This window comes from Girardinichthys multiradiatus, chromosome X, assembly GCF_021462225.1.
Source record: "Girardinichthys multiradiatus isolate DD_20200921_A chromosome X, DD_fGirMul_XY1, whole genome shotgun sequence".
In the NCBI taxonomy this organism is placed as follows: domain Eukaryota; kingdom Metazoa; phylum Chordata; class Actinopteri; order Cyprinodontiformes; family Goodeidae; genus Girardinichthys; species Girardinichthys multiradiatus.
The window spans coordinates 8660623-8798743 of NC_061817.1; the positions used below are offsets into that span (position 1 = coordinate 8660623).

At 40.4% G+C, this 138121-nt stretch overlaps 5 protein-coding genes across 11 annotated transcripts; 3 read left to right on the forward strand and 2 right to left on the reverse strand.

The window, feature by feature from the left end:
* Window positions 1-1448: 1448 nt before the first annotated feature.
* On the forward strand, window positions 1449-23733 carry LOC124862189 (cytosolic Fe-S cluster assembly factor nubp1-like). Its single transcript, XM_047356007.1, has 10 exons — window positions 1449-1523; window positions 2841-2945; window positions 3036-3169; window positions 8250-8318; window positions 8453-8485; window positions 8591-8681; window positions 8772-8926; window positions 21884-21994; window positions 22838-23024; window positions 23390-23733. Exons 1-10 carry the CDS (start codon window positions 1493-1495, stop codon window positions 23440-23442), a joined length of 969 nt encoding a protein of 322 aa, XP_047211963.1. The 5' UTR covers window positions 1449-1492; the 3' UTR covers window positions 23443-23733.
* Window positions 23734-29743: 6010 nt separating this feature from the next.
* On the forward strand, window positions 29744-60716 carry LOC124862270 (MHC class II transactivator-like). 2 transcript variants are annotated; one of them, XM_047356088.1, is made up of 22 exons: window positions 29744-31111; window positions 40378-40434; window positions 45030-45068; window positions 45160-45243; window positions 45687-45782; window positions 45864-45923; window positions 47641-47688; window positions 48313-48543; window positions 51272-51322; window positions 51429-51542; window positions 51631-51684; window positions 51780-51997; window positions 52922-54249; window positions 54434-54967; window positions 57110-57289; window positions 57380-57451; window positions 57557-57637; window positions 57721-57804; window positions 57888-57971; window positions 58078-58161; window positions 59736-59819; window positions 59910-60716. In XM_047356088.1, exons 1-22 carry the CDS (start codon window positions 29782-29784, stop codon window positions 59983-59985), a joined length of 4989 nt encoding a protein of 1662 aa, XP_047212044.1. In that variant the 5' UTR covers window positions 29744-29781; the 3' UTR covers window positions 59986-60716. The 2 variants fall into 2 exon arrangements, with proteins under 2 accessions (XP_047212044.1, XP_047212045.1); XM_047356089.1 differs by lacking the exon at window positions 29744-31111 and adding an exon at window positions 34035-34342.
* Window positions 60717-65260: 4544 nt separating this feature from the next.
* LOC124862370 (dexamethasone-induced protein homolog) lies at window positions 65261-67046 on the reverse strand. Its single transcript, XM_047356244.1, has 2 exons — window positions 66038-67046; window positions 65261-65951 (listed from the first exon to the last, which is right to left on the reverse strand). Exon 1 carries the CDS (start codon window positions 66399-66401, stop codon window positions 66132-66134), a length of 270 nt encoding a protein of 89 aa, XP_047212200.1. The 5' UTR covers window positions 66402-67046; the 3' UTR covers window positions 65261-65951; window positions 66038-66131.
* Window positions 67047-67636: 590 nt separating this feature from the next.
* On the forward strand, window positions 67637-123627 carry LOC124862631 (protein CLEC16A-like). Of its 6 annotated transcripts, none has more exons than XM_047356672.1 (24): window positions 67637-67851; window positions 69462-69590; window positions 70081-70214; window positions 70506-70654; window positions 72098-72203; window positions 75969-75974; window positions 77336-77459; window positions 77699-77873; window positions 78854-78904; window positions 79746-79862; window positions 89700-90009; window positions 92120-92231; window positions 92312-92412; window positions 93966-94085; window positions 94347-94456; window positions 95758-95802; window positions 101465-101515; window positions 101651-101779; window positions 103671-103791; window positions 108915-109066; window positions 110138-110342; window positions 114260-114430; window positions 118563-118700; window positions 121415-123627. In XM_047356672.1, the coding sequence occupies exons 1-24, from the start codon at window positions 67778-67780 to the stop codon at window positions 121975-121977; spliced, it is 3393 nt and encodes a 1130-aa protein (XP_047212628.1). In that variant the 5' UTR covers window positions 67637-67777; the 3' UTR covers window positions 121978-123627. The 6 variants fall into 6 exon arrangements, with proteins under 6 accessions (XP_047212628.1, XP_047212631.1, XP_047212629.1 ...); XM_047356675.1 differs by having other exon boundaries at window positions 77699-77858; XM_047356674.1 differs by having other exon boundaries at window positions 67638-67851; window positions 92120-92225.
* An 8130-nt stretch (window positions 123628-131757) lies between these two features.
* LOC124863120 (suppressor of cytokine signaling 1-like) lies at window positions 131758-134091 on the reverse strand. Its single transcript, XM_047357368.1, has 2 exons — window positions 133835-134091; window positions 131758-132637 (listed from the first exon to the last, which is right to left on the reverse strand). Exon 2 carries the CDS (start codon window positions 132578-132580, stop codon window positions 131900-131902), a length of 681 nt encoding a protein of 226 aa, XP_047213324.1. The 5' UTR covers window positions 132581-132637; window positions 133835-134091; the 3' UTR covers window positions 131758-131899.
* Between the last annotated feature and the right edge of the window lie 4030 nt (window positions 134092-138121).

Below are 138121 nucleotides of genomic sequence, written 5' to 3' on the forward strand. Positions count from 1 at the left end.
CCATCTACAAAAGATTGACAGCATGTTGACTGTTGCTGCAAGGAACTATTTCATCATCTGAATAGCTTCCATGAAATCCCAAACTCGTCTAGTTTCTCAAAACGGAGTCAAGGGCTACAATAAAACCCCAAACTGATTAGGTTATATGACGAAATGGTGGGTGATACAACACCACATGGGTGAAGCTTGTCATTGGTTTGTATGAATACATCTGGGTGGGTGGGTCAGCACAAAGAAAACAATTAATTACACGGCTTGCGCAGAGCAAATAGTAGGGTGGGGGAGGGTAAAACATATGCAAACTCACAAACGTACATGCATACAAGGGGATAGAGATGTGCATGTGCCCTCATGAAATCTCCCAGCTTTATTTTATGACAAACTTAAGATTTTCACAGAGGAGTGTACTGAAGAACACACAATAGAACACAACAAATAAGTGCCTGATCTATAAGTTTTTATATGTTGAAATTAAGACTTTGGTTACCGAAAGATATATCACCAAAAAGCTTTTCAGTGTTTTTCCTTTTTTTGAATTAAGGCCATGTTGTCAAACGAACTGCCTTGTCCCTGTTTAGAGACTAAAATAAAAAATGTATTTATAATCTTTCTGCACTTTTTTTAATCACTGGATCTCGACAAGCTCAGTCTGCTTATGCTGACAATTATTGATTAGTTTTAATTATTATGATTGTGGGGAAGGAAGAACATGTCACAAAGAGAAGCTTTTTCGTAAAACCAAAAATGATTGCATGATTTTTTTTTATCCTCACCCAACTAATCCTCTATGGACGTCTAATCTCAATAAGAAATGTGCAGAGATACAACAATCCTTGTCTTTACTCTGTGTCTCTTGTTTCATACAGAACAGCTAACAGACTGAACAATACCACCTCTTAGTGGACAGTCAGTCAGTCAGTCATTTTCTACCTCCTCTTAGTGGACACTAAAGGTTAATTAAGGTTTATAGTATTCAACAGGTTTTGAAAAAATTTAACATATTTAAGATGCTAATTAAGGTTTTGAGTTACAAGACGCCAACAAAAATAAAATAAACCGTGCATTTACTTTTAACAGGAAAAAAAAGTTTTATTATTTTTATTATTTTGAGAATTTTATTCCTTTAGAATTGTCTTTGTATCACTTTTCCCTCTTGAACTTAAGTTATAAACTAGTCTTTTATACATTAAACACAATATTAGAAGCAGAAGTAAAAAAAAAAAAACTCAACAAGTGTGTTTTACTTAATTGGCGTGTTAAACAATAATGCAAAACTATCTGACAGTCTTGATTTTGCCCAGGTGTACAAAGGTAGCCAAAAATTTAGCGTTTAATTTGGAACAAAAATAATAGAGGAATAGATGGCATCGACATTTGCATTTTTGTTTTTCAATACGAATAAATCGGGAGAAAAAAATAACTTAAATTCCCAAGCCATGATACGCGGAACCGTTTAAGGGGAAGAAAATACCAGCAGGACACTGACGCAAAGATGGCAGACGTGCCAGAAAACGCACCAGAGCGTGAGGATTAATTAATTGTTTTTCATGTATTTTATTCGTTAAAAAAGTGTGCCCGGTTCTGTATTTGGTGCGGTTTAAAACAGTGTTTTGTCGTGGGTGGTTTCTCGGGATATTTAGAAGAGTTTCAGCGTCTCACTCCCTCGGTATTTTCTCTGAATGTAAAACGTCACAGCTGTAAATAGTACGTCAGGAGAGTGACTCTGTCCCGTATCCTCAGGGAGAAGTCTGAATGAGAAGCCGCAGAAACATTGAGATGAATTAGGGGTGTTAATATCCGAAAGCATTAAAGCGATATAATAATAAAAAAAATGTAAACCCCTAGCGCTTGTTACAAGATACGTGCATCTCGGAAGAATATACGTTAGAAACACACTTGACTCCCCCAGATTCTCCACCATACAACTATAACAAAACATAAAATGGCATAAATTTACTAAAAGGCATACATTAAATTCATTATAATTCACAAAATGCCGGATAACATAGGTACAAATCTCTTCCACAGGAAACAAAAGGAAAGAGACGCTGGTTATATACAGGGGACAGAATCGCCATCTGATATTTTTTTTAAATGTTCCAGTTTTTCAAGTAACTCTCAATGTCATACCCTCTGGCAATGATCCCAGGGCACTTAGTAGAGAAACAGGCCCACAGCAACATGGGTCCCGCACCGTACTAGGCAGTGGGCATGGTGCTTCTTCACATATGTCAAACCCACAGGGATTGTTTCCAGCTGATAAGCTCAGTCATAGTCTAATCTAACCAAAATGTGGATATAGTTGAAGTCCACAAATTAAAAGGCATCCAATTCATTCTAAAGTCCGGTAAAAACCCACAATTCAGCACAAAATTTTGTTTCAAAACAAAACTCATCATAGCTTTCATGCTTTAAACATCGCATGGTTCATCACTGATGTGGTTCTTGCTTAGAAACTTAAACCTGCTCTGTGTTCAGCAAACGCTACGTGTTTATGTTTGTGATGCTAGAACAGAATGGGCCTTTTTTCTTGCATCATTCTCAAGTAGATCGTCTAATGGTTGTTCAGGAAAAATAATAAAACAGATCCTCATCTAGCCTAGTGGCATATTGTTAAAAGAGATGGACCTCGACGTCATGGAGAACATTGTTTATAACCCGGGGGAACAAAGGTCAGGAATTGAAGTTCCTATACATCCTGAACAACATAAAAAAGTAAAGCTTATACATTAAAAATGCCAGTGTTAAGGAGTTAGAAAGTAAAGATGGCTTTTATTTACAGACTTAAGGTAAACAAAGAGAACATGTTTAGATTCTGAACCAACTCTTTATCCCTTCAGACTGCCCAGGTACCTCAAGTGACCAAGCAGGAAAGTCTGCACCGTGTCAGGGCTGCCCCAACCAGCAGCTGTGTGCCTCTGGAGCTACCAAGGCCCCTGACCCAGGTAAAACCTTACCCATACAATATCTATTCATGTACTGAACAGTAGTACTAAAATTATAAGTCGCTAATCTCAACCTTTCATTCCCTTCAGCTATTGCAGAAATAGGGGAAAAACTGTCAGTGGTCAAACACAAGATCCTGGTGTTGTCGGGAAAAGGAGGAGTTGGGAAGAGCACCTTCAGCGCTCACCTGGCCCACGCCCTGGCAAGTGACAGCTCCAAGGAGGTAATGATGTATTACCAGCATGATGTGGTATAGACACTGCAGGGCAAATTTCATAGTTGTACGACATACATGTACAACTTTGAACTGATTTTATTCTGATCCTCTTTGCTAAGTAGATATGTGGACAACAGAATAATTATGCTGTTGTTGTAGCATGACTGCAGAATATTTATGTTGCAAAGGGCTGTTTTAGAAAACAATTTTGGTTGGCTGTTACATTCCAAGTGTCAGGAAATTCTGCTTTGCATGGGAATAATACATTTATCCTTTTGACTGGAGTTTCACTGCAGTGGATGCCCCGTCCAGGTGAGAAAGCTTAAGAGGCTAAAGGTCACAGACCTTTTGGAAGCTTAACGATAAAATCTAATTTCCTCATCTGAACGAGAAAGAGAGGAGTGAGAAAAATATGGAATTTATTGTAACAGATATTGTCATTGCAATATATTAAATCAAAAATAATAGTAATTATAATAAAAAAAATAGAAAAACAATAATTTTGTCATTGCATGATTTTATCATATTCTGCAACCCTAATTTGGACCACTAGAGGTCAATTTTGACTGCTTCATTGCACTCTGGAAGAAGAAACTACGTTTAGAAAAAAATCAAATTATGAATGTCTTAATAGTTGTAAATATTTAAAAGAAAGAAAATAATTTGGGAAGAGTTCGGTGAGGCCATGGAGAAGGACTACCGGTTGGCCTCAAAGCGATTCTGGCAAACCGTCCGGCGCCTCAGGAGGGGGAAGCAGTGCTTTGCCAACACTGTTTATAGTGGGGGCGGGAGACTGCTGACCTCGACTGAGGACATTATCGGGCGGTGGAAGGAGTACTTCGAGGATCTCCTCAATCCTGCCATCACGCATTCCCTGGTGGAAACAGAGGCTGGGGACTCGGGGTTGGACTCTTTCATCACCCAGGCTGAAGTCACCGAGGTGGTTAAAAAACTCCGCGGTGGCAGGGCTTCGGGGTTGATGAGATCCGCCCTGAGTACCTCAAGTCTCTGGATGTTGTAGGGCTGTCATGGTTGACACGCCTCTTCAACATTGCGTGGCGGTCGGGGACAGTGCCTCTGGACTGGCAGACTGGGGTGGTGGTCCCCCTTTATAAGAAGGGGGACCGGAGGGTGTGTTCCAACTACAGGGGGATCACACTCCTCAGCCTCCCTGGTAAGGCCTACGCCAGGGTATTGAAGAGGAGAGTCCGACCGATAGTCGAACCTCGGCTTCAGGAGGAACAGTGTGGTTTTCGTCCCAGCCGTGGAACACTGGACCAGCTCTATACCCTCTACAGGGTGCTCGAGGGTTCATGGGAGTTTGCCCAACCGGTTCACATGTGTTTTGTGGACCTGGAGAAGGCATTCGACTGTGTCCCTCGTGATGCCCTGTGGGGGGTGCTCCAGGAGAATGGAATCGGGGACCCTTTATTAGGGGCCATCCGGTCCTTGTACGAGCGGAGCAGGAGTTTGGTCCGCATTGCCGGCACTAAGTCGGACCTGTTTCCAGTGCATGTTGGACTCCGGCAGGGCTGCCCTTTGTCGCCGGTCCTGTTCATAACTTTTATGGACAGGATTTCTAGACGCAGCCAAGGGCCGGAGGGGGTCTGGTTTGGGGACCAGTGGATTTCGTCTCTTCTTTTTGCGGATGACGTGGTCCTGCTGGCCCCCTCTAGCCAAGACCTACAGCATGCGCTGTGGCGGTTCGCAGCCGAGTGTGAAGCGGCTGGGATGAGGATCAGCTCCTCCAAGTCCGAGGCCATGGTACTCAACCGGAAAAGGGTGGCTTGTCCTCTTCAGGTTGGAGGGGAGTTCCTGCCTCAAGTGGAGGAGTTTAAGTATCTCGGGGTCTTGTTCACGAGTGAGGGAAGAATGGAGCGGGAGATCGACAGACGGATTGATGCGGCTGCCACAGTAATGGGGGCGCTGTGCCGGTCCATTGTGGTGAAGAGAGAGCTGAGCCGAAAAGCAAAGCTCTCAATTTACTGGTCGGTCTACGTTCCTACCCTCACCTATGGCCATGAACTTTGGGTCATGACCGAAAGAACGAGATCACGGATACAAGCGGCTGAAATGAGCTTCCTCCGTAGGGTGGCCGGGCACTCCTTTAGAGATAGGGTGAGGAGCTCGGCCATCCGGGAGGAGCTCGGAGTAAAGCCGCTGCTCCTCCACATTGAGAGGAGCCAGTTGAGGTGGCTCGGGCATCTATACCGGATGCCTCCTGGACGCCTTCCTCGGGAGGTGTTCCAGGCACGTCCCACCGGGAGGAGGCCCAGGGGACGGCCCAGGACACGCTGGAGGGACTATGTCTCTCGGCTGGCCTGGGAACGCCTTGGGCTCCCCCTGGAGGAGGTGTCTGGAGAGAGGGACGTCTGGGCGTCTCTGCTGAGTCTGCTGCCCCCGCGACCCGGTCCTGGATAAGCGGAAGACGACGAACGAACGAACGAAAATAATTTGATGATTAGTTTAAGTAAGTCTTTTAGTGAATACAGACTGTTGTAAAACCACAAATTAGGAGAAATTACAATGAAAATCCAAGATAAACAACATTCACAAGAACTCTTGCATTTATCACTTTTGTTAGATTAAATGCAGAAGAAATCCATTTGAATCATATTCATCCATTTAATTTACAAGCATTTGTGCATTTTAGGCTTACAGTGTGTTATAATGTAACCTCTGTTTGTCCTTAAGGTGTTTGAAGTTCTCATTGTTGTTTAGTTTTAATTAGATCTCGGGTCAAACCTTCTGCGAACAGCTTAATATGAGCCGGATATTGTTAGATATATTTCCTATCATGTTTTAATACGAAGAACTTGATTTAAGATGGAAATGCTAAACAGATTAAAGGGTTAGCTTAGCATTTGTTAGTTTGTGTTGTCCACATTTATTATGCATGTATTAAGTTTTTCCCTGAACACTTCCTCAGAAACTGCTCCTGTGCAAAAGCCCATCACTGCAAGCCAGGTCTGATCAAACAAACATGTAACTAAGAGAAGAAATGAAATGTAATTCTTTGTGGTTGAAATAGCTGAGGAACCTCCAGAACACAGTACCTTTTTTGTTCTACTTACAGAAAAAAAAAGCAGACACCATACCAAGCTACACCCAAATAGGAGAATCGAAACAGAAAGTTTTGGAGATGTGGAAATGACTGCTGACATAGTGACTACATCTACTTAGTAATTACGGTTTTGCTTATGCCGACAGGTTCCACAAACACCCTTTATCTTTCCTTAGGTGTTGGCTTACCAGAAATCCTCAACTGTTTTATTATAAACACTTTCGTGGGAGTAAAAACAAACAGTAACCTAAAGTATGTGTTCCAAAAATATGTGTTGGGTAACACCCAACATCCAGTCTCATTTTCTGCTTCGCTGCTCTTTTAAAGAAAAAAATTTGAGGATATTCTTTCCCTGTTTTTTTTGGGTTTTTTTCATAGAAGGTCCTTTCGCTTCTCTACTCGTTTTCTCAAACATGCCAAACAACAGATGAAGTCCAGAATTATGTAATTCGGACCACCACTACCATACATTCCCAAACTAAAGCTCTTAAGATGGGCTGCTGTTATGTTTAATGACACCAAAGGTGGGAATGTGGATGACACATGACTTAAAACTAAAGTGTGTTCGCTTTTAATTTATTTCAGTAGATACAAGTTGTTTGATTTAAATATGAAAATGTGTTTCCCTGCTGCAGCATGGATTAACACGCCTTATGAGGAAACCAATAAAGTATCTGTTTAACCTTTATTTATGTACAAACTCTGAGTGGTCAGTTTACACATCAGCATTCAGTATTTCAGAACAGAGGTGGGTGGTTTGGAGATGCACCATTCAAGGTTTTTCTGACTGATGCAGATTTCTGGATGTCTTTGATGTCTGACCTGCTGATTTTAATTTTATTTTTATTAAATTTTTAAGCGTTTATAATTTATTTCCTATGGACTATAAACAAACAAAAAAACAAAAACATTCTGTTACAGGTTCTTAGGTAAAGGTTGTATTTTTTAATCCTACAAATAATGAAGGAATTACAAGAATATTTATTCTAATGATTTCAGCATCACATCATATGTCCCAAGTGTTTATCTGATTTTTACTAAACACAAAAAAGTACATCAGAGTACATGCTGTTAGTTTATGACTTTATAGACTGAAAATTGTGGGATTCCCTAGTAAATTTAAGAATTAAGAAAAAACAAAATCATTTTTATTATTTGATCAAGTTAAAACTGACTGATTCTGATCTTTGAATTTGATGCTGGTGGCTACGGGTAGTCAATTGAGCCCATCAAATAGAGGGGTGACGTGCTCTTTTAGGCTGATTAAAGAACAGAGGCGCTGCCACATTCTGGACCATCTGCAGAGGTTTAACAGCACAGCCTGAGAGACCAGTTAGGAGAGCGTTGCAGTAGTCAAGGCAAGAGATGACCACAGACTGCACCAGGAGCTGCGTCATGTGTTGGTTTAGGTAGAGCCAGATTCTTTGTGTGTTTAACAATGCAAAGCGGTATGATCGAGCAACATGATCTTTAAAGGTCAGCTGGTCATTGATCATGGCATCCAAGATTTAAGCTACCTTTGATGGAGCAAGAGATAGGGATTCAGTATGGTTGGTTTGGCTTGGAAGACGAGCAGTACTGAGGCCCCTGTGGCAAGGTGCTGCACAGCAGAAGTAAATGGACTGAATTTATATAGCACTTTTCTAGTCATACTGATTACTCGAAGCGCTTTATACCAGAGCAACATTCACCCAGTCATATGCAGATCAGCAGGCAAGTTGGGGCTTAGTTTCCCATTTACATGTGACAGGAGAAAGCTGGAATTGAACCTGCAACTTTCCAATTGCAAGATGACTACCAACTGAGCCACAGTTACCAAGATCTGCAGGATCCACTTATGTAAAGCATTTTTTTTTTCAAGCAGGAAAAAATGGAAATTATGCAGGACACCGACCCAGAGGATTGGTCATCCCTGTTGTAAAGTTTTTTAACTTCAAACAGTAATTTTAAGCGTTTTCCTTCACAGACAGACACTTTTACACTGCACACACTACACTTTTTCTTCTGTTTTACTGTTTTTAGGTTGCACTGCTGGATGTGGATATCTGTGGTCCATCCATTCCCAGGATCATGGGTCTAGAGGGAGAACAAGTACGTTATGCCACGTTCCGTGCAATTAGGACAAATCTCAGATAAAATGCAAAAAAAAAAAAGTGTTTTACTTTCATTTTTGTTTTTTTATATTAATGAGTGGGTGTATGAACTGGTTTTTTTTATGGGTCTAGGTTCATCAGAGTGGTTCTGGTTGGTCTCCTGTGGTGAGTCATGCCAAAACAGGGTTCACTTTATTTGTTTTTGTTTGTAAGGGAATTCATGTAATATATATATAAATTATTTTCCTTCGCTATGCACGTTTGTTGCAGTATGTGGAAGACAACCTGGCGGTAATGTCCATCGGCTTTCTTCTCAGCAGTCCCGATGATGCGGTGATCTGGAGAGGACCCAAAAAAAATGGTGGGCTGAGTCACAGTAGATTTGTGCGTGCAGTGTTGATTTTATGCTTTCCAAGTCCAACCCTGCTGTTTTTTTGCTGTCCTCCTTCAGGAATGATCAAGCAGTTTTTACGGGATGTTGACTGGGGAGAACTGGATTACCTCATCATAGATACTCCACCTGGCACCTCTGATGAGCACTTGTCAATAGTGCAGTACCTCAGCTCCACCGATGTGGATGGAGCGGTCATCATCACCACACCACAGGTACGCAAAGACAAACTCAAGCCCCAGCCTGTTTATTGAAATTCATACAGTGCTTTTAAAAAGTACATAGTCTCTGGCATTTTCCCATCTCTGCTTCACAGCCTTTAATCCATTGTATTGCACGTTGTAAAAGGTTCGTTTTAACCAGGTTTACTGGTTAACATTCATCACATCAGATTTCCTAAATATACTCACAGTTCAGTATAAACTAACATTTCTCCCAAGCAGCAGTGAAAATGTAAACAATAAAGTCCAGTTGGAGCCTTTTAAGAGAGAATTAACCCTCTGAAAATGCGTAGTTGAAATGAAATCTGGAAAGTTTTGTAGTTAAAATATATACAAGAGCACTTATTTTATTCTCTCTGAGATGGGTGAACTACTTAAATATTCCCAGCTATAATAAAATACTAAAACAATAAACATCTTTTAGACCTTGAACTGAGTTTTTGAGGGTGTGGGTGTTCACCCAAATATACTCTTACTACACAGAAATGTAAACTCTGTTGTTTTAATCTTGTCAACCTGAGCTAATACATGGGAATTGTCACACTGTAATATTATTTTTAAATGTTGCAATGTTGCAAATCTGGATAACGAGAAATGAATTGCAAGTTTGCATGCGAAGATTTGTTCTACTATCATGCTAAAAAATGTTTTTTGTGTGCACTTTCCTTTAGCAACATTATTAAAAATGATTCTTTTTCTAAGATATTTTAAGTGTGGGTTAAGTTATACCTGGCAAACTAGGAACTTTGTCTTGTTTTACCTGATTAGAAATCATTAGTTTTAAAAACATTAATGCAAGTGTACCCCAAGGCTCAGTTCTTGGACCCATTCCAAACCTATGTTTTCATGAACAATCTTCTCTTTTCTAATGGTGTGGCGTTTTCATGTCTTCTGTTTTATGCAACCAAAACTCCAACTAGGGATGGGAAGTGCAAAAAAGCTTAGGCTATAAAAGCTGTAGCGAAGGAACACTTCCATTTTCAAATAAATACATTTAGAAAGAAAAGGCAAACCAGATAAATACTTTATAAATAAAAAAAGTATGTATCATTTTAAAAGTAACATCTAGGACAAGTGAGTACACCTCTCACATTTTTGTAAATATTTTATATCTTTAACACTGATGATATGACATTTTGATACAATAGTCAGTGTCCAGCTTGTATAACAATGTTAATTCTGTCCCCTAAAAATAACTCAACACACAGCCATTGATGTCTAAACAGCTGGAAACAAAATTGTGCCCAAAGGGTCAATATTTTGTGTTGTCGCCATTATTTTTCAGCACTGCCTTAACTCTCTTTGGCATGGAGTTCACTAGAGCATCACAGGTTGCCTCTGGGGTCGTTAACATGTTGGATTAAACCTTTTTAGGCCATTCTGACAGGAGAGCATTACAGCGGTTCAACATGGATATGAAGTATGCAAGCTTCTTATCAAAATGGATTAGGGGGTTTGTCATTGTATACAAAATGTTGTGTATTTAGGTTCAGACATAAATAATCCAAAATACTAAAGTACATTTCAAACGGTTAGCAAAATAATAATTGGCTGCTCTAAAGGGAAATAACCTTTTTAATCATTATGGGGGATCTATGTGCAGTCCACCTTATTTTTTCGTTTTTTGGGGGATTTTTATCCCTTGACCGAAATGAGTTTTGTAAGGATTATGATTATTGATTAATTAATATTTATCAAGAATTATAATTTAAAATCATAATTTGACAGAAGAAAAAAAAATTTCTTAACCAAAAATCATGACTTACAAATAGAAATCAGAGATGTCCTCTGGTGTTGTGATTATGGGCTCAAAGCTCTTGAATAATTACAAATTATTAACCAAAACCATCAACTGTCACCGTTTATTGAACCGAAGATGGAGGATCTTCGACCTTGTTTTGACAGATAAATCACTCTTGCACTCTTAATTATATATATGAAGATTTATTGAAGCCAAATAATTCGGATATACCATTATTCTGGTCCAAAACCTTCACCTAACTAACAAGCACCATTCTACACAAAGGGAATAAAAATGACTACCTAACAACAATAATAATAAAAGAAAAATATATATGCATTTAGTGTCTATGAAGATCAAACCAGCAGTTTTATGGACAGAATGTGTAATTTGGGTTAAATGGAAAGAGAAGTCCTCCTGGTGTGTTGATGTCTAGATTCCAGCGATCAGCTGATAAAACTGTGAGCTGGGTGCTCTTAGCCACAACCAGCTGATCGCACAAAATCTCGGACAAAGGGTCATAAAACTCTGAGGCGGGAACTCAGTGGAAAATCTCCAGCAATAAAACTGGAACAAAGGAGTGGTCAGGCGAGGCCCAGACCGCAGTTGCTTTGAATGAAAAACGTCTAACTTTTAACTCCTGGCTGATTTGAGATCAGCCGGACAAAACATGAACATGCACGATTCAGCAGCGCCTGCGCAGCAAATCAAAACACAGCTCAGCATAAAACACTTCAATCAGTATTGCATGCAACAAGTTGATACCTGAGATTAACTACAGGTGATCCTACGTCACCTTAACTATGCCTCATCCTGCCCAGACTTCTAAATGTACCAATCCGGTTTTATATAAAAAGAACAAAATTACTTTGAAGTTGATTTCTTCTCTCCACCGGTTGAGGATGGGTCAAGTCTGACGAAAAATGAGGGGAGGGGAATCACGCGTCCGTGATCAAATTAAGAAAAAAAAACGAACGGTAACTTCTCATCCGTCCAGGACGGGAAAAGTTGAAGAACCGCTTAGTCGACTGCGTTACACAAGGAGGAAAACTCATCTCCTTGGACATAGAACCTCTGTGGGTTTCCACCTGCGCCGGGTGTCGGCGTGGTCTTTGATCGGTAAATAAATCTGCTGATCTTCTCGTATCAGACAAATTTCCAGCTTTCAAGCTCTTCTGGGAGTGGCCTTGTGGAGCAAAGGTTCACCTGCGAGCTTTTGTCTCTCCAGATATGCGCCTCCGTTGCGCTGTCCTGTGAGATGCGGGAAATGGCAACGAAACTCTGCATCTCAGCCAGTTTATACTCCCAGTGACGTCAGAGCTGCGACGTATGTTGAGCTGTGCATGTCAAAATGTGCGACCAAAATGGATGACCCCAACAGTTTCAACCTGCAGAAGTTGTTTGTTTGGGTTATGGTTAATATATAACTAATGGTTAATTTGATCTATAACCACAACAGTAACAAATCAGCAAAAGAGAGTCGCTACAATTCTGTTTTTATAGCTCAGGAGTCATAGGGATTGTTGTTTCTTCAGACTGAACTTATCAAGAGATTCCAAAGGCAATCACTAAAGAAAGCAAACTGAAAAAGAGGGCCCAGAAAGCAATGTTTCCTCAAAGGTGAAACCAATTTAGGCCATCAAGCTGTTAATTTGAGATAAAATCGAAGAATTTGGAAGTAGTCTTCCATCGTGATGTTTCACGAACGTTTTGCAATGCACCAGTACCCCTGGCATTGAAACAGACCTTCAGCATGATTCTGCTACCACTACGTTTAACAGTTGGTACAGTGTTCTTAGGTCCAAAAGCCTCTTCCTGACTTTGGCCAAAATGCTCAGTCTTCATCTGCTCTTATGATAAAACCTTTCTCCAGAAGGCATTTGTCTTGTCTATGTCAGCAGCTGCTATGCTTCAGTCAAGCTTAAAGCTAAAGCAGGGGTTTATTTTTTGACTGGCAGCCTCTCTTCCCCATGTTGATGTTAAATTATGTTCACTCTGGATAGTGACAGTGGTGTCCCAGCATCCTCCACTTTATGGAGTATCTGCATATCACATGTTTGTATGTGATGGTTCAACAATGATCCTGAAGCACAAAACTCCAATCTGGTTTTGGATTTAAAAAAAAAAAAAATCGCCTAAGTGGAACCTGTCTGACCACATAAAGTGGGCTAAAACATCCCGAAAGGCAACGCATCCCGCCCCGATCTAAAGAATTTCAGGAACAGTTGAAATATAAAGTCTATGACATCTGTCAGCCTGGAAAGGGTTAAAAGCCATTTCTGAGGCTTTGGGATTCCAGCAAGACACATTGAGAGCCATTAAAATAGATTTATACTTGACACATTAAACACAGCACAAGGGTGCGGTCGCCAACAGTGACGTAACCGCATCATTCCTGTGCTTGTTCAGGCTCATGCGCCGTCAGCTTAGTTATGCGCACTTCAGGCCATTCAGGACATTTCAGCTACACACAGAGAGCCTTTCAAAATGTTTATTTTAACAGACAGACCAGCAGGAACTATCAGTAAACTCTGCATAAGGGGAGATCCTTTCAAAATCAGTGTAGGGAACTTGATCCTGTTCGTTTGCTCCTTTACGTTCCAGAAAGGGCCAAGGAGAGCGCCAGTGATGATGATTATGACATCACAGCAACGTTTCTTGGTGAGAACCACTGCTGGGCAAAGATAACATATAGGCTACTCATGAGACAAATTTGGATTGTTTTGAAAGGTGTGGGTAAACCCACAAAGTAATTCAGAAAAACATTGTTCAGACAGCAAAACACGGTGGTGGTTGTGTCAGGGTCTGGAGTTCCTTTATTCTTTTTGGCCCCGGACAACTTGTTCTTGTTGAGGCAACCATGAATTCTGTTTTATAGTAGAAAATCCTGAAGCAGAATGTCCAGCTTTCCCTTTGTGACTTTAAGCTCAACCAGATGTGGGTTAGGCAACTGGGCAGCGATCCAAAGCACACCAGTCAATACACCTGGAAGTCTAAGGAAAAACATGTTTAAAAATGTTTGCGTGGTTTAGTTAAAGTCCTGACTTAATTGTGACATTGTGGCGTGACCTTAAACAATCTGTTCATGCTCAGTCCACCCAGTTATTAGATTTAGGCAACAATTCCTTCTTCACATACCGGGGCAGGTCAATTTGGTAAATGTCTTGTCTTCAAAATGAAATCGTTTGAAAACTGCATTTTGTATTTAGTCGGGTTATCATTGTTTGGGCTGATGCATATAAGTGGAAAAACTTTAGAGATCTGTAAGGAATCAAATACTTTTCCACTGCATTGTATGTTTCCTGTCTTCAACATGTTTGTAGACATAAATGCACTAAACCTATAAATGAATAGTTTTAAATGCACGATGTTAAAGCCTCTGACATGTGGAATAAACATGTCACAGAGGTGGAGTTTATGCTGTAAATAAAGCTATCTTACTACTAGAGGTTAACTGTAAAGCCAAAACAATCTTCTTATGGGACAATCTAAAGTGTTTACACAGTTGATTTAGTTTATGAGTGTTGTAAATATGAATTTGAGAATATTATTTAATATTAACATTTTAATATTAATATTTTATAATAATGTTAGAACTCTGATGTTTTGAGTCCTATTGTGACCAGTGATAGCTGGTTTTAAGCTAATCACTTGGTACATCAATAATGTGCAGTTGTGGTTTTATTCATTCACGTTTATGTACAGTGCAAGCTGTTCATGATAATGCCCACCCAGGGACGCCACTATGTTGTAAATATGAATTTGAGAATATTATTTAATATTAACATTTTAATATTAATATTTTATAATAATATTCCGGTCTGTTAAGGATTGTCCTGTGAATACCAGCCCCATTAAGGCGATGGTATTAGGACAGAATAGAAAGGTGTGAGACGAGCTCAGGCATTATTGAACAGCATAAACTCTGCACACATATGGAATGAATTCACACAATTTCTTAAAGTACAAGAATTTATTAACAAAAATAAGTCAACTCAAAGTCAAACATATTTCAATCAACAAACTCTTTGCTATGCTAAAACAATCCAACTAAACTACCAAGCAGAATTAAAGAATAATGAACACTAATGGACTATGTACAATATAAACAAGTTGATTAAAGATGATTAGAAATCATGACCAAAAAGAGTGATGCAACATTACCATGCAATGTTTATGTTTGAGAACCACGGATTATCTTGAAGAATCTGGAAGTGAAGTTAAGTTAGTTTTGGAACTAACTTAGAAAATAATCAGCAACCTTTAGACAACCCTTCACAATGCAAGATCAGATTAAATATTATTTTAATAAAATAATGTTTTAAATAATGATCTGCTGAATAAAACCAACCTCCTGGATGACTAATTCTCAACGGTGTCTCATTAGCTGCCTGTATTTATTAAAATAATATTTGAAGAAATATTATTGAGTATTTTGGAAAAGAGCCAAATCTTTCTGGAGAAATGGGGCTTAATGGTGTTTACTTAGTTATCAACTTTAGTAAATGATGTTCGGGGACTATTATTCACTAGCTTGAAAACTAACAACCTTTCTGTTGACTAGCCTTAATGCTAGCACACGTGTTCTTACCGGCTGGCCGTTGGGCTAACAAAGAAGCTAGCTAAAGTGCTAAGCTAGAGATAGCTTAGCGCCAGAATCAACACATACCTTTAAAATACCAGGGTTAAAATGCATAAGCGCTGACGGCGCGTTATGAGCAATGTTCTGGTTAAAACCACCCTTTTAATAAAGTTTATCTTAGCTTTAAAACATACAAAGAACACGAACCGGCCTGGGTGCTACAAGTAGCATGCTAGCACCAAGATAGCCGAGTTCCACAAAACAAACTTCATAACATGAAAACGTTTAGATCATTTCATCCTAAACCAATCTGTTAATCTGCCCAAACCCCAACCTCTGAAGTTGTTGAGGGAATGTCGTCCCAAGGCGAAGTTTGAAGAAGATATCCGTCGTGAACAAAGAGTTAGCTTCCCGCTAACTTCCTCAGTTTCTCCCGATCAGAAGGTGACCAGCTGTTCGCTACCGTAAACACGGTTGCGGCCGTCGTCTTTCCTCCAGACTCGGCTTGTCGAAACAGCTTCTCTCGGAACACCGTTTGCTTCTGTGGGGCCTCGAAGAGAAAATGTAAGCAACTCTTACACCTTAATTTCTCCGTTCATGAATGAAAATACCGGATACACAGACAGTATTTCATTCTACTTAACTTTTGCAAATGATCGGTCCTTGGGTCCAGTTGAATTTATGTCCTTTTGCCAGCAAAAGACATTCAGCGCGCTGTGTTCCCTCCTGACCCGATGGTCATCGGTTTGGAAGAGGAAGACTTGTGGAAAGGTGGGGCTTTTATTTGGGTATTGGCGCCACAGGAAGTCCGCAGTTACCCCATTTCCTGGCTGTGCTGGAAGAAGGTTAATGCACTTTATTTTGAAAGGTTCCAGGAAAGTATGTACCGGAGTTTTAGTGTTGAACACCCATGGCTGTGTGGTCCCAACATCCCCCCTTTTAGTTCCGAAGAATGGGACGAAATCCAGTCTTTGGGGCTAACAATCCGTCCTCAGCCATGTGAAAAGAGTCACTGGGTTCCTGTAGCAAGGCAGAGTTCAACAGTCCATTTTGGTTCAGAGGTTAGTGTTTGGACAGGAGTGAGGCAGGCTTGGGCAGAGACTAATACTAATAAAATGTTTTAAAGAAAAAACAAAAACAAAAATAAAAGTCACGTAATAATTTTCACACCATAATAATACTGCTTTTAAACCTTCCTTTCTGAAGTTCAAACCATAAGAAAGAAAAAGATTAAAACAGAATATAGGGTGTTGGAAATTATTTACCATCTTCATACCTTGTCTGACAGATTTACAGGGTTGATTCTGGCCTGCAACGGCTTGCCAGGTCTTTTAGGAACGCCGTTACCTCAGTTATAACACGCCTGCAGATCATCTCAAACTTCTCCTCTGTGATGACATCTTTGGAGTGGCTCCACTGTTTACCACCAACCTTACAGTTTGATGTTGCACTGTGAAAAGGTGTTTGTCTTTTAACTGGTGGCTTGTCTTTTGGCTGATGCCAGTTACCACCCCCCTGGTTCTGTTGCATCACTTGGGGACTTACTTTGCGCCTCCTCTTAGGCCTGTTCCCAGTTTGAATGTTTAACACTCTAACTTTGCCTTTTCCTGCTCTGTCTGAACTGACACGTGTTTCCCACACAAGCTGAGCATATCTACGAGTCTCCTGCATGGAGAGATTCTCTGTTATACAATGCATAGTCACATCATACTGCACGCTAACGTGGAGATTGTGAAGAAACAACGACTTAAACGTGTGGTCTTCTTCAAGACCTGGAGCATAACATCCCTGAAAATAAGCTGTCTTCAAACGGTGGAAATATTCTCTGGGAGGTTCGAACTGTTTTTGCAAAACTGTCAAAGCATTAATAGTGGCAGCAGCTTAATCTCTGTAAACATAATACTCTTCTCTAAGAGCCTGGCAAAGAGCTGGATAGCTGTCACTAATTTCTGGAGGAAGAGTTTTTATGAACGCATGAACACTCTTAGCTGTTGTTTTCCAAATAAGCCTCAGCTTCTCACGATCAGAAGGAAAACGCAAGTCAAGAAGACAATGTTCAACCTCACACAGGTAAGCATCAATATTTGACTCCTGGCTACCTGGATCAAAAACTTCTATGTCCTTAGCAAGGGATTCAAGCTGTTTGAAACGGACACCATGCTCCCAAGGTGGACCACGTCCATCTGAGAAGTCATGCTGGTTAAGTTCATGAAATGGTGGAAGATCATGACAAAACCTCTGGGGAAGGAAACAAGTTTTCTCATGATTTAAATGAGAGCTTTGTAATGAATGGACTCGTGCAAGTGGTGCTGGGTCAGGTTGGATTGAGTCACCCGAGAACCATGTGCTTCTCTCCTGGTCCCTAGGGGTCGACACAGAGTCAGAAAGGAGAGGGGTGCCGATCAGGCTGGAAGAGTGCTCCTCCCACTGAATCGGGCCACTTGTGCACGCTGAGTCCGGCACTTGGTCATCTTGGTGGTTGTTCACTGCACTGGGGTTTGGCAGGAAACCACTGGGGACCATCTGACTTCCAACATTTCGGTTAAGGTCTGTGGAAGTAAGTTGGACACTTTGGCTGAATTTAGGAGGGGGAGGCTCTGACCTAGGTGCAGGATGCCTGCTGTCTGAGTCTCCCCCCTGCTGTGGCTGCTGCAGCTGCTGTGAGTGAAAATGCAAATTGGGTACCTGAGAGGTGGGGGTCTGTCCCCCCTTTAGGGATGAAGCTTTCTTGAGCTCATCTGCCTTCAGGTCCACTAACTTTGCTTCAGCTTTCTTGGTCCTCTCCTCAGCTTTTGAGAGCTCAAGCTTTGCAGCATTCTCTCTTTGAAGGGCCATCTGATGGTCAGCCTGTAACTGAGAATATCTTTTAGCTTCCAGTTGTGATTTCTGCTGATACAACAAGGTAAGCTGACAAAGAACATCTGAAATCAGAGCATCTCCAGTCGGATACTTAATGAAGTTTACCAACTCCTGAATCCTTTGATCACATGTGGCAAGGTCAAACTGATTTAAAACATCCCGCTCATCTGGAGACAAACGGATGAGATCAGCAACCACCACCTTCTGCATCTCCACGTCTGCTGAATTCATAATGGAGTTTAATTCCATTATTCTGGCAGACACTACAAAACAACAACAAAGTTATGAGAATGTTGCTAAAAGCAACAACATCTAACAAATGTATGTCCAGCTATATATGTATATCTGACTATACATATATTGGAAACATTTGATTGTAAAATGGATGCACCAGTTGATCATTCAACCTGTGACTTATGATAACACTATGCTCCAAGTGTTATAATGCTACTCCTTTCTCTAAGGATATTTGTGATTTTAGAGTTAATTTTTCACCTTTCTTTGGGAGAACTAGTGATTAGACACTACTCTTAACCTTTAAAGGAATTTTGTTTAAAATGCAAAGGGAAAAGAAAATTGCTACACCTCCTAAGTGTAATAATTGCAATTTGACTTTTGATTCACCCCCCTTTATGGCAGGGTGATTAGTTTAAATTTGGGATTTAATCTGTCAAAAGTCATGTTCTTTCAAACCATAAAACAAACTATAAAGTTCCTGAATGGATACACGCATCAAAATTAGGTCAGATATTGAAATTAACTGCAAAGTAAATTCAGTTTCCAATTGTGGTCTTACACAAACACAGCCTCTGGATCCAGATGTGCAGCAACTGTCTGGACAGTGAGGTTAACTGAAGTTAAACCAAGTCTCAAGTTATTGCTTACACAGAAGAAACCAGACTGAGTCAGAACATCTAAAATTTTGCCTATGTAGCAGAGTTGATTGTTACTACCACGGAGACATTGGAGTTATTAATTTTGACAAAAGTCTAAATTTGTGAACTCCTGGAGTGTCACGAGTTATAATGTTTTCTTAAATATAATCAGTGACATCTGATGTTAGAACTCTGATGTTTTGAGTCCTATTGTGACCAGTGATAGCTGGTTTTAAGCTAATCACTTGGTACATCAATAATGTGCAGTTGTGGTTTTATTCATTCACGTTTATGTACAGTGCAAGCTGTTCATGATAATGCCCACCCAGGGACGCCACTATGTTGTAAATATGAATTTGAGAATATTATTTAATATTAACATTTTAATATTAATATTTTATAATAATATTCCGGTCTGTTAAGGATTGTCCTGTGAATACCAGCCCCATTAAGGCGATGGTATTAGGACAGAATAGAAAGGTGTGAGACGAGCTCAGGCATTATTGAACAGCATAAACTCTGCACACATATGGAATGAATTCACACAATTTCTTAAAGTACAAGAATTTATTAACAAAAATAAGTCAACTCAAAGTCAAACATATTTCAATCAACAAACTCTTTACTATGCTAAAACAATCCAACTAAACTACCAAGCAGAATTAAAGAATAATGACAACTAATGGACTATGTACAATATAAACAAGTTGATTAAAGATGATTAGAAATCATGACCAAAAAGAGTGATGCAACATTACCATGCAATGTTTATGTTTGAGAACCACGGATTATCTTGAAGAATCTGGAAGTGAAGTTAAGTTAGTTTTGGAACTAACTTAGAAAATAATCAGCAACCTTTAGACAACCCTTCACAATGCAAGATCAGATTAAATATTATTTTAATAAAATAATGTTTTAAATAATGATCTGCTGAATAAAACCAACCTCCTGGATGACTAATTCTCAACGGTGTCTCATTAGCTGCCTGTATTTATTAAAATAATATTTGAAGAAATATTATTGAGTATTTTGGAAAAGAGCCAAATCTTTCTGGAGAAATGGGGCTTAATGGTGTTTACTTAGTTATCAACTTTAGTAAATGATGTTCGGGGACTATTATTCACTAGCTTGAAAACTAACAACCTTTCTGTTGACTAGCCTTAATGCTAGCACACGTGTTCTTACCGGCTGGCCGTTGGGCTAACAAAGAAGCTAGCTAAAGTGCTAAGCTAGAGATAGCTTAGCGCCAGAATCAACACATACCTTTAAAATACCAGGGTTAAAATGCATAAGCGCTGACGGCGCGTTATGAGCAATGTTCTGGTTAAAACCACCCTTTTAATAAAGTTTATCTTAGCTTTAAAACATACAAAGAACACGAACCGGCCTGGGTGCTACAAGTAGCATGCTAGCACCAAGATAGCCGAGTTCCACAAAACAAACTTCATAACATGAAAACGTTTAGATCATTTCATCCTAAACCAATCTGTTAATCTGCCCAAACCCCAACCTCTGAAGTTGTTGAGGGAATGTCGTCCCAAGGCGAAGTTTGAAGAAGATATCCGTCGTGAACAAAGAGTTAGCTTCCCGCTAACTTCCTCAGTTTCTCCCGATCAGAAGGTGACCAGCTGTTCGCTACCGTAAACACGGTTGCGGCCGTCGTCTTTCCTCCAGACTCGGCTTGTCGAAACAGCTTCTCTCGGAACACCGTTTGCTTCTGTGGGGCCTCGAAGAGAAAATGTAAGCAACTCTTACACCTTAATTTCTCCGTTCATGAATGAAAATACCGGATACACAGACAGTATTTCATTCTACTTAACTTTTGCAAATGATCGGTCCTTGGGTCCAGTTGAATTTATGTCCTTTTGCCAGCAAAAGACATTCAGCGCGCTGTGTTCCCTCCTGACCCGATGGTCATCGGTTTGGAAGAGGAAGACTTGTGGAAAGGTGGGGCTTTTATTTGGGTATTGGCGCCACAGGAAGTCCGCAGTTACCCCATTTCCTGGCTGTGCTGGAAGAAGGTTAATGCACTTTATTTTGAAAGGTTCCAGGAAAGTATGTACCGGAGTTTTAGTGTTGAACACCCATGGCTGTGTGGTCCCAACATGAGTCAACATAAAAAAGTTAAAAAGAGGTAAATGTTGGCAGCACCATCCTTACATTAAAGAACTGTCCTGAAGGAACTCAGACAGCATTTGTTTTAAAGAATCACACAATAGTAAGTGGCTGTGAATTAGTCAACTCACTTCCTGTTGCAGCAGGTTAGATCTGTGGATAAAATGTCAAAGCAGGGCAAGACCTAAAAGGGAAACTGGTAAGGGAACACACTAACATGTTATACATTTATACAGAATATAAATTAAAGGTGGTTGCAAGATCCCTGCTGCTGTTTTCCTTCTGTTGTGGATAAGATGTGAGGACAGTAAATGTTGTAAGATCTTTTTATTCCAGCCAGTGTGAGCCACAAATGAAGACAAATGCACGTCAAATGTTCCTAATGTTCGTGTAAGATTAAAGAGCTGTTTCTCTCGGGTTTCTGGCTGTAAACAAACAGATTGTACAAGTTAGGCAACATTTCCTGATGCCTAACTTGCTTTCAGCTGTGAGATCAGACCAAAAGCCAAACACTTCCTCATTCCTCAGGTTATCGCCTAACCAGTACCAGACAAATACCAGACTGGAAATACCCAAAAAAGAAAAGGGGAAAAGGGTTGTTTCATTGAAGTAAAAACTTAGCCAGTCGCTTTCTTTATTAACCATTTTGACAATTTCACAAACAAAAGCTGCAGTTTATTAGCGCTTCGTCCGATGTCATTACCTGAGCTCCCACCCTCAACTTTCTTTCCCTTTGTGTCTAAAGGCTTCTGTTTCTCTCTCTTCCTGTCCATTCGTAGGAGGTGTCGTTGCAGGATGTGCGAAAGGAAATCAGATTCTGTCAGAAGGTTAAGCTGCCCATCATCGGAGTGGTGGAGAACATGAGCGGCTTTGTGTGTCCCAAATGCAAGGTGGCTGGCAAATGCAAAACATTGTTACGCAATTGAAGCAGATTCAGGTTTTCCTTGTGAATTTTAAAGGGTTAATTCTATGTTTTAAAATTCCTATAAATAAAACTGGACGCAGGAGGAAGATTAGACTTCAGGAAGTAGCTGAGGTAAACAAGCACAGGAAAATGAAACTGTATTTGTAACTAGACCCTCCATAGAGTAGGCTACTGTGTTCTCTTCTTCCAAATCCCATCGATCAGCCTCAGCTTAGTTTGATTAGAAGGACCCAATGTAAAGTGTTCACAACCAAATGTGCCTCAGTATGCCAACATAGCTGCCATGTAATGTGTGTGCTTTTAGGTTCTCTTTATTTTGTTCTCTTTGTAGATTTCTGTTATTTTCTGTATTTATTTGGGCAACCTGAAATTTAGCCTTAACTACGATTCTGAGATTTTCTGCCATTCAGAAGTCATTCCTTATTAAACTAAAGGTTTGGTAATAAACCATCAGCAGACAGACCCTACTGCCCTGCTGACTGTGCTGTTGGGGTAGGACTCAACTCATTTAAGTCTGAGGTCATGGGTCTCAACTGATAGAAGGTTGACTTTATGGATGGACGGAAGGATGGATTGATTTTTGGATGGACAGAGAGATAAATGAAGGGAGGGAGGGAGTAAAAGATTTTGATGGCACTTGCAGTCGCCAGTAGGATTGTGTGGTAAATTGCAAATATTACAGTCAATTTTTGCAATAATTATGAATTCCTGAACACCAAATGTTTATTGTAGAACAGCAGCTTTATGGTTACAGACCAGTTTTTCTGCCAATGCTTTCAACGTTCGTGTTTATTGGGTTCTCCTATAGAACACATCACAGATATTTCCTCCCACCAGCGGCGGAGCCGAGAAAATGTGTGCAGACCTAAGTCTGCCTCTGTTAGGCAAGGTGCCCCTTGACCCAAGGATAGGACGAAGCTGCGATGAGGGCAACTCTTTCCTCAAAGATTTCCCTGACTCTCCAGCAGCTTTGGTCTACCACAGGATTGTGCAATGTGAGTTCATTTTCAATGCCCATGTACCCTTTCTTTTATAATTGTGTGGCTTTTATTAATCTTTAAAAGTAAGGGATGTTTGATGCTTATTAACACTCGCTTTTCTAGCGATGTCTTGTTTCTGATGACTTGTTTGTTAAGCTGGTCTTATTCCTGATTAAATGTAATTTTCAGTGAAAGAAGAAGTATTCACTTTGCAAATGGGAAGCAGCCAACCAAAGAGGAAGAAAAATAATTGTATTCAGAATTGATAAGTTCAGCAGAAAACCAAATCTATGGAATTAAAAGTGGCTTGTGTAACTCTACTGCTTCACAGTAAATACAGACACAGATTTATTTGAAACATTTTCTCTTTCATCTGCCAGGTATCCAGGATTACTGCTCCAACAGAGCGACTGATGTGCAGAATGCAACCTGACCCCCCCTCATGCTGGACCCCCAAAACAGATGGAGATCACAAGAGCGTGGTTGAAACCTGGAGAACAAACACACATAAGAAAGCTCCTGACACCAACATTAGACCACTGATTGTTTCAGAGCTATTCTCAACAACAAGCTTTTTTTATTGTCAGAAACTTTGATGGGTGTTTATTAAATTTATCCGACCTCACTGTGCTCTACTTCCTCTACCCAACCCAGATATGTCACGCTGAAGCGCTGAATGTAACACATCTGACCAACAAAGATGAATAAATACTAACTGAATGCATTTCCATTTTTTATTAAAGAACTAAAGCAATTAAAGAACATAAATCTTAGAAGAATATGTGCCTCGTGAACCTACTGAAAATGTGAATCTTTATTAAAAGGTCACATATTGTTACTTAGATTTTTTTTATATTTTTGATTTTAACTTTGATTTAATTTATTTTTTGATATAAAAAACTTGCTAGGGGCTGTTTTTACCTTAGTTTATACTTTTGCCACGAAGAAAATAGCATCTTTCAAACCTATTTAGTTTTTTGTTGATCTTTTTATAGTAGTATTATCACTAAAAAAAGTTAAAAACAATTAGATTTCTTTCTTTCTGATGTATATCAAGGTTCACTCAATGTGTCACTCAGAAACAGCCTCTAACTGTTTGGCATTAGAGGAAAGATGACGGATTGTCTTATTCGCTCTTCTCATCACTGTATACCATAAACAGGTCAATCTAAGCAAACACCAGCTGAATAGGTGAGATAATGTTTGCTTAGATTAATCCTGTAAATCAGGTTGTAGGTCAGGTGGAAGTCAAATCAGCAGGTCCCAGAGAAAAACAAGTTGCAGATGTGTGTTTGAAAACAAAAATACAAAATCTAGGTTAGTACTCTGACTGATTAAGTAAAGCATAGACTTTAAATATCAGCATATTGCTGGATTTCACTTTTTCTAAGCATTCCTCACCTTAGCTGGACAAGTTGACAAGTTAACTTTTTATCAGTGGTAGTAGCTGGCTCATTATATTTAACACAAAGCTTCATAGTTACAAGTAATATATAGCTTCCTATTTCTCGTTACAGCTACTCATTTTTCTTATATTTGCAGCAAATACACCGGCTTTAAAGGTATATTTTTGTCTTATTTAGATATTTGACATATAAAAAAAAGAGTGATCACAATTTTGAAATGTAATTTAACTGGTTTATTAAATATATGTTCAGTCGTATTATTTCTCAGTTTTTCTATTTAATAGCTAAAGTTTATAATCTCTTGTGCAAGTACTTGAATGTTTTTCACAGCTAACAGTCAGTCTGTTGGTGTGATTGCTTGATGCCTGTATTTGTCAGTGTAAGTGGGAGACCATGTCCTCATTTGTACTTGCTCACAGATGTAGTTTCTCCGCGATCACCGAAAAACACATGTGAAACTTCCACTGCAACCCGCAACAAAACAAATCGAGCCTTGGCCACAGTAAATTAACATGTCAATTTGTCTCCGTAGGGTCACAATTGTTATCTGACATGCTTGACGCTTAAACTTGTGGAATAATATTTTAATGCAATGTCCATAATTTTAAATCAGGTCAAAACTATTCTTTTAATCCACATTCTGTTCCAGTTATGTGTTATGTTGTGTTATGTTATGGGTTCTGCTATGGTTCTGACTAGGCACGGGCCAGCTACTGGTATCAGGATGTGTACCAACAATTGAAAAAGTTTGGGCTACTATTTTCTGTCAATCCAATCCTGGGGTTGAATTTTTATTTCTTAACAAAGTGGCCAGAGAAAGGGGTTAAGTGATCAGTTTTTACCAGCTGTACTGAGCATTTAGTAGTGCAACGTGCACCCTCCCCCACCTGTTGCTATGCATTGCCAGTCAACTGGCTAAAGGATGGCTCTTCCAACACCTTTCCATTTCTGTCATTTGGACAGTCATGACTTGGAATGTGGAAATTAATGGACTACCACCCATCACTTATTCAAACTACTGACTGCAGGCTTGTTATCTAAACAGGTGCTTTACTAATTAAGCAAGTAAATTCCTTTCCTATAAAGTGCAAAAATGTGTATTTTTGTGTGCAAGGAAAAGTTTACTCGAAACTATGAGTAAATTTGGTTGCTGTTTATCCAAAGGTTTTGCAATAGTCAGTCAGTCAGTCATTTTCTACCGCTTATTCCATAGTGGGTTGCAGGGGAGCTGGTGCCTATCTCCAGCAGTCTATGGGCGAGAGGCAGGGTACACCCTGGACAGATCGCCAGTCCATCGCAGGGCAACAGGTTTTGCAATAGGCTATATCATAATAAATATATTTTTTCATTATGATCAGTATGCTTTAACATTCTACAAGCCGTTGGAATAATTGGTTTCTATTTTAAACAAGAATCCTTCATGAGGACTAATATATCAAGGCACGTGACGTCGCCCAGTACGGCGGAGCCGGGGTCCCACCCTGGAGCCAGGCCTGGGGTCGGGACTCGCCAGAGAGCGCCTGGTGGCGGGTTGCTCCTTGCTCAAACATAAGGGTATCCATCAGTGCACTTGGCACCAGGACATCATAGGCAGGAGGTCAATGATCGACTTTGTTGTCGTATCATCAGACCTTCGGCCGCATGTTTTGGACACGGGTGAAGAGAGGGGCTGAGCTGTCCACTGATCACCACCTGGTGGTGAGTTGGGACCGCTGGAGGAAGAGAAAGCCGGACAGACTTGGCAGGCCCAAGCGCATAGTGAGGGTCCGCCGGGAATGCCTGGCGGAGCCCTCAGCCAGGGATATATTCAACTTCCACCTCTGGGAGAGCATTGACCAGATTCCGGGGGATGTTGGAGACATAGAGTCCGAGAGGACCATGTTCTCCGCATCTATTGTCAATGCTGCTGCCCGTAGCTGCGGCCGTAAGGTCTGCAGTGCCTGTCGCGGCAGCAATCCCAAAACCCGGTATTGGACACCGGCAGTAGGGGATGCTGTCAAGCTGAAGAAGGAGTCCTATCGGCTGTGGTTGGCTTGTGGGACTCCTGAGGTGGCTGACGGGTACCGTGAGGCCAAGCGTGCTGCGGCCCGGGCTGTGGTAGAGGCAAAAACTCAGGCCTGGGAGGAGTTCGGTGAAGCCATGGAGAAGGACTACCGGTTGGCCTTGAAGCGATTCTGGCAAACCGTCCGGCGCCTCAGGAGGGGGAAGCAGTGCTTCGCCAACACTGTTTATAGTGGGGGTGGGAGGCTGCTGACCTTGACTGAGGACATTATCGGGCAGTTGAAGGAGTACTTCGAGGATCTCCTCAATCCTGCCATCACGCATTTCCTGGTGGAAACAGAGACTGGGGACTCGGGGTTGGACTCTTTCATCACCCAGGCTGAAGTCACCGAGGTGGTTAAAAAGCTCTGCGGTGGCAAGGCTTCGGGGGTGGATGAGATCCGCCCTGAGTACCTCAAATCTGTGGATGTTGTGGGGCTGTCATGGTTGACACGCCTCTTCAAAATTGTGTGGAGGTTGGGGACAGTGCCTCTGGATTGGCATACTGGGGTGGTGGTCCCCCTTCATAAGAAGGGGGACCGGAGGGTGTGTTCCAACTACAGGGGGATCACACTCCTCAGCCTCCCTGGTAAGGCCTACGCCAGGGTATTGGAGAGGAGAGTCCGGCCGGTAGTCGAACCTCGGCTTCAGGAGGAGCTGTGTGGTTTTTGTCCCGGCCGTGGAACACTGGACCAGCTCTATACCCTCTACAGGGTACTCGAGGGTTCATGGGAGTTTGCCCAACCGGTTCACATGTGTTTTGTGGACCTGGAGAAAGCATTCGACTGTGTCCCTCGTGATGCCCTGTGGGGGGTGCTCCAGGAGTATGGAATCGGGGGCCCTTTGTTAGGGGCCATCCGGTCCCTGTACAAGCGGAGCAGGAGTTTGGTCCACATTGCCGGCACTAAGTCGGACCTGTTCCCGGTGCATGTTGGACTCCAGCAGGGCTGCCCTTTGTCACCGGTCCTGTTCATAACTTTTATGGACAGGATTTCTAGACGCAGCCAAGGGCCGGAGGGGGTCTGGTTTGGGGACCAGTTGATTTTGTCTCTTCTTTTTGCAGATGACGTGGTCCTGCTGGCCCCATCTAGCCAAGACCTACAGCATGCACTGTGGCGGTTCGCAGCGAGTGTGAAGCGGCTGCGATGAAGATCAGCTCCTTCAAGTCCAAGGCCATGGTTCTCGATCGGAAAAGGGTGGCTAGTCCTCTTCAGGTTGGAGGGGAGTTCCTGCCTCAAGTGGAGGAGTTCAAGTATCTCGGGGTCTTGTTCACGAGTGAGGGAAGAATGGAGCAGGAGATTGACAGACGGATTGATGCGGGTGCCGCAGTAATGGGGACACTGTGCCAGTCCGTTATGGTGAAGAGAGAGCTGAGCCGAAAAGTGAAGCTCTCGATTTACTGGTCGGTCTACATTCCTACCCTCACCTATGGCCATGAAAGAACCGAAAGAACGTGATCCCAGATACAAGCGGCTGAAATGAGCTTCCTCCGTAGGGTGGCCGGGCACTCCCTTAGAGATAGGGTGAGGAGCTCGGCCATTCGGGAGGGGCTCGGAGTAGAGCCGCTGTTCCTCCACATTGAGAGGAGCCAGTTGAGGTGGCTCGGGCATCTATACCGGATGCCTCCTGGACGCTTTCCTCGGGAGGTGTTCCAGGCACGTCCCACCGGGAGGAGGCCCAGGGGACAGCCCAGGACACGCTGGAGAGACTATGTCTATCGGCTGGTCTGGGAACGCCTTGGGCTCCCCCGGAGGAACTGGAGGAGGTGTCTGGGGAGAGGGACGTCTGGGCGTCTCTGCTGAGTCTGCTGCCCCCGCGACCCGGTCCCGGATAAGCGGAAGACGACGAGTACAAGTATTTTAAACAAAAGCTATTACATCATGTATGCATCATGCGTTACAAAAGTTTTTCTGTGAGCCGTATAATGTTGGTATGAAACAATAGCTGTGGTGAATGAAAGCAGCTGAAAGTCTTATTTAGCTAGACACACTCCGGTAGACAGCTATTTAGAATATTCCTGTTAGAAAAGTTTCTTTTTATTGGCAAAATCTGTTTTCTGTTTACAATAGGCTACATATAAATAATATATTACTTAATTTAATCTCTATTTCAATTATTAAAAGACCTCCTATGGCTATGACCAAACTTATCTGCTTTGAAAACTTTTAGAAAGGTAGAGAACAATATAGTAAAAGCACAATGCTTAATTGCATTTTCACTACAACTGATATTCAGAATCTACTTTATGAAGAGGTTTGAAAGAAAACAAAGAGCAAGAGGTTAGAAATGCAAAAATCTAGGGCGGTGATATGCCATTTATTGACCCAGAGGGGTCATTAATGAGAATCAGATGTAAATCGTATTTTGTTGTTGTTGGTTTGGGTCATATGTACTGTTTTTCTGTTTAGTTTTTTGTTTATTAGTACAAACTTTCATCCCCAACACAACTGCAAGTTGGTAAAGTGTGGCTAGTTTCTTTTGCAACAGGCACATCACAAAATAAATTTTTAGGCATAAGTCATGATCGTGTGTAATATTTATCCAAACCAGTTACAGTCCCTCAAAGAGGTAATGCAGTTGATTAGTTTGCATGCTCCTGCTGCACCTGTTTGCAAAACCTAATTTAACCAGATAATGCAAGTGTGCTTGAAAAACTATAAATGTTAATAAATGGAAATATGTGTAGGTATAAAAAGCCACAATTTATGTAGCAGGGTATGTCTGGAGAATTAAAATTTAAGGGAAGTGTTGCCTCTGACTACATCCTCTTGCACTGTGAGAAAGTCCCTGACTGGAAGAGGTCATTTTAAATGAGGTGATTGTGTTTTCATGTTGAAACAGTTCGAGTAATTCAGCAGATGGGCTTAGGTTGATTATAACTGATTTTAAGATTTCAGTGTTTATTATCATTCAATATTATTTCTTTGAAAATGCTAATAAAATAAAAAAAACTATGTGAAAAATCATTAGAATTATTAAAAAAATTATGCAGGTATAAAGCATTTTCTGGATTAATTTAAAAGTAAAAAGTGAAAGTGTAAATGAGATATACTGCATTTTTCCAGACTTGTGCAAGCATTAAAGATTTCACTTCCAACTACTAATAATAAGTCTGTTGTTGCCTCCACCAGTCTGGTGAATGCATTTCCACTGTTTTTGAAACAGACCTCCCACTCCAGCCACAAAAACACCACCCAACTAAAAGAGAACGCCTCCTAGACAAAAGCAGTGTCCCTTTATAATAATACATATAAAAAATCTACCATCCCAATCAGATGGCATCTCAGTAGCTGGAGCTGGATGCCTTCGGAGCAGGTGTCATCATTATGACGCCGTTTGCCGAGGTTCTGGACCAGGTGAGGTTGGTTCTCACCTGGGCATTCCCAGGTGAGGTCCAGGCTCTGTTGAAGGGTCTGGTGAAGGAAGGGATCATCTCAGAGATTTACAGGAAGAGTTTGAATTTGCACTGGCTGAATGATGGGATCGTAACTACGTTAACCAGTAAACCAGGATGTAGCAAGCTGGATGTGGACTTTAATTCTCACGGATCAGTGGCCCAGTGGTACCTCGACCAAGACCCGATGACCCAAATGAGTACAAGCGTATCAAAATTGCTTGCTAGTGACCACAATGTGGAACAAACTGAATTAGCCTCATCAATAGAGGAACCTAACAGCACAAGGATTAACCTGCAGAACCTCTCCCACGAATATGAACTTCTTCAGAGAAACCAGGAGGAAATTAAGGAATTATTGGAAGAATTTGTAATGGATGTGTCCTACTCGAATGAAGAGCTCTTTTCCTCACCATCAGGGTTTGACTGCACTCTCAGATCCAGTGATGAAAAAGGAGAACTGCTGAGCAGTGCAAGTAGTGAGTCTGCAAGTGAAAATGAAAGAGTTAGTACGGGGAATTTGGAAAATGAGGAGGAGTGGTTAGAGCAGGTGGAAGAAGCAGCAAGGAGAATAGCCATCCCTCTGTGGCAGCACTGGGACAGAGGACGAGGGATGTTGCAGACCTTGCTTCTCTGTCTGCCAAGCACTTTAGTAAATGATGGGATGGTGTCAGAAGTTGAAGCCCAGTGCACTACTTTTGACACGGAAGAGAAAATTGAGCTTGCAGCCGCTTGTAGGACACCTGACGCCTTTGTTTATGACTTTGAGTGCGCAGAGCCAAGCCTCACATGTGATACCGCTGCAGGCAGGTCAGAACGAGGAGAGCTTAACTTCTCTACAAACAACAGAATTGCTGTGTTGAACATGGAAGATTTCAGAATCCACAGAGCAGCACGAAGTGCCTCACCTGTTGAAGCCTGCAAAGCAACAGATGCGAGCTACATCACTGAAATGCTGGAGAGCCAGTTCGATATTTTCTGGCCACCCGACAAGATGGCAAATGTAGAAGATGACCTATTCTGTTTGACAGCAAACACATTATGCAAACAATGTGGAACAAACTCAGGACTCTCAGAAAGCACTTTTAGGCACCTCCTCTACTCAGGTGCACCTGAAGACAGGAGAACTGTTCTGCAAGAAAACTCTCATTATAGTCTGACGGAAAGAAAAACTGATTATCTGCAAGATGTTTTCAGGGATACAGCAGCGTCCTGTATAGACCGATTCAGAGAGCTCCATGAGAAAACGGATTCACACGGTGGTAAGTGTGTTTATCATCATTTAATGTCTTTAGACCCTAATTAGAACCTAGAAGTGTTATTGTTCAGTTGGGGATTTCAGCCTTTTGCATGCTGGAAAAAAGTGTCGATTTCAACATTCCAGGTCCAGTCTGGCTAATTCCTGTAATACTGTCTGTTCTGTTTTCTTTTTTATTTATGTAAAAAACCAGGAGCTCGCTGTAAAAGCAAATATTTTATTCTAGCAAAGGAAATGTTGGAGAGATTTGTTTCTTTTTTTTGGATGTCTGGGTGCTTTCCATTTTTCCCCTCCTTTTTCTGTAACTGAAAGTGTGCCTGTCTGTGAGGGCTTTGTTTTGGTGAAAAGCCTTGCAGTGATGGTAGAGATTCTTTCGGTTTCACTTTGTCTCAGTAATAGGTTGGGTATGAATCATTAGGGTATTTTTCCCGCCTTGGATTTGCGATTTATAATAAGCTTACTGAATAAACTGACTGTAGACTACAAAGTTTGTCACAATTAATATTTTTTTCAAAAAAAGGGCTTCTGAGAACAGCTAAAAGATGAAAACCAAGACATTTAAGGGCACAAGATGTCAACTTTTAGATTGTGCAGACAGCATGATGGGTTTTGTTACAACTATCAAGACTGTTCATCAAACAAAGCTTTGGCAGAGGAAGTGTTTAGCTTCACAGAGATATGTAGCTCGGCAACATGGGAACAACCAGTTTTCCCATGAGTTGCCTGTTTAAGTTTGTTATATATTCTCAATTGCAAGATTATTAAGATGTGGAGTCCTGGCAAGACAAACACCTACAATGTACCACACTGTTGTAAAAATACAGAATTAAACAAATAGAGGCAAAAAGGACTGACATTAACAGTCGGACAGGATAAGGGCCTGGCATTGGTTTGGGTTATGTAAGACTGATAGAGGCTTGGTGCTGTTTATCATCGGTGAACAGGTAGGGCAGGTACTTTCCGCATTATAAACAATACCACCCATTAGTGCATATTTTTAGATAGAATCGACAGTGAGAACTGTAGTATCAATGAGAAATTTGACACTTGGAGTTCAAACATTAGTAGCACTAGTATAGACAGTTGACACAATTTTGATTAATTATTAAAAGCAATAGATTTTACCAAGTTTTAAGCCCTATGTTGGCCTGTTATTCAACATCTTAAAATGTTTTTGATTTTATCATGTCAATTTTAAGCATTTAAACATCTTGTATACATCTGGATTTTCCATTATTGGTCTCTAATGTCTTTTACTTGCATATTTAATTTGTATGTTCCTTGCTTCTTACATCAACTGTATTTATTCAGTTAGTAGTTTTGAGAAATGTGCTGGTGGTATTCATCTTTCCTCATTTTAGAGTTAGGATTTTGCTTGTTTTCATTGTTTCAGATCATCAAACAAATTTAAAAATCAGGCAAAGATATGCTGAGTAAATACAAAAAACAGGTTTTCAAATGATTACTTTATTAATGCTTGCTAACTGTCCAGATCAATCGTCTCCTATGTAAAAAGAAAAACGTAATTGCCCCCCTAACTTACCACCCCTGACAGCAACAATGCCATCGAGCTTTTGTGGTAAGTGGCAATGAGTCTTTTACACTGTTGTGGAGGAATTTGTACCCATTCGTCTTTGCAGCATTGTTTTAATTCAGCCAACAATTTTGAATAACTATTTGTTATAGCCATTCAGGAGTAAAGTTTCTGGTTTGTTTTGGATCACTGTCCTACTGCATACCCAAGGTGTGCTTGGCCATAAGGTCAGAAAGTGTAACTTTTTTTCCTGCAGGATTTTCTGATAGAGAGCAGGATGGGTATGTGGCTTCATGAATAATGGCAAGTTTTCCAGGTTCTGAAAATGCAGAGCAACCCCTGACCATCACACTACTACCAACATACTTAACTGTCAGTATTATGTTCTTTTTTTGGAAAGGCTGTGTCTTTCATTGTGTTTTGCGGGAGTCCCAAAGTCATGTAAGGCTTTGTAACCCTTTCCAGGCTGATAGATGTCAATAACTTGAATTTCACTGGATTTGGGGAATTATGTGTTGAGAACTTTAAATGGTAAATGACCTGCACTTGTATAATGTTTTATCAAGTTTGATATAGCGCTTTAAGGTAAAATCAGTTATCCACCTATTCATACACATTCATGCACACATTCACACACTGATAGTGGTAGGTTACAATTGTAGCCACAGCTACCCTGGGGCAGACTGACGGAAGGTGGGGCTGCCATAGAATTGGCACCACCAGGGCCTCTGACCACCATCAGTAGGCAAGGTGGGTGAAATACACTTCCCCAAGGACACAAGGACTGAAATGGATGGAGTGGGGGTCCAAACCGAGGCAACCCACTGGTTACAGGGTGAACCCCTACCACCTGAGCCTACTTCATGTTGTCAGGTAGTATTTATTTAAGCGTTATATGATTTCACAGGTCACAGACAAAGCACGAATCATCTCAGACTGGTTTCTTGAACATGACAATGAGTTCACTGGACTCTAATGGCCTCCACAGTCACCAGATCTCAATCCAATAGAGCACCTTTGGGATGTGGTGGAACAGGAGATTTGCATCATGGATGTGCAGCATGATTTATTTAATTTAATCATAATTTGAAAACTTTGTTTTTTTCTCAAGTTATCTTTTCCTGATATTAGAATTTGTGCGATTATTGAAAACATTTGGAGTGACAACAAAAACTGAAGAAATGTTTAAGGGGGCAAACATTTTTTCACAGCACTGTGTACAGTTAATCGACAGAGGGAGGTGTGGCAGCTTTTTTTGTTTTCCTTCATTTGTTCACTAGACTGTTGATTTGTTGATTTATTGAGCCTCTTTTAAATAGAATAACATATTACAGTCGCAACATCATTTTGAAGGCTTATGCTATTTTCAGAATCTTTTTATTTAGAGGGTAGCTATTTTTCTGGAGAACCTCCCCCAGTGGGCTGACATAAAACAGAAAAAACAGGGGATTTCACCTGCCTGTAGACGTTATGGTTTGGGTCCACAGTGGTTTGGGTCCACAGTGGTGCAAACCAAGCCCCCACTAAAGTGAAAGCAAAAGCCATACAAGGAGCAGGAGCAGTTGCGCCCACAGCACAGTGCTGCAAGTCATCCAAGGATAACCTCTTAGAAGTATTTGATGCGGCTGAAATTTGTTATACAGTAGAAGAGCATACAGCAGAAAGCTCAGAAGACCTGAGCGGCGCTGAGACACCTGACAGGTAATTTCTATCCTTCATAACAGGGCAAAGTAGGTGCGCATTTCCGATCTGCGCAGGCACGCTTTTGGGGATTGAGGGGGGATGATTTCCCTGCATGAGCTTTTATTCAGTAAACAACACTTTATTAAATCGAATTTGTTTAATCTTAAAGACGAAAATGTTTTTGTGTGAACTGCGGCCTTGGTGATCAACAATAACCAAACTAGTTACAGAAAATAAATTCAAACCTTTTTTGTACTTTGATCAAACCTATATCACTTGAGTGAAATGCGTTTTGCTGGTAATCGTAGTTTATTGTTTTGCCTGCTTAACTTTAAATTCAATGTCACCAAATGGCGGGTGAACTCCATTGCGCATGAAGTGTGCGATTAAGCCCTCACTTGCACATGGCAAAAAATGTTGATTGAAGAAAGCATAAAAGATCAGTTGGTTAATAGATACCGAGGGGAATTAATCACAACCGAGTCAAGACGAAACTACATGATGTGGTTGCAAACGTGCGCCCGCGTAATGAGTTTTGCGCGCAACAAAGGTTTTGGACTTTCCCTGTGAGCACGTTCTGCAGCATCATCTACAGGGGTTGGACAATGAAACTGAAACACCTGGTTTTAGATCACAATAATTTATTAGTATGGTGTAGGGCCTCCTTTTGTGGCCAATACAGCGTCAATTCGTCATGGGAATGACATACAGGTCCTTCTCAAAAAATTTGCATATTGTGATAAAGTTCATTATTTTCCATAATGTCATGATGAAAATTTAACATTCATATATTTTAGATTCATTGCACACTAACTGAAATATTTCAGGTCTTTTATTGTCTTAATACGGATGATTTTGGCATACAGCTCATGAAAACCCAAAATTCCTATCTCACAAAATTAGCATATCATTAAAAGGGTCTCTAAACGAGCTATGAACCTAATCATCTGAATCGACGAGTTAACTCTAAACATCTGCAAAAGATTCCTGAGGCCTTTAAAACTCCCAGCCTGGTTCATCACTCAAAACCCCAATCATGGGTAAGACTGCCGACCTGACTGCTGTCCAGAAGGCCACTATTGACACCCTCAAGCAAGAGGGTAAGACACAGAAAGACATTTCTGAACGAATAGGCTGTTCCCAGAGTGCTGTATCAAGGCACCTCAGTGGGAAGTCTGTGGGAAGGAAAAAGTGTGGCAGAAAACGCTGCACAACGAGAAGAGGTGACCGGACCCTGAGGAAGATTGTGGAGAAGGGCCGATTCCAGACCTTGGGGGACCTGCGGAAGCAGTGGACTGAGTCTGGAGTAGAAACATCCAGAGCCACCGTGCACAGGCGTGTGCAGGAAATGGGCTACAGGTGCCGCATTCCCCAGACCTGGGCTACAGAGAAGCAGCACTGGACTGTTGCTCAGTGGTCCAAAGTACTTTTTTCGGATGAAAGCAAATTCTGCATGTCATTCGGAAATCAAGGTGCCAGAGTCTGGAGGAAGACTGGGGAGAAGGAAATGCCAAAATGCCAGAAGTCCAGTGTCAAGTACCCACAGTCAGTGATGGTCTGGGGTGCCGTGTCAGCTGCTGGTGTTGGTCCACTGTGTTTTATCAAGGGCAGGGTCAATGCAGCTAGCTATCAGGAGATTTTGGAGCACTTCATGCTTCCATCTGCTGAAAAGCTTTACGGAGATGAAGATTTCATTTTTCAGCACGACCTGGTACCTGCTCACAGTGCCAAAACCACTGGTAAATGGTTTACTGACCATGGTATCACTGTGCTCAATTGGCCTGCCAACTCTCCTGACCTGAACCCCATAGAGAATCTGTGGGATATTGTGAAGAGAACGTTGAGAGACTCAAGACCCAACACTCTGGATGAGCTAAAGGCCGCTATCAAAGCATCCTGGGCCTCCATAAGACCTCAGCAGTGCCACAGGCTGATTGCCTCCATGCCACGCCGCATTGAAGCAGTCATTTCTGCCAAAGGATTCCCGACCAAGTATTGAGTGCATAACTGTACATGATTATTTGAAGGTTGACGTTTTTTGTATTAAAAACACTTTTCTTTTATTGGTCGGATGAAATATGCTAATTTTGTGAGATAGGAATTTTGGGTTTTCATGAGCTGTATGCCAAAATCATCCGTATTAAGACAATAAAAGACCTGAAATATTTCAGTTAGTGTGCAATGAATCTAAAATATATGAATGTTAAATTTTCATCATTACATTATAGAAAATAATGAACTTTATCACAATATGCTAATTTTTTGAGAAGGACCTGTATATAAGTCCTGCACAATACGTGATACTGGTGGAGGAAAACGTTTCCTGACTCGCTCCTCCAAAACACCCCAAAGTGGCTCAATAATATTTAGATCTGGTGACTGTGCAGGCCATGGGAGATGTTCAACTTCACTTTCATGTTCATCAAACCAATCTTTCACCAGTCTTGCTGTGTGTATTGGTGCATTGTCATCCTGATACACGGCACCGCCTTCAGGATACAATGTTTGAACCATTGGATGCACATGGTCCTCAAGAATGGTTCGGTAGTCCTTGGCAGTGACGCGCCCATCTAGCATAAGTATTGGGCCAAGGGAATGCCATGAAAAATGAATTCATGCGCTCATCTTTAGTAGAATTGATTACTGCAACGGTGTCTTCACAGGTCTGCCTAAAAAGTCGATCAGACAGCTGCAGTTGATCCAGAACGCTGTAATGTAAAGGAAAACTTACCTCATGGCTCCCGAGTGTCTCTCTGCAAACTGGTCCGACCCAAACCCACTCCATGACAGCTTTCTGTTCTATGCACAATAAAGACCATGATGACTGCTGTCCATGAAGGATGCAATAAAGTTATGTGATGGTGGGGAAGGAGAAGGCCACAGCAAAAAGTTCAATAGTTGCCAGAGACATTTTTCAAAATTCTAAGACCTACATCATTATTCATAATACAGTATAATAATACATAACATTATGTATCACAATGGTAAAGCTGCTTTAATCTGTTTTAAGTTTTAAGGCCGAAACGACAGTCAGAGACCTCTCCCCAACCTGAAGGTGCAGGGATGCGACCCTCTCATCCAAACCCCAACACGAGACGGCTGAGCTGGGGGGCAACAAGCAAACCCACCCCAGCCCGCCACCTCTCCCCGTGGGCCACTCCAGAGTAGGAGAGAGTCCAGCCCCTCTCGAGGAGATGGGTTCCAGAGCCCACGCTGTGTGGAGGCGAGCCCGACTATTTCTAGTCAATATCTCTCGACCTCCCGCACAAGCTCAGGCTCCTTCGCCCACAGCGGGGTGACATTCAACATCCCTAGAGCCAGCCTAACCATCCACCGATCAGGCTGCCGAGGTCTCCACCTTCGTCCGCCGCCCAATCCTCTTTGCACCTCTATAATATGCCAGTTAATATGTCTGTCTCCAAAACGTTTTTACAACTTAAAAATTACAAAGTTAATACTTAACTGAATTGCAGATAAAAGGTCTAGACCTGTTTGTAAATTGTATTTGGAAGACAATCATGTTACATTCCAAGACAACAGTAAGCACAGCAGCTCTACTGATAATAAGAAGGATCATAGTTTGATTTATTGTTTCAGAGCAGTTTAGCATGTTTATATAAGGCAACTTACAAATGTAACAACTCTGCAGGGCTTGAGTAATATGATATGCAAAAAGCTGGATAATTTATTTGGTAAGTAATTATAATAATCCGTTCACATGTCCACTTTAATGCTACCTTTGCTTTAAGTTAAAGCAGAATCATAATTTTCCATCTCAGCTGTGGTTTCTTTGCTTACAAGACTCTCCTCTAATCACGCAATCTGTCATTATATATGGGGCTTCGTTATTTTGTCTCATCGCCTTCATATTAGGATTTTTTTCGTTGAATCTTTTTATTTGGTGCAGGTCAGGCAATGACTAGTGGTGACAGACATTTTGTGGCTTAGCTGTCCTGGCATATTTTATTGTCTTTTATCTTAAGTTTCAAAGATCATTTTCCTCTGTGTGACCTTGATTACTGAAAGTATGGGCGTGTTTTGGCTTCGTATTGGCTGAACCGAAAACTCCAAAGGCAAAGCTCAGGGTGAGCCTGAGGGAAATGGAAATGAAAATATCCCCTGGGTGCTGAATTGTTTTTCATTAGGGCAGTTTAAGATATATTCACACCAACACTTGTCAGGCACAGTTGTTCATGCAAAATCAAGCTTTCTGGTCGCCAGGTGAGTTTTCATATAATTCTTTATGCCGATACGCCACAGAGCCCAGATTAAAAAGTAATTACTTGTTTGTCTGCCTGTCTTTGCATTTTTCGCTGATATGTAGAATTTGCCTTCCAAATATAATCCAGCTCAACCTTACCAACCAACAAGATTAGATATGCACACAAAAACAACTGAAAATATGTTGGTTTTAAAAATACTCTAGCACAATTTCAAGATTTCTCTTTTAGTACATGCTTCTGTGATTTGGTACTTCATTGAGCACTTCATCACTACCTCATCATCATCTGATGCAGTGATGTGCCTCCTAAAGCAGTTCTTGTTTTTTGCCATATTATCACATTTAAAATGTTTCAAATCATCAAATTGATTTTATTATCATGCAAAGATGATATGAGTAAATTCAAATGCTGATTTCAGTTATTTTAACTTACCACTGTTCCATTTTTTTGCCATTTATGGATGATGGCTATCACTGTGGGTTTATTGAGTTCCAAATCCATAAAAATGGGTTTGTAACTGTTTCCAGATGGAGAGATGTCAGTGACTTTGTGTCCTGTCTGTTCTTGAATTTATATAGATCGGGCAATGGTGTGTTGTTGTTGTGATTTTATTAGCTCAGTATTTCCCAAAGCTGGCGTGGTGGGTAAACAAGTCAGCAGCTGTGGGGTCTTGAGATTCTCCTCAGAAATTACACAAAATAATAATGGCAAAGCAGATTTGTGGTGTTAATAATAATGGAATAAAACACACAAGAAATAATAAAAGCTACAAACTAGTTAATATAATGACTGATTACACTATTCACGTGATTATTACACCCCTGTTTAACTGACTTAGTATAAATGCTTGTATATTTAACCAATAGTTGGGTTCTCAACTCTTTCTGCTGTTATTTTGTAGGTGAGAAGCATCAAAGTTTGAAAACTACTGCTTTATCCCATTTCATGTTGTCAAATGGGTTCTATTGAATTTATTTTTGATTCTTAAGGTCTGACAGAAATCAGGTCTTGGTGTTGCAATGGAAACTGAGCCCAGCTCAGTTTTTCAAAAGTGTGGTTAATTGAAGGTAATTCATAATTTGAAAAAAGCGGAAAGTCTGGTTGCGATAGCTTAATAATGAAATTGTCATATTATTGTTTTGATAACCCACTTTGTCTGGTATTCAGATCTGATGATCTACATTTAAGTGTGACAAGAGGGCAAATACTTTTTCAGAGCACTTTATATCTTGACATTTTTAAAACATGTTCTTTCGAAATATGTAACCTCAGATAGGTAAAGTCATGCCAATATTGTTAAAAAAGTGCCAGATGTGCCAGAATATTTCATTTTGCACATATTAAGCTGAATTAACACTACAATTAACGGACTGAATGATCTCAGTTTCATCTAAAGTTTGAGCAAATGCATGAATTAACTCATTGCACTGTTTTGTGAAGATGTCTGAGTTGATCTTAGATTAAGTGTTACTATAGGTTGAAAATTGGCACTATGGCTGTTCTCAAGAATGAAAAGGAGAACCGTTCGACTGGGTGCTGGTGGTTAGCAGGACTGGTTACCTGTGGTTGTTTCATTCAACTGCAAAAAGTATCTTGGTTACAGAACCCGTCTGAAGTGAAGAGAACAAATCAAAACTAATAAATCATTCAGAGAATGGTCTGACGTAACTCCTTGTAGAAATAGTGAAAGTTAATGGGAAAAAAGGAGTTGCGTCAAACCTTCCAGCTTACCACACTGTCCAAGCAGCTTTAACATTGTTTTTACTTGGAACAGTTACTCATCAACTTCTCAATTCTTCTTTCCTCTTGTGTGTGTGTTTTGGTTGTCAGATGCCAAGATGCAGGAATTTGACCAGGACTCCTTGAGCCTGTCGGACCTCCTGCCTGGTTTGTATTATTGCATTTTTCACCAAGTTTCTCAAAGGTTTTCTGGTTCCTAAAGAAGCACTAACTTTCTCTTCACACTACAGTCATACTCAATGAATTAGAATATGTGTTCTGATAAGCCTCGTTGGTCAGATTAATTTCTGCATTTCTGCAAAAGGATTTTTGTTAAAGGTTTGATTAAATATTCTAACCTCGAATGCTGTGTTTTCATTCGCTTTAAGCAAAAAAGCATCATTAGCAGAAATAAAGGCTTGAAAATATCAGTCTTTGTGTAATTAATCTATTTAATGTAGTTTATTTTATGCAGTAAGCTGGTGAAAAAAATACTTTTCAATAATATTCCAGTTTATTGAATTTAACTGTATAAATCTCCCACACAAAACTGCAAACCCAGGTGTTACGAAATGTGGTAAATGTGGTTTTGTGAAGGATCTTTCCTGCAAACATTGAAACAGAAATTATGACCTACAGATACAGTCAAATGTGTTGCCACCACTGGTAAAGAAGTGTGGAAAGCCTTGAAATAAATTTTTTTAGTTCAGTGGTTTAATTTCACACTCAAAGAAATAAAAACTTAAATAATCTGTTTAAATATCTTTATTAAGCTGTGGGAAATATTTATCTAGACTAAAATCTCTGCTGGTAAACCTGGTACCCCTGCTGTGGTTGCTTTGTTCAACCGACTTGAGCCAATAGGACAGTTTTTAGTCTTCTATAACATTTCACAAGGTTGGAGCATATAGATTGACTGCTCCTCTTTACACAAACTTTTTTGGGAACTCAAATTCCTCTTGTGGTGGATACAGTTGATTTTTCTTTTTTTTTTTTTTTGGACGACTGTCCTCTCCAATGTCAGATGTTGTGCAGCTGGGAGGATGTTTTCTAATACTTTTGGGCATTTGTTATGATGCATTGCCATGGCAACGGGGTTGTTTCTTACAACCGGGAGCAGCTGATTAATATCTCAAAAGCTCAAATAATATTTCAACTACAACCCCAAATCCCTGATGAGTTGAAAAGGAGACGCCGTGGATGCAGAGAAGGAGCTAAGAGAAGAGAGAGAACGAGGAAGTTCAAACCATCTCTTCCGTCGATTATGATGGGCAATGTGAGATCGTTGGGAAACAAGTTGGATGAACTCCAAGCCCTACAAAGGACCCAGCCAGAGTACCGGGCATGCAGTATTATGTGTTTTACTGAGACATGGCTGCAAGATCATATCCCCGACTCCAGCGTCTTTCTGCCAGGCTTTCTGACCATACAAGCAGACTGAGATTTAAAGAGGAGCGGCAAATGTAAAGGAGGTGGACTGGCAGTATTTGTGAACATCCAGGACATGTTACTGTGAAGTGTCATCTCTGCAGTCCAGTTATTGAACTGTTGGCAGTAAGTTTTTGTCCATATTATTTACCCAGAGAGTTCACCAGTGTTATTTTGGCAACAGTATACGTTCCACCTTCCGCTGTTGCCGACACTGCATGTGATGCCATCAGCTCAGTTGTTGCTAAGCTACAGACACAACACCCCAATGCTTTTGTGGCATTTTCTGGTGTTTTTAACCACGCTTCACTCTCTGCTACACTTCCAACGTTTCAACAGTTTGTCAGCTGCTCTACCAGAGAAAACAAAACATTGGATTTATTTTATGCAAATGTCAAGGACTCATACATCTCTAAAGCAAGACCTCCTCTGGCAAACCAGATTACACTGTTGTTTTTCTCTGCTCGAAATATAAGCCCCTTGTTCAAAGACAACCTATAATAAAAAGAACTGTGAGAAGATGGTCACAGGAAGCTGAAGATGCCCTGTGAGGTTACTTTGAGGCTACAGACTGGGACGCACTGTGCCAGCCACATGGAGAGGACATTAATGCCATGACTGAGTGTGTAACCGACTATATAAACTTCTGTGTGGGTAACATCATCCCCAACAGAACCGTGAGATGCTTCCCCAATAACAAACCCTGGATCACCAGTGACCTGAAGAACCTACTTAACAAGAAAAAAAGAGCCTTCAGAGAGGGAGACAGAGAATTATTGAGGATTATACAGAAGCAACTTAAAGTCAAGATAAGAGACAGCAAGGAGGTGTACAAGAAGAAGCTGGAGAGCAAGCTCCAGCAAAACAATATCAGAGATGTGTGGTCAGGGATGAAGAAGATCACAGGGTTCAAGCAGAAGGATGATCAGACCGATGAAGGTCTGGACAGAGCCAATGAACTGAACACATTCTTCAATAGGTTCAGTTTAGATACAAGCTCAGCATCCTCCTGTTCTGCTCACAGAAAAACAGACATCCCACCTTCCTTTGACCCACAGCTTTCCTGTCACACCTCAAATGTTTTGTTTTCGACCTCACCCATGTACCCTTCTGCTTCTAAATGTTTGCCTTCAACCAAATCAGAAGATGCTGATGCTTCCTTTACCTCCACCTTCCACCTGTGTGTCTCAAGAAGTCAAGTGAAGATGCAACTGGAGAGACTAAATCGGAATAAGACTGCAGGTCCAGATCATGTCAGCCCTAGAGTCCTGAAGGGCTGTGCGGAGCAGCTCTGTGGGATTCTGCAACACCTCTGCTTAGCCTGGCCCAGAAGAAGGTTCCGGTGTTGTAGAAGACCTCCTGTCTTGTTTCGGTACCAAAGAAAACTCAACCCATCAGTCCTCAATGACTATAGACCTGTTGCCCTGACATCCCACATCATGAAGGTTCTAGAGAGACTCCTGTTGGCCCACCTGAGTAAGCAAACAGTAAACCATCAGGACCCCCTTCAGTTTGCTTATCGCTGTGGAGATGGAGTTGAAGATGCCATCATACACCTGCTTCAAGAAACCCACTGTCATCTGGACAAAGCCAGCAGCACTGTGAGGATCATGTTCTTTGATTTCTCCAGTGCATTTAATACAATTCAACCTGATTTGCTTTGTCAGAAACTCCAGAAGACTCAGGTGGAGGCCTCAACAATCTCCTGGATCAAAGACTACCTGACAAACAGACCACAGCTTGTGAGACTGAAGGGTTGTGAGTCTAACCAGATAGTCAGCAGCACAGGAGCACCACAGAGGACGGTACTCTCACCATTCCTTTTCACTCTGTACACCTCAGACTTCCAGTACAAGACAGACTCCTGTCATCTGCAGAAATACTCAGATGATTCTGCAGTCATGGGGTGGATCAGAGATGGACAAGAAGCTGAGTACAGGAAGGTGGTGGACCGCTTTGTGGCATGGTGTGGAAACAATCATCTCATGTTGAACGTGACTAAAACAAAGGAGATGATTGTAGATTTTAAGAGAAACAGGAATAAGTCAAAAACTATTTCTATCATGGGACAAGAGGTGGAGGTGGTGGAGGAGTATAAATACATCGGTGTTCACTTGGACAACAGACTAGAGTGGAGATGCAACTGTGAAGCCATCTACAAGAATGGACAGAGCAGACTGTACTTCTTGAGGAAGCTTAGGTCCTTAGGTGTTTGCAGCAAGATGCTGCATATTTTCAATAAGTCTGTTGTGGAAAGTGTGATCTCTTCTGCCATCATCTGCTGGGGAAGCAGCATCAGAGCCAGGGACTTGAAAAAGCTAATCAAGCTGATAAAGAAGGCTGGCTCTGTTCTGGGGACTCCTCTGGAACCTCTGGAGATCATTGTGGAAAGACGGATTCTTCATAAAATGAAGAACATTATGGATAACTCTGAGCATCCTCTTCATGAGACTGTCCTACAACAACAGAGTGTCTTCAGTCAGAGGCTTCTTCAGATCTGCTGTAAGACGGAGCGCTACAGGAGATCCTTCCTGCCTACAGCCATCAGCATCTACAACGGCTCTTTGAGGAAACCTTCATAATATGAGCTATAACAACATTTAATTTCCCTTTGGGATTAATAAAGTATTTTGAATTTAATTGAATTTGAAAAGGGTTTTCATGGCAGCACTTATGAAAGAACCACCTGACACATAGGTGGTGTGAAATGGTTGCTATTTCAAATCATTAATTTGAAGATGCAACTCTTTGGTGGAGTTTTCATTGGCAATTATTTTACCTCCCTTCAAATCCTTTTCACTGTGAGGGGTGGCAACAAATGTTTGCCCTCATCCAACCTGGCAGCCACTGGGGAAAAGAAAACAATGGACTACAAATTAGAAGTTCTTAGAAACTGATCATATTTAAAAGGTAAAGTTTAAATTAAAAAGCTGCTTCAGTTTATCTGAAAGGGAGTTCTAGCTACCAACATTTCATACAAATAGCTTCAAGAATCAAATAAATCTCAAATTAACAATAAAGCAAATAAAGCCTTAACCAAACTGAGGGCATGAAGGGCACAAAATGGGGGCTGTAGGAGGTTAAAGCTAGCTTGTTTGGTCTGTATTTGGACAACGCAGCATAGAAACAAATCCCACCAATTCAAAGGATTCTTTCCACTGTTGTCAACAGTTTAATTTTATTTGTAGCCTAATAAAACATTAAGTATGTAGGCTAACAAAAATCAGATTAGCTTGTGTGACCCAAAACATTTAGCAGAAACTGTAGGAACATAGTTACAATTCTAAAACTTTCATGAATTTAAACACTGAATATTAATATTATCTGTGTTCCAGATGATGACATATCAAACTTTTTGGATGATGATTACCTAGGTAAGTGCAAAAAATTAAAGCTTTGTGGCATATATTCACAATTTTACCCAATAAAAAAGAATAACAATATTGTCTAATTATCTATTTGCAGTTTCTCACCTGGATCCGACCTTGCTCCTCAACTTTGAGGAGCAAGGAACAGTTGGGCTTGATTTCGTGGATGAAATCATCAACAGTGAGCATCACTTTTTGTTATTCTTTTGTTTCATATAGTTAAAAAAAATAATTTTAAAAGCCCCAATAATATGGACAGAACTAAGCCTTTTACACTTACCCAATTGTGTGATTGAGTTTCACATACAGTAATTTGTCAGTATGACCATTTATATTTATTTTTACTTATTTATCGACATTGCCATGTGATCTTTTACTTTACATAAAGGAACACTTTTTTATTTTTTGTCCGGTTTATTATCTTTTACTTGTGTTTCTGGCCACTATTTACCACCTTGTGCCAATTCCTGTTTTGAATTTTCCTAATTCTCAGGAAATAACACACTTAATTAGCCATGCTCTTCAGATCCCTATTGAAAAGGCTTGACAAAAACAGCTGTTTCTGTCTCCTGCATCTGCTTTCCGCCTCACTGACTTTTACACTTCCTCTTCTGTGCTCCGCAGGTGATCCTCCGGTGGCACTGGAGGCTAACCACAAAGAGCAGAAAGAGCAGAGCCAGCCAACAGACAAAATAAAACCTAAAAGAAAAAGACAGAGAGGTTAACGGAGCTTAAGTTTGGCTGTACTAGTTGCCCATCTGTAGTATTTGCTTGCTCACACATTGAATCTGTTTCTTCCAGATGCCCTCTCTAAACAGTGTACCGATGGAAACTTGAGAGTGAAAAGGCAAAAAGCAATAGGTGACAAATTCAGTTGACTTCTAATGATTTTCTGTCTGACTGTTGAGAAGATTTCACTCATAAACATTCAATAAGGGTAAATAAAAAGGGTCCACATCTACATGATGACACCAAACTTGTCATAATGTTTTATTTCTAAATTAGTTATCTTTATAGGCAGTTATAACATTCCAAAGTTCAGATCAATTTATCACGGCAGATTAACTAGGCGACAACCATATTTTCTTTGGTCAGTATTTCTTTGTCCTTCTGTTAGCCATTGATTACAAAATGTTGTGTGATGTTATTTAACAAACAGAACTGAACATTAACAGGCACCAGAGACCAGAAAACCGTCATGGAGCCAAAGGGACATTGAAGGAAAAACAAAACAAACAAAAAAACCTGTCCTGTGTGCTCCTTGCGTACAAGACATATTATTTCATGTTTTGTTTTTTTTGCCTCAGTGTTCCTTTACGGCTCTGTGCGAAGCCCAATCATTTTGTATTAAATTATTATGGGCCTACTTTGGGTCAAGTGAGTCATATTCCTCAATTCAAATGACTTCACAGAAAGAAAGCTAATATTTCTCACAGACTGTGTATGGGGGGGCGAGTTGCAGACGGAGTCATCAGAGCGCGCACATGGGGGAAGGGAGGCGGGATGTGTGAATGAGTTGGCGTAGCTAAATACAGCTGTTTATAGCTGTATCTCGATTTTCTTTTGTAGGTTTTATAATTGATATTTCATGGTTTAACTGTAGCTTTTAGGATTTTCATGTTTTCAAATGTTTTTACTGTTGTTTTTAAATGTTTGAAATGCTTATATAAATCTTCGATGGACTGGCAACCTGTCGAGGGTGAACCCTGCCTCTCGCCCATAGACTACTGGAGCACCAGCTCCCCCGCGACCCACTATGGAATAAGCGGTAGAAAATTACTGACTGACTGCTTATATAAATGCAGTTTATTATTAATATTATTGTTATTATCCCCAACTTCATGGCTTCGAACTTTTTTATATCCGCTCTGCTCTCTCAAACTGTCCATGATGACAGCCAGTAGTACACACAAAATTTTCATTTAAATAGGGCATTCTGCACCATTTTTGCACCCGTTATCCACTGTGCATGCAATCTTTGTAGATCACATGCAACACACCCACCTGTGCAATTTTTTTTTTTTTGCATAAGCAATTTAGTGCTCCTTATTTGAAATGTTTGAAGTACAGGTCCTACGCTTTCCAAATGTCCATATGTGGACAGAGAATTTAAACCAACACTGCAACAAGACTGTCTTTTTCATTATTTCTGAATGATAAAAGCTGTATAAATCAGCCTCATCTGCTGAGACTCTAAAGGTCCACTCTAAAGGTTTATTCACACTTGTTAAAAACTGCAATTTGTTTTCTCTTGCATGGTTATGTCACTGTGTTCTTGCTTACCTGGTTTGGGATTTCTTGCAGCTTGTGCTTGACACATCCATTGTCTGGGTAGAACTTTTTTTCTTGTGTAGAGTCCATTAATTACCATATACAATTACTGCAGTAGAAAGGGATTGCCAGAAGCAATCCTGGTTCGCTTTTGTCTGCTTCAATTCATAGTTGGTGTTCTTTAAACTACCTTTGATGAATGTACTACCAGTGATATTGAGAACACAGTTTGAGCTACACCAACAATATAAAAAAAATAGATTTTATTTGTGGGTCTCGGGCTAAGAACCATTTATTTTTTTTGCAGATTCACCAAAAACCAAAGAGGAAACTGTTGAGCCAACTGTCACCCACGGTTAGTTTCTTGTATTACAAACTTATACAATTTTGAAGGGAACCACATGAATAAAAGCAAACATGTATCAGCTACTATGCATTACAGCCAAATACTAAAAACACAGTTTATACCACGGCTTTATAGAATATACATGTGAAACGTTTAAAACGTTGTGCATTTTACAGGTCACATCAGGACAATGCCATTTTACATAGCAGGTGCATGTTGTCTGGGATATGAAAGGATAAAGATATTCTTGTTGGTCATGTTTGACTTGGTCCTGTAGACAAAGAAACAGGAAGCTTAATTCTATGATGTTAGATATGATAAATCAAAAGAAGAACTCTCACAAAGCTCAACTTCCTCTATGTTATTTTGGTTGTTGTACTTTACCAGTTTTAGGGGGTTGTTGACATTTGCTTCCTTAACCCTTAAGCTTAAAATGACGACTTTATTTGATCACATTGCTGCTGTAGTACAGTTCCTTTGCACTTTAAAGTCTTTATTTTTCAACTTTGAGTTTAAATCCCTTGTTCCTTCTGGTAAACCTGCAGCATGTGAACATTTTCTCCCCTCCCACTTGGATTCCTTCACAGTGAACAAAATCTGTTGGCAGAAAACAATAAGGATGTTGCTTTGCAGGTGCAGATGCTGAAACAATGCCAGTTCCAACAGAGCCAATGAGACGCCCCTCCACCACTCCGCCAGGAATCGTCCACGTGTTTCCTTCCCAATCAGCCAATCCCATTCCCATTCAGCTGATCACAATTCCAGACTCCCCTGCTTACAAGGTGGTCCAGCTGTCCTCCTCTCCTTCTCCACTTATTAGACTTCCACTCCCCAACACATCTGTTATGCCTACGTACATCTTTGGTGAGTAAATCTACTATTTCTTATTGTCCTTCAGTGGGAAAATTCAGGGGAATTAGCAGTGAATTCTGCTCAGATACTTCTGGGATCCTCAACCACAGAACTATACTGGTCAGCCAGAACATTGTGACAACATTCATAGGTCCCTCATTTGTAGCCAAAGCTGTTCTGACCATATCAAGGTGTCCTTGAGTGTCTGGTGCTGGAATTTTAGCAACAGATCCTTTGAGCCTCTAAATCAGTGTTTCTGAAAGCTGGATTTAGGGGCCCAACAGAGTATTGTATAAAATAAAAGGCTTGTATGTAAAAAAAAAATTTGTTGAGCTTTTCTAGCTTTGCAGTTTGCCCATTTTTTATTTATTTTTGGATCATTAGCAATGATTGTATTACTGAAGCAAGCAATCAAGGAGTCAGAAGCTAAATAGTTGGATTAAGACTCATGGAGTGATTCATAGTAACAGAGGCATACCCACACCAATTTCAACCAGGCAGCAGGATTTCTGAGTGAAACTTGCTGTAAGTAGAGCAGCATAATTCAGCATACCTGTCAGGGGTTATAAATTCATGAATTTTTTTTTCTACTTTGTCATGTGACAACCAAAAATAAGTTTCCAATGTTTTGAGATATTATCTAAAAGATTAAAACAAAGCAGGAAGAAGGAAAAGAATAAATGGAAAACTGTGGCATGCACTAACATTTAGCTCCCTTTTCTGCATCACTCCTAAATAAAATCCAGTGAGACCAATTACTTTCAGACGTTGCATACTTAGTAAACAGTGTCTGCCTGTGTGTAATTTATTCTCAATATAAATACAGTTGATCTGTGAAGGCCTCAGAGGTTTGCAAGGTAACATTAGAGAACAAACAGCATAATGAAGATCAAGGAACACAGTAGACAAGTCAGGGTTAAAGAGATATTTAAAGCAGCAACAATTCACAGAATAGTTCGGTCTAAAAACAGTTCAGTCTAAAAACAGAAAAAGTAAGGCACAGCCACAAACCTGTCTAAGTTGACTGTAGAGCACTGATCAGAGAAGCAGCCATTGGCCCCATGCAAACTATGGAGGACCTGTAGAGATCCACAGCTCACGTGGGAGAATGTTGACAAGACAAAGGGATATAGTGCACTCAACAAATCTGAAAATGTTTAATATTGAACTTTGTGGGCTACATACAAAATACTATGTGTGGTGGAAAGCTATCAATCAGCCTAAACATACCACCCACGTGGTGATGGCAGCATCATTCTGTCGCAATGCTTCTTTCCAGCATGTAAAGGGAAGCTGGTCAGAGTTGATGGTAGGATTGATGGAGCCTAAAATCAAGACGTTGGCCAGACAATTAATTTCCAGCTGGACAATGATCCTAAATGCACTGCCAGAGCTGCAAGAGAATGGTTTATTTCAAAGCAAATTCATGTGATATAATCGCCTAATCAAAGTTCTGACCTAAATCTAATTGGGAATGTGGCATAATTTAAAAACTGATGTTCACAAACATGGCTAAGCTCTGGCTAAGATTGAACTATTTTGCGAATTTTTCTTTCTTTGAACTCGCGAAGCTGGCACAGACATTACCCAAAAGACTTGGAGCTGTAGTTGTATTGACTCAGGGAGGCTGAAAACAAATGCCCACCAGACTTTTCAGATTTTTATTTGGAGAAATCAAAAATGAGGCCATTCATTTTTTGTTTTTTTTCCATCTGCTTCACAGTTATACACTATGTGTTAAGCTATCAAAGAAATCCCCCAAAAAGTACATAAAGGTTTGTGGATGTTACTAAGCAGAATGTTAAGCCCAGTAAAGCTATGTCTGATTTGTATCTGGCAATATATTTGTCTCTAAAAAACTGTTAAACCAAAACGTATATGCTTAAATTTTCATTCATTTTGTACTAATTATGTTATTCTCACATCAACTAAACTAAACTGGAAATGTTAGACAGATTTGCACCAGGTGTTTTTGAATTACCCTAAATCCTTATTTTTCTAGAGCAAGTTGCCCGCTTTTGACCACAGGTTACGCACACATATAAGAACATGTACACATTCATCATAAGCTTATGACAGCTGTCTTTAAAGGACAAATCAATTAGTTTATATTGTGCAGAAACAAAATGGTCTTATTGTTTAGTGCATAAAACAATCCAATGCTGTTTCATTGTTCAGTCACACAGTGACTTATTTGTTTGAATTGTTGGTTTGACTATATGCAAAGAGGGCAGAGTGACTGGTTAGAAATGCATGTAATATTTCTCTTACTGCCGCTTTAAATTGTTGATACTTGAGAGATGTCAAAAAAATATATCCAAACATTTTCATTGAGTGACTGCATTGTTGGTTTTTGACATCATTAAACAACCTTTTGATTAGAAATGGCTTTCTGCAATACTGACTTGTCACCAAGTTACCCCAAAGGGTCACTTAAAGTTAAATGGTGGGATTCTTCCTTTAAAAGCCCTTCACTGTTTCTGTAAATACATAAACATTCCTCACTTTTTTAAAGCGATTTAACTTTATTATGTTGTATCAATGCAGTATTAGAATGTATCACATTCTAATATGTCATTCTGGACTTCTAAACATTAAATCATTCACAATATAGCTTTTTGTATCAATCTTGTATGTTGTTAATGTTCTTTTGTGTTTAACTGTCTGAAATGTACTAAATATTGTTAGGCAGATATGTGGTGAACCAGCATTGTCTTCTCTAATGCTGTTTCCTTCTTAGTTCCTGCTCCCTCTCCGACCTGCAAACGTCAAGTTCCACCGCTCTCTCCAGGTGAGCTTTGCTTTATTTAATCTGGGGGTGTTAATACACACATGTGCATACATGCAGGTCTTCATCTCTCTGTTTGTCTGAGGTTTTTTTTATCTTGTGTTTGTAGTGGATGGCGCAGTGGCGCCCGTTCTGATGAGTTCATTTCAGCCAGGTTCCATGTCAGACACAGCCAGCAAAGCCATGTCTCCCCCTGCTGCACCACCTTCATCCCCCACGAACGGTAAGCCTCAGTGTCTTTCTCAGTCCCTGGTCTAGAGGGTACCTTCAGTTTTAGTGTCATGTAACTAACATAACTTATCCTGTTTCAGAGATATCCCCATGTAAGGAGGCGCTTAAGTCTCCTCCAGAAGTCGAAATCCCCCGTAAGTCTCTGCATGCTTTTGCCACTTCCTCTCACTACTTCCCACAATTTCATATAACTCAGTGAATAAACTGGCAACTTGTTTTGGTTCTTCAGAGGGCGTGAAGGACTACATCCAGCAGTCCAAAACACACATGAGTCAAGCTTGCCAGCATATGGAGGGAGGCCTGAGGCTGTCCGCCCATTACGTGGACGTGAATGTGAGCCAGAGAGAGATGGCTCGCTCTGGGAAAAACACAAACAGATGTCTGGACAAGGAGCTCATCATAACTGGAGATATAGACCGTCAAAAGAGCTCAGTGGGACGGAGTCAGGTAAGAGTGTTTCTTTTATAGACCGGCTCACAGTACGACGGTTAATACGTCATAGACAACATTCTCTTCAGCTGTTTAATTTAGAGAGACAAAATGTAAAAATCACAAATGTGACACTAGATAATTTCAGTTAGGAGCTGGTCGTTATGGCTTTGTAGAATAAAGTAAATAAGTAACATTATTTTCACTTTTAGCTGTTTTTCCCTTAAATTTAGGTAGTGTAGTAGTACCCACTGTTAAGTATTTCCAGAAAAAATACCTACCCAAATCTGAAAATCATACGTGAGCCTGCAGTCAAAAAAGAGGACTTGGAAACCTGAATGTGCTGTTGCAGGAGGCTGATTCACAAGAAATATGATTTAAGAGATGCAACAGTATTAAAATAATTATCAGACACATTTCAATAAATAATTTTATCAAAAGGGTAGTGAAATGCAATAAATGTTCTGTGTGAATTGTTTTTAAGACTTGAAGCAAGTGCAAACAAATTCAAAAGGAAAACCTAGAGGTAGATTAAGAAAGAGCTCACCCTCAAGGTACTGTCATTAACACCTTAATTGGAAGAAAACGGAGGCTAATTGAGTGATGCATGATGGACCTGCATTAAAATCATGATTCAAGAACGACTTCTGATGCAAGTCTAATATCAATGAAACATGGAGGCTTGAATGAAAATGTAAAAAATCACCATTAATTGAACTCTTGGGTGTACAGAAATACATTTATTTTTAGGACCCTTTTTTTTTTAAATGGAAAGTAGATTTAAAGATAGGTAGCATATTTGTAGCAGGAAAGCAATAAAACAACTTGTTGGTGGTAAAACTGGGCAGTGAGCCATACGACCATGGTGTCAAAAACAACCACTGAAGCTGAATATACTGGTTTGTTCATATGAGTAAGTGAATGTATGTTTGTCTTCTTCAGATCTTTGACAGCCTGGATGGTAAACGCTGCAGTTTGCTGCTTGGCAATGCCGGCATGGGGAAAACAACTCTGATCAAGAAGCTGTGTCTCGACTGGTCCAAAGACTGCATACCTCAGTTTGACTTTGTCTTTTTATTGGATGGCAAACAGCTCACTTTAACAGAACCTGTCCACAGCCTCCAGACACTGCTGCTCAGCCGGTCCTCCTTCGCTCCCCCCTGCATGGACCCTGAAGGAGTGTACGCTCAGATCCTCGCAGCTCCTAAACGTGTTCTTGTTGTTTTTGATGGGTTTGACGAGCTGCGGGACTATGAAATGCTGCTTCAGACTCAGGAGAAGGACTTGGTAGCCTCACTGCAAAAAGACAGCAAGGCTCAGGCATTTACAGTAAAGCAGCTGTTCTCAGGGATTCTTCAGAGGGTTCTGCTTCCAGGCTGCATGCTCCTCCTCGCCATCCGCCCAAGAGGCACCGCCAGCCAGTTGCTCCGCCGCACAGATAGCTTTCTGGAAGTCTGCGGATTTACTCCAGCAAATGTGGAGACGTATGTGTCCCAATACTTCTCTGATCCTGAACTTAGAGCATCTGCTTTGGACTATCTAAAAATCTGCAACTACCTGCATCTCCTTTGCTGGAACCCCGGACTCTGTCACTTAGTTTGCAACGTTTTACAACAGTGCAAAAGTTCAGATGCCTTACCAAGAACTTTAACCACCCTCTGTCATAAGGTGCTCTGTTTGAAAATGGAAAAAGACAGAGGAAGCCCAGAGTCACTTGTTGAGCCCAAGAGCCAAAAAACTGTTGAACCGATAGAAGAAACAGAAATCTCAAACAATTCTCAGGGAAGGAGAGGACACAAAAATAATCGAACAAGGGCCAGAGCGGTAGCACGCATTTCTTCTCGCAGCCAAAGGGCAAGGAGGATGAAAGGACAGGAGAAACTGGAAGAGGAGAATGCTTGCGAGGACACAAACAGGACAGAGAGCAGAGAGTTGCTGTCCCAGCTTTGCTCTTTAGCCTGGGAAGGGGTCAAATCTAACTCATCTGTTGTTCCCAGAGAACGAACTATTTCCACCAAACTGAGAGCGTTCAGCTTGAAGGCAGGCCTGCTACTGTCTCAGTCACTCATGAAAAGGACACCTGCCAAATTAGAGGACAGTGAAGGAGGAGGACGAGAAGTTAACAATGGGACGGTAGGAGTAGAGGAGAAAGAGAGCAAACAAAAAGGAGGAAATGCAGAAACCTTTGATGAGTGTGAAGACAACATTCTGTTGTGGGCCAACCCTTTCCTTCAAAGTTATATGGCTGCTGTCCATTTGTCGTTGTCAAGGTAAATGAAAACTGTATTCTTCAGTTGATAATAAAGATTAAAATATGTTACTGAAAGGCATCTGCCTGTTCAGCTCGCATTATAATGGATCAGCCACCTGTCCTTTCCATCTCCTGGTCTTTTTTGGTCTTTTACTTTCAGTACTGCATTTCCCTCACCCACTCCGGTGCTTGTCTCTCTCCAGGACTGTGACAGACCGCTCCTTTCTCCAGACCCTGCCTTTCCAGACGGGTGCAAAAGGCCGGCGGAAATCTCAGAGGGAGGAGCTGGAGCTCACACAGCGGTTCGCATTGGGCCTCTTGTTCCACAACAAGACGGAGCTACAGATGCTTCATTCATACTCAGACACTGTCTTTAGGGACATGGTTGCCAGCAAGCAGGCTTTGGTGATGAAACACCTAGAAGGTCTGTCCTTCGGGGACCTGAGTTCAGCTCAGATCTTGGAGATGTGCAACTATGTCTATGAAGCAAGTTTCACACACAAAGAGAATGGACGGAACACCGGTGGCAAAATGCTGGCCCTTCTGGCGGTACATATTCCTGAATTTTTATCATTCCGGGGTGTTCCTCTCAGCCCTCCGGATGTGTTCACAGTACAGAACGCTCTCAGTAGGGGTGGAGCTGAGGGCAGAAGTTTCTGTTTGGATCTTGAAGACTCTGGGATACACATCTGTGGACTTAGAGCTTTGGTGGGCCTCAGCAACATCAATACCTACAGGTAAAACTAACTACTTCTAAAAATTGTCCAAAATTAATAATGCAATAATCTGTTTATTTGCATGGTTTCCAAACTGATAACTGCAGTTATCTGTAAGCTGAATAAGCAAGAATTATCTGTGAGCTAATGCTTTTAGGCCCAAACAGCCAAAAAGGTGAACCGTTTAAACATGTGATTTTTGAGTTATACTGATCTAGTTATTTTAATAATAATACACAGTCATCAGGCTTACATCACAAAGAGATTTTTTTAATCTCTATTTTGAAGGGGGTTTAGAAAATCTTAGTTTGTCATTAAACCTTTTCATGGTAATTGCAAGTTGTGCATAAAATCTCAGTTTTCAGAATATCGAGGTTAATGTCGACAGAGCCTTTGTTTCATCCAAAACCTCAGTTCAAAGAGCCACAGGTACAATTTGAAGCAAACGACAACAAACCAGCAGAACCAGCTGGTAGCTACATAAGTTGTGTTCGATTTACCTCTATAGGTGGAACTTGGAATAACATTAAATCCAACGTAATCACATTCCAGGTTCCAAGTCCACAAACCAGTTGGAATTTGTTATTTGAAATGTGACCATTTAACTATTATTAGCCATACAAGCTAATAATGTACTGTAGCAACATTGTTATTAGGAGGTTGTAAAATACTGTTTAGAATGTTTGAGTAGGTACTAACTGCTACTTTATTACAGAGATCACTTGTTGCATACAAGCCAGCCACTTTGGATTTAGAGGTCAGGGTCAATGGAAAAATCATTTTTATGTTGGTGTGTAGCAGGTCTTGGAAACCTCCAATGTTCCCTCTTGGTATTTGGACCACATTGGACTGCTTTATTAATTCCCTGTTCAATTTTCTCTGTTAAATAACCCGACAAGCCAATGACGTCCAAGTCAGTTGGTACCATTGTGTAAAAATATCGTGGGAAAATGTGTATTCAATGAGATGGAGCACCTTCACGCCTCATGTTTCCTGTTTACGACTAAGATTCAGCAAACCTCAAGCAGCTTGTTAACAGAAGTCTGCTTCTGTATCTGTCAGTTTCTAAATACAACTTCTGTGCTCTTGCACTTTCAGCTAAATCTTACGCTAAAATGAGGGCAAAGTGAAATGAAAGGTTTGTAATATTTCTCTAGCTTGCATACGGTGATCTGTCACAACTCAAGGATGCACTGCAGAGATAAACAAAAATATGCGAAAGCACAATAAAAAAAATATGCGAAAGCACAGAAAGCTGCAGCATATTGCAGTGGGATAAAAAACTAGCTCAAAATTAAATTTAATCTTCTCAAATGCAATTTTTACCGCTTAAACAGAAAGTTCTTGTTCCTGAAGATAATAATACAGTTAAAGTGTCCCCTTGAGACTCAGGTGTGCAGAATAAGGCTTTGGACAATCTCTGTGTGTTTTTCAATGAAAACAATGCAACAAAAGATAATTAAAAGCAAATCCACTAATTTAGAAATTAATCTTTTCGCAGCTAAAAAAGATCTAAAATACACATCTTGAACATCACATTTCGAGATTTTGGACTCCAGAAAACCTCAGTAAGTTCAGTGATGGGAACCACACTGAGGATGTGCTCTTCAACTAATTACTTTACAGCTATCAACTTTTAACCACAAATGGAAACCCACATTTTTCAGCTCACTGACAGTATGTATGATATAAGAGATGTGTATTGTATATGACACTTTTGGAAGCGACACGGTAACCTTTCTACATGTCGATAAACCACGACGGTTTTGCCCCATAGCCGCAAAACCACCTGTCCTCTAAAAACCTCTCACATTATGGGGTAAAGAGTTTTGTTTCATGTGCCAAGACCTAAATAGACAGAGCGTCTTTGAGTCCTGCATCTGAGAGATTTGAAGGCTTGGGTGTGTTTAAGACATTGATACCTGTTTCTGTGTAATGTCCACATAGATATCGGAGTCTGAGGTTTAAGATATGATCAGTGAACCATAGAGAAATGCTGAATGTTTTTCTATTAGATAAAATGTTGCAAGAACTGTCACAAGGTCATATTATTAAAAAAAATGATAACTTGAAATAAGTAATTTAGTTTTTTCATGCTGTCGAGGGAAAACAAACATATGTACATATTTAAAATGGAGCATGTGTTCACGGTGTGTTCCTAAGGGCCTGCATAGCAGATGTCCTCACCCTGTGGAAGGAACTGGAGAAGCTGGGCGACGAAGGTCTCCTACAAGGAGCAGTGTCTAAGTTCAAGATCCATCCTCTGAAAGCCACACAGGTTTGTCACATAGAGCACCTGGAAAGTCTTGTCAGCATACACACCCACAAGAGGCTCTCATCCAGGTAGGGTGGAAAACACACGCACAGAAATCAATGTATGTTTGAAATATTCAATGTTTGTTTGCTGAACATGTGTTTTACACTGAACTGCAGCTCCAGCCAATCAGGTTCCATCCTGGCAGACGGAGTGCCAGCTGTCAAAGAGCTATATAAGCTGGAATTTGAGTGAGTAATACTCCAATGTAATGTGGAACATGATTTGATAACATAATAAATGGAATAAAAATAATCAAAATAAGGCCATTCTGATAGCGCTTACTCTCCCTAAAGGCTTGGCCCAGAAAACGGTCCCTTGGCTCTTCCCAAGCTGTGGGACCTTTTGCCTGGTCTACATAACCTTCAGCACTTGGAGTAAGTACACACGTCTTTGTATTTCAAGTTATCTCCTCATACAAAACACTCTTCTAATTATCTCTTCCTCAAACCTCTTACAGTGTGGAAAACAGTAAGATTGGAGACAAAGGAGCAGAGAAACTGGCAAATGCATTAGTCTTTCTTCGCTCTCTGGAGATACTAAAGTGAGTTCATGTTTATACCTTCTTTATTTTTTTTCACTGTCTTCCTTTTAACGTTTTAAACTGAACAAGCTGATTGTTTTCAGTTTGTCCGAGAACTGCGTAGGAGACCAAGGAGTGAAGAAACTAGCCCTCGCCTTGAAGGACCTGCCCAAACTGCACTGTTTAAGGTCTGAAATGCGCATCACACATACGCATGAACACCTCCACAAACATCTGTAAATGGTATGTTGTTTTAGAACCACTTAATTTCACTTCCATCTCTGTGGTCTCCAGTCTGTACAGTAATGTGATTTCCGACGAAGGGGCAGAGAGTTTAGCAGCTGTCCTCCCACACATGGCTTCTCTCACAGACCTCGAGTAAGTCTGCTGTCCTTCCTGACTTGTTAGAAATGTTATTAGATATGACAACTTATGTTTTATTTTCTTTGCACTCCAGCACTAAATATAAAATAAAAATATAAGAAGCTCTCTATGCAGATCATATTTTAGATTATTTGTTTTAGGAGTAGATAAGTAACCTGATCTACTTGGATTTAAAGCTGACTCTGATTCTAATCCTTTTGATTGTAAAAAAAAAGATGCTTGGTTTTCCGAATTTTAAGCAAAAATAAAAATCTGAAAGCATGTCTTCCCCCATTACAACCCATAAATAAATCCAATGCAGCCAACTGCATCCAGAGGTCAATTTGTGTCTTATCACATCTTTGTATAAATACTGTGCAGTGTAGAGTAAAAAATCTTCCTGTAGCCTCATGAAAACCAAGGATCACAGCAAACATCTTAGAGATCTGCTTTAAACGTCTCTGAGAAGTAACTGAGGGGAGGAGAACATTAGCCATGCAGCATTCAAAAGGCCCATGCTAACTCTGGAGGAGCTGCAAATCTCCAAATCTGGCCTTCATGGAAGAGTGTGACCAAAAAAGCCGTTGTTACAAGTAATCTATAAGACTTCCAGTTTGAAGTTTGCCACAAGCCATGCAAGGTACATTGCAAACATGTGGAGGAAAGTGCTCTGGTCAAATGAGACAAAAATAATGAACGTTTTGGCCTATATGCAAAACACCACCATCCCCACTGTTGAACATGGTGGTGGCAACATCAAGCTGTGGAAGTGCAGGTGCAGGGAAGCTGGTAAGATTTAGGAAGAAGATGGATGCAGTGCCACTATCAAGTGGGTTACAAGGCTGGGAATGGTTCCCTCTCACCTAAGTGCTTAGAAACACAAATTCACACAGACCATTAGGAGGATCCAGGTTTTCTGATCATTTTCTCCATGGCAAAATATGGCATATGTAAGACTATTGGTGACTTTTATGTGACTAAACCTCACAAAACTTTATGGATGGATGGTGCCAAATACAGTGTAATCCTGGAAAAGAGGCAGTTAAACACTGCAGACTGGGTTGGAGGTTCATCTTCCAGCAGGAAAGTGATCCTAAACATATAATCAAATCATACTCATGCGTTAGAGTGCACAGTCAATGATCTTAATCCAACTTAGAGCAAAAAAAGTCCCCCTGATTGAGGTTTAACTGTTTTGCACAGATAAATTGTCAATGGCGTCATTTAGATTAGAACTGAAAAGCTCAAAATACGTGTAGCTGAAATAGCAGCAAATATGCCTCTACAAAGTATTGACTTGGGGAGGCTGAATACAAAAGCATGCCACCCTTTTAGATTTTTGTTTTTAAAAAAAGAGCTGAAAACCATGTACTATTTTCCTTCCACAATTATGCACTATTTTGTAATTGTTAATACCCCCAAAAAACGCTAAAGAAATTAAAAGAAGTTTAAAACATAAACAAGTTTAACATGAATACTAACATTTATGAATAATAAATTGGAGGCATCACATTTAAATGTATGTGCAAAGGTTAAATGTTCCTTGATTATTAAATCTTTATATTTCCCTGTTTGTCTTCACTTGATAGCGTTAAATATAACAAGATGACAGATGTTGGAGCACAAAGCTTGGGAGCGAGTTTGAGAAACTGCAAAAAAGTTAAAACTTTAAGGTGAGTCATAATACTTGAAAAAAAGTTGTTTTTTTTCCAGATCTGTTTATATTTCATGTCCTAAACTCTGTTTGTCTGATCCTATCCCAGGATGTGGAACCAATGCATTCCATATGGAGTTTTTGAGAGACTTCAGCAGCAGGACAGCCGCATCCTCTGGCATTAACATAACCCATAAAAAAAAAGTTCTACCTTGCACTGAATTCATCTTTTTTATGCAAACATATGAACACTATGCTTTATGTGTTCTAAATCTTATACTTCATGACATAAACAGAAAAAAGAGCACCTGAAAAATTGCACTACAATAATCAGCTGCTGCTTAACTCATCAGGTAAAGATTCTAACTGTTCTTTGAAAGAGGAATGAACACACCCACACCACTCAGGATCACCTGTGTGGAACGCTCTATACAAACTTCAAAGGGAACTTTGTTGTCAGTAAAGAAAGCTGATTTTTACTTTATATTTTTATATACTGTTTTGGTGCATTTTTATGTGTTCCTGTTTTTTTTTTTTTTGGTTGTGAACTACAGAATATTGCCTGGTTACTTTTATATGTGTTTTTCTTGTGGTGTCACGTGTTTATTTTAATGGGGGGTTTTTTTTCAACTAAATGCATGGGTTTATTAAAAACCCCACTTTTCACTTCTCCTCCTGCATGTTTCTGTTCTCCATTTTCACACAGGCTGACCTTTAAGACAACATTGCTGTTTGCACCTCTCTTTAAGAGAGCACAATGCCTTTAGCATTAATGATTGTACGCATCGGTTTGGATCAAATGTTACAAATGTGGAGGTGAATCTCAATATTGGCATACCTGAAAGTTGTTGATGACCTCTCCTAGTATGACTTTCCACCTACAGAACATTTTTAATAAATGAATTTCTGACTTTGAGAACTGGATCAAATTTTGCTTGACCTTTTACACACCTAAGCACATGACTTTATTATTTCTTACCTGTCCTGCTATTGTATACTGTTATTTACACCATGTACTCTAAGAAATGTAGGTATTCATTAGTAGAGCCACAATTTCCTTCCATTTCTTTCTGCATGCATATACTGCTGCTGCTCTCTGGTGCGCCCTTGTGGCATAAATGTGACACGACACCAACCGGGCACCACAAGCACATACAGACAGTTCTGATTAAGAGTTTATGTACACTTATCAGGGACTTAAATTTCATATTTTTTAGGGCTTTTAGGAATGCATATGCACTGTTATTTTTATAGTGTGGAATGATCAAATTGGATTGACAGGGTCAAAAATATGCATATATACATAGATTTCCACCAATATTTGTTCAGATGTCCCTCAGCAAGCTGCACCTTGAACACCTGCTTCTTGTAGCTTTAAAAAGCCTCTGGTGTAATTCTGACACGCTGTTTGACCTTTCTTATTATCAAAGTTGATAGAGTTCATTTAAAGTGGCTGGTTTCCTTGCACAGACCCAGCTTTGAAGCACAGTCCACAAACTGTGAATAGGGTTGAGTTTCGGATCATTCCTTCATTGTTAGGTTGGAACACCAAATTGTGTCCAAGTTTCAACCATCTGAATTAAACTATCATCCTTGGATAAAAAGATACTGGTTTGGACCTTCAGGAAGAACCACCAAAGTTCAAGCCTATTCTGAGCTGGAAACTAGTGGAGCACCGTGTCACTGCACACGGTGATATCAACATGGACTAGGAGAATGCCAACAAATAAAGAAATAAACAAGTTTAAACTACAGGTCCTTCTCAAAATATTAGCATATTGTGATAAAGCTCATTATTTTCCATAATGTCATGATGAAAATTTAACATTCATATATTTTAGATTCATTGCACACTAACTGAAATATTTCAGGTCTTTTATTGTCTTAATACGGATGATTTTGGCATACAGCTCATGAAAACCCAAAATTCCTATCTCACAAAATTAGCATATCATTAAAAGGGTCTCTAAACGAGCTATGAACCTAATCATCTGAATCAACGAGTTAACTCTAAACACCTGCAAAAGATTCCTGAGGCCTTTAAAACTCCCAGCCTGGTTCATCACTCAAAACCCCAATCATGGGTAAGACTGCCGACCTGACTGCTGTCCAGAAGGCCACTATTGACACCCTCAAGCAAGAGGGTAAGACACAGAAAGAAATTTCTGAACGAATAGGCTGTTCCCAGAGTGCTGTATCAAGGCACCTCAGTGGGAAGTCTGTGGGAAGGAAAAAGTGTGGCAGAAAACGCTGCACAACGAGAAGAGGTGACCGGACCCTGAGGAAGATTGTGGAGAAGGGCCGATTCCAGACCTTGGGGGACCTGCGGAAGCAGTGGACTGAGTCTGGAGTAGAAACATCCAGAGCCACCGTGCACCGGCGTGTGCAGGAAATGGGCTACAGGTGCCGCATTCGCCAGACTTGGGCTACAGAGAAGCAGCACTGGACTGTTGCTCAGTGGTCCAAAGTACTTTTTTCGGATGAAAGCAAATTCTGCATGTCATTCGGAAATCAAGGTGTCAGAGTCTGGAGGAAGACTGGGGAGAAAGAAATGCCAAAATGCCAGAAGTCCAGTGTCAAGTACCCACAGTCAGTGATGGTCTGGGGTGCCGTGTCAGCTGCTGGTGTTGGTCCACTGTGTTTTATCAACGGCAGGGTCAATGCAGCTAGCTATCAGGAGATTTTGGAGCACTTCATGCTTCCATCTGCTGAAAAGCTTTATGGAGATGAAGATTTCATTTTTCAGCACGACCTGGCACCTGCTCACAGTGCCAAAACCACTGGTAAATGGGTTACTGACCATGGTATCACTGTGCTCAATTGGCCTGCCAACTCTCCTGACCTGAACCCCTTTAGAGAATCTGTGGGATATTGTGAAGAGAACGTTGAGAGACTCAAGACCCAACACTCTGGATGAGCTAAAGGCCGCTATCGAAGCATCCTGGGCCTCCATAAGACCTCAGCAGTGCCACAGGCTGATTGCCTCCATGCCACGCCGCATTGAAGCAGTCATTTCTGCAAAAGGATTCCCGACCAAGTATTGAGTGCATAACTGTACATGATTATTTGAAGGTTGACGTTTTTTGTATTAAAAACACTTTTCTTTTATTGGTTGGATGAAATATGCTAATTTTGTGAGATAGGAATTTTGGGTTTTCATGAGCTGTATGCCAAAATCATCCGTATTAAGACAATAAAAGACCTGAAATATTTCAGTTAGTGTGCAATGAATCTAAAATATATGAATGTTAAATTTTCATCATGACATTATGGAAAATAATGAACTTTATCACAATATGCTAATATTTTGAGAAGGACCTGTAGACTGAAATCAGCAGCAATGCACATGAAAGGTCCGAATGTGTTCTGGGGAACATTTAATGACCAGAGTATTTGGATGCGTCGTTGATGAGTCTTTGAAAAGAACACTTTGCCAGTCCTCAAGCATGGAGCTGGCAGCATCATGCTGAGGGTCTGTGAAGCTGCTACTGGTGCACAAAGTGGATGGAGTAAAAAAAACAGAGGAGTACTTCCAAATTCTTAACTTTACCACAAATCAGCAGTTAAGATGGTTGAGACTTGGACACAACTGGGTGCTCCAACGGGACAATGATCCCAAACGCATGAAAACTGGCTGAGATTCAGCTTCTGGAACTCAATGTCAACCCCTTGGGAAATGTTTGGACTATGCTAAAAATCTGGGTCCGCAACAGGAAACCAACCAATATCAATGAGCTTCACCATTTCTAAAAAGAGTGGTTAAATTAACAGCAAGAACTATTCTAGAGCCCTGTTTATGGCAACAAAATTTAAAACTTTTATGTAATATACTCAAGGACAATTATCCATATATCAGTGAGACTTTATTAATGCATTTGAGCCTATTTATTTAACTTTTACCTTAAGCAGATTGGAGAACAATCCCTAGTGAATTCGTATTTGTGCGACCAGTTCTTGAATTTTAAAAAATCATTGCAGCTGCATCTTGAATAAGCATTCTATCAAGAGAAAACAATAGTTCAAATAAATCTTTAATAGCTCTAAATTAACCCTAATGAGTGGGTGTAAACATCAGACCATATCTGTAGGAGTGAATAAATAAAAGTATTGAAGTACACATTCATTAGGGCACGATTTCTTCCAACACATAATCGGAAAATAAAACCTCCAATCTGCTGTCGAGGATGAAAATGCTTTCTAACCACCAGGTGTGAAACAATGACAGAAGCGCTGAGTAAAGGCAGTGAGAATCAGTATGGATATTTCTGCTGTTCTTATTTGAATAAAAACAGAATGCAATGATTTACAAATTTTTATTTCAGAGTTGAGCGTGGGTGAAAACCACATGGCAAAGGTATCATAAGGAGGTTAATCAGATTAAATTCTTGTTTTTATGGGGTCCCATAAGGGTCAATTACAGTTTACAGGTCTTAGAAACAGAGCATTTCTTCGGACACTCCACTACCACCGTTTATTTGCAGGGTTTTTGGATCTCTGATGTAGTCATGAGATTATTAACAGCGATGCTGCAAATGGTGGATTTTAAATCTCTTCCAATTTTAGTGACGTTAGCAGTGATTCAAACAGATCCTGTATTTTAATTTTTAGTTATTCAGTCTAAACAGATTACCGGTACATGTAATACAACTGTCAAAAACGGTTATACTAAATCTTTTTTCGAGTGGGATCACTGTTTAGGGCTGGTTTTGTAAAATTTTAACCTTTGCTTCGATCTGGTCAGATTTTGTACAAACATAATTTGCAATAATTACTGAAAAGTAACTTCCTGAGCTCTAGTTTTGAGTGATCAACCCTATGGTTCAGATGCTTTTTTCTTAAATACTCATAGTTTATGCTCACTGGTTTATGCTCAAATCAAACACTCATATTTACATATTGCTTGTTGGCTGCGTGAATCCCAACGGGTCACAGAACCTAGTTCTAATTATCAACACTGGTGTGAATCTAACAAAGCTTTAGAACAAAACAGTCTTGGATTAGGCTCTAATTACTTACATCTACAGCTCAATTTAAAAGTGGTCGGGCTATCCACGGTTGGGTCACCGAAGGTTTTGGTTGCCATGTCAGCAGACCAGGCAGTGTTATTCAAAATAAAATCAGGGCAGTCTGAACTGGGTGCTGGATGTAAGGCTGAAGGTTAGCTGGCAGAAAAGCGATCCGGATTAAAGCTTCGGAGTGGAACATGCATGTAAACACGTGCATATGTTTGTCTCCATGCGTCAGCTGTCGGGTTGGAAGCATCATGGTCATTCTGTATACCGTGGTAAAATCAACATTATCAGGAGGAAAAAAATTGTGAAGTGAATATTTAGTTAAAAGCTGGGCCCAGTCCCTCCTAATATGCAGCATGTGCCGGTACACTCCAACATTCAAATAGGATCAATAACCGTTGAATTCTTCACAAAATTAGGTGAATGATCTCATTAAATTGTAACTGACCACTGCTTTGCTCCAGTTTATTATTGCTGTTGAGAATGTACACTTTATGAAAGAGATTTTAGATTTGTGATGTTTGCACAGAAGAGTAACAGGGACATTTTCAGCTAAATCAACTGAAGACACAAAAATCAAGCAATGTTTCTCAGAGTCCTCCTAAAACGCAGTGTTGAACACAGAATAAAAATCTTCAAGGGATTTTCATTCATATTAAAAATTATTTTGCCAAATCTACTGTAACTGAACACAAAAAAAGACCCCTTCTGCATTGCAGTAAAACAGCGTAACAAGCAGAACTTTAAAACATTTTTGCTTCACAGCATATCTCCAGTAATAGCATTACGTGTTGTCAGCGCACCCAGTCGCCAACTGTACTCCTGAGAGAGTGCATGTCCCTGATGGTGCTGGAATACAGCGTAAGGAACCTCAAAAGACCCGTTCTGACTGAGTGAACCAGCTGGGGGAGTTGGGAGTGTGTGCCAGGCTGCTGGATCTTCATCCAAGTCAGGAGAACCATTTTCCATCGCTTGGGTAGTGAGAGTAGCTTTCTAGGAGCTTTACTGGGCGCACACAGAGATTTCCCTTTTTGTGTCCAAAGCAAGAGCCAATGGTGCTGGACCTCAACACAAAGTTGCTGAAGAGGCAGCCATCAGTCCACTCTTCACCAGGCTACCTTCCTCTGAGTCGAGACCACCTGAAAAAAAGGTCAGCTTTTAAAAAGTTCTCTTAAGAAAAAAACGAATATTCTGAATTGTGAGTATTTTAGCTTCAGAAACTTACTTTTGCAATAAAACGTCTCTTTGAGAGGCAGCTTGCAATAGCATCCACTGTGAGGTATGATTCCCCATGGCTTTGATGCCTCAGTCCCACCTTGTCATTCCAAGTATCCCTCAAACACATCCATCTCCGGGTCGGTGTCGTAAGGTACGGAGGCCGGGTCGGACAGCACCCCGAGGTCCACCAGCGCCTGGTCCATGTCCTCGGGCAGGAACACTATCCCCACATTCAGGACAATATACTCCATCAGAAAGGCATAGTAGAGGATGAGGACGTTCACAAAAAACAGGCCCAAGTAAAACATATATGGGAGCTCATCCAAAACCAGTTCCACCGAATCTAGCTGGGCATAAACCGGGTGTGTCATAGAAAAGAAAAACAGCCGCGGTTTGGTGTGAGCACGGCTGATTCGGGGTCGGTGGTGGTTATCGCTGAGATTATGTCGGAGTTAATGGGACAGTCGCGTCCATTTCGGCTTGCAGCAGTAATCGAGGAAGCTGTGCAGTTCCCAGCAGTTTATCTGTATGGTCCTGAATAAAACAGGAGAACATCGGGCAAAGTGAACGACGATACGGTCATTGCTAATAATAACCCCGGAACAGAGTTCAAATGTCGTTTTAGCTTGCTTGAAGCATTCTCCACATTGGTTTCTTGAGGGGCTTTCCGAATTCACACCATGCCAGCTGGTAACGGCTAAAAGCAGTAACATCCAAGGTTAGCCAAAACAAAGCCGAACATTTGTACTTGTTGTGGTCTTGGAGTACTCATAAACTACAAGGAAGAGAACGGGTATTCACATACGCCTTATTCTTACGATAGTTTCAGCTAAATGTCCCACAACGTTTTTGCCAACTACATCAAAACATAGCTGACACAACGCAACGTCTGAACCCTTGACAGGTGATAGGCTCACCAATTAGCAGTATTTGCTGTGATTGGCTGTTAGATATGTCAATCTGTGTAGGGGGCGTAGAGAAGGAAAAGTCGTCGCGCGAATTAAGCATCGTACTTGAGACACCCTTACAAACCATACGTGAACGCGTCCGTCTTATTGTGAGTGGCAAGGTTGCCTTGGAAACCAACGCAGGTTTAGCTGGAAACTGTTTTCTCAGTTAAATAAATAGTGGAGTTTACGTTTAACAGTTTAAGTGTTGTTTTTGTAGTTTTTGGTCATAATTATTCACATCAATTAATATATATACCCTACTATTTAAGTTAGTAAACACTACTATAACTACTGCTTTTCTTCTTATTATTATTATTATTATTATTATTATCTTTATTATTATTAAAATTAAATAAAATGGTAGTTTGGCATATTTTCTGATGTATAATAAGACACCCTATATCATTCTAGTTATTTTTGATTTTCGCTTATTGTTGATGTTTAATTAATGAACAGTATTATTAATTCTCAATATGTATTATTGTGTACACAAACGACAAATAAAATTTAAACTAATATTTTAGTGTTTCTTTTTTTCGGAGCTTCAAACACACTTGCATTGGTTTTCAAGGCGACCTGCCATGCACAATATGGCGAAGGCCCTGAATTGTCAGTGAGAACACCAACTCCCAGAATACCCCATATCGTAAACCCATTACGCCGTCTCCGCCTATCTCCCTCTGTTTGCTGAGAAGGTATCGGTACAAGGGAAAGTGGGTGCTATGGACAAATCCACCCCCTAACATTTGCAAAATAGCGCATCTAACAGAACAGCAGCTCTGTTAAAAACCGCAACCATGTTCGGCCGGTCACGGAGCTGGGTTGGAGGACAGGGGAAGACGAAAAACATTCACTCGTTGGACCATTTGAAGTGAGTAGTTATCCTAACGTAAGCTAACGTTAGCTCATAGGCACAGCTTTAAAATAACGTCAATATTCGCTCATTCATAACTTATTTTAACAATAAGGGCACCATCAACAGTACTCTATCATGTTGGATAACAATAAAGCTAGCTGTGGTTGCTTTATCGTCTATGTAATAAATGTGTAACATAAAATGCTAGCTAGCATGTAACCGTTAACCCTATCGGATTCCTGTGGTTTTAGTCAATAAAACAAATTAATTCCCTTTTAAAACTAGCAAAATATACACCTACAAAACCTATAGGGCCGAACTTTAAATTGAGTCCATGGGACAGGCTGAGTTAACATGGAAGTAGCCTACAGCATGGGGTTACCAGTGTATGTTTTGAGCAAGTTTGCTAAACTTCAGACCGTATTACTTTAACAGGTGCCTTAATTAGGAGCAAGATTAGGTGTTGATTGAACCTGGATTAAACAAGGATGCAACCAGGTGTTTAATATGAGTGCTGTTAGGCTCCCGTTGGAGGCCCAGAACTTTAAGTTTTAGACAAATTCCTCTCAGTCCACTACTAGCACTAAAGGCTGTCACTGTTAGAAGGATTTATTAGTTATTTTCATAAATATATATATATATATATATATATTGCTCTATGTCTGTACTGACTGCTATTCTGGTCATTTATGGGTCATGATAACTTTGAGAAAAAACGGTATTTACCCAAAAATAAGTAAAATATTCAAATATCTTTTATTTAAAACTAAAAAGTATAAAATTGTCCAACGGTTGTAAAAAATAATATATTGTCTGTTTAACATATATATAAATACATATGATAATTAAAGTTATGCTGATGTTTTCTAGCACCTTTTTATTAGATTTGTTTTATTATAAGACATAAACTTAAGCAGAAATATAGAATTCCAGCTAAGTTTAGTATTAATGTTCAAGTTGGTTTTTAGCTTACTAATAAAAGTTACATATTAACTATGGTTCTGTGAATTCCTGGATGACTGCCACTCGCACTGGTCACTCAGAACTTCTCCTCAGCGAGAAGATCCGAGGAGACCGAACGTAGTCTCCAGGTGCTATTTATGGACGCAGCAGCCAGGTAGGCTACACGTCATGTACGTGACTTTGTGTACATAAAATCTCGACCTGTATGCAGCGCAAGGAGACGTATCCACGTTGTTTACTGCCATTGGCAGTCAGGAAGGAATAAAACAAAACTGCAGTTTAATAATTTAGCTGTTTAATAACAGTGATAGGTGGCGATCCCTAGGTTTCCACAACATCACTGTTTGTGTTTGTGGCGACCAGTACCAGCCAAATTTGTCTGTCTTGTGAGGAAAAATCCAGCTGGCTGGTAGTGCACAGCAACAGGTGGGGGGGGGTGAGCGTTGTTTTACTAAAGTTCTATACTTGAAACCCGGGTTACTCTGGAGTGTTTCTGCTCGAATCTCATTGAAAGAACGTAAAAACGTGGGTATGGTCTGATGGCAACTTTAACCTTTTAAAACCTCACTTTATCAGAGGTTGACCCCAGTAACTGGCTTGTGCTTATTCACAAATTTGGGGCTGCTTTAACATTTGTATTCCTTCCTTCATGTTTCTGTCAGATACATGTACCATATTCTCACCAAAAACACCACTGTGACGGATCACAACCGAAACCTGCTAGTTGAGACCATCCGCTCCATCACAGAGATCCTCATCTGGGGGGATCAGAATGACAGCTCTGTGTTTGAGTAAGTCCCAGTCCATGCCTATATCGGCTCTTTGTCAGCAGTAAATCTCTGAAGGTAACCCTTATGGATGTCATAGTGTGTTAACTGTGTGGTTATGTATGTTTTTTCTGTCGGAAAAGTTTAAATCTCTTCAGTTCTAATCATTTTTACATAAAAAAAGGTAGCCAAATGACGCCGGCTTGAAAAAAAAGTGAACAAAAATTGCAGTCTTTGTTTTTAAACCCAACTAGTGAATTATGTCAGTTATTTCCTGGATGCTAATGATGCCATACTGAAAGCCTGTCCTGTTAAGAAGAAAGAGCCAATTAGGTTGCTTCAAGAGTATATGCAATTATATACGTTTTTCTTCAAATTGACAAAGAGATGAATTTTTCCAGATTTTTACTCTTGCATGTTTCTTAGTGTTAGTTAAGGAGATGCCAGAACCTTTTGACTGTTAAATCTTGTAATCAAGACGGAGTTGTTTTGTTTGTCTGCACTCACTGATCAGCTTTTTCCTGGAGAAGAACATGTTTGTCTACTTCTTGAACATCCTGCGGCAAAAGTCTGGGCGCTACGTCTGCGTCCAACTCCTTCAGACCCTCAACATTTTGTTTGAAAACATCAGCCATGAGACTTCCCTATGTAAGTATGCTAACATACTGAAGAAAATAGATAGGACAGTCTCGATGGGAACGGAACCCTTTTTGGATCTGCTTGTTGGTCTGAGAAATAAATAACATTGTTTGTTGGAAGCAGACAATTGGGTCTTATTTGCCAGTCATTACCAAACAACAGAATTTCAGCTGAAGCCTGTTAATCTTAGTGGGTAGCTTTGGTGTTTTTAGACTTTTAAAGGGAAACAATTGATTATTAAAGTGTCAGCTATTAGGGTATTTATTATAGATTTCTATTTAAGTTCTCTTCTCTGTACAGACTATCTGTTGTCGAACAACCACGTCAACTCCATCATCGTCCACAAGTTCGACTTCTCAGACGAAGAGATCATGGCTTACTATATTTCCTTCCTCAAGACCCTGTCTCTCAAGCTGAACAACCACACTGTGCACTTCTTCTACAATGAGGTGAGGCCACAGATGGGTGGGTACATGAGAAAACAAAGATGGACAGAAAAGTGAAATGTTCATGAAGTGACGACCATTTCTGCCATGCTCTAGAGTCAAGAAGGAAGGGAGTTTAACTACCATAGTAATGATAGCAGAAAGTTACAGAGCTTGTTCTTTTGTTGTTCTAATATTTTTGTAGTGGTAGCTGATTTGACGACAATACTTTTTATTGTTTATTTTAGGCCAGAAAACTATTTTTTCTTTGATTTTTCAAAATGAACAGGAACCCTACAAAAAGTGTCTTCTTTCCTTTGATACAAATCTTTATTTAGAACTTAGTTCCAATGAGTTTACTTTCTAAATTGGTTGTAATTCACCTGTTTGTACAGTAATAAATGTTATTCCTAAAAGCTTTAACCATCCAGTTTTACTGTCAGTGATGATGTTTTTCCACAGTACCTTTCCATTTTTCTGTGTACGCGGGGGAAAGTTATTAGTGTACTGTCAATGGTAGCTGTGCTCCTGAAACCAAAACCATTTTGATTATTGAAACAATATTTGAGTGAAAGCTTTGTGTCTTTATAGTTTATTTTTTTATTTTCCAGTTTACTTTGTGCCATTCATAACCACAGTAAACATAATGTCTTATGAAACTGTGACCAAAGCCAAGCAGATTACCTGTGTTTAATTCTGCATGAAGTTAGAAATGTCAGATTCTTATCCTACAACTCGCAGAATATTGGTCTACTGTTCTATAATTATTATCGCTGTTCCTGCATGGTAAAGCAAACTACAGGTCAGTCATGTTCTAAGGATTTCTTTCCTCCAGGTGGCGCCATTGGATATCTGTTTTCTGATTGGGTCAGATAAACAAGTTTGATCTTCTCAACTAGATTACAAGCTACAAGGTTTGGTTTCAGGAATAGATTGCTTTATTTGCTGAAACCTCTGAGTGACTGCTAAAATTTACAGTTTGTACTGCAGTTACTTGGAGGCCTCAGTAAGTAAGGAACAGGAGGGTGGAGGGCCATGCACGGGCACAGAGAGATGGCTTTAAGATCTGAAACTGTTTAAAGAATATAAAAACATTATTAAGTAAGTAAGATTATGTGTGTCCTTAATGTTGTTCATGGAATAGTTTTTCTGTGCATCTAATGCCTTCAAGAATTTACCAGACAATTCTACACGAGTGAAAATCCTCAACTTATCCAGTTGTTTTCCTTTTTATAAAGAATTGTCTGAAATATAATCAATTTAATCAATAATTTTTTATTAATCAATATTTTTCTTAGTTATGTCATTCACAATGCTGAAACGTTATTCCTAAAATCTGATCAAATATAATACAGGTCAGCATTTCTGTCCAGCTCCCTTTTTAATCTCTCTGTTGTCATTTATGGCTGGAGCATGGCTCTGTGAAGCCTTGCTCACCAGCGCCTCCTCTCTGTCTCCCACACACAGCACACTAATGACTTTGCCCTGTACACCGAAGCCATTAAGTTTTTCAACCACCCAGAAAGCATGGTTCGCATCGCGGTTCGCACCATCACACTCAACGTATACAAAGGTAAGTGCCAGGTGCATGCATGCCCACAAATGCAGAGGATTCTGGGACAGCATGAGTAGCAGGTAATATTAACGTATGTGCGCTCTGCTGATTTTTATTTGGCTTAATAGAATGTATGTATTTCTGTTTTTTATTCTAGTAAATGTTTGTCACGCAGGTTATATGCAAAGTCATCGAGCCCTTGACAGTAATAGCCCCCACCACAACATTTAATACAAATCCAGTTCATAATTATTCAGTGTATGACACATACTGTCATTTAACAACCAGTATGCAGCTCTAGTGTCGGGGTTAAGACCACTTCATTCATATTGCTTCATCTCGCTGATGATTGTGATGCATCTGTTTCTGTGAAAGATCATTGTAACATTTAATTAGACCTGCTCTTGTTTACAGAGTTCATCTTACAGCTTTATGAGTTAGAATTTACGTCAGATTGTAGTTGCCTGGGTAGTTAGTCTTATTTTGGCTAAAACCTATTGACTGCTGTCAGGTGCATGAAGACTTTTTGTTATGTGGGTTCATGCTGTTATAGTTCATGTGGTGGTTTCATGTAAATTGTATACAATTCCACAATCTAAAAATGTTGACTAACATTATCCCACTATACGCTTTCTGTTATGACAAGTGTTGGCTATGTAAAGCAGAAATGAAGAATTCAAAAAGACAAAACTGGGATTTTACATGATTTATTTAATATCAAAAGCAAAACAAACTGGTTTTGCTTTTACTAATTTACATTCTTTTATGAAGTCATAATTTTGGAATCATGTGGCAATCACAAAAAGTAGTTAGCTTCACAGTTTAGTCCAGAGGAATAACACAGTCTCTTTCTCAATTACTGTCATGTGTAACTTTGCTAGATGTAACACAATGTTCCCTACAATGTTTTCTTGCATCATCCATGAACTCTTGACTCCGAAACCTTCAACAGTTAGTCTGGGCAACTGACCTTATCTCAGATGATCTGAAATCTTATTTAGTTTAACTTTGTAGTCTGTTGAATTTATTGCTCGTCTAATTTTATGCTTAGCTATAATATATAAGGAATCTCTCAAAGGGAAGTACAACTCTGCTGTATTATTTTGCTTGTTTGTCATAGCACAATGCCAAGAGTTGCTTTCAAGTCACAATGAAGCTGTGTAAAATGGATAAAATAAGAATGAAGAATATTACCTTTTTGGTGTTAAATTGTATCTGATTGATGCGTGCTACTGATTCCTTGTCCATGCACTGCAACAAATGACCACCTGGAAAACAGGTTAGTCACACTACGACTAATTTATGCATTGTCACAATTGATCTCATTACAGCAGCAAGAAATGCAATTTATTGGGATTTTATGTGATAGACCAACACATAACTATAACATCAAAGGGAATGGTGCATGGTTTTTAAAATGTCATCAGATAAAAAGTTGAAAAGTGTGGCATGCGTCTGTGTTCACCAGCTTTACTCTGATTTCCCTAAAGTTCAGTGCCAGCAGTTACCATCTGAAGCTGCAGAGATCCACAGCTCAGTTGGGAGCATCTGTTCACAGGAAAACTATTGTTATACACTCCATATAGCTGCCTTTTATGAAGCAGTGACAAGAAGAAAGCCATAAGATGTCCTGTTGGTAGTTTGCCACAAGCAATGTAGGGGACACTAGGACCCTATGGAGGAAGCTGCTGTGTTGCAGAAAACAAACTACACTGCTCAAAAAAATAAGGGGAACATTCAAATAACACATCCTAGATCTGAATGAATGAAATATTCTCATTGAATACTTTGTTCTGTACAAAGTTGAAAATGTCGACAACAAAATCCCACAAAAAATATATCAATGGGAATCAAATTTATTAACCAATGGAGGCCTGGATTTGGAGTCACACACAAAATTAAGTGGAAAAACACACTACAGGCTGATCCAACTTTGATGTAATGTCCTTAAAACAAGTCAAAATGAGGCTCAGTATTGTGTGTGACCTCCTACAACTCCTGGACATGCTCCTGATGACACGGCGGATGGTCTCCTGAAGGATCTCCTCCCAGACCTGGACTAAAGCATCCGCCAACTCCTGGACAGTCTGTGGTGCAACGTGAAGTTGGTGGATGGAGCGAGACATGATGTCCCAGATGAGCTCAATTGGATTCAGGTCTGGGGAACGGGCGGGCCAGTCCATAGCTTCAATGTCTTCATCTTGCAGGAACTGCTGACACACAACATTTCTTTTGAGGGCCGCACGGCCACCCCACTGCCAAACTGGTCATGCTGAAGGATGTTGCAGGCAGCAGATCGCTCTCCACGGTGTCTCCAGACTCTGTCACGTCTGTCACATGTGCTCAGTGTGAACCTGCTTTCATCTGTGAAGAGCACAGGGTGCCAGTGGTGAATTTGCCAATCCTGGTGTTCTCTGGCAAATGCCAAGCATCCTGCACGGTGTTGGGCTGTGAGTACAACCCCTATTTGTGGACGTCAGGCCCTCATACCATCCTCATGGAGTCGATTTCTAACCATTTGTGCAGACACATGCACATTTGTGGCCTGCTGGGGGTCATTTTGCAGGGTTCTGGCAGTGGTCCTCCTGTTCCTCCTTGCACAAAGGCGGAGGTAGTGGTCCTGCTGCTGGGTTGTTGCCCTCCTACAGCCTCCTCCACGTCTCCTGGTGTACTGGCCTGTCTCCTGGTAGCGCCTCCAGGCTCTGGACACTACGCTGACAGACACAGCAAACCTTCTTGCCACAGCTCGCATTGATGTGCCATCCTGGATGAGCTGCACTACCTGAGCCGCTTGTGTGGGTTGTAGAGTCCGTCTCATGCTACCACGAGTGTGAAAGCACCACCAACATTCAAAAGAGACCAAAACATCAGCCAGAAAGCATCGGTACTGAGAAGTGGTCTGTGGTCCCCACCTGCAGAACCACTCCTTTATTGAGCGTCTTGCTAATCGCCAAAGATTTCCCCCTGTTGTCTATTTAATTTACACAACAACATGTGAAATTAATTATCAATCAGTGTTGCTTCCTAAGTGGACAGTTTGATTTCACAGAAGTTTGATTTACTTGGAGTTATATTGTGTTGTTTAAGTGTTCCCTTTATTTTTTTGAGCAGTGTATATTTATCGGTCTAAGCATACTGTCTGCAAAATGGTTGTGGCGGCCTGGGAATACTTTTCTTCAGCAGGGTGTGGGAGGCGTGTCTGAGCTGATAGGAAGACTGATGAAGGAAAATTGAGGACCAATCTGACTGAAACCTGTTAAGAGGCTACAAAAGACTTGATTGGGAGACACTATCCTGCAGGTCAACAATTGGAAACATGCAGCCAGACATACAATAATGTGGTTTAAATCAAATCATATTTGTGTTTTTAGAATGGCCTCGTCAGAGTCCATACCAATATTTCCTTTCGCTTCAAAATTAAGTACAACTTTGTTATGGTCTGTGACATAAACTCCCAATGAAATACATTGAAATGTGTTTTGCAACACACCAAACAGATTACTGATCAGATTGAGTTTTCATTGGTCAAAGACCATCTATTTAAAAAAATACAAAAAAAGTTTTAGCACCGCTATTAAATATTAAAACTTCTTTTCCAAGTGTGGTATTGTTTGCAGTTTGTTAAGATGACTGTGGGATCCTTCCCTGCCTCCACCCGTCCACAGCCGCCCCTTTACTCACATTAACCCTGTGTCTGTCTCCCTCTTCCCTCTCCAATCACTCTTCCTCTCCTTGTCTCTCCTCCTCCTCCTTCTTCTACGCGTCCCATCTGCCTAACTACAGTTTCATGTAAGTTGGTTCCATTCATTCAGTCTATTTTACAGCTGGGTATCAGTATCTGGCTGAGCTGATTTGGCACAGTTCATACTGCTCTGCTACAAACACAGTGCAGTTCTAAATTAAAGATTAAACTTGTTCTAAGTAGAAATCTGTATAAGAAATAGCCTTTTTCCTGGTCAAATATGAAGTAATTTTTAGGTTAAATCAGCTCTTAATTGCTGTTACCAAGTCCTGCTTCTTAATGGTGTATTTGTTTCTAATATATGGGTAGGTGTGCTTAGAAATCATTTATCATCAATCAGCCACCGGCATACATGCAGAAAACCCTGCATGCCACTTTAATTGTTGTTCTTGGCCTAATTTCTTCCAAAAGCTCATTCTTTTTTTTTTTTTTTTTTTTTTTTGGAAGAGGTTCTCTTATTTTAATGGTGGTGGCACATGAAAAAATATTTTTCCCATTATGAAGAGAGATGGTGCAGAAAGCTTTATAAAACATTAATGTTTAATTTTCCTAAGTTAATCCCGTCAGTCACTGGGAAAAATATTTTTTTCTCTTAGGATGCACAATGTTATCTGCATGCAAATGGTGTTATCCAGTAAACTCTTAAAAATTAAGACAAAAGATCAAATTTACTGATAGGTTTGGCCTGTTTATGGCTAATTGCAGGCTGGTAGGCTGCTTAACAGACATACCACTCTATCTTAATATCTTAATTAGAGTAGTGAGTGACACTCCTGTTACTTTCCAAAATATTTTTTTTCCAAACAGCAAATTTAAATTTTTTTACTTTTTTGTCTGTCTTGTTAGTGAGGGTAACATTGTAAAAGCTTTCAGCCAGCTGGCCAGCAGTGTGCAGCAGTAGGTGGGAGATGGCCAGGGCTTTGTTACCTTATTCTCCAGAGAGCCAGAGAAAGCTCACATCCTTCTGGTACTTTCTCTGGCATCTCATTAAAGGACTTTAAACCGTAGGAACAGGATGATGTAAAGTTTTTCTGTAACTTGTTAAACTGTTTGTTGAATTTTATACCGATTACATTTCCACATCACTGAATTTTGTTGTGCAAATAGCAGTGACAGTGGGAGTACCGTTTCACTGTTATAGGAAAACTAAAAAGTGTACACCAACAAAGCAGTAGTGAATATGGCTGTCTCTCATATAAAAACAATTTATTTTCTTACCTGTGTTTCTGGTAGTCTCTGGGGACTTTTTAGTAAATTTTCTAATTGGGAATATTTTTTTTTTGCATTTATGATCATGTTCAGCTTTTAAATTCCACACGCAGTACAGACCAATAACTGTGTTAATGCGTATTAATTTCTATGGGCATCCTTAGTAACATCTCCCCCCTTTTGCTCCCACACTCTCCAGTGGACAACCAGCACATGCTTCACTACATTCGAGATAAGACAGCGGTCCCGTATTTCAGTAACTTGGTCTGGTTTATCGGTAGCCATGTCATCGAACTGGACAAGTGTGTGCAGACAGATGAAGAGTAAGTGTTTCCTTCTCTTTGTAGCCTCTAGGGGGCATGGTTGTCTCAGATTTGGAAGTTTTATCCTGGTCCCTGTTAAACAGTATTTACTTTGGTATCAGTGTATGTGGTATTAGGATTTTTGCAATTTTTTACAATTGGTATTTCTGCAAACAGATCAAGAGATAACTGTTTAAGACATACCAAGGTCCTTGATCAGCTTGACAGATTACTCAGTGTTTCTTTCTGCTGTGTTGCAGGCATAAGAACAGAGGAAAGTTGAGTGACCTGGTAGCTGAGCACCTTGACCATCTTCACTACCTGAATGATATCCTCATCATCAACTGTGAATTCCTGAATGACGTGCTGACAGACCACCTCCTTAATCGTCTCTTCTTGCCCCTCTACGTCTACTCTTTGGTCAGTCCTGAGACGGTATGTTCACCGTCACAAACACTTCAACACTAACCAGTTTACACAGCGTCCGTCTGCTCTCTGCGCCTCCACGGCACGAACTCTGCAGTACTTACGTTCCCTTCATAAATTTGACCCAAATCCTGTTTTTGCCTGAGCCGGATCGAAGTCAATCTACACAAATCACACTGCACCAACACAAAAAAGAACGAGCACAACTTCTGTATTTTTAAAATAATTCACTAAGGACAGACTAGATTTTCTTAAAGGCCACGTATTTTTTATTTTAAAAAATATGCACTTAAGCAGTTGTATTCATTAGAGCAATTTCTGAGCTATACACATTAACTTAGGTAATCAAAACCTATCAATTTTACACATTAACTGGACCAAAATAAGTAAATAATAGAGCGTCTGTACTCTGTGTACTTGTGATATCTGGATGTAAAAAAACACTTATCTCCACAGGTTCGGATTGGGAGGCTTTATTTAGGCTGTTTCGTTTATTTTACTATATTCACTGATTTTACACAACATGGTTATAAATGCTGTCATACTAGGAAAATTTTTTTTCCCTCTTACGTTTGTGATTATAGTTATAGAATAAAATCAACTCACTCAGATTTTCAGTTTCTTAAACATGATTCTTCAAAATGAAACATTTTCCTTAATGTAACTTAAGAATGTTTGAAAGTGTCAAATCAAAAGTAATTGCTTCCTGTTGGTGTGTTCTTGAATATCTGACATTAGTAATCCACTTTTTCTACATACTACTATAGTTTGACATTTAAATAACTGGTGTAGCCATGTTTAAAGATTGTGTATAATCTTGACATTTTCATTTGGTTTATTTTTTACTTGGCATATTGAGAAGACTTTAGATAAAGAGTTTTATTTAGGCATACAAATGTTCCCAAAACCACTGACATCAGGTTTGAAATACATTTTCCTTATCATATATGATCTTATTAAAACGGATTATATTCTTTTTGTTTTCTCAGTCTGAAGAGCGGAAGATTAATCCCCAGGTGTCCCTCTACCTGCTGTCTCAAGTAAGTAACCAACGTGGTAGACATCAGAAGGCTTGTTAAGTCTCAGCTCTGGACTTGAGTCGCAGTTAAATAGCAAAAACAAATATCTGATACCCAATTTGGACTCTATCGAGGTTTGGGACTAGTCTCTTATAACAGATCTCTTTCTCATGTAGTCAGGAGTAAAAGGTGCAGGGGACAGGGATATGCACGTTCTCCTGTGAAAAGATGTACTTTATTGATTAGCCAGGGACCTTCTCGAACCACAGGATATAAATTGTTCCATAACATCTGCTTGTAGCTTCATAATGATGACATCAAAGATGTCTCTCAAACTGACCTCTGTAATAAATCACTGTGGGATGTTTGAAGACAAAATAAACCACATGCTAAATTCTAGATCATCTCTGGTCCATAACAGCTGAATCAAATGGCTTAATTAGATCATCAGCTAGCAGTCAAGTAAAAAAAAAGTCCAGCGTATGATCTAATTATCTAATTCAGGTGTGTTGAGGTCGAAACGCATCTAATGCTGAAGGACTCTGGCTATGGGGGAGTTTAGTTTGAGACCCCAGCCCTAAGCCTCCCTATTGTAATTTATGGTGGCAGCATTATGCTGTGGGGATGCTTTGCTTCAACATCTTTCTATTTTATAAAACAGACAATTTTGTTTTTTGTTTTTTCTTTATCTCAAAATAAAAGCACTTCCTGTTTATTTATGAATTCAACATTCTGGTTAATACCAGAAAATCATAATCTGTTCATCTGTACTTATCAGTAGTGGAAGTGTGTTGATTTTACTTGGAAGCTTGACAGGAGAAAAACATTGTGAATGTCTGTTTTTGTGTTTTTATTTTTCCAGGTGTTTCTAATCATCCACTATCAGCCTCTAGTCAACACCCTTGCAGATGTTATCCTCAATGGGGACCTCTCTGTGTTCAGTTGCCAGCCAGATGTACACAGCACACACAAAAACACGGTATTATATATGTACACCCACACACAACACATGCACTTAGAAAAGTCCTGATTATGTACCAGATTCTATGTCATGTAAGCACAACATAAATGCAAACTGGACTCCCAAAGTTTGAAATAACTAAAACCAGAATCTGACTCACCACTATACCAAGTAGTGCACAAAATGACACAAATGTATACTAACAAATGAAGCAAACACATTTTGCTCAAACAAGAAACGGTCACCTACGCACACAACCACACAGTTCCAGAAGTGTATGTAGGTGGTTATAAGATCGCAGGGTCATTGGTTTTCTTTGTCTGGTTCTTCACCAACATCAGCACAACAAAATGCATTTTTTCTTCTTGTCCCTCTGTCTTGTTTGGGATTTGTTTGAAAGCATTCTTCTTTCTGTCACTTCTGCCTTCCTGTTCATGTAATTCCCCTCTCCTCTTTTTACCCTCTCTTCAGTGTCCCCCTGTCTTCCCCATCTTATTCCCCTTCCCTTTCATTTTCTGATGTGTCCTCCCCCCCTTTTTTTCTCTTCTCGATTTTAGTTTCTCTTCCCCCTTTGCCCCGCCCTCCCCTCCTAATTTTGACCATCTGTTTGTACTGGCGGGTGGGTGTGCAGCACTAGTGAGCGTTTCTGAGAAGCCTTGTGGTTCTTCTCTGTGCCCTGTGTGTATTTCTGTGTGCTCAGTCTGTGGCTGTTGTAAGAAGCTGCCTACCCTTTCAGTGAATGTGACTTGAGGCATAATGCCTTCACAGTTCTGGTAGACCACAACAGGAGAGAACCCTCCTCAAATGAGGACCTGCTGCTTGAGTGAAGGATGAGAGGATTTGCATTTCTGAACTGTGTCTAAAACTATGGTTTTAGACATAGAAAAAAAACAACTTTGTTTTTGTCACATTGACTCATCAAAGTCTCATTTTTGACAGCCAATCATTATTTATGTGTTTGTTCTTTGAACCTTTCACACAGAAAAAAAGTAAATTAGAGCAGCAATGATTGAAACAGTACATCTACTTAGATTTAACTTGCTATCGGGTCTTTTTACTTGTTATCTTTATTGTTTGATCACATGTGCTGTTTCAAAGCAGTTTAGCAAGGAAAAGCAGATCATTTATAAACCTAAACAAAAGTTTAAAAAGCAGTATGGGAAGTTCTGAAATTAATTTTTTTTTCTTTTTATTCCGCATCAACATGAGATGTAGATGTTAATTATTTCCCCCTCGTTAGGTATATGATATTTAATTTCTGGTAGATGAAAAGGAGGCAGATCAGGAACGGGTTGCGTTTCTTTGCAGGTGGTAAAATGGCACTTCCTGTTTGTCTATGATGTGGCAGGAAATTAGTTCACATGGCGGAACACACTGACAGGGCTGGCTCACCTAACCCAGATCTCTTTCCTGGAAGAAGTGTGTTTTTCCTCTCTGTTGCTTTTGTAGATCGCTTTTCTTGCAAGTGCACCAGTTAGATACATAATGTCAGTATTTGCAGACGTTTAGCAACATGTATTTTTCACAAAGCAGGAGCTGCTGCTTACCTGCACAATGTGCCCTCTTTTAAGCATGTGTCTGTTTTGGTTCGGGTGTTTCTTTGTGTCTGCACGGGGCATGCTCCCTGACCTCCATTAATTTCTCAGCAGCAGCTGAGACTGTGAGTGGTTTACCAGAACAATGTCGGCTAACAGGTGCAACACACACACACAGATACTAGTTTGTGGTTTACGTCTGACGGCAAGCTCAGTGTATGTTAGGCTGCAGACACAGTACAATCCTGCTCAACGTGTTTAGAGGAGATGTCACTTTAGGCTAGGTTTTCTTTCAGGATATGTTTATATATATGCAGTTGAAGAGATTTGATTTTTTTTTTTCTAAATAATGATAAACAATCCTATCAATGGGCATTTTTGAATGCTTCTTGTCAAGCTGTAATTAAAAAGTTGTAGGAAATTATTAGACTAGATTTGCTTTCACAAGAACCTTCAAAGAAAAATGCAAAAATGGATTAGGAAGAAAGACAAAACCAAGGGTGCACCAATTGATAGGCCGGCCGATCGATCAATTGCCCCCGATTTCCATCATTTTGGGAGATCAGTGAACGGCTGATTCTTACATGTGAAACTGATCTTCTCCACCAATCTTATCTACTTGTCAAACCTTTTGTGCAAGTTTTGTTTCTTTTCAAATGTGAAAAATTGAAGACTAAATGAAGTGCAATGCTCTAAACTTTGCATTTATATTTGAGAGCATGGCCTCATGTGCAGTTCAAACAAGTTTGTATTGTTTCGTGGGTATTGGTCAATGTTTTTCAATAAAATTTAATTGAACATTAAAGGTGTGTTGTGAACCTATAACACCTGACAGTAACGATTATAAAAAGAAATTGGTATCAGCTTTAAATCGAAATCGGCAGGTCAGGCTTTTTATTGATCGTGATCTGCCATAAAACTGCAATCAGTGCACCCCTAGTAAAACAGGGATAACAAAATTGTTTTTAAAACATTACAGAACCATTGTTTTAACCTATGTTCTGTATTGGATGGGGAAGGATGCTGTGAAGCTATCAGAGGTGGATGGTGGTTTATAGAACCTTTGTTTGAGACTCTTCAAAGCAGATTGTGTCCATGTGTTCCTACATGCACGTGTTTATGTTTCATGGTTTGTGTTTGCTCTAGAGGTTGAATGAAAGCAGGCTGCCTAGTTTCAGTGTTCCTTTAAAGAACCTTTGAAGAAACTAAACCAGTCTGAAAGGATTTGACTTGAGGATTTAGTGGGTATTTTTTAGCAGCACCGCTGAACTAAATGGGAATAGCTTTAATAATAATATTATTGGACATTTTCAACTTGAGAGCCACTAATTAGAGTTTTGTGGCTAGTTTTTAATCTCCTGATTTGAAAAGCATTTAGGCAATTCTAATTTCTCTTTAAAAACTATAATTCAAATTATCTAGCCTTCCTGCTGTGAGTGATCATTAAGTCTCTACATGTTAAGACCAGATGTGATGTTATACTGGGTGTGATGATAATTGAATTGAATTCTCTCTTTAGCATCTCCTGTGTAGATTCTCACATGTATGCTTAAATGTATATATATATATATATATATATATATATATATATATGTATACTCGTACTCGTCTTCCGCTTATCCAGGACCGGGTCGCGGGGGCAGCAGACTCAGCAGAGACGCCCAGACGTCCCTCTCTCCAGACACCTCCTCCAGCTCCTCAAGGGGGAGCCCAAGGCGTTCCCAGGCCAGCCGAGAGACATAGTTCCTCCAGCGTGTCCTGGGCCGTCCCCTGGGCCTCCTCCCGGTGGGACGTGCCTGGAACACCTCCCGAGGAAGGCGTCCAGGAGGCATCCGGTATAGATGCCCGAGCCACCTCAACTGGCTCCTCTCGATGTGGAGGAGCAGCGGCTCTACTCCGAGATGAGGGGGATGGCCGAGCTCCTCACCCTATCTCTAAGGGAGTGCCCGGCCACCCTACGGAGGAAGCTCATTTCAGCCGCTTGTATCCGGGATCTCGTTCTTTCGGTCATGACCCAAAGTTCATGGCCATAAGTGAGGGTAGGAACGTAGACCGACCAGTAAATTGAGAGCTTTGCTTTTCGGCTCAGCTCTCTCTTCACCACAATGGACCGGCACAGCGCCCCCATTACTGTGGCAGCCGCATCAATCCGTCTGTCGATCTCCCGCTCCATTCTTCCCTCACTCGTGAACAAGACCCCGAGATACTTAAACTCCTCCACTTGAGGCAGGAACTCCCCTCCAACCTGAAGAGGACAAGCCACCCTTTTCCGGTCGAGAACCATGGCCTCGGACTTGGAGGAGCTGATCCTCATCCCAGCCGCTTCACACTCGGCTGCGAACCGCCACAACGCATGCTGTAGGTCTTGGATAGAGGGGGCCAGCAGGACCACGTCATCTGCAAAAAGAAGAGACGAAATCCACTGGTCCCTGAACCCGACCCCCTCCGGCCCTTGGCTGCGTCTAGAAATCCTGTCCATAAAAGTTATGAACAGGACCGGTGACAAAGGGCAGCCCTGCCGGAGTCCAACAGGCACTGGGAACAGGTCCGACTTAGTGCCGGCAATGCGGACCAAACTCCTGCTCCGCTCGTACAGGGACTGGATGGCCCCTAGTAAAGGGCCCCCGATTCCATACTCCTGGAGCACCCCCCACAGGGCATCACGAGGGACACAGTCGAATGCCTTCTCCAGGTCCACAAAACACATGTGAACCGGTTGGGCAAACTCCCATGAACCCTCGAGCACCCTGTAGAGGGTATAGAGCTGGTCCAGTGTTCCACGGCCGGGACAAAAACCACACAGCTCCTCCTGAAGCCGAGGTTCGACTACCGGCCGGACTCTCCTCTCCAATACCCTGGTGTAGGCCTTACCAGGGAGGCTGAGGAGTGTGATCCCCCTGTAGTTGGAACACACCCTCCGGTCCCCCTTCTTATGAAGGGGGACCACCACCCCAGTCTGCCAGTCCAGAGGCACTGTCCCCGACCGCCACGCGATGTTGAAGAGACGTGTCAACCATGACAGCCCTACAACATCCAGAGACTTGAGGTACTCAGGGCAGTTCTCATCAACCCCGAAGCCCTGCCACCGCGGAGTTTTTTAACCACCTCGGCGACTTCAGCCTGGGTGATGAAAGAGTCCAACCCCGAGTCCCCATCCTCTGTTTCCATCACGGAATGCGTGATGGCAGGATTGAGGAGATCCTCGAAGTACTCCTTCCACCGCCCGATAATGTCCTCAGTCGAGGTCAGCAGTCTCCCGCCCCCACTATAAACAGTGCTGGCAAAGCACTGCTTCCCCCTCCTGAGGCGACGGACGGTTTGCCAGAATCGCTTTGAGGCCAACCGGTAGTCCTTCTCCATGGCCTCACCGAACTCCTCCCAGGCCCGGGTTTTTGCCTCTGCCACAGCCCGGGCCGCAGCACGCTTGGCCTCACGGTACCCGTCAGCCGCCTCAGGAGTCCCACAAGCCAACCACAGCTGATAGGACTCCTTCTTCAGCTTAACAGCATCCCTTACTCCCGGTGTCCACCACCGGGTTCTGGGATTGCCGCTGCGACAGGCACCGCAGACCTTACGGCCGCAGCTATGGGCAGCAGCATCGACAATAGATGCGGAGAACATGGTCCACTCGGACTCTATGTCTCCAACATCCCCCGGGATCTGGTCGAAGCTCTCCCGGAGGTGGGAGTTGAATACATATATGTACATATATATATATATATATATATATATATATATATATATATATATATATATATATATATATATATATATGTATATATATATATGTATATATATATATGTATATATATATACATATATATATATACATATATATATATATGTATATATATATGTATATATATATACAGGTCCTTCTCAAAATATTAGCATATTGTGATAAAGTTCATTATTTTCTATAATGTAATGATGAAAATTTAACATTCATATATTTTAGATTCATTGCACACTAACTGAAATATTTCAAGTCTTTTATTGTCTTAATATGGATGATTTTGGCATACAGCTCATGAAAACCCAAAATTCCTATCTCACAAAATTAGCATATTTCATCCGATCAATAAAAGAAAAGTGTTTTTAATACAAAAAACGTCAACCTTCAAATAATCATGTACAGTTATGCACTCAATACTTGGTCGGGAATCCTTTTGCAGAAATGACTGCTTCAATGCGGCGTGGCATGGAGGCAATCAGCCTGTGGCACTGCTGAGGTCTTATGGAGGCCCAGGATGCTTCGATAGCGGCCTTTAGCTCATCCAGAGTGTTGGGTCTTGAGTCTCTCAACGTTCTCTTCACAATATCCCACAGATTCTCTATGGGGTTCAGGTCAGGAGAGTTGGCAGGCCAATTGAGCACAGTGATACCATGGTCAGTAAACCATTTACCAGTGGTTTTGGCACTGTGAGCAGGTGCCAGGTCATGCTGAAAAATGAAATCTTCATCTCCATAAAGCTTTTCAGCAGATGGAAGCTTGAAGTGCTCCAAAATCTCCTGATAGCTAGCTGCATTGACCCTGCCCTTGATAAAACACAGTGGACCAACACCAGCAGCTGACACGGTACCCCAGACCATCACTGACTGTGGGTACTTGACACTGGACTTCTGGCATTTTGGCATTTCCTTCTCCCCAGTCTTCCTCCAGACTCTGGCACCTTGATTTCCGAATGACATGCAGAATTTGCTTTCATCCGAAAAAAGTACTTTGGACCACTGAGCAACAGTCCAGTGCTGCTTCTCTGTAGCCCAGGACTGGGGAATGCGGCACCTGTAGCCCATTTCCTGCACACGCCTGTGCACAGTGGCTCTGGATGTTTCTACTCCAGACTCAGTCCACTGCTTCCGCAGGTCCCCCAAGGTCTGGAATCGGCCCTTCTCCACAATCTTCCTCAGGGTCCGGTCACCTCTTCTCATTGTGCAGCGTTTTCTGTCACACTTTTTCCTTCCCACAGACTTCCCACTGAGGTGCCTTGATACAGCACTCTGGGAACAGCCTATTCGTTCAGAAATTTCTTTCTGTGTCTTACCCTCTTGCTTGAGGGTGTCAATAGTGGCCTTCTGGACAGCATTCAGGTCGGCAGTCTTACCCATGATTGGGGTTTTGAGTGATGAACCAGGCTGGGAGTTTTAAAGGCCTCAGGAATCTTTTGCAGGTGTTTAGAGTTAACTCGTTGATTCAGATGATTAGGTTCATAGCTCGTTTAGAGACCCTTTTAATGATATGCTAATTTTGTGAGATAGGAATTTTGGGTTTTCATGAGCTGTATGCCAAAATCATCTGTATTAAGACAATAAAAGACCTGAAATATTTCAGTTAGTGTGCAATGAATCTAAAATATATGAATGTTAAATTTTCATCATTACATTATGGAAAATAATGAACTTTATCACAATATGCTAATTTTTTGAGAAGGACCTGTATATATGTATATATATATATATATATATATATATATATGTATATATATATGTGTGTGTATATTGTATATATGTATATTCTTTAATGCAAAAAACAAAACCCAGAGACCAAAGTGTGCTGGAGTCAAATTCCTAGCTTGTATGTATGAACTTGGCAATAAAGCTGATTCTGATTAATTTAGCAGCAAATATTAAGTTTTAGTAGTAAAAAGCTTTTGTGCTTCTTCTGACATCCTTACTGACAATACCTATTTTTTTCTTTCCTTGCAAACCACTTCCACACCATATAGAGTTGTTGTTAGTGCAACCTATAAGTTATACATACAGATACACAGACCACTGTCTGTGTATCTGTATGTCCTACTATCATAAAGGTGTTTTTTTTTTTTGTTTGTTTGTTTTTGCTTGTTTGATTAAAAAGGGCCATTTTGAGTACGAGTTTTCCACTCTTTGTATTTTCAGTCAAGTTTGCTGTAAGGTAAAAACATCAAAAGTAACCAAATCTTTGAGAACCTGCAGCCTTCAGAATTATAAAATGATGTATTACTGTTGCTATAATTTTGCAATCATATTTTAGGTGGAAATAAGTATAACATGAACACTAATAGCATGAAATTACATCTGTAGGTTCTGAAAATACTAAATTGATCAACTAAAAGTGCATGAACATCTGAAAAATTCTGCAAAGCTTTATTTTCAGCTGATGTTGGGTTTTCAGCAGTTGATGATGTTTGCACTTCTTTCAGTTTAGTCTGAATGCGTTAACCTCTTGAACTTGCTCTCACGGCTAGCGGCGCTCACTTTATCTGGGGTGTTGTGTTTCAGTGTCGGCTTGCCTCTGTGCATCATGGTCAAACGTTTGATTGACCTCAATTTAACCAGAATCCTGTCTCAGTCCAGCAAATCAGAATGCTTGACACAAAAAAAGGATTGTCAGAATTGCTGACATCTGAGCGGCTTCTTGGAGGTCTGTGCAAGCAACATTTAGTATGAAGCGATATTAATCTGGTTAATGGTTAATGAAATTAACCGGTGCACTGAATAAAGGGGTAACAATGAGATGACCCAAAAAATAGGAATGTTTTTGCAGCTGGAGGCCACAGACATTTTCCCTCATTTTTTAAATGCTTTTCAGTAGTTTTGCATTTGTCCAGGGTCAGTGTAATTACTGGTAGCATGAGGTGATACCTGGATCCTACAGAGGTAGCACAGGCAGTGAAGGAGATTTCAGGAGACAGGCAGTCACTCTAGGAGAGCTGGACAGGACCATCTGAGGTCCCTAACACCTTCAGCAGGAACGTTATCTACTCCTTTTTGCAAGGAGAAATAGGACGAGTACGGCCAGAGCCCTCTAGTTGGCCCTGTGCCTAGTTGCTTTACCGTGGAGCTTGACTGGTACTTGACAGAGAACACAAAAATTGGCAGGTTCGGCACTTTTTTTTTTTTTTTCTTTTCACAGATGAGAGCAGGTTCACTCTGAGCTCATGTGACAGACGTGAACGGGTCTGGAGAAGCTGCAGTGAATTTTACGCTGCCTGCAACATTATTAAGCATGATCGTCATTGTACTGGAATTCTAATTTCCCCTCGGGGATCAATAAAGTATCTTAGAAATGAATTGAATTGATTAGGTATCAGGATGTAATTCTTAGATCCATTATTAAACCCTTCATTGGTACAGTGCTTCCTGGGTTCCTCCTCCTGCACAATAATGCAAGGCCTCATGTTGCATGGCCTCCACACTCCCCTGACCTAAATCCAATAGCACATCTCTGGGACGTTTTGTTTAGGTCCATTGATGCCACCAGATGGCACCTCAGATTGTCCTGGATCTCAGTGATGCCCTGGTCAGGATCTGAGCGGACATACCTCAGGACATCGTCCGTCATCTCATTAGCAGCATGCCCCAACAAAGTCAGGCATTCATACAAACACGTGGGGGCCAGACAAACATTTTGAGTTTCTGTAATGACACTTCAGCCAATTGGACCATCGTGCCACATCAGTCATTAAGATTATTTTAATATGTAGCTGTCTATGAGCAGTTTATCGTTAGATTTTAAAGCTGTATAAGAGCGTTCACAGGTTTTGAGTCTTTACTGTAAATCAGAGTCAACATCACTGCTCAGCTTCTTATCATTTAACAGCTGTTTCTTGTCAGGTTTGAAGCTTTAAGCCCTGCAACCGCATGTCTAAAGAATCTCCTCCTTTTAGTTGCGCCTTTTCTGTACAGCAGCAATAAACATGCCAAAAATCCAATGCATCGGTGCCTCTGGGTAGTTATGTGTCTGTGGGTCATTTTCTCTCATCCTGTGCCTGAGTGCATCTTGCTTGCACATTTACCCATATATAGATTGATAATGCTGCTCTCTAGAAGAGCGAGAGTTAAACTCTTCTTAGTAAAAAAAAGGGTTTGGTGGGTTTCATTCAGAGAATAATCTTGATCAGCATCTGCATTCTGTGTCCAGCACAAACTGTCTTTCTCTTCCTTGGAAAGTACATAAAAAGAAACTGGATTCCTACTTTTCTAACAATTCATTTCCAAGAAAAACAATTATTTCTTCATTCTTGCTTCTAGGAAAATATGGGCTGGTTATCGGCATGAAGGTTTTTTAAAGTTGGAGTCCCAAAATCACAGAAATGTCTTTTTTATTGACATTCTGGAGGAAGTGTCTGAGTAACTGATATATTCTCTTGCAGACAAAATAACTAAGTCAATATTATTTGAGCAACAGTCAGAATATTTTTTGCTATCCATTAAAGCAGGATTATGCTATACATTATTGTTTTAAATGTTTGTGTAAATGTGCCTACTTCCAGGTGTTTTTTGGGTTCCCTGTTTTCTCATCTTTTTCCATTTGTCCCTCTACTGCTTTTTTCCCCAGCATACAAGTGCAGGTGGTCTGCGTCGCTTCGCCAAACCCACAGAGTCTTTGGAGCGGTCCCTAGAAATGTCTCGCCATCGAGGCCGCAAGAGAACTCAGAAAAGACCAAATTACAAAAATCTGGGGGAGGATGATGACGAAAGAACAGGAGGAGGCGGTGGCAGCGGTGGAGGTGAACTAGAGGAGGGCTGGGATGACGACTGCAGCAGAGGAGGAGGAGAGAGGGAGAAGGGAAAAGGTACAGAGGGATTAGGAGGAGGAGGAAGTGGGAGCTCTAAGGGAGGCAGAGCGAGTGGGGAGATGGCAGAAGGTGAGTTTGTGTCTCATTGGACACAGCAGTACAGGAATGTGTTTGTGTGTATTTTCTCCCATCAATCAGACTTGTTGTTTCCCACGAACCCTCCAAACAGAAAAGGGGCGAGATAAAAGAACAATATGGCTTCATTTTTGTCATCCTTATTAATTGTTCATATTCTCTGATTGATTTTCTTCTGGGTGATAAACAATAAAAAAGACATTTCAATGTCTTTAGTAAAAGTGTGGTTTAACCTCTTTATCAGAAACAGTTTTGAAAAAACTAATTTCACAATTTGAGGATTAGGGCAACTGCTTCAGACTTTCCACTGTTTGGATTACTTTTTATTTATCCATATATAGCCCCATTAAACACAATGTCCATTAAAGCAAAACTGTCCATTCCTGCGATGATGCACCATCCATCATGTGCTCCTCACCTCTCTGTCTCCCACTGCTTCTCTTATTGTTTGTGTGTTCTTGTGCAGCTTTTGCCTTGTGACCATTTCAATCATCTGAAATGATTCTTTTTAGTTTTGATCAAATGGTCCCCTTTCACTGGAGATTTTGCAGGAATTTATCACTTAAGACCCAAAGGAAAATTCGTTTTTGACTGTGAAATTTTGTAAAAGAAATGTGGTGGGCAGATTAGCAAGAAGTAGTATCAAAATAGTACTTAATGACTAGGAAAAAACAACGCCCACACTACTTAGCACGCTGGTAAACCATGCAGTAAAATTAGAAATTTAAATAGCATGTGATTTATCTAAGCTGTTCATCCTATTTTAATACCAAAGTAAGTTTTACCCATCCTGTGCTACATTTCTCTGCTGGTTAAACACATTTCATTGGTCTGTATTAAAACAGTACTATGTGTTCTATTCAGAGAGGAGATGCATCAAGCCGAATTCATATTTATCTTTTGTTCAAGTATAGCACCTTGCAGTATTCTCACCCAGTAAATTTAATGTTTTTTACAACCGCACACCACACGTTGTGCTGGTCTGTCATCAAAAATCCCAATACAACAAAGTAGTGTTTAATGGTGAAATGGAAGCAAAATGTTTTTTAAAACAAAATAAGAAAAGCTTGATAATGGTGAGCATTTATATTAACCTTCCCATAAGTTAATACTCTAAAGATTCACCTTTTGCTGCTATTCCTACCAACTGTCCCTGCTGAGAAAAAGCACCCACACAGCATGATGTGTTCCACTGTGGGGGTTGTGTTCAAGGTGATGTGCAGTGTCAGTTTTCAGTTACATGTAGCATTTTATAAATAGTATAACAATTTTTTAAAAAGTTCAGTTTTGGCCTCATCTGCAGAGGTGTGGCCACAGGGGTGGCTTGGGGTGGCACCGGTTACCCCTGGAATCTGATTGGCCACCCCAACCAGAGCTGTCAGTTTATTTACCGTTTGCAGTGTTGCAAAATTAGCATTTTTGCCACTAGATTTAGCGCCTCAAACCCGTACTCAACTTTAATTCAAAAATGCGCCTAGCACCAAATCTAGCATGTTTTTTTGTAAACTAACAGCAACTTTCTGAAGAAGAAAGTCACCACATGCAGCTGTCTTATCCCTTTTGTGGATGATGGATCTGCGAGATGTTCAAAGTTTGGATTTTGTTTGCTAACCTACTGTGCCATAAACTTCTCGCAATGGTCTCCCTGACGTGTCGACTGTGTTCGTTTGTCTTCATGGTGGAGTTTGTTCAGAAACGTTCATAAAGAAAATGCTAAGGCCTTCCCAACTGGATTTATCATTAGATGAAAAAGTACACACAGAAACCATTTACTTATTAGTGGGCTTCTCGAGGCAATTAGTTTCACTGGGTTTATTTTAGTGCTATCAACATGAAAGGGACTTAAACACAAATTCAGATTTGTTTGTTAAATAAAAACTTGTCACTTTCCTTATACTTGACAGCTATGCACTAGTTTGTTTTGGTCCTTCACAAAATTCCCTGAAGTCATCAATTGTAACAGGAAAAAATATGAATGTTTGAATACTTTTACAGCAAATCTTTATTTCTGTGACCTATGCTAAGGGTGTGGGATCTGAATGTTTGTGGAGTGCACTGAACAAACAGCATGTGTGTGTGTGTGTGTGTGTGTGTGTGTGTGTAGAGATTGAGATGGTGGTGATGGAGAAGTGCAAAGCTTCACAACTGACTGAGCAGAACATCACTGATGAGGAGAAGACTGCTGCTGCAACTCGAACACACACACAAAGGTGCAGGTACAGTAACACACAGTCACAGCAAATGATGAGAGTAGACTGTCTGCGAGCTGACATCTTGATGTCGTCTGTCTCTGCAGACCATTCCTGGACATGGTGTACAGCGCCCTTGACTGCACAAATGATGACTATCACGCCCTGTTTGTGCTCTGTCTGCTTTATGCCATCTCACACAGCAAAGGTTTGCTCATTTTCAGCCATCAGTGTTAACTTCACACAGTCAAGCCAGTTCCAGATCAACTCTAACCCACCTGTAGTCATATGATGAAACAACACCCCGCTCCCATTTAATTCAGCTCTATGGTTTTACATATCGGGGCATAATGCAACAGATTCCACAGCGTCATTGTTTATCTGACAAAGCTGAGTGGAAAAAAACTAAGGAGTCTGTTCCTGCTTCCATTTAATTTGAGAGGAAACATCACTGATCATCAGCATGTGTGCTCTCCTCTGCGAAAACAGTTTTTTTTGGCATTTTGTGTGGCCATGGAGTAAGCAGGTGTGTGTTAACACATCCTCGATGAAGCAGTTGTTGCTGCTGCTCATCAGTCCACGATGTCTTAAAGGTTATGTAACAAGTGAGAAACCTGTAAGACAGGTGACAGTATTCCTTGGAGTGGAGGTTCTAGCAAACTCAGTGCAGTGTGGAAGCAAAAACAAAAGCTCCATCTTAGACTCTACTCCATCTCCTAATCACTCGGGCATTACATGACAAGGCAATTGGCAAAAAACCGAAAATGTATAGTTTGTTTTGAAGAATTGCCAGATGATTTCATATCCTGAAACATGCAAAACGCTACACTTAAAAGATGATGTACTGTGTTTTTCCTATGAATGCAAATGTTTATATGGATTTGGAGCTTATAGGCGTTCCATGTAATAGATCTTTTAAGTGATATAGGCAGTGCCAGTTGCAAGCTTGGAATGCTGTGTTGTTTTGTTTAGTCCACAGCATTTGTACTTTCATAGGTGTTGACCGCTTGCTTTGTCAGTTCCTTGCCCTGTTGGTTTTCAGTAACTCAACAATGAGAAATGGCAAATGACCTGTGATTGTTTAGCACTTCATCAAGCCCGAGGACCCCAAAGCGCTTTACACTACAATCAGTCATGTGCCCATTCATACACTGAGTCACACACTGACAGTTGTAAGCTACACTGTAGCCACAGCTGCCCTGGGGCAGACTGACATACGTCTTAATGAGTCATAGTTTATTACCTTTTGAAGCTTTTATCAGCTCATTTCCTGTTTCTGGCTACATGAATCATCCCCTAATGATTATAGTCTGATTTAGAGCTTAACACAACATTTAGTTATGCAATAAACTCCCTACATTTCTCTGTAATTCTAGGTTCCTAGGAAATTATCATTTGCTGGATCTTTAAATATTTATTTTGAACTGTAATATTCTTACCTTTTAAGGTTGTGAAGCTATCATTATCTCATTCGCAATAAATAAATCTGAATCCTAAAACTATACTGAAATAAGACACCAGATTTTTTTTATTATTGTTCAAATCTTCTTTACAGTTTTACAGTTTCATTTTGCACAAAGAACATTTAAAATAGCATCCTAATGATGACAGACCTTTTCAACATCCATTAAGAATCTCAAGGACAATTAATGAAAATCTATATTAGGTAAATCAGCGTATCCTGCATTATGGCGCAAGCCTGGACTGATTGCAAGCTGCTTTGCTGTGCTTCTGTTTTAAACCTTTCTAATTTTGTTATAGGTGTAAACCGTGATCTTCTGGAGCGTCTGCAGTTGCCGGTTCCCGACCAGGAGAGAGGTTCTTACAGCGTGGTGCTTGTGGAAAGACTGATCCGAATTATGAACCAGGCAGCTCTGCCAGGTGATACATATGCATATGGTTTTAAATGTTGATTACCAGGCCAGACAAACAGGGGAAGGAGTCACCAAAAATCTGAATATTTTTCAAGAAGGTTACAAAACCCGTATTCGCAACTTGTCACCTAGAAACCACCAGTACATCACATGAACGAGCGCATCCAATCCGTTCACTCTGGATTAGAGATGATTTAACTAGTCATGTATGTTGTCCTTTAATTGGGCAGTTTGTGTGATGCACACCATTCTCACATTTGCTTCCTAGATGGTAAGGTGCGCCTTGCTACTCTTGAGCTGAGTTGCCTTCTGCTGAAGCAGTCTGTTTTGTCTGGAAGCCACTGTTTAATCAAAGACGTCCATCTAGCCTGCCTCGAGGTAAAGCTCATTCTGTTCATGCACATTATGGTCCTTGACTGATGTATTCATGAAGCGAATGTCATATTTCTTTATCTCTCCTGACACAGAATTGGGTTTAACAAAAGCAGAGCTTTCCGAGTCCATGCATTCCTCATGTTACTTCGCTAGAATCAAATCGATATGGTTTCTGGTGAAGTACTTACTTACTTCTGACTCATACTGAAGATGTCCTAAGAATGTAAACAGACTTCCCTTTGGCCATTTTAGCTAACAGTTCAATTTTCACAATGTTTCCCTCTATCTACAGTCTGTGGTTTCTACCCCCTTCCTGCTCTGTTTGTCAAGTCGAAGCCAAATTCCAAGAATTATTACACAACAAATTTATTAATTCAAAATTAATTCAAGTAAAATTGAGTCCTTTGTTGGTTATTTTAGAAAGCATTATTGATTAGGTCTCTTAGCATGCTCTGTTTCTGGTAGTGCGATGAGTGTGATGCCTCTTGCAGCCACTGTGATAAATTGTGATAAACGTATCTGAGATCACTCATAATCGCATCAGGTTTTTCCTATCTGATTGTCAAACAGACGTTTTCAGCTCCTCCGCCCATCTTTCTGGATTTCTTCCAGGAAGCCAATTCTCTGCAACCAACTCTCAGGTGTTTAATATAAGACAGAGGTCTTTGCCATCAAAGAACAGATGATGATTTATAACGAATTAATAAATCATTACAAATAGACAGAATTAGATTCCCAGTTTGCTTTTTTTAAACAGTCTACTAAATTAGAAATGGAGTCTACTAAAGTTAAGGAAGTACAATGTAGTCTGTCACTGTTAGTGTGTGAATGTGTGTATGAATGGGTGGATGATTTAGTGGAGTGTTAAGCGCTTTGGGTTCCTTTGACTTGATAAAGTGCTAGACAAGTAAAGGTCATTTACCATTGCTGGCACTCGTAAGCTAGTGTTTCTCAGGAACTACATCGGAAATACACACCAGCCTTTCCCATCAAAGCTTCAATTGCCTTTTCTCTGAATGGTGAATCTCTGCTTCTGTAGCACATGCTGCATTCACTTCAACTAGCAGGGAAACCCTAACACACCAGGGAATGAAAGCGTTTTATTGCTTTCTGACAGAGCATTGATACCACTGTTGGCAGTCACAATCCTCTAAAATTAGTCACATCGAAATAAGGATATGTTTTGTGTCTACTTTTTTATTGTTTGGAAAAGTATTATTAGTGTTTATAAGGGTGTTTTGTCTGTTTTTACCCTGCTTGTGAAAGTTGATTGATGTGGCATATTACCATGTTTGTGTTTGCAGGGGGCCAGAGAAGAAAGTCTTCATTTACTGCGGAGATTCTACAGGGTAATTGCACAAATGAACCCTCCCAACTACATGTTCTTACAAATCTCTACCGCACACATAAGGACCATGGGAATATACACACATGTAACATGATGTTCCAGTATTATTTTCCTCTCTAATCTCCTACCTCCATGTGTGTTTGCAGCTAGACTCATTCTTCAAAAGAGTTTGAAAGCAAAACCACTTAGGCTGGTATCATCTTACATGTTTTGGATTCCAAAAAAAAAAAAAAAAGATTTCTATTCCTCTATTTCTGATTTGTGTTGCACAATACGATTTCAGCACTCAGGAAAACCCGAGCTTGTACCTGTATGGCCACTGGAACTAGGAACCTAGAGTAATTCAGCTAATAGTGATTTTGAGCAATTGATGTTTGAAGAAAAAAAGAGCAACCAAATTTCTTGTATTGCAACCAGGTTCATCCAAAAACAGCCTCAAACTCTCAGTTTACATCTGATTGGCTGGTTGAGATTGAAAGTAACCCCCACCCCCTGACCGAAGAGTTTGTTGTTTTTGTAACTTTACCTGCAGAATAAGTTATTATGGGAAGTATTGACGTTTTGTGTGCTCTTTGCATTGATATGTAAAAGGTTTTCTGTCCCATCATTGCTTTCAATTTTGCTTTGATTCATACTGGATTTCGCTTTTGGAATCAGTCACAGGAGTTGCGTTTGTCTCCTTTCTTTTTTGAATGTATGCTTTTCTTTTAAAGTGATGTAGACGTTCTCTTTGAGCCTTTACACCAAAGATAGTCTCTTTAATATTGGGCTTTCCTGGTAATTTAATACTGGTAAAAACAATCTGTTTTGAGCCTCCCCAAGTTTTAATCATTAGATGTTTGCACCAAATATGTTAACGGTTAATATGGCCAAACAACTTTATATGGTTTGTTTGGAGTTCTTTGCGAACAATGACTTTGACTGTTGCGCACATACTCAACGTTGCTCATGTTTTTGCAACATTCCAATAACAGATGCATCAGGTTTGATTTTTCCATCTACAAGAAATTGACTATGATATAGATAGATAGATAGATAGATAGATAGATAGATAGATAGATAGATAGATAGATAGATAGATAGATAGATAGATAGATAGATAGATAGATAGATAGATAGATAGATAGATAGATAGATAGATAGATAGATAGATAGATAGATAGATAGATAGATAGATAGATAGATAGATAGATAGATAGATAGATAGATAGATAGATAGATAGATAGATAGATAGATACAGGTCCTTCTCAAAATATTAGCATATTGTGATAAAGTTCATTATTTTCCATAATGTCATGATGAAAATTTAACATTCATATATTTTAGATTCATTGCACACTAACTTATATATTTCAGGTCTTTTATTGTCTTAATACGGATGATTTTGGCATACAGCTCATGAAAACCCAAAATTCCTATCTCACAAAATTAGCATATCATTAAAAGGGTCTCTAAACGAGCTATGAACCTAATCATCTGAATCAACGAGTTAACTCTAAACACCTGCAAAAGATTCCTGAGGCCTTTAAATCTCCCAGCCTGGTTCATCACTCAAAATCCCAATCATGGGTAAGACTGCCGACCTGACTGCTGTCCAGAAGGCCACTATTGACACCCTCAAGCAAGAGGGTAAGACACAGAAAGAAATTTCTGAACGAATAGGCTGTTCCCAGAGTGCTGTATCAAGGCACCTCAGTGGGAAGTCTGTGGGAAGGAAAAAGTGTGGCAGAAAACGCTGCACAACAAGAAGAGGTGACCGGACCCTGAGGAAGATTGTGGAGAAGGGCCGATTCCAGACCTTGGGGGACCTGCGGAAGCAGTGGACTGAGTCTGGAGTAGAAACATCCAGAGCCATTGTGTGCAGGAGTGTGCAGGAAATGGGCTACAGGTGCCGCATTCCCCAGGTCAAGCCACTTTTGAACCAGAAACAGCGGCAGAAGCGCCTGACCTGGGCTACAGAGAAGCAGCACTGGACTGTTGCTCAGTGGTCCAAAGTACTTTTTTCAGATGAAAGCAAATTCTGCATGTCATTCGGAAATCAAGGTGCCAGAGTCTGGAGGAAGACTGGGGAGAAGGAAATGCCAAAATGCCAGAAGTCCAGTGTCAAGTACCCACAGTCAGTGATAGTCTGGGCTGCCGTGTCAGCTGCTGGTGTTGGTCCACTGTGTTTTATCAAGGGCAGGGTCAATGCAGCTAGCTATCAGGAGATTTTGGAGCACTTCATGCTTCCATCTGCTGAAAAGCTTTATGGAGATGAAGATTTCATTTTTCAGCACGACCTGGCACCTGCTCACAGTGCCAAAACCACTGGTAAATGGTTTACTGACCATGGTATCACTGTGCTCAATTGGCCTGCCAACTCTCCTGACCTGAACCCCATAGAGAATCTGTGGGATATTGTGAAGAGAACGTTGAGAGACTCAAGACCCAACACTCTGGATGAGCTAAAGGCCGCTATCGAAGCATCCTGGGCCTCCATAAGACCTCAGCAGTGCCACAGGCTGATTGCCTCCATGCCACGCCGCATTGAATCAGTCATTTCTGCCAAAGGATTCCCGACCAAGTATTGAGTGCATAACTGTACATGATTATTTGAAGGTTGACGTTTTTTGTATTAAAAACACTTTTCTTTTATTGGTCGGATGATATATGCTAATTTTGTGAGATAGGAATTTTGGGTTTTCATGAGCTGTATGCCAAAATCATCCGTATTAAGACAATAAAAGACCTGAAATATTTCAGTTAGTGTACAATGAATCCAAAATATATGAATGTTAAATTTGCATCATGACATTATGGAAAATAATTAACTTTATCACAATATGCTAATATTTTGAGAAGGACCTGTAGATAGATAGATAGATAGATAGATAGATAGATAGATAGATAGATAGATAGATAGATAGATAGATAGATAGATAGATAGATAGATAGATAGATAGATAGATAGATAGATAGATAGATAGATAGATAGAAACCCTTAGAAATCATGGAGGGGTCTGAAATTTTCATCTTAGGTGCATGTCCACTGTAAGAGACATACTCAAAAATAAATCCGGCAATCACAATGCATGATTTTTTTAATAATTTATTTGTGTGTTATTGCTGCAAATAAGTAATTGAACCCCTGTGAAAATCAATGTTAATATTTGGTACAGTAGCCGTTGTTTGCAATTACAGAGGTCAAACCTTTCCTGTAGTTTTTCACCAGGTTTGCACAAACTGCAGCAGGGATTTTGGCCTATTCTTCCACACAGATCTTCTCCAGATCAACCAGGTTTCTGGGCTGTCGCTGAGAAACTGAGTTTGAGCTCCCTCCAAAGATTTTCTATAGGGTTTAAGTCTGGAAACTGGCTAGGCCACTCCAGAACCTTGATATGCTTCTTATGGAGCCACTCCTTGGTTATCCTGGGTGTGTGCTTCGGGTCATTGTCATGTTGGAAAACCCAGCCACGACCCATCTTCAACGCTCTAACTGAGGGAAGGAGGTTGTTCCCCAAAATCTCGCAATACATGGCCCCGGTCATCCTCTCCTTAATGCAGTGCAGTTGACTTTAAACTATGACATCTATGACGCAGGAGGCAAATCATTTGAACTGTCCTGACCCATTATTCGTCTCAATAATGAGGGAATGTTCCTTTTATAACTGGTCCACATTTAGACCAAGAGTCAGAGACTTCCCAGTGCCCTGTACCTTTTGGGCTCTCCTAACTTCATCTGGAAAGCCCAGCTCAGCCACGGTCTGCTGGGGAGGTGTCTTTTACAATGAATAGCTTCTTTTCTTAATGACCAACCGCTCTTCCAGTCAGGTTTCCATGCTCTCCACAGCACCAAGACAGCTCTCGTCAAGGTATTCATTAACATCTGCTGAAATGCAGACTGTTAAAGAACCACAGTGCTGGAATTAAGGGAACTCAGAGCAGCATTCAACAATGTTGATCACTGTATATAACTGGAGTGACTGGAAAAGTGGCTCGGTCTGTCCCGTTCAGCACTCGGCTGGTTTGAGTCTTACATCGAGGTTTCAATAGGTAATTTTACATCAGTCATCAACTATCACATGGGGGATTCCTCAAGGTTCCATCCTGAGACCCTTCCTATTCAATATCTACATGCTCCCCCTAGCTCAGATCATAATTAACAATGGGATAAGTTACCATAACTACACAGTTGATACACAGCTCTACAGTACAACCTCACAAGGTGACTATGAACCTATTCAAGCGTTAGGTAGATGCACAGAACAAATCAATGCGTGGATATAACATTTTTCTTAAGTCAAATAAAACAAAACTGAAGTCATTATTTTTGGACCAAAGGAGAAGCATTCAGGAGTCAGCACACAGCTTCAGTTACTACAGCTAGAAAGCCAGAGATCAGGCCTGAAATCTGTGTGTAGTGACAGACTCAGACCTGAACCTTCAGAGGCACATAAAGACAGTCATGAAGTCAGCCTTCTATCTCCTTAAGACCATTTCCAGGATTAAAGGACTAACGTATGAGAAGGATCTTGAAAAACCTGTCCATGAGTTTAACTTTAGTCGTATTGATTACTGCAATAGTGTCTTCACAGGTCTGCCTAAAAAGTCAGACAGCTGCAGCTGATCCAGAACGCTGCTGCCATTAAATGAAGGTCCTTACACTGGCTTACTGTATCTCAGAGAATAGACTTCAAAATGCTTCTGTTGGCTTATAAGTCACTGAATACCTTAGCACCAAAGTACACAAAGATCATTTGTTGTTGCATCAACCTTCGTGACCACTCAGGTTTTCTGGTTCAACTCTTTTCTGCATCCCCAGAATCAGAACCAAACACAGAGAAGTATTATTCAGTTCTTATGCTCCACTAATCTGAAACAGACTTCCAAAAACGCAAAAAAAGTTGAATCCCTGATTTTTTTCTTTTTTTTAATCAACGTTAAAAAGGTATTTGCTTTGAGATGCCTTTGGTTGTTCTATTTAAACTGAAACATTACTTTTAGTTTTAGTCTATAGTCTCATTTATCATGCCCATGTTGTGTACTTTTTCCATCATAAAGCACTTTGAAATGTCTTGTTGAAATCTGCTCTATAAATTTGCCTCGCCTTGAATGCCTTATTGTTGATGTAGCATGGTGATGGTAGATAAACACATACCTCTCGGTGTACATACAAACAATTAACATGCTGTATCTTAGACGGTCTGAGGTGCATAGCAAAACAATTTGTCTCGTTTGTCCAGCAGGTTCAGTTTTGACTCGAAACACCTTTTTCAGATGAGCTATTTGACAATTCTTTTCCAGCTGCCATGGTTAAATAAAATGATGGACCTTATAGATTAGTGTGATATTCTGTAGAAGGAGGAAGATTTAATTTTTTTTTTTTATGGTTTTGTTTTGACATTGTCTGGATCTCCAGGTTGTAGCTACAGTTCTGGTTTAAAAATTGTAACCATGAGTTGCATTAGTTACAGACCATAATTTAAAGCAAACGGACAGTATTACCACACCAACCCCAAAACCTAGTTGATGGAATATTTTTAAATTTAACCCACCAAAAAAATGAGAACATACTTGCATTGTCATCATATTGACAAGGTAATATAAATTGTAGGTATCTCATCATGACTCCGGTTTTGACAAAATTGTTTTTAAACAGCTTTTATGTTTGCTGTTGTCGCAGGGTGAAGAAATCTTTCTGGACATGTTTGAGGATGAATACAGAAGCATGACGGTAGGTTAGCCTTTATTTGGGTAATGGTAATAATAATACCTTTTTAAAAATGAAACTGGATTCGTCAGGAAACTAAACTTTGTTTTGGTTGGAGGATTTTAGGTGTTGTCGCTCATCCTGGTGTTTCTGTTGCAGAGTAAACCCCTGAATGTGGAGTATCTAATGATGGATGCCTCAATACTGCTGCCACCCACCGGCACCCCATTGACTGGTATCGACTTTGTAAAGAGACTACCTTGTGGAGATGTGGAGAAGACCCGCAAGGTTTTTCAACACAGAGGCGTTAAAAAGGCCTTTTGTTTTCCTATTTCTAATATCGAAGTGTTAAGCTTGGTTTATGCTTGACACATCTGCAAAGTCTTGACAGCTAAATTACATAATTTCAGCAACCACACCCCTCCATGCGGACGAGCAAGAGCTTCTATTGGTGGAGGTTCACAAACATAGACATCTTTGTGATTCCGACCCTAAAGATCACCTTGATCAACAGATTGTAAACAATTCCTGGAAAGAAATTGCAGTCACTCTTGGAAGAGACAAGGAGGTAGTTGAAAAAAGATGGAAAACTTTAATCGACTGATACTTTAAGGCAAGAAGCGTCACTAAAGGGAAAGGTTGCTGAAGTCGTCCATAAGTGCCCATAAAGCCTGGGAGAAAATTGGCTACAGCGGGGACGAGCCGCACGAGTATTAATGCTGCTAAAGTTGCATCAGCCTGATTGAGCATGTCTCATATCCGTCTCATATCCGTGTAGAACATACAGGGGTTGGACATTGAAACTGGAACACCTGTCATTTTAGTGTGGGAGGTTTCATGGCTAAATTGGACCAGCTTGGTAGCCAGTCTTCATTGATTGCACATTGGACCAGTAAGAGCAGAGTGTGAAGGTTCAATTAGCAGGGTAAGAGCACAGTTTTGCTCAAAATATTGAAATGCACACAACATTATGGGTGATATACCAGAGTTCAAAAGAGGACAAATTGTTGGTGCACGTCTTGCTGGCGCATCTGTGACCAAGACAGCAAGTCTTTGTGATGTATCAAGAGCCACGGTATCCAGGGTAATGTCAGCATACCACCAAGAAGGATGAACCACATCCAACAGGATTAACTGTGGACGCAAGAGGAAGCTGTCTGAAAGGGATGTTCGGGTGCTAACCCGGATTGTATCCAAAAAACATAAAACCACGGTTGCCCAAATCACGGCAGAATTAAATGTGCACCTCAACTCTCCTGTTTCCACCAGAACTGTCCATCAGGAGCTCCACAGGGTCAATATACACGGCCAGGCTGCTATAGCCAAACATTTGGTCACTCATGCCAATGCCAAACGTCGGTTTCAATGGTGCAAGGAGCGCAAATCTTGGGCTGTGGACAATGTGAAACATGTATTGTTCTCTGATGAGTCCACCTTTACTGTTTTCCCCACATCCGGGAGAGTTACGGGGTGGAGAAGCCCCAAAGAAGCGTACCACCCAGACTGTTGCATGCCCAGAGTGAAGCATGGGGTGGATCAGTGATGGTTTGGGCTGCCATATCATGGCATTCCCTTGGCCCAATACTTGTGCTAGATGGGCGCGTCACTGCCAAGGACTACCGAACCATTCTTGAGGACCATGTGCATCCAATGGTTCAAACATTGTATCCTGAAGGTGGTGCCATGTATCAGGATGACAATGCACCAATACACACAGCAAGACTGGTGAAAGATTGGTTTGATGAACATGAAAGTGAAGTTGAACATCTCCCATGGCCTGCACAGTCACCAGATCTAAATATTATTGAGCCACTTTGGGGTGTTTTGAAGGAGCGAGTCAGGAAACGTTTTCCTCCACCAGTATCACGTAGTGACCTGGCCACTATCCTGCAAGAAGAATGGCTTAAAATCCCTCTGACCACTGTGCAAGACTTGTATAAGTCATTCCCAAGACGAATTGATGCTGTATTGGCTGCAAAAGGAGGCCCTACACCATACTAATAAATTATTGTGGTCTAAAACCAGGTGTTTCAGTTTCATTATCCAACCCATGTACATGTGTCAAGAATAATGCAGGCTTTAATGTCCATATGCGTTCTGGGATTTCTTTTTTAAACACTAACAATGATTGTTCTTTGCATACCTTTATCTATTGTTTTGTGTGTCTTTTCTCTCTTAGGCTATTCGAGTGTTCTTCATGTTGCGGTCATTGTCCCTTCGGCTTCAAGGAGAACTGGAGACCCAGCTCCCTTTGACCAGACCTGAAGACCTAATCAAGACAGATGATGTTTTAGACCTCAGTAAGACACACAGGCTCGTACTCGGTCTTGGTTTTAGGAATGACAACATTCTTAAGTTGAAAATAAGTGAAATCTAACCTCAGAGTCTCTGACAGAAATAGATTTGTTTTCCTGACAAGGAGAATTTTTAGATTTTCCTGCACTACACACAGCTCTACAACGCAGCTATATGGCTGCAGAGTTAACAGATGCAGCTAGTTGCACATGCAAAGATTTACAACCACAGCGATGCAGAGCTGAGCGCACACACACTCTTAGCATCACAGCTTCCCCCACAGTGATAACCTGAGGCGTTCTCTAACCGTTCACAGGTGTGTAGAGGATGTTTTGGAAACTTGCACATGGTGAGCTCTGCTATGAAAAATACAACCGCACAGTAATGTGAAGTAATTCTAACACTGTTCTCATACACCCAGTTCACAAACTCTGCAACCATGCATGTCATATTTCTGCACTTGTTTGCATGCATCATCTATCATGTTGTTGTATATATATATGTATATGTGTGTATATATATATATATATATATATATATATATATATATATATATATATATATATATACATACATACATACATACATACATATATATATACAACATGATAGATGATGCATGCAAACAAGTATGTATGTATGTATGTATGTATATATATATATATATATATATATATACATGTATGTATGTATATATATATATATATATATATATATATATATATCGGAGAGAGAGGATTGATTGATTGATTGATTGATTGATTGCCCACCCTGACTTACTCAACATGTCCAAAGATTTGATGAAACCTATAACAAACTCACAGATTTCTGTTAGGTTGAGGGTCTGTCTTTAAGGAGCCGTACTTGATCACACACATGTTTTTTGTTGTTTTCTTTAGCATTGATGACTCTGCAGTCTGTCTTTTGTAGGTAGTGGTGGCATTTAGATGTTATCACGTTATCTGTGTTGACTCAACTACAGAACAAGTCTAGTGGCAAATCTTGGATAACATTTGTGTGATGGTTGTAACAAAGCAGTGGCACAGCAGTGTGTTGTCTGTTTTTACCATCTGTCTTATCTTTCTTTTGCCATTTCGGCTGATTTGTAGCATTTTTACGCTTTTATTACTGGACCTGATTAGCTGATACCAGCTGAGGACTATTTTTGTATTTCCTTTTTGGTAAAGGAAAGATTATAAGAAGGAACACTTTTGATAAAGACATGAAACACAGACCAAATATCTTCCTGCTGCTTCACTTTCATGTCTAACTTGGCGGCTGAAACTCTATGTTCTGATTTTTCCATATGCCAGCTAAGAGGCTGTGGCCGATCTGAGGACTGACGACTTGTGAGGTGACATGTGGTTTGACTTCCTGGAATTGATGTTACTGAAAAGATAACATTGAACCATCTTGGTAGTAATAATGATTTTCTGAGCTAAACAGAAGAGTGAGTAAAAAAAGAAAGAAACGACTTTACTTTTTTGATTATATATATTAGCTAGTTGACAATCTAAGAACACATACTTGTCAGTTGCAGGGAGCTGAAAGGTTTTTTCCTTATGTGTGGGTGGAGAAAACCTTCAATCTCCCACCCACCAGTGTGTGTATTTTATTTTATTTTATTTAAATTTTTTTGACCATTAGGCTCACACATCCCACATCTCACCTCCTTATCTCATAACTTTTGAATCATGGTGCATGTTTTTTTTTTGTTTTTTTTCTGGACGTGTTTGTGGAGTTTTAGAAGTGAAAGGTCAGGTTTTATTTTGGACATTGCCAAATAAAAAAAAAGTGCCAGTCATTGTATTTTTCTTGTTTCAAAAGAGACACAAATTTGCATGCCAAAACAACTTTAATGTACTGCTCTTAAACCTGAAGGCTTTCACTAAGAAATGTTCAGTGACAAAAAGAACACAACTGGGCAATGAAGAATAGATTTCCAGGGCAGGATTTCAGGAAATACAAATAAAAAATGCAATACATTACAAGAAGCCCAGGCCTGGATGTGATCAGCAAACCATTTGAGTTACAAGACCTTCTAAGGGTTTCTCCAGGGTCTTACTACGTTCTACAGTTATGAAAATACATTTTTAGACCTTTAAAAATCCTAAATATGTGTAAATTATTTGTGCTAGTGGTCGTTTTCCGCTAACTTTTTGGTCAATAAAAGAAGCCAGTAGATCCTCCTTCACCTAGCAAAATTAGATTGTTTAATTGTTGTGGTAATGCTGCTTGGCAATAACCCCTAATAATGTTAAAAATACCTTTTATTTCCCTTTAAATGTTGCCCCATTTGTAAGTTTAAGCAGCAGAGTTCTGAATGCAGGTTGTGCCCATGAAAAACCTGTCAACTCCTCTCTTCCAAAGCCAAATGGCTTATTGTGCTGACTCCTGTTGTTTTTGTTTATTGGATTGGATGATTGATGCTTAAGAAGCAAGACATATCGGCAATTAATTTCTCAGTTTAAAAGCAGAGATATCAGTAGTGCATGAGACAACTGTACCCAGCCACAACAGTCCAGTCCCTCCTTCAGCTTGGTCACACTGCTGTGGGATGGCATCTCATTCAATCAGCGTTTGTTATGATTCAGGTAATGTGGGTTTTGTTTTTGCTTACGCATCCAAGCTGATTCAACACGTGTTCAGTAGGGTAGAGGTTAGGACTGCAGGCCAATCCTCTGCGGTGCCGGCTGTGGCCTTTCTGGTTGGGGTCTGGGTTTGGATTGGGAGTCGGGTCTTGGTGGTAGATTGGTGCCTGGGCTGGCATTTCGGCTATCTTTGTTTGTGTGTTTGCATGGGCATGGTGGGGGCCGCTGGCCCCACGTGCTTGCCATTGGCCGGGTACCTCTTGCCGGGTGAGTTTGTCCTGTCTTGGTGTAGGGTTGTGGGGTCTGTTGTGAGTACAGTGCTCGGTGGTGTCTGCTTGTGGCCGGAGGCTGGGGTGGCGTTGCGCGGGGGCCTTGCTTTGCAGTCACTGTGTGCTGTGTGGTGGAGGGCAGGATGCAGCAGAGGTGTTTAGAGAGGGGCCATGTGTGGAGTTTGTGCTGTGTGGATGTTCTAGCATTAGCCGTAATGCTCCACTTGTGAAATTCAATCTGTTGGGCTTCTTCTTGGCACTCAAACAACAATTCTGAGTGCTACTCTGCCAGACAGGACACGTTTTGGTTTTCTGGTGAGGGAGGTGCTGGCCCACACAATCACACTGCCTCTATCGAAAGTTCTTTGGCATTGATGGGGGGGATTTGGATTCATGGGCTGTACATCCAACAAGCAATTATTTATAAATGTTGAGCAATTTAAGGAGAAATTAATGGATTTTCTTGTCATGAAGCGTTGGTACAACAAAAAAAGTCCCTTGTATTCTGTGCCCAGTATATATCTAAGCTGAGATTGATTTAATTTCTTTTAAAAGTAAAGCCTGGTCAGTATCTTCAATGTTGACCATTCCTAATGAACCAACAGCCTGCTGTCTGTTACATGCACACCCCCATTGTTTAACCTAGTGATGAATTACTTTATTGGTTTGTTGGCTCAAGAAAGATGAACAGTACAGATACTTCCATGTTTGTGTGGAGCTTTGTTGTAAAAATGGCTGATATCATGTTGCGCTTTGTTTCTCCTAAGAACAGCTTACACATTTCTAAACAACTTCCTCCTTTGTGAGGGATGTATAAATAATAATTAAGAAGTGGCGTGTTGTACTTTATGGAAGCCAAGTAAGTCGCTGGGTTGCCTCCTAGCCAACTTTCTGTTTCAGTAGAAAAAAACACGGCAGTATCACTAAACCTTTAAAGGTAGCACGTCATGTGTGTTAAATGTTCTAGATTGTTATGGGAGCAAGCAGACCCACTTTCTGTCAAAGTAAAAAAAAAGAAAAAAGACAATGATTTCTTTGACCATTTGATTATTAGTGTACCCTTGCTACTGCAAGAAACCAAGGACTACCTCTCCAGCTGAAGGTACTTTTCACTGGTGTCTGCTTCACTATGTGGCATTCAGTTCCTGGCCAATCCCCTTTGATCTTTAATCATACCATGTTTTACAAGCTCATGCTTGTTTGTGATCCACACCCCAAAAAAATAGATGGTACTAAAAGACTGCATTGCTTCCTGTATTTATACGCTAACCTGACAAACAAAATCTGATCTTTATTTAAGAATAGGGCTGCAACTCGTTTTTCTGGAATAGCCATGTTAAAATGATTGATAGGCAGAAAACTTGGGAAAAGATGTCAAGCGACTAAAAAGGTAGGAAGACAAGAAGAAAGGGGGAATTCAAGAGAAGAGAATTTACTTAAGGAGCTGTACGTCTAGTTGTACTGGTTTACATCTGGAGAAAGTCAGAGTGGGCGATATGTCAAGCCAAAGCAGTGCTGTCAGATCAGACCATCTGCAGTTCTACTGGTTATGTGGTGCACTGCAGTAGAAAATGCTCACATGTGGGCTTATCAGTTCTTGTTGCTCCTCAGCATGTGGGACGAAAGCATCTCCTCCTTCCTTTGAAGTGCATCAAGCTGTCTGGCTGTTTTGGCCCAATACGCTTCTGCCTTAGGTTCTGTGTACACAAATTACCAAAACATCATAAAGTCACATTACAAAAAGAAAAATAGTCCAAGTTTTGAAAAGGTTACTTTTTACCTCCATAAGCTATCCCTGGTTGGCCCAAAGGTTTTCCAAGGAACATTAACCCTAAGTACTTCTTTTAAAGTTTGTTTTTAACATCAGAGATGCTGTGTGTGTATTTCTTTCTCAAAATACCACTTAAGTGTTGAGTGGTTATTCTAAGCTAACTGGAAATTCTTTTGTTTCATTGGTTTTAAAGGGGAACTTGAAAAGATTAATGTTTTAGCTGGAATGCGGTAATATTGTTCCTTAATTTATATTCTGCTCAGCCCTTTTCAGTTCAGTTGTTTGTTTTTTTTTAATATTTTATAATGACACACAAGACCCTTCTTTTCCTATTTGTTTTTACATTATGACTTGTCTTAATTTAACAAATTCTAAATCAAGCTTTGAAACATAGAACTAATTGCATCAACCACAAAAATGTGTTGCTTATCTTTGTCTTTCAACCATCTCGGGGCATTTGAGAATCTGTTAGACTGTACTTTGCTGTCTTTTTCCAGATAACAGCGACTTGATAGCGTGTATGGTGGTCAGCAAAGATGGCAGCCAAGCCCAGAGGTTCCTCGCTGTAGATGTGTACCAGATGAGTCTGGTTGAACCAGAAACCAAACGTCTTGGTTGGGGAGTAGTCAAGTTTGCCGGCCTTTTGCAGGTAGGAGAAAAGTGTTTTTTCCCAGTTTTTTGCATCTGTGTTCAAACGCCTCTGAAGTTAATTAAATATTTAAAATGACACCACTTGGAAGAAGAAAACTACAATGTTAGGCAATCTCACAAATCTCAAATCATTCATAGTTTCACCTCTCACACATGAAGAAACCAGCTTGAAGAATGATGTATATTTTTCTGGAGTTGGTGTATTAAGAAAGGGGTTTATTGCACATTTAATCAAGCTAAAGACTAACAATGCTTTGACATTGAAGCTTGCCAGCGCCAGTGTCTGAATTCAGTAGCAGATCATGCTGGTGTGAACCCATCCCGGAACAGAGAACCGTACCGTGGCATGGTTACTACTGCCGGTTTTCGGCACGGTTCATTCAGACCCTGGAGCAGTTCGCTTGCAGTATGAATGCGTGCCGGGCCAGTGTACCAACAGCAGGAAGAGAGGATTTAACATAAGAGCAGCGCATCTGAGTAGAAGAAGTTGAGGAACAACAAAGGAAAAGCCTGAATTCTAAGACGAAAGAGTTTCATGGGCTATGTGGAGTGGCGAAGAGGTGCAGTTGCACAACTACATTTGAAAACCACAGTAGCAACAGAAAACTTACTTCTTCGTTTTTTTTTGTTTTTTTTTCAATCAGCGCAATACTGGAGCAATACTTCCCCTGAATGAATCCGTTGCAGCTGCATGACTTTGTTTGGTCCAGTCTAAAAAATCTGTGAAAGCATACCGGGCCAACTGAAGTTTTTCTCTTTTACCAATCCTTGAACCCATTCCCCTGACCAGAGCAGCCGTGTTAATGCGCCCTGAAACTCATGACAAAAGTTTTATGCATTTTTGTACTCAAATCACTTTGGGTAGCCTTTAGTTACTGTTAATTACCCATTTTGCAGTAAGTGAATGTTAGGTATGCTTCTTATCTCAGCTGATACTAAAGGGAATCTGGTCTTCTTTTAATCTGCTTTCATCCCCCTTTTTTCCAGTCTCAACATGTTTTTTCACCTCTCTGTCCTGCAATTTGAATTTTAACCCTATTCGATGTCCATCTTCCTCCTTCTTTTAAAGGACATGCAGGTGTCTGGTGTTGAGGATGACAGCAGAGCTCTGAATATTGTTATTCATAAACCGAGCTCCAACCCTCACGCCAAGCCCCTGCCAATCCTGCAGGCCAACTTCATCTTCGCCGATCACATCCGCTGTATCATTGCCAAGCAGAGGCTAGCCAAAGGTCGCATTCAGGCTCGACGCATGAAGATGCAAAGGATTGCAGGTGGGGGGGACTAACCCTACTGTTTTTCTTTGTATTCCTATTTTACATCTATTAGGAATAACAAAATTATTTCCATTTCCTAGGTGCCTGATTCTTTTTTTGTTTAATAATTAGAGTTTTAGACCTTTTTAAAACTTTGAAAAAGCCCAAATGAAAATCCCATGCCTTGAATGCTTCTGATAGGTTTACAAAAAATTTACAACTACACCTGTGGATGTATTTTAAGATGACACCTCAAACACACTGTTTTGTTGTGACATCATTAAAAAAATCAAGATCAATCATGCAAAATATCAGGAAGAGAACTGTGGACCTCCACAAGTTTGATTCATCCTTGGGTACAGCTTCCAGATGCCTGAAGGTACCACTTGTAACTGTTTACTTATGTGCCAGTATAAACACCATGGGGGTGCCCAGTCACCACACCATCAGGAAGAAGAAGGTTCTGTGTCCCAGAGAGGAATGTGATTTGGTGCATGTATACTTATCGACCCCAGAACACAAACATCTTGTACAGACGCTGGCTGATGTAGGTAAGAGACTGTCATTATCCACAGTGAAACTTTCTGTACCAATACGGACTGAAGGACTTCTCACAAAGCAAGTAGGCATTACTCTAGGAGCAGCATGAAAAGCCACATTACAGTTTGCAAATGCAAACTGACACAAAGACCTTAATTTGTACAGACATGTCCTGTGGTGTGACGAAACTCAAGACCATCATTACATTTGGAGGACGAATGGGAACGCTTGCAAGCCCTGGAGCACCATCCAGGCTGTGCCGTACGGGATGGCAGCTATCATCTTGTACACAGTGCCTTGTGAAAGTACTCGGCCCCCTTGAACTTTCCAACCTCTTGCCACATTTCAGGCTTCAAACATAAAGATATAAAATTCAAATTGTTTTGTGAAGAATCAACAACAAGTGGGACACAATCGTGAAGTGGAATGAAATTTATTGGATGTGTCGAACGTTTTTAACAAATAAAAAACTGAAAAGTGGGGTGTGCAATATTATACGTTTATCTGTGAACCATTCCATTGTAGATTTGGCTTTATGTTTTAGATCATTGTCTTGTTGGAAGATAAATCTCCGTCCCAGTCTCAGGTCTCTTGCAGACTCCAACAGGTTGTCTTCCAGAATGGTCCTGTATTTGGCCCCATCCATCTTCTCATCAATTTTGACCATCTTCCCTGTCGCTGCTGATGAAAAGCAGGCCCAAACCATGATGCTGCCACCACCATGTTTGACAGTGGGGATGTTGTGTTCAGGGTTATGAGCTGTGTTGCTTTTACACCAAACATATCGTTTTGCATTGTGGCCAAACAGTTTGATTTTGGTTTCATCTGATCAGAGCACCTTCTTCCACATGTTTGGTGTGTCTCCCAGGTGGCTTGTAGCAAACTGTAAACAAGACTTTTTATGGATATCTTTGAGAAATGGCTTTCTTCTTGCCACTCTTCCATAAAGGCCAGATTTGTGCAGTGTACGACTGATTGTTGTCCTATGGACAGACTCTCCCACCTCAGCTGTAGATCTCTGCAGTTCATCCAGAGGGATCATGGGCCTCTTGGCTGCATCTCTGATCAGTCTTCTCCTTGTTCAAGATGAAAGTTTAGAGGGACGGCCGGGTCTTGGTAGATTTGCAGTGGTCTGATACTCCTTCCATTTCAATATGATTGCTTGCACAGTGCTCCTTGGGATGTTTAAAGCTTGGGAAATCTTTTTGTATCCAAATCCAGCTTTAAACTTCTACACAACAGTATCTCGGACCTGCCTGGTGTGTTCCTTGGTCTTCATGATGCTCTTTGAACAGAACCCTGAGACTATCACAGAGCAGGTGCATTTATACGGAGACTTGATTACACACAGGTGGATTCTATTTATCATCATCAGTCATTTGGGACAACATTGGATCATTCAGAGATCCTCACTGAACTTCTGGAGTGAGTTTGCTGCACTGAAAGAAAAGTGGCCGAATAATATTGCACGCCCCACTTTTCAGTTTTTTATTTGTTAAAAAAGTTTGATACATCCAATAAATTTCATTCCACTTCACGATTGTGTCCCACTTGTTGTTGATTCTTCACAAAAAATTTGAATTTTATATCTTTATGTTTGAAGCCTGAAATGTGGCAAGAGGTCGAAAAGTTCAAGGGGGCCGAGTACTTTCACAAGGCACTGTAGGTGTCTTGCGGGAGGGACTAGTGTACTTTAAGTCTTTTCATGAACTTTGTATGGAGACATTTCAGGATATCACCCAGAAATGTGAAAACGTTTAATGTCATTTATTGTCAGACAGTAGGAAAACTGTGTCTCTTTATACAGTGGATGAAAATGTCTCATTTCAACTATAAGTACAAATGTTTCTTTGCATTTATAGATGGGTCAGCCCTTCTACTAGACTTTAATTCACAAATAGACACAGTTGAAATGCCTTTACTACCACAAATTCAAAGACAGAAAAAGTAGATCATGGGACCAAATCATTTTAAGGTTTATGTGGAATGGCAAAAGACAAAAGATCAAATCTGAGACATTACAGACTGGAGGTATGGCGCTGCTGAACTTTATGGAATATTTTTGCTTATTATTGGTTTACTGTTGGATGAATGGTTATCAAGTCAAAAATGGACTTGCATGTACACACATGTATGCAAGGGAAATTCAAAGCATTATCTCAGGCAGAGGGTAAATACAGGATTTGGTTGAAAACCTAGACACCATTACTGGATTTAACGTATTAAGAAAGTACAGAGTAGAAAATGAAAAACACTGATTACTTGATCCAAAATGGATTAACAGCATTATGTACAATACTAAAGAGTGGACATGTTGAGTTTCCAACAGCTGAAATATTAGTCTAAGCTAGATCACTTTAAATATTAGTAAAATATTTCAATAGAAATATAGAAATATTCTACTAGGATAAATGTAAATGGGATGCAGAAATGGGTGAAAGAATTGGGTAGAATGATGAGCTGCATGTTAAGAGGACATCCTCCCGTGTTTGGAGAGAACGTTGTTCAAAGAATGTACTAAGATTTTTTTCAATGCGTCTAAAATCAGGAATAGATTCTTCTCTGTACCCCAACCATGTTGGAAGAACTCAGGGGTTTAAATGTTGACTTTCCACACATGTTTTGGTTTTGTCCAGGAGTTGTACATTTTGAGAGAGATTTGTTTGAGTTTTAATTCTAACCCTGGGTTATAAAATATGCAGCTCCAGCAAAGTGTTGAATATGGGTTTCTTCATGAGACATCGTATTAAGATGAGACATATATCTTTTTAAATTCATTTTGACTGCTTGCAAAAAGGCAATTCATTTTTGGTCAATTATTGTTCTTCTCACTCTTGTTTTGTTGGAACTTCCAACCTTCGTGATGATTATCAAATATTAAATAAATACAAAGTTGTTGTTTGTTTTTTTTTTTTTATAAAGGAACTAAATAAAATGTGTCTTTTGTCAACATCTGAAGTGCTTTAAAATTCTTACCCCCTTTTTGTAACTTGCTTTTACTGGCTCAGGTTTCCCTGCCTGCTAATATCATAAGCAGTCCATTTGTACTGTAAACACAAATGACTTTACCCAGAAGTCATTTGTACTTCCCCTTACTATGGTCAAATTCTTCAGAAATACACTCAGAGCCAACAAAACAAATATAAAATCTAGCCTAGTTCAGCAAATTGAGGAGGATGTGATGCCTTCAAGAATAACCACAAATCTAAGCAACAGTTTTGGATTTTCTTTTTCCAACATAGTCGCATAAAAAATAGTTGTTCACTGCTTTCATTCTGATGAAAAGTGAAAACAATTAACATTTTTCCCACTTAGTGTAAATTTCATTTCTTTAGTGTGACACAGTCCCATATTTTTATACTATTCTGTCTTTGCTCCACTTCCTGTGCATTCAGCTCTGTTGGACCTGCCGGTGCAGCCCAGTGCTACAGAGGTGTTGGGTTTTGGTCAGACTGCCACCGCCTCGCCCAGCGGCCTGCCTTTCCGATTCTACGAACAGTCAAGGCGAGCGCCCAATGATCCCACTACGAACAGATCAGTATTCGCTTCTGTCGACAAAGTGCCAGGTGACGCACAGCATGAATATGTTCATACACCGCATGTTTGGGTATTGTGCTTAGAGTGTGAAAGATCGTTTTTAAATGTTTATTTCTGACTTGCTCCGAACTTCAAGTTTGTGATTTGATCTTCAACATCAAAGAAGAGTGATAATGTTCCATCCTGCAGGCATAGATTAGAAATTTTGTGCAGAATCGCCACTCTACAAGTTACAGCTGGAAAGTCCCCTGTCCTTGTCTTCATCTCATACGGTGCCTTGTAAAAGTATTCCCACCCCTTGAACTTTTCCACATTACAACCCCATCTTCAGGCGGTTTCACTGGGATTTTATGTGACAGACAAACACAGAGTAGTACCTAACTTTGAAGTGGAAACAAGGTTCCACTTCAAAGTTGAACTTTTCAACCTCTTGCCACACTTCAGGCTTCAAACATAAAGATATAAAATTCAAATATTTTGTGAAGAATCAACATCAAGTGGGACACAATCATGAAGTGGAATGAAATTTATTGGATGTGTCAAACTTTTTTAACAAATACAGGTGCTTCTCAAAATATTAGCATATTGTGATAAAGTTCATTATTTTCCATAATGTCATGATGAAAATTTAACATTCATATATTTTAGATTCCTTGCACACTAACTGAAATATTTCAGGTCTTTTATTGTCTTAATACGGATGATTTTGGCATACAGCTCATGAAAACCCAAAATTCCTATCTCACAAAATTAGCATATTTCATCCGACCAATAAAAGAAAAGTGTTTTTAATACAAAAAACGTCAACCTTCAAATAATCATGTACAGTTATGCACTCAATACTTGGTCTGGAATCCTTTTGCAGAAATGACTGCTTCAATGCGGCGTGGCATGGAGGCAATCAGCCTGTGGCACTGCTGAGGTCTTATGGAGGCCCAGGATGCTTCGATAGCGGCCTTTAGCTCATCCAGAGTGTTGGGTCTTGAGTCTCTCAACGTTCTCTTCACAATATCCCACAGATTCTCTATGGGGTTCAGGTCAGGAGAGTTGGCAGGCCAATTGAGCACAGTGATACCATGGTCAGTAAACCATTTACCAGTGGTTTTGGCACTGTGAGCAGGTACCAGGTCGTGCTGAAAAATGAAATCTTCATCTCCATAAAGCTTTTCAGCAGATGGAAGCATGAAGTGCTCCAAAATCTCCTGATAGCTAGCTGCATTGACCCTGCCCTTGATAAAACACAGTGGACCAACACCAGCAGCTGACACGGCACCCCAGACCATCACTGACTGTGGGTACTTGACACTGGACTTCTGGCATTTTGGCATTTCCTTCTCCCCAGTCTTCCTCCAGACTCTGGCACCTTGATTTCCGAATGACATGCAGAATTTGCTTTCATCCGAAAAAAGTACTTTGGACCACTGAGCAACAGTCCAGTGCTGCTTCTCTGTAGCCCAGGTCAGGCGCTTCTGCCGCTATTTCTGGTTCAAAAGTGGCTTGACCTGGGGAATGCGGCACCTATAGCCCATTTCCTGCACACGCCTGTGCACGGTGGCTCTGGATGTTTCTACTCCAGACTCAGTCCACTGCTTCCGCAGGTCCCCCAAGGTCTGGAATCGGCCCTTCTCCACAATCTTCCTCAGGGTCCGGTCACCTCTTCTCGTTGTGCAGCGTTTTCTGCCACACTTTTTCCTTCCCACAGACTTCCCACTGAGGTGCCTTGATACAGCACTCTGGAACAGCCTATTCATTCAGAAATTTCTTTCTGTGTCTTACCCTCTTGCTTGAGGGTGTCAATAGTGGCCTTCTGGACAGCAGTCAGGTCGGCAGTCTTACCCATGATTGGGGTTTTGAGTGATGAACCAGGCTGGGAGTTTTAAAGGCCTCAGGAATCTTTTGCAGGTGTTTAGAGTTAACTCGTTGATTCAGATGATTAGGTTCATAGCTCGTTTAGAGACCCTTTTAATGATATGCTAATTTTGTGAGATAGGAATTTTGGGTTTTCATGAGCTGTATGCCAAAATCATCCGTATTAAGACAATAAAAGACCTGAAATATTTCAGTTAGTGTGCAATGAATCTAAAATATATGAATGTTAAATTTTCATCATTACATTATGGAAAATAATGAACTTTATCACAATATGCTAATATTTTGAGAAGGACCTGTAAAAAACTGAAAAGTGGGGCGTGCAATATTATTCGGCCACTTTACTTTCAGTGCAGCAAACTCACTCCAGAAGTTCAGTGAGGATCTCTGAATGATCCAATGTTGTCCCAAATGACTGATGATGATAAATAGAATCCACCTGTGTGTAATCAAGTCTCCGTATAAATGCACCTGCTCTGTGATAGTCTCAGGGTTCTGTTCAAAGAGCATCATGAAGACCAAGGAACACACCAGGCAGGTCCGAGATACTGTTGTGGAGAAGTTTAAAGCTGGATTTGGATACAAAAAGATTTCCCAAGCTTTAAACATCCCAAGGAGCACTGTGCAAGCAATCATATTGAAATGGAAGGAGTATCAGACCACTGCAAATCTACCAAGACCCGGCCGTCCCTCTAAACTTTCATCTTGAACAAGGAGAAGACTGATCAGAGATGCAGCCAAGAGGCCCATGATCACTCTGGATGAACTGCAGAGATCTACAGCTGAGGTGGGAGAGTCTGTCCATAGGACAACAATCAGTCGTACACTGCACAAATCTGGCCTTTATGGAAGAGTGGCAAGAAGAAACCATTTCTCAAAGATATCCATAAAAAGTCTCGTTTAAAGTTTGCCACAAGCCACCTGGGAGACACACCAAACATGTGGAAGAAGGTGCTCTGGTCAGATGAAACCAAAATCAAACTGTTTGGCCACAATGCAAAACGATATGTTTGTAAAAGCAACACAGCTCATCGCCCTGAACACACCATCCCCACTGTTAAACATGGTGGTGGCAGCATCATGGTTTGGGCCTGCTTTTCATCAGCAGGGACAGGGAAGATGGTCAAAATTGATGGGAAGATGGATGGGGCCAAATACAGGACCATTCTGGAAGACAACCTGTTGGAGTCTGCAAGAGACCTGAGACTGGGACGGAGATTAATCTTCCAACAAGACAATGATCCAAAACATAAAGCCAAATCTACAATGGAATGGTTCACAGATAAACGTATAATATTGCACCCCTGCACTTTTCAGTTTTTTATTTGTTAAAAAAGTTTGATACATCCAATAAATGTAATTCCACTTCACGATTGTGTCCCACTTGTTGTTGATTCTTCACAAAAAAATTTGAATTTTATATCTTCATGTTTGAAGCCTGAAATATGGCAAGAGGTTGACCAGTTCAACGGGGCCGAGTACTTTCACAAGGCACTGTAGGTGTTATCAGTGTCTATGAGGCTAGAAAATGCTTTCTTTTACAGATGGTTAACTTTAGCAGTATTATTTTTTTCCTCAGTGTCTGAGCTTAATGAAGGATGCCTTACTGCAGATGCTGCTCGAGTAATTGAACTTTTTATGTTGAAGTAACTTTTTAAGGCCCAATGACATGTTGTGGGAGAACTAATTGTAGATAGATCTACAGAACATGAGTGATGTGACAGATGGTCTCTTTGGAATGTAGACAGCTATGTTACTGAAGTGCTCTTACACCCTCATGAGGAAAAAACCCTCACTGATGATGTCAGAAAAGTGAGGCTTGTCCAATAACTGGGTGGAAGTGAAATATAATGGCTTCTGTTGAAAGTTATTAGAGAAAGATGAGATAGCTGAAGCTATCCATTTGTATCAGACATCAGATGCCCATGTGCATCAGACAGACAAGGCTGGTCAGAATTGGAGCACAAATAATAGTCCATGTGAATACTATCACAGTGTGTTTCAAATTGCAGTTTATGTCTCAAGGATTTTGTTCACTAACGTTGTAAATTTCAGTTACTCCAGGCTCACCATAGAGAGCTTTGAAATCGCTCTGTGTGATGCTGGTTTGTTAGCTCTCCAGTCTACTTCTATCAGACAACATTTCTATGTACTTCCTCCTACTCACTGAACAAATTGCCATGTAAATCTCAACTGAAATATCTCACATGGGATCTAGACAACTAACTTAAGAAGTCTGGACAAGTAACACGTGATGTAAGTACGTCCGTTTATATGTGGCACCACCTGCAGGTTTTGCAGTGGCCCACTGTGTGCCCCAGCACAGTCCTTCACCACTCTCCTCCCCATCGCCTCCCTCCAGTGGGAGTGGGAGCACCGGGAGATGTGACTCTGTTACTGCAAGCACTACATCGGTTCAGAGCCCCTCAGGTAACACACACACACACACACACACACTTAGACAAACATTAGAATATGCAGATTTAGATCTATAAAGTGAGTCAGTCATTTTGGGAAAACAAATTCTGCAGTCAACATTGTGCAGATATAAGTGAAGCGACCTGCTTGGAAAGAGTAGTTCCTTCACTACACAAATATACATTCTGGACTCCTGTCATGTCAAAGATGTTTCTATGGTGACTATATATGCAACCCACAAAAACCACAGTAGTTCTTAGTGGTGTGACAATATGAAAACATTTGTTACAGCGTCATATACTAGATGCCTATATGTGGTGTATGTGAGAATGTACACACACATGCCCAATGATGCTTTTTGTAACTCATAAGCTTGGTTTACATCACAAACAAGGCAGGTATAAAAACAGGGGATGGATGAACCAATAATATATTAAGCAAAGTCTTCCTCAGGTGTTAAATTGCTCCAACTATAAACCTCAGAGCAGCATTTTCAGGCATTCATGGGTCTTCTTCAAATACCATCCAATCATGAGTCCCATGTCACCAGACTCCCATCTCTGAACTTCTGCACCATGTATTCATTTGGTGGTGGATCACCTGATTATGTGTTTATCAGATTTCTTTGCATGTTTAATTTGGTTCACACAAGGACTTTCCCACATAATATTATATATCAACCTCTGTGGCTGGTTCCCTCTGAACACACAGAGGCGGCAGGGATTAACTGTGTGTGCTTAGAAACAGGATGCCTGTGTGGTCGAATCAGAGATTCTCAGAACAAGGCCCACATTTTTAAGTCAGTCATCTAACTTTTCTGTCAGTAGTTATGTGGTTAACTTAAATTCTTACATGAAGAGCAGAATTAATTGTTTTATTCCATGTTTTAGATTTATCATCGGAACAGCTAAATATAAAAGTCAAAGAATGTGTTGGGACTAAGTGTTGTTGTATATTGCACCAGAGACATTGCAACTCTGCAGTTACTGTAGAGTTTCTGCACCAGTAACAGACAGAGTAGATCAGACTATAGATAATTCATGGCCCTTGAACCTTTTTATATTTTGGTATGTTACAACCTCAAAGATTGAAGTATTTGTTTGGGATTTTATGTGACATACCAACACAAAGTAGGAAATTTGTTCATGGTTTGTAGAATGCTTTACAAATAAAAATCTGAAAATTCTTTGTGACTAAAAACGGTACATCACCCTGGACATGGTGGTGGCGGCATCATTTTCTAGGGAGAGGGAAGCTGGACAGAGTTGATGGGAATATGGATGGGGCGAAATTAGATGACAATCCTGGAAGAAAATCTGTTGAACTGTGTGAAAGACTTGAGATGGGAGGGTCACCTTCCAGCAGGAAACAACTTGGAACATGCAGGCAGAGTCACAATGGAATGGTTTAGATCCAAGCAAATTCATATGTTTGAGTGGCCCAGTCAAAGTCCAGAAAGATGTTGAGAATATGTGACAAGAAAAAATGCTTTTGACACTTGGTAGTTCTACCCAGTATTAACTCAGCAGTGGGTTGGGGAGCATTGGTGTTGCTTGGGCTGAATACAGATACATGCCACACTTTTCAAATTTGTAGTTGTAAAAGAATTTCAGAACCATATATTCTTAACACTACTACTCCATGTTGGTATGTCACATAATGTCCCAATGAAATAAATGTAATTTTGTGGTTGTGATATGACAAAAGGACCCTAACCCTAAGTCCACATGAATATTGTAGTCAGTACTACTCCTAGCTGCAAACACAGTATGTAGGGTTATTTAGTAATCAGCATAAAATGGATGTATCTGGAGGGGTTTCTTCTCCAGCTGGATAAAAATGTTTCCAGTCCTGCTTATTACTACTCCTATTTTCAGCTCTTCTGTGGGTATCTGTAACAAAACTCCCACTTTAACTAAGAGGCTCAGATGGTTTATCCCGTGAAATAAAGTTTCTCAGAGCATTCATTTACCCTGGCTGATTGGGTATTTGTTTGTTTGTATTTTATGAGCACTTTCATTGTAGGGGCCAAGACGGGGTCATATTATTCAAACAAATCACTCCACCCCCTGCAGGAATATTTATTGATGTTCATCAACTGAATGCAGAATAAAATGTTATCTTACAGGAAGTTCATGGAAAGGTGTAACAAACCAATTATAAGGTGTTTTACTATTGCAGCTTTTGAGGCAACAGGAGCGGAGAAAATAGCTGAATTTGGAATTACAACCTGGTGTCTTAAAGGAACTTTAACCAAAAAGTCGCTCAGCCTCTCACCTAAACTTAAAGTCTGATACCAGTCAGGGAGGGTGTGTTTTTTCTTGTTCTTGTTGTTTTGCCTCAGAACAGAAACGGTTTTAAACCCTAAAATAATTTTACGTTCCCTCTTTCTCTACAGACAGCTATAAACTGCTTAAAAACCTATGACTGTTAAAGTAAAGAGAAAATATGAGCTGTGCACAAGTTTCAACTAAGTTCACTAAATTATAATGTTGAAATAGTTCAATATTCTTGAAATGCTTAGCACTAGACCTGTACAATATATTGAATTGCAATAGTCATTACAATATATGTGTAGTATGGCAGTCGATAAGGACAGTTTCGATGCAATATTTAGCGTGTTAAATATCACTACCCACAATTCCCATGCTGGATGTGTGTGTTTAGTGGCTGAGACTTTTTTTTGTCTCTCAGTTCAGCTGTCTCTATCTTTTGCCGTTCTCTAGATGATGGTGCATATTTGGAGCACACCCCATCCTCGTCTTCTGGCTGTGAAGGTGAAGGAGGAGGCGGAGAACCTCCTTCTACTCCATCTAACCCAGTCCCTGTACCAGCCCTGGCACCAAGCCTCACTCCGGCTTCCCAGCCCACCATCTCCCTGCTTACAGACAGCAATGCAGACACCCTAAGTGTGGAGTCGCTCACACTGCTGCCCCCTGCCGACTCACCGCACCTGCATCCATGTGCTGCAACCCACTCCCTACCGAGACCAGATGCCTCCATAATAGAGGAAGAGGAAGAGGCTTATCGGGAAAGAGAAGAGGAGTTGCAAGAAGAGGATGGGTCACTGATGGATGAGACAGAGACAGATGCTACAGTTAAAGATGAAACTACTGAAACAACTGACTTGATCACACCCACTGATGAAGGTCCTGAGGGAGCAGACCAGCAAGGTGAGGATACATCTTTTGAAGTTGAAAGAGCGAACAGAGCAGCAACAGAGTCTGTGGAGAAGACTGTGGATGCAGAGATACACAAAGAATCAGCAGAGTCCCCCGAACTGGATTAAACAGCCTCCATACATTCACACACACAGAATGCTGTATGGTGGGCTGACTGTCCAATACTGGCTGCAGTATATTTTCATATCACCATCCATGGGGATCTTCGGGTGTGATGTAAATACTCCCAGGATGCATCAGGAGGCTTCTCCTCATTTGTGTCTGCACAGGAAAAAAGACACTTTTTCCTCAGAGAACAAATACACTGGTCAAAGCCCTGGAAGGCTCAAGCACATTGTTTTCTGAGCATTCGAGTGTGACAGCTACAGCGTGTGTCGAGGTGCGCAACCAGCAAACATTTTTATTCATTCTGATACTTCATTTATACACCACATGCTAAGAATGTGAGCAGTTTTCACACTTTTCTATGAGATATTTCAGTTCACATAAATAGTCACCAAACATTTTGGGCAGCAGTGTTCACTACTGTGCTAAACACACACACACACACACACAATATACACGCCTGCCTTTTCACAGCAGCATGTCAGACCTGTTTCTGCCATCCCTAAACTGGGTTACCTAGGGGTTTTTTTATCTGTTGAAAGTGGTGTCATGGACCGTAATTAGCAGAAGCAACTTTTTCTCAGACTAACGGATGTTAACATGGTCCAGCTTTCACTCCATTCATTTTTAAGAGGTGAATCACCAAGTGTGACCGTCACTAACATGTTGTGAATGATTGTAGTAAAGCAAAGGCATGCTAGAAGTACATAATTTAACACTCAGTAATTCATTTCACGCAGTTATTTATTAAATTACTATTTCAGTCTAATTATGCAGATAAAGAGCTAAGTCTGTGATAAAAAGAAAACATAGTTTAGTTTTAATTGTTTTATTCTTCAAATATCTGGGATTGGATTTAAATTGAGGAATGCTGTTTAATGTCCCTAAGGCTTTTTTCTAAATGTAAGAACCCCATTGCTGAAAAAGCTTTTTGGTAAAGCCTGACTATTTCGGACGAAAACTAATGAAAGAAAACACATTTTTTGTTCCTCAGAACCCATATGCTAAGGTCAAACTGCTTCTTGGCTTCCTGCTTTAATCAGATGAATGAATCTTTACTACTGCAATAACCCTAAAGCTAACCAATAAAAGGAGAGATGAATGTACGGTTTCACTTTTCTCTCCACATGGGAGTGTTTGATTAACATTTGTTCTCAACTTGAGTTTCCATATCTTAGGAACAAAGCACACTTTGATTGTTTAAACCTCTGTTTTACTTCTGTTCAATCTAATGTTTTCTTTTCTTCAGCTCAAACTTTAATCTTCTGTGCCATCCGAACACAATTTATGTCTTAAAGTTATTTTTCATGCTTAATTTTTTGTCTAAATCCAGAGCAATACTCTCTTTTATGGGTCTGTCTCCTGTTCTTTTCATCCTGTTACTGTAAATAGCAGCAGAATGAGGATGGGGATCCCTGGCATGCCGAAGTGGCACGACCCAGTTTGTGTAGTTGAATGGGTTGGTTTAGGGCCTAAACCACTGGAAACTACAAGAACATGCCAGTAGGAGCCTCCATTGTTATCTGATTGTAGTGTGAGAGTGTATGATATGTTTGTATGCTCTGTAAATGCTCTGCGCTTTTAAACTTGTAAGTATTATTAATGAAAACAGAGGAATAAAGAACTGCAATAAATTATTCTACTTAACATCAGTTGTGCTACAGTCTTCTAATTATTTATATTATTTACTACTGACTGCAGAGAATCTAAACCTATGTTTCAGTTACACTGTACATTATTTTTTATTATAAATAGCTTTAGAATGTATTTTTGTATTATAGTTGGTCTCTAAATGTACAACCTTAACTTGTTTTTGGACTTTGAAGAGCCATAAAGTTCTAAACCAAATGTCTGTTAAACCACCACCAGCTTTCATTTCATTTCACTGCTCTTTAACAGCAGAGTATAAACACAGTATTTTTCTTCCTGTGTGAGATGGATACCCCGTTTGAGGCTAAGATCATGACGTGACCTCTGTCTCTCTGTGGCTGTTGCTGGGGCCCTCAGTCATCTTGTGGTCTGTACGTGTTAGTTTTTATCGCTGTTCCTCTCTTCAGGGAAGTCTGGTTGTGTGTGCTTAAACATGAACAGGTTCCTGGTACTGAAGCGATAATGTGTGTGTCTTCTCTGTACCGAACCACATTCACAGCATGAATTAGTTTTTTTTTTTTTTTTGCTGTAGAGATTACTGACAGATCTGACTTTTTTCTGCACTGTTGTGCTTTTCAAGTCTTCGTATTTACGTCATTGTGTCTTCGCATGTGGCAGCTCAGAATATGAGCTGTGACTGAAGATTAATTTATTTTTTTAACCTCATAATACGATATTTGTTAGTGAGAAAAAATACATTTAAGAATATAGCATTTAGCAGTGCACAAAAACTAGTCTGACAAATTTATAGTAATTTTTGCACAAATCAAAGATTTTATAAGGATAAACTGTTATTGCACAAAGCATGGGGTAGGTATGAGATTCTCAGAGTATATTCATTTTATGGACTGAAAATATGTCCAAACAGTAAAATTGGCCTATAAGTATATGGAGTAAAAATTACTGTTTACCTTTCAGCTATGACATACATTTCGGGTTTAATAACCTATGAGATTCTCTGTGCTCCTTTTTAGTCAGGATAAATCACTGGTCACTCTGGCACTGTCTCTGAGATCTCATTAAAATGATTTTAAATCATGAGAACAATATGATTGAACATTTTTGCAGTTTTGAAATCATAAACTGTTTTAAAATAATATCAGTCTGTAAGGCTGCTGTAGGCATTGTGATGTACTTATTAATCCTTGAAGCATTAGTAGGCAGCCGGTCATGCTTCCGGTTTCCGCCTGCTGTCAGCCTTTATGCTAACAGAAGAATTGTATTGCTCTTTTTATATCATTGTTTTCAAGTGGATTTCCCATCATGTCAAACTGAGCCTTTAAAAAGAGTTTTGGTTTTGTTGCATCCTTCTATGGTGAAAGTACAGGAAATTCTTGGAGCAAAAAGCTTGTTGCTATTTGCAAGAACCAGCTTAGCTTTAGAAAAAGCTGAACTTTCTTTTTTCATATATTTATGTTAGGAATTAATCAGAATCAGCTTTATTGCCAAGTTCGTACATACAAACAAGGAATTTGCCTCCGGTACACTTTGCTCTTTTGTTCTGTTTTTGCATTACAGAATATACAAATTTACAATGTACAATATACACATATATAATAAAAAGATGCATTTGCAACATCTGTATGCTGTTGTTCTGTACTCTATTGAATGTTCATCAGAGAAACAGCCTGGGGGAAGAAACTGTCTCTGTGGCGGCTGGTTTTAGTGAACAGTGCTCTGTAGCGGCGGCCTGAAGATAAAACTCTAAACAGTTTATGTGCAGAGTGTGTGGGGTCTGCAGAGATTTTAGCAGCTCTTTTCTTGACCCTAGACCTGTATAAGTCCTGGATGGAGGGAAGATCAGCTCTGATTATTCTCTCTGCAGACCAGATTGTTTGTTGCAGTCTGGACCTGTCCTGTTTTGTGGATGAGCCAAACTACACTGAGATGGATGAAGACAGGACAGACTGAATGATGGCAGTGTAGAAGATGACCAGCAGCTCCTGTGGAAGGTTGAACTTCTTGAGTTGCCACAGGAAGTACAGTCTCTGCTGGACCTTCTTCTGAACAGTGTCTATGTGTGAAGACCATCTCAGGTCCTCAGAGATGGTGGTTCCTAAGAACCTGAAGTGGTCCACGGCCGATACAGTGTTGTTGAGGATGGTGAGGGGGGTGTATGGGGTTGGTGTTCTCCGAAAGTCCACCACCATTTCCACAGTCTTGAGTGGGTTCAGTTCAAGGTAGTTCTGACCGCACCAATGTACCAGTCGATCCACCTGCTGTCTGTATGCAGACAAATCACCGTCCTGGATCAGTCCAATGACAGTGGTGTCATCTGCAAACTTAAGGAGTTTCACGGACGAGTCCGATGAGGTGCAGTCATTTGTGTACAGAGAGAAGAGGAGTGGGGATAGAACACACCCCTGGGGGGCACCAGTACTTATTGATCTGGATCGGGAGAAGATGCTCCCCAGTCTCACCTGCTGCTGTCGGTCTGTCAGGAAGCTGTTGATCCACTGACAGGTGGAGGCTGGAACATTGAGCTGTGTGAGCTTCTGGTGGAGGATGTCTGGAGTGATACTAGAACTTCTTGGTCTAAATGAAAGTGTAGATTAATCTATAGTTTAACAAGACATTAGGAATTTAGTGATCTAGGGGGACAAATTACCTTGTCAAGTCACTGTCAGAACAGTGCCTCTTCTGCTCAATCACTGTTTCCTATAAATCAGTTGTCACTCTGGAAATTGTCAGATATTGCACTGAAAAGAAGTGTGGGAAATATGGGAAGAGCAAGACTAACGTGTCTTTTGGGGATTTCTAAATCATTTGTCTGTACAAAAGAACCAAAAGAAAAACAGGTTTGCTGCCAGATAGATTGCCAGGGCTGATAACCTCTAGATGATTATTACAAAACAAGTCAAGAAGGTCTTGACTTGTCTTATTCCTTTCAAATGTCAAAGAACGTCTTCCTGTCCCACCTCACAATGCCTGCTTTCTCTTCATGTTTTCAGAGACCAGTTGTTTTCTTATTTTGTTTTTATTTTTTAAATGGTCTCTGTAGGTTAAAGAACAGAAAGCAGGATTCCTCATAAATCAGCTGATAAAACAAGATCATAGAACACCTCACTTCACCTTTCACTTCTCAAAAAAGTTGGGAATGTCCTGAAAACCGAGGAGCTCAGTGAAACTGATGGAAACACATGATTCAGTCGCCAGGCCTACAAGAGGAACTCACACCTAACTATAAATTTGTGCTTGAAAATGTTATTTGATGTAAACGAAAAATAGGCGAGAAGTGATATCGATCAGATTTTGGATATTACAGTCATATTGATTCCTGACTCGTGTTAGTCCCACTTCTGGTGGTTGCCTTCCCTAATCTGAGATGATTATATCCTCTAACTAGTCTGGCTTTACTTGAAACAAACTGACTATTATATTCGGTATGACTCACTTGAGTGTGTTTGGCTACATTTGTCTGGAACCAAAAGAGTTTGTAAAAATCCCCATAAGATCACAAAGGCCTTAGGTTCAGATTTGGTTTTAGCGTTGGAGGTCTGGTTTGGTATGACTGAAAGTCTGGCAAGGTTACAGCTAAAGATTAGATATGAAGTTTGCATCACACGCATACACTCACAAATGTCATGGATGTGAAAAGATAAACATTTGAGGTCTAATCGTACAAACCAATGTCTGTGTCACTTTAACCAAATTAATAATGAAAGGTTGATTTGACCTATTCAAAGCTGTCCATTGGAGACCAGATACACCTACTGTCTACCATATGGCTTGGTTTCTCTGCGTTTTCCTTTCAATGCTCCAAAATCTAGTAGACGCTAAAGGTAACTGCAAATGTCACAAGTGAAATTGTCAAGTATGTGAGGTGACGTTGTGTCTTTCTGTTGTGTCAGGTATTTACCAGGAGGTGTCTAAGATGACATAATGTGAAAGTTATGCTGCGGTGAACATTCTGTCTGAACATTCTCTGGAAATGTAGTATAAGTCTTCTTTTAACTTCCTAGTCTCATTCTAGCTGTAACCAGATGTTAACAATGAGGGTTTTTTTTTTCCTTCTCTTGGACGGGGTCATGATTCCCATTAGGAACAACAGTCCCGCAATCAACAATTCAGTCTTGAATCTTTTGTCAGTCATAATACCCAAAACTTTGTTTTTATCTATTAGAACAAAACTATTAACCACAAATGGCATTGAGAACAGGCATTATGACCGAAGACTGGAAGGACAACGTTTAAATGACTGAAAGCCACATTTTGCAGCACACAGCAGCTTTTCATCATTAATACCCTGCTGCTCATAACTGAGAAGCAAACAGTAAGAAATCAGAATACATCTATAGATTGTCCTGCTGTAGTAACTTTTATGGTATTTTGAATTGGACAAAATTAGGACTTTTTAGAAGTTGGCAGAAGCTATGTAATTATAAATGTATTCCTAGTCTTGATAACTGGACAAATTGTAGTAAACTGGGATGAGCACTCTTTAGCCCAGCCCTGGCTCACCTTTTTACTTGGTAATGTTAGCTGTCATTCACATTCACGTAGTCAAACTAGTTTGTGTAGGAGCCCAAATCACACTGCCATTGACACAATAGCTGTTGACATACTAGAGCCATTAGTGTTTTAACCTTTCAAATAAAGACTTTGATCAAGCTACCATGCGACATTATCAACGTTTTTTTATGCAAAAGAATTTGATCGAGAAAACAACGTCAACTTGCTGCAATGAATGATTTAAAGCCAATGACGATACTGTCCCCAGTCCTTAAAATAACTTGACAGTTGACTGTTTTATGGAAAGAGGATAATATTCAAAGAATGTGAACCCAAAATGTGTTTACGTTTTTATCAAATATTAGGTTATACCTCAGTTAAAAGGTTTTGTAATGACTATACATTTAATTTATGAGCAGTCACTTTGACCAAGATAGCAAACTGTTAGCTTATGTTCTCATCCACAGAGCTGATAGCTCTAACATGTCCTAGAACAGCCACAGCATGCTGCTGTTCAGCCATACATGTACGGATCAATTCAATTGCACAGTGGTTTTCAAATTTTATTTAACAAGTTCCAACTCATTGAATACTAAGGTTCCCAAACAACTACACTGATAGATCTGACAGCAAAACAGCAATACAGAAGGACCAATCTTTTTGAGGTTTTTTTAAAGATACAAAATGAAAAGGACGGAAATTTGTATTCTTATTAATAACCATTGTATATTTAACTTTTAAATACTAAGACAGAGCCCTTAACAATAGCTTCTAGTCAATTGCACTCTAAAAATTAATCAGGCAGTTGTCTCTTTTTACCCAGCAACCACATCCAATGTGAAAATAGCCTATGAGTTACATGTGACTCCTGAGTAAGCTTTGACTCACACATTAGATCTATTTCTCGTTCCTGTTTCTTTCATTTAAGAAACATTTCTAAAATTGCTTGAGCAGATCTAGAGAACATTATTCATGTGTTTGTGTCATCTTGCTTATATTACTGTAATTCTCTTTTTACCAGTCTGGACAAATCATCAAATTCACATCTGCAAAAACTATTCAGAACCAGCAGCCAGACCTCCTAGTGGATCTAGTAAACACTCTTATCTCACCCTGGTCTTATACTCTCTACACCGGCTCCCAGTGGATTTTAGATTCCAGTTTAAAGTTATGGTTCTCACCTACAGGGCTATAAATGGCCAGGCTCCTGATTATTTGTGTCAGCTTTTAACGAAACATTATGCCTCCAATCCCAAGCCCAGAATCACCTCGCTGCTCCTCGTACAAGGCTTAATATTAAGGGGGGCCGGGCCTTTCAGTCTGTGGCTCCTCAACTGTGGAACAGCTTGCCCCTGCAACTTCGGTTTGCTGACTCTGAACGACTCTAAACCAAGTGAAAATTATTTTGTTCCACCAGGCTTTCATATCACAATTTCGTTGTGCTTTTTTTACATGCTTGTTTTAGTGTAACTAAATGTGTTTTATGGTGTACAGCGATTTGTGAGCGTTTTATAAATAAACTTATTTACTTTGAAATATATACAAATATTTTTCGATTGTGCGTGCTTTTTAGCTCTACTTAGTGGTATATTAGTTTTGTGTTTGCAAATGGTTGATTCCAAAATTTCCCACCTAAATGAAACTCAAGTACCACCAGTGGTCCTTGTCCCACAGCTTGAGAACCAACTGCAGACCCTCGACCATTCTAAGGTCCCACAGTCCAAAACCCTTTGAGTCATTTATGATGGTATTTCCAGTTGCCGCAAAGGAAAACCTGTCCATTGTCTCTTTTAATTCATAACTAAGTTTAGGCTACTAAGCAATTATTTAGCAGTTTGTCAGTGTAGTTTGTATTTAAGGTTGTGGGTTAGGCATGACAGCAAAGACATTAGTAACTGGAAAAGGAGTGTTGGCGCTGGCAGACAGATTCATCTAAAAAAAAAAAAGTGGGCTCTGATGTTATATAAATGAGCTACCACCCAAATGTCTATGAAGAGTTCACTGTCACTGGGATCACTTGATTCCTTTGATGATGACATTGCAGGAAATATGTCCATTTTGCTGCCCTTACCATAAGGTTGACACCTACTGGATGATCACAAAGAAAAGAAAGAAAGATTTGTCATTGTTCTGGAAATCCTCTGACCTGATTCATCAGAACACTGATAACATTAAACAATGACTGTTGTGATGTTTCTGTTTAAACAAGGTGCAACTTCCTGAGAGTTTTCAGGAAGCTTTCTGTTGGAGCCAATGAAAACAATGGGGCTGAGCAAGAGGGAGTAAAAGCTTCTGGTGTATCATAAACAATGGCACTGGCTGAGCAACATTTATTTTGAATAAAATGTTCATTGTTCAATAGAGCCTGAAGCTGGACTCTGTTTAAATCTATTGGTAAGCTGAAAGCATTGAGCAATCTCCTGTTCAAACACACTCATAAGTCATTTGAATGGACTCATTTGTCATTGCAGACATTAAACAAAGCCATCTTTTAAATATGACATTCAAGTGCCACCTCACATGTTCACACTAGCCTCTGAACCTTGTACATTGCCGTGCTATCCCATTATTACTTTTGTTGAAAAAAAAAGAACCTTTGGACCTTTTTTTTTTTTTTAAAAAAAGCCAAAAATCTGAATTATACATCTAACTCTCTTGATCAGTCTGTCTAACCAATAACCCTAAAAAAAATTCCACTTCCTCTTGAATAAATTTGAATCTGTTCACATACACACACACACATTTATAGGTTTACTACCACACACATCGGTATGTGTCATCTCATCCCCAGGTTCTGGTAAGTGTGTTTATATATGCGTAACACTTCATTTACTACCAAAGTAACCCCACCCACCTGTCACTTTGCCCTACAGAGATGAGTCAGTGCGGTGACAATACTGTACACTGCCTTCCACACTTTCTGTCTGTCCTGTGATCTGTCACTTCCCACTTGACCCCCCACAAAACTTCCATTACAAGACACAAATAAAGAAACAGAAAAACAATAGAAGTTAACTTCTTAAATATATTTTATTTAAAACAGAGAAAAAAAAAATCACAAGTATAAAAAATAATGTATAAACTGAAAAATAAATCTGCTTAGCAGAGACAGTTAAATAAGAGGTGGGACACCTCTGTATGCAGTACAGTACAAATTAATATCATGTGTCCAGCTCTTTGTGACAAGATTTCATTTAGGTCAGATTTCTCTTAAGACACTGAGTGGTGTTTGAGCCTTCGGCGCTGGCGAACATTCAGGTGCAATGTAAACTTTTAACATTAGAGTATTTAAATCTGCTACAAATCTGGGCTGCAGCTGCAAATCTGCATGTGATGGTTTCAACCGCACCTTCCACCATGACTCTAAATTGTTTAAAGTCCATTCCCTTAATGTACTTTGGCAGGATTTCTGACCTTTTTGAGTTTCCAGCACAACAGTCCTAGCTCCTATGCATGTGTAGTTTTCTTTTAATGCAGCACTTTTCAACTTTTCGTACTTCCTCATCACCAAAGGATGCTCTGTCCATGTGTAACTGGGTGTCAAGTCTCTAGAGGTAGTACATATTGAAATGTCATAAACGATGAATGTCCAACTGGTGGCTCCCTGTGCTTGACATTGGTTTTTGTGGTTCTTTGGAAGTATTTCACACCTTTTCATCCAAAAAGAGGTTGTTGATTTTATTTGTAACCACAGCAACACAGTCTCTACCTCAGATCCCTGATGCAGAGCCTTTAATAACACGTTTGCTGTCCCGTTACTTGGTAAAAGCTGCCATCTTGAAATCAAAAACATTACTGCCAAACCGTTATATGGCCGACTGTTTACAGTTTGTAAGGGAACTCCAACAGGAAATTTTGGACCACATGTGTGACTGGCAGCTCCGGAATCCGGCTCGTTCCTCCGCACACCTCCAGGATTCGCTTCCTGCACAGCTCCTGTAGCGTGGGCTCCCATTTCCTGTACGGGACGGTCAGGCTCTTCCTGGGCGAGTTTATGTAATGCTCCAAGAGGGCAAAAAGAGTTGGAAAAGAGCGCTCGATGCCAGCTAGAGAGAACCTTTGCCGCTTGTAGTCAATGCGCACGCTGACAGGTCCTTTCTTGTCGTGGTAGGACAGGGTGAAGAAGACATCCTTCTGCCGGCTGTCGCGGACAAGGAAGCTGCCCAGCGGGGCGTTGCGGAGCATGCGGTGGGCCTCCTCCACTCCCAGCGGGCCCCAATAGAAGCCGCTGCACTCAAGCTTGGTGGCTGTGTCAGTGATGATGCTGCAGTCCTCCTTGGAAGAGAAGGTGGGGAAATGAGTCAGGTACACAGAGCGAGCTGACCCAGATTTCAGGCTTGGATTTGGACCGGCCTGACGCTGAAGCTGGTCCGACTGCGTACGAGTTGCTGCTGCTGATGATGATGACGACACAGAAGATGATGATGATGATGATGATGGTGCTGGTAATGTGCTTGGTAAGGCGGTCTGCTCATGGCCTTCCACTGTGCTGTCGGCTACCATCCTACAGTGGAGAGAGGCACCGAAACCTCTCCCATCTCTAACCACCACACTGACATCCTGAAGGAAACCAAGAAGAAAAATATGTTAGTTTTCAGGACTTTCAAAAATTTCAAAAAGCCTGAACAAACATCTTAAACCCCAAGTCCAAAACAATGATCAGACTGGGCCAAACATGATGGGTCCCAAACATTTCAGCTTTCAAGCTAAAAACTAAACAATGTTGTTTTTGGTATCTTCAACACTTAATAGCATATATATGCATCAGCTTAATTATTTTTGAATTTAGCTTCATTTCTAAAGAGGATCTCAAGACCTTGCTCTTGTTGATTCGCAACCCTATCTCTGGGAATCACTGGCCAAACACATGTGCATGTGCATTATATTGTCATGCCATCTTTCCACAGGGCGGTGCTGTTTCTTATATGACTGGAATTAAACCCACATCCAACTGACAGGGCAGCTGTGGCTACAATGTAGCTCACCACTGTCAATGAGTGAATGTGTGTATGAATGGGAGAATGTCTGATTATAGTGTAAAGCGCTTTGGGATCTCTGGCGACTTGATGAAGTACAGGCCATTTATCACTTTACCATTTTACTGTAAAAGTCTAAGTCCACACACACACATATCCCATCTGGCCTTATGTGTCTATAAATGAAATGGTAAAATATTTATTTAGACCAGCATCTACAACATTTTGGCAGAATGTCATTTGTATTTATTTTCTTTCTATTTTTTCAGGATAAAAAAAACCAGTCTGACATCAGGAGTAATGACCCCAAGGGGGGTGGGGGTGTGGGGTCTCTCATGAGCTGTTGGTTGAGATAAAACACTATGTTACAGGGCAAGTCTAATGTGTGCAGGATGTGATTCATCTTCCCCTGTCTGGATTCATTGGGCAAGTAAAAGGAAAGTGGTGCAACATTCCAGGAAATTTTAATGATTAACAAGAGGTGAATTGGCGTATATTATGAATGTTTTGCAAGGGTGATCCTTCCGTAGGAGTTTATGATCCTGAAATGGTTTACAGTGCCACTCAACTTCTGGATTTTCGCTCTTCATATCTGTTTATCGGATTTATTTATAATAAAGATGCATTCAGAATATACGCTTGCATAAAAAATGCAGAAGCTTTTTAAATAGCACAGACATATATATATATATATAATATATATATAGATATATATTTCTTCATTTAAAGCAGCAGCATCTCATAAATCCATAATTAAATAAAGGAAGAAAAAAAGCCTTACCGTTTTGTTCCAAACAGCAGCTGCGTGATATCTATCCGTTAGTCTGTAATCCAACAGAGTCCTTGGTTAATCACAAGGAGATAATCCTGCAGGGCTCTGACGGGGGACCGAGGGATGTTGCATGTAACAGCTCCGGACTCAGACTCTGGATCTGTATATCGTCAACGGGCTGGGATCCAACCGTCTGCCTACCTGTATGCGCGTGTGAATGCTGGTAAATAGTTGAGAGGTTTTATAAGGCGCCATTACGCTCCTCCCTGCAGTTTCTCAGAAACGAAAGCGAAACTGAGCATCCCCTTGTTTCTTTCAATTCTTTTGAACTTGGTCCTGTTTGGAGAATTTCAATATTAACCGCAAAGCCACATGACAGTGGGACGTTTACAGAAAGACAGGTGACAGATTCAAGTAATCGGTGCCTTTCCTAAACACTCCTAGCTCTGCTGCTTGGCTGCTAAAGTCTCAAGCCCTTCACTATTACAATTCTAACATTTACGCATTTGTGTCCTAATTAGGAATCACTACAAGTAGGGGAGACCGGGGACAGATGCAACACTTTTTGCATTTAACTCTGTTACTCACCACATTTTTATACAATAAACTAACAGCTATCTGTTAATAGTCCAAACCATTTAAAGCTGATACATTTTTTCACAATTTGCACCTGAATGCAAAGAATCAGATGTTGCCACTGACCCCAGGTTGCAACATCGTTTGAGGATGGTTGCAATATGTTACAAATACAACATATTTCAACGAACGTCAATAAAAGGATTATTATTATATATTGTTTTACTTACGTTATAAAAAATATGTTATAATAATATTACAGTGTTATTTATGAGCTTTGATCAGAAGACAATTATAAATTTAAATAACTATATATATATATATATATATATATATATATATATATATATATATATATATATATATATATATATATATACAGTGCCTTGCGAAAGTATTTGGCCCCCTCGAACTTTTCAACCTCTTGCCACATTTCAGGCTTCAAACAAAAAGATATAAAATTCAAATTTTTTGTGAAGAATCAACAACAAGTGGGACACAATCGTGAAGTGGAATGAAATTTATTGGATGTGTCAAAATTTTTTAACAAAAAAAAAACCTGAAAAGTGGGGCGTGCAATATTATTCGGCTCCTTTACTTTCAGTGCAGCAAACTCACTCCAGAAGTTCAGTGAGGATCTCTGAATGATCCAATGTTGTCCCAAATGACTGATGATGATAAATACAATCTACCTGTGTGTAATCAAGTCTCCGTATAAATGCACCTGCTCTGTGATAGTCTCAGGGTTCTGTTCAAAGCGCAGAGAGCATCATGAAGACCAAGGAACACACCAGGCAGGTCCGTGATACTGTTGTGGAGAAGTTTAAAGCTGGATTTGGATACAAAAAGATTTCCCAAGCTTTAAACATCCCAAGGAGCACTGTGCAAGTAATCATATTGAAATGGAAGGAGTATCAGACCACTGCAAATCTACCAAGACCCGGCCGTCCCTCTAAACTTTCATCTTGAACAAGGAGAAGACTGATCAGAGATGCAGCCAAGAGGCCCATGATCACTCTGGATGAACTGCAGAGATCTACAGCTGAGGTGGGAGAGTCTGTCCATAGGACAACAATCAGTCGTACACTGCACAAATCTGGCCTTTATGGAAGAGTGGCAAGAAGAAAGCAATTTCTCAAAGATATCCATAAAAAGTCTCATTTAAAGTTTGCCACAAGCCACCTGGGAGACACACCAAACATGTGGAAGAAGGTGCTCTGGTCAGATGAAACCAAAATCAAACTGTTTGGCCACAATGCAAAACGATATGTTTGGTGTAAAAGCAACACAGCTCATCACCCTGAACACACCATCCCCACTGTTAAACATGGTGGTGGCAGCATCATGGTTTGGGCCTGCTTTTCATCACCAGGGACAGGGAAGATGGTCAAAATTGATGGGAAGATGGATGGGGCCAAATACAGGACCATTCTGGAAGACAACCTGTTGGAGTCTGCAAGAGACCTGAGACTGGGACGGAGATTTATCTTCCAACAAGACAATGATCCAAAACATAAAGCCAAATCTACAATGGAATGGTTCACAAATAAACGTATCCAGGTGTTGGAATGGCCAAGTCAAAGTCCAGACCTGAATCCAATCGAGAATCTGTGGAAAGAGCTGAAGACAGCTGTTCACGAACGCTCTCCATCCAACCTCATTGAGCTTGAACTGTTTTGCAAGGAAGAATGGGAAAGAATTTCAGTCTCTCGATGTGCAAAACTGATAGAGACAAACCCCAAGAGACTTGCAGCTGTAATTGCAGCAAAGGGTGGCGCTAGAAAGTATTAATGCAAGGGGGCTGAATAATATTGCACTCCCCACTTTTCAGTTTTTTATTTGTTAAAAAAGTTTGACACATCCAATAAATTTCATTTCACTTCACGATTGTGTCCCACTTGTTGATTCTTAACAAAAAATTAGAATTTTATATCTTTATGTTTGAAGCCTGAAATGTGACAAGAGGTTGACCAGTTCAAGAGGGCCGAATACTTTCGCAAGGCATGTATATATATATATATATATATATATATATATATACATGGGTTTGACAATGAAACTGAAACACCTGTCATTTTAGTGTGGGAGGTTTCATGGCTAAATTGGACCAGCCTGGTAGCCAGTCTTCATTGATTGCACATTGCACCAGTAAGAGCAGAGTGTGAAGGTTCAATTAGCAGGGTAAGAGCACAGTTTTGCTCAAAATATTGAAATGCACACAACATTATGGGTGACATACCAGAGTTCAAAAGAGGACAAATTGTTGGTGCACGTCTTGCTGGCGCATCTGTGACCAAGACAGCAAGTCTTTGTGATGTATCAAGAGCCACGGTATCCAGGGTAATGTCAGCATACCACCAAGAAGGACGAACCACATCCAACAGGATTAACTGTGGACGCAAGAGGAAGCTGTCTGAAAGGGATGTTCGGGTGCTAACCCAGATTGTATCCAAAAAACATGAAAGCACGGCTGCTCAAATCACGGCAGAATTAAATGTGCACCTCAACTCTCCTGTTTCCACCAGAACTGTCCGTCGGGAACTCCACAGGGTCAATATACACGGCCGGGCTGCTATAGCCAAACCTTTGGTCACTCATGCCAATGCCAAACGTCGGTTTCAATGGTGCAAGGAGCGCAAATCTTGGGCTGTGGACAATGTGAAACATGTATTGTTCTCTGATGAGTCCACCTTTACTGTTTTCCCCACATCTGGGAGAGTTACGGTGTGGAGAAGCCCCAAAGAAGCGTACCACCCAGACTGTTGCATGCCCAGAGTGAAGCACGGGAGTGGATCAGTGATGGTTTGGGCTGCCATATCATGGCATTCTCTTGGCCCAATACTTGTGCTAGATGGGCGCGTCACTGCCAAGGACTACCGAACCATTCTTGAGGACCATGTACATCCAATGGTTCAGACATTGTATCCTGAAGGCGGTGCCGTGTATCAGGATGACAATGCACCAATACACACAGCAAGACTGGTGAAAGATTGGTTTGATGAACCTGAAAGTAAAGTTGAACATCTCCCATGGCCTGCACAGTCACCAGATCTAAATATTATTGAGCCACTTTTGGGGTGTTTTGGAGGAGCGAGTCAGGAAACGTTTTTCTCCATCAGTATCACGTAGTGACCTGGCCACTATCCTGCAAGAAGAATGGCTTAAAATCCCTCTGACCACTGTGTAGGTTCAAACATTGTTTCAATCTGAAAAGACTCACAAAGAAAGGGATGGCAATTAGAAAAGTTTTAATGATGAGACATTGGTTAAGATGATCATTTGTAAGGCTTAGATTTAAATATGTCTTCCCCCTGATCCGACACTGGTGGTGGATTGGCGGCCAAGGAGCGAGGAAGCCAGGAATCAGGATGCTGATTGGAAGGCGGTGAAGGTGAGTCTTTCATTCTGAATTTTCATCAAAACTCCATATCCTGAAGGCGGTGCCGTGTATCAATAATAGAAAGAATTATAATACATTTTATTTATAAATAACGCTTCATTTTAAAAAGATCTCAAAGTGCTACAAGATTTAACAATAAAAACATTACAATATAAGTTTTTGTGTCTAACCTTCCTTGTGGGGAGTGTCAATGAATGTAATAGTCTTTTCTATGATTGTGTCAGCCAAAGATTCTGCATTAATTTTATTTATTTATTTGTCTTTTGTACTAATATGTGTCATATTATTCTTATATATATGAATTAACAGAAAAAACCTGA

What these genes read in the sequence shown, in the direction of transcription:
- LOC124862270 (XM_047356088.1), top strand. Translation starts at nt 29,782, where the DNA reads ATGACGCCGTTTGCCGAGGTTCTGGACCAGGTGAGGTTGGTTCTCACC. An exon ending in CTATATAAGCTGGAATTTGA is followed by an intron (nt 57,452 to 57,556) that starts GTGAGTAATACT and finishes CTCTCCCTAAAG; the next exon opens with GCTTGGCCCAGAAAACGGTC. An exon ending in CGCTCTCTGGAGATACTAAA is followed by an intron (nt 57,805 to 57,887) that starts GTGAGTTCATGT and finishes GATTGTTTTCAG; the next exon opens with TTTGTCCGAGAACTGCGTAG.
- LOC124862631 (XM_047356672.1), top strand. Translation starts at nt 67,778, where the DNA reads ATGTTCGGCCGGTCACGGAGCTGGGTTGGAGGACAGGGGAAGACGAAA. An exon ending in TGCACTTCTTCTACAATGAG is followed by an intron (nt 70,655 to 72,097) that starts GTGAGGCCACAG and finishes TCCCACACACAG; the next exon opens with CACACTAATGACTTTGCCCT. An exon ending in GAAGATGCAAAGGATTGCAG is followed by an intron (nt 110,343 to 114,259) that starts GTGGGGGGGACT and finishes CTGTGCATTCAG; the next exon opens with CTCTGTTGGACCTGCCGGTG.
- LOC124862189 (XM_047356007.1), top strand. Translation starts at nt 1,493, where the DNA reads ATGGCAGACGTGCCAGAAAACGCACCAGAGC. An exon ending in TACCAAGGCCCCTGACCCAG is followed by an intron (nt 2,946 to 3,035) that starts GTAAAACCTTAC and finishes CATTCCCTTCAG; the next exon opens with CTATTGCAGAAATAGGGGAA. An exon ending in CTACCACAGGATTGTGCAAT is followed by an intron (nt 23,025 to 23,389) that starts GTGAGTTCATTT and finishes TTCATCTGCCAG; the next exon opens with GTATCCAGGATTACTGCTCC.
- LOC124862370 (XM_047356244.1), bottom strand. Translation starts at nt 66,401, where the DNA reads ATGACACACCCGGTTTATGCCCAGCTAGATTCGGTGGAACTGGTTTTG.
- LOC124863120 (XM_047357368.1), bottom strand. Translation starts at nt 132,580, where the DNA reads ATGGTAGCCGACAGCACAGTGGAAGGCCATGAGCAGACCGCCTTACCA.